At 39.9% G+C, this 121621-nt stretch overlaps 3 protein-coding genes across 8 annotated transcripts; 1 reads left to right on the forward strand and 2 right to left on the reverse strand.

The window, feature by feature from the left end:
* Window positions 1-378: 378 nt before the first annotated feature.
* On the forward strand, window positions 379-26031 carry LOC113654540. Of its 3 annotated transcripts, none has more exons than XM_027164752.2 (23): window positions 379-654; window positions 735-879; window positions 1635-1907; window positions 4247-4373; window positions 4711-4872; window positions 5804-5976; window positions 7101-7287; window positions 7495-7568; window positions 8687-8852; window positions 9153-9329; window positions 11397-11555; window positions 12334-12465; window positions 13085-13144; window positions 17575-17642; window positions 18625-18691; window positions 19884-20079; window positions 21744-21945; window positions 22043-22151; window positions 22235-22773; window positions 23207-23427; window positions 23515-23696; window positions 24270-24465; window positions 24584-26031. In XM_027164752.2, the coding sequence occupies exons 2-23, from the start codon at window positions 775-777 to the stop codon at window positions 24717-24719; spliced, it is 3711 nt and encodes a 1236-aa protein (XP_027020553.2). In that variant the 5' UTR covers window positions 379-654; window positions 735-774; the 3' UTR covers window positions 24720-26031. The 3 variants fall into 3 exon arrangements, with proteins under 3 accessions (XP_027020553.2, XP_027020552.2, XP_027020554.2); XM_027164751.2 differs by having other exon boundaries at window positions 379-634; XM_027164753.2 differs by having other exon boundaries at window positions 380-634; window positions 4714-4872.
* A 7666-nt stretch (window positions 26032-33697) lies between these two features.
* Window positions 33698-65213, reverse strand: fam117bb (family with sequence similarity 117 member Bb). Its single transcript, XM_027164469.2, has 8 exons — window positions 63836-65213; window positions 58598-58773; window positions 47692-47784; window positions 45255-45368; window positions 38102-38245; window positions 37387-37618; window positions 36815-36938; window positions 33698-36627 (listed from the first exon to the last, which is right to left on the reverse strand). The coding sequence occupies exons 1-8, from the start codon at window positions 64500-64502 to the stop codon at window positions 36447-36449; spliced, it is 1731 nt and encodes a 576-aa protein (XP_027020270.1). The 5' UTR covers window positions 64503-65213; the 3' UTR covers window positions 33698-36446.
* Window positions 65214-66397: 1184 nt separating this feature from the next.
* Window positions 66398-119587, reverse strand: bmpr2b (bone morphogenetic protein receptor, type II b (serine/threonine kinase)). Of its 4 annotated transcripts, none has more exons than XM_047814824.1 (14): window positions 118681-119587; window positions 96183-96365; window positions 95898-96071; window positions 79076-79183; window positions 78889-78980; window positions 78577-78807; window positions 77194-77308; window positions 75741-75842; window positions 75396-75556; window positions 75035-75182; window positions 74016-74152; window positions 73534-73706; window positions 72047-73341; window positions 66398-70286 (listed from the first exon to the last, which is right to left on the reverse strand). In XM_047814824.1, the coding sequence occupies exons 1-14, from the start codon at window positions 118751-118753 to the stop codon at window positions 70027-70029; spliced, it is 3252 nt and encodes a 1083-aa protein (XP_047670780.1). In that variant the 5' UTR covers window positions 118754-119587; the 3' UTR covers window positions 66398-70026. The 4 variants fall into 4 exon arrangements, with proteins under 4 accessions (XP_047670780.1, XP_027020151.1, XP_047670781.1 ...); XM_027164350.2 differs by having other exon boundaries at window positions 79076-79186; XM_047814825.1 differs by lacking the exon at window positions 75741-75842.
* Window positions 119588-121621: the final 2034 nt, after the last annotated feature.

Genomic DNA, 121621 nt, shown 5'->3' on the forward strand with positions numbered 1-121621 from the left:
CCAACTGCAGATCTTTCTTTTTTCAGTTATATTCAATGTTATTAGTTTTGTACATGAACTACATTAAAACAAGTGCATTTCACTATGGAAAGTATTTAGAAGTTCTTCTGGCACAATCCACTCTTAAATAAATGGTCCATGGCCCTGTGTCTACCTCCTCTCTACTTTTATGAGGATATATTACACTAACTGTCAGAGGGAGGTGCAGCCTGTGGAGGAAGAAACTAAAAAAGTGACAAAACGGCACCAGTCAAAAACCCTAATTAGGGAGTACCTCATCTGGACCATCTGACGGGAAGTCAAGGAGACTTGTGTGAATTACTGTAAGTTAGCAGGCCTTCTTTTCCCTTTTGTTTGAAATTCAGAATGGGTACAACCAGGGTAGCTCAAAATAGCAGCCTAAACCAGGAGGTAATCTCTTGGTTCCAAGGCAACATGAAAACAGTCCTGTCTTAAGAAGCTTTGGAGAGCCTAGCAACGGCAAACAGAGGCAATCAAATGGAGTCAGACATGACTGTGCTGCAGTGTGAAAGCAGCGATTTCCATTCAGTGATACTCAACAGGCTTGTGAATCTATTTCCAGAATGCTAAAGAGACAGTTGCTCAGGAGAAGAGTCCAACAGCATAAACTCAGGTGAGACAACACAGCACTGGGTGAGTGAAATGTATTTTCTGTAAGATCTTGATCCTGAAATACAGACACTAAAAAAACCCACTTTATTCATCAATTTTAGGTTTTGAAAGAATACGGGAAATCACAACATCAGCTTCAACATGAAAGAGCTTGTCCTTTCACTCCTGAGCCGAGGATACGGTCATGTGGTTCACTCAGATGGCAAAAGACAATATGGAAGACTGGAAGTCTGTTTTGAACCCGAGGTATTCGCTAAACTCACTGTGTATAATCTGTGAATAGGCTCTAGTTAGGAAACTGTGTAGAATTTAGCTTGTTTACTTCATTAGATGGCAGATCTTTCCAGTCTAATGCATAATTAACTGAACACAACTGGCTCTGTATGTACATTTAACCAAGTTGAAAATGAAACATTGACTGTAATGTGGCACAGTATTTACACCAATACTGAATCTACCCCATTTTTATATGATCCCCTTTTTCATTGGTTTAAAAGTAGTGGACAGTTGGCTACCCAGTAATTTTGACTGGCTGGGGTATGTGTCTTTAGCTTCACAATATGACAACTTATGGAGTTTTAATTACATTAAAGTATTATGAAAATAAAAATCTTAATGTGTACACAAAACAGCTTGCAACACACATTTCACATTGTCAGCACTAAGATAACTAAAAGAAACATGAACATTTATGGTGCTACGGTGTTCTGTGTAACTCGGCCAGAACTAGCCACTGGAGGCACAACTTGCTTGGTACTCTATTATAATGAGAGGAAAACAGTATGACTTTCAGAAGAGGAACAAAAAAGCCAAGTTTGATTTGACAAAAAAAATTAAAGTTAAATTACTATGAAGATAAATTGTACATCATTATTTTCAAAGAGCCAAAATAACATAACTGGAGATCAAATTTTGTCACTGTTTTACAAATGTCATTGACTGAATTAAGTGAAACGTGAACAATTGATGCATTTTCTTTTATATAATCTACTCTCAACCAGGACTACTTCATCTGGAAATCCCAGCCTCCTCTGCTTCGCTTTACTAGCAGTGGACGGCTGATTAGTGGGGTAGAGACCACACCCCCGAAAACCTACAGCACAAGGAGAGGACCACTTATACTATTCTCAGAAGATTTTGCCTCATCATTCTCCCAACCTGACACAGTCAAAAGGAAGGATCTGGCTTTTGGGGCTTCTAGACAGGAAGCAGAGTTTGAATTCTATTCTCTTCGTGATCTGACTGAAGCCGCTTTAGTGTATAGTAAAAAACAGGTAAAGAATGAATAATCAAAAACAGAACAAAGGAGAACACAACTATACATCTAATTTGTATCTAACACGAGTAAATACTGTAATGGCTTTGAAATCAAAAAAATGAAATTAAATTGTGCTGCTTTTCATGACTGACATAAAATATAAGAAGGAAAGTAATATTATAAACTATAAGCGAAAGCCTGATGCATGTACTGATGTTGTAAAACTGGTTCTTCTCGGTCAGATTTATCCAGTTAAAAGTTCTAGATCTGCTAAAAATGAACCACTGTGTAGACCCGACTGAGGTCAACTCCAAACGGCTGACTGAAGGAGCAGTGGAACATAAACTAAAGTGAGAGGGCAGGCTGCAGTAAATCTCCCAGCCTTTTACTGCCTAACTGAGTTTAAACTGTGGTTCAGGTCAGGGTAACAGCGTTCACAGCAGTATTAGTTTACCAGGCTGGGTAAGAGAACCGTAGCTCTATTCTGGTCCTTAGAGCTAACACCATCCTAAAGGCAGAAGTGATTAAGTGCTGTATATTAATTTTATGTCTCATTCGCTAATCTCTCAGTGCGGCTGCACAGCAGCACCTGGGCTCAGCTGATAAGCCTGCAGCTTGTGTGCTCCACACACTCTCAATGCTCAAGGTGTCTCCAATTTTCCCCTACATTTCAAGCCAATCAAACTGCCAATTTAAGTATATTATCCTGATTGACCTCAATGTGATATGAGCTGCAAATCTTAATGAAGTTGTCCTAAGGGGCTTTATATATGCAGACAGTCCATAATCTATCTAGTTCCTCTCCAGGACAATCTGCAAATGTGCTACAGACCTTAGCTATTGCCTCATTATATGGACATTAATCTTTTTCCCTTTAGCCGAGTTAGTAATCAGTTTGTGAGGCAGACTCAAAGTTACCACACTCAGTCTTGTAGAAAATAACAAATACAGACATGCATCAGGGATGTATCCATATATTAGTCATGCATTATTCATAATAAACAGGCATGTGTTTTAAACTGATACAAATACAGATACAGGTCATAAGATATGATACAAAAAAGACCACATGAACTTGAGATCTTACAGCATTGCAGCATTAATCCATCCTTACTAACTAAATAGGCCACCAACGTGGTTATATTTTGAGAAATAGATCCAAGAAAATCAGAAAATAATCACAGACTGGTACAAACAAAAATAATAACTGAGGCAATTTTGAGGGGAAAAAACAAATGTCCTCGGAACATCTGAAATTGATCTCAATGAACAGAGGTTGAGGCAGTGATATGCTGGGTTCTTGTTTGTTTTTTAAGAAAGGCCACATCTTCAGATTAAATTGATTGCAAACACAGTTAAATAATGGCACTTTATTAAACTCCTAACATGCATATTTAGTTCAGGAAGTTTGAAAATTGGTATTGGTTCCTGTAACTTAGCCAAAATTTTTATTGAGAGTAATAAAAATCCATTCAGGGTTTGTCTGCTAATCACAGTAAGTGTTTTGAAGCAAGTTTCAAGCTTTGCATTACAGTATATAAAACTTTGTTGTATATAATGTAGCCTCAGATTAATAGCATAAGGCTGGAGTGCTGGAGGCACTTGCACAAGCAGCTGGAGTGTGTGACCCAAACAGACAGTGTGTCAGGGCAAAGCGGGAATGCTGCAGGTGATGAAAGTTGAATGTAGTAATCAGAGTGTTTACGGATCGGGACGCGCCCCAGCATGGAGATGAGCCCTCATTGTGGGTGGCCTGTGCGTAAAGCGCCCCATCTGTCACGTTCTGCCTACAGCTAAATGTAAACAACACAGGTGTGCCCCGGGCAGCCAGGAGCTCCAAACAACTGCAGAGTTGGTTCTTATCGCTGCTCATCTGAATTCATGTAAATCGTATTCATACTTTTGCAGACAGATGATGCTATGCAGACAAAGCCAAAATAATCAGTGCCTCGCCAGCGATAATCTAGCACAAATTTTGTATTCAAGTAAAAGAAAACAACACACAGATGTTTTATAAACAGTGGGCTGCCTATATAGCACGATGCCAACCTTTCTTTCTCTCGCCCTCGTCCTTGTCCTAAAAGGGTTTCCTAAGGTAAAATCTTTGAAACAATGCATCAGCATGCTGAATTGTTTATCAAGTTGCAACTTCCCTTTAAGGCATTTAAATGTTCAATTTAGAAGATGACAAAATTTTAGTATTGCTTTTATTTTAAAGGTTTCCTTTACAAGAATGAAACAATTCTATTACAAAGACTAAATAAGCAAAATTTCAAAAGCTATAAGAAATTCATTGAAACCTTTTAGGATGTGGAATATGTTGGAAGATGTTTTTCTGGTTTCTGTTGGTCTCAGGCCAAGGTGGAATGTCATATGAGCATGACGCCTATGTTGCCAGACCCCAAACCTGGCACAAAGCACTTGCAGGCACACCAGAGGCCCGGAGATGAGCACAGCTATCTGAACCAGACTGTTGGTGAAGGTCAGTACATCTTGAAGCACATCTGGTGACCAGATACAGCAACTGTTTGTTTGTGGAGAGTCTGGTTCATGTATTAATATTTTAAGCATATGCAATTAAATACACAAAAGAAATAATGTTACAGGAAGAATACCTCAGGTTACTTTATCTAGTTTTAATTTGTTTTAGGGAATAAAATTAAAAAAATGAAACAATGACAGAGAATGTATTAAAGATGTGATTGATATATATATATATATATATATATATATATATATATATATATATATATATATATATATATATATTTTTTTTTTTTTCTTTTTTTTTTTTCTTTTCTTTTTTTTAATTTTTCAAGTAGAAAATGAAGAGGATCCTGCTTTCTTCAGACGTCAAGGTAACTGTCCATACCCCAGACCAGAGCAGGTGCGATATCAGCCCCGCTTCCTCTGTTTTCCACGGCCTAATCGTCCACCGCCTGGTCCTCTCCCGCTCTTAACCCCAAGTCCAGCACTCAGAGGTAATGTGGACAGGCCTCATATGATAGCAAATATACATTTACTGATTCCTGTACACAGGTAACTGGTGCTGCTTTAGTCACCGTAAACCGTAAAAAACGGTTTCAGAAGCAGTCTCTGTGTAGATGAATGAAATTTGCAGAACTGCTTTGCAACACTGCCAAAGAGCAAGTCTGGTTTGGGTCTTTTTTTTTTTTATTACTTTGGCTCCAATTCTAAAAGAAGCTAATTACATATTTAGAATATAGAGGTCTCTGAATGCCTTCAATTCATGGCTAAAGTAACAGCAATGCGGCAAGTAGGAGTAGATTTACAGATCAGATGAACATCAGCACTGCTCATTATAAGATGAATGCTAGGTGCCATGGTGGTTCAGTGGTTAAGGCTCTGGGTTACTAATCAGAAGGTTGAGAGTTCATATCCTAGCACCAGTAAGCTGACACTGTTGGGGCATTGTGCAAGACCCTTAGCTATCAACTGCTACTGTATGTGGTTCTTTATCTCTGTGTAGACTCTGTGCTCTGACTCAAGTTCCCTCTAAAGAAAAGATTCAGCAATAAGAAAAGAATATTTGGCAACCTCATGTTAAAACTTGAATGAATTTCCTGGTTATGCAGTTATACTTTTGACCATATAGTACTGTACAGTCATAGAAATGAAATAATTTCATAATCACACTGTCCAGTGTCACCCAGATGAGGATATATTTTTAATTTGAGTCTGGCTTTTACCAACGTTTCAGTCTATATCGTCTCAGGAAGTCTTCTCTTGTCACCTTAGCTTTCTCATTTGGGATAAATTGGTAGATTGGTAGCTTTGTGACGTATAATGTCTATAACGAAAAAACAAAAAAAACCTGGAGTACTTTCTAAATCACAACTGAATTGTTAATCAAGTTTATATGAGATTCAACAAATGTGTATGTAATTACAGGACTACCAGCAACCTCCATGCCAACAGGCCCAGAGGACCGCTCTATGGCCAGAGACAGTAAGACCAGTTTCAGCGCAGAGGTAGTGACACTCAAAGCTCAGATGAGCCCAATTCCTGAAACTGATGCTTGGGAGGAGCGTACAGAACAACCTGAGGATCACAATGTTTACATGGTAACACTGCATCTTTAACCAAAGCTGGGTGTATTTTTTTCTATTCATCCTACTGAAATTAAATTAATGCACCAGCTCAGTATAGCATTTGAAGCTGGTTTAAGGCCATGTATTACACACAAGGGCTTATTTGTCTTGAACTTGCATCAAAGTATAGATTAACAGATCATTAAACATGCTCATTTGCATATCACTAAAATACATGTTTAGCAAATTGGCTCCACTCTGAAAGATTTGTTTGTTGTTTTATTGTGATAGCACAATCCATGTTGTCAGGCCTTCACATAGAAGATTATTAAATTATTAATAATTAAAACTTAAAATTAAAACTGTTATTTCTCTGAATTATGGGACAAGGCAGAAACTAAGATAATTAGAAAATTCTTTATCAAAGTCTTTAGTTTGAGGACCTTTGGAGCAGTGTGTGAAGATATATAGACCCTATAATGGCTGAGAACAATGACACTAGGAAAACAATTTATTTTGAGACAGAGGTCAGTAAACATATTTTCAGCCAACAGATTTTCCAGAATCATACACCATCTAAGGAGATGATCATTTAAAATTGTTTTTAAAATGTTTTGTAAGTTTAAACATGGAAAATATCCCAAAATCAAAATAACCATTTTTTTTGCCCATGGTGAACTAATTAAAATGATACCCACAGTGCAAATGTCTACCTTTCTTTCTCTCATATCTTCTAAAATCTGACATGAGTCTAGCTTCCTGTTTTTTTTTTCCTTTATGGAATTACTATGTAATATCTAAGTTAGGATTTTCATTGCTTCAGCAGCATTGGATGAGAAACCAGAAAAGGTCGATTTATAACCAATTGTCTGACGTTAAGTGTCTTTAGTTTCCACTTTCTTTGCCAGTCTCTCTCATACGATGCATCATACTATTGTTATTGCAGACATTTGGCCTTTTAACGTGGAATAAAAGTAGACTAAACAGAATAAACAGAATGAAAGGAAACGGCATTTATGGCATCTATTTGAGGTTGATTATTTGAAACTTTTCAAACAGTTAAGTTTTTCTTTGGACACAATTTGACCATTACTTCAAAGAACCTAACCTTTTCCTCAATAGCTTTTATCTCCCTTATTTTGACACACACTCACCAGGTTGCAGAGCATTTGACTGGCTACCCAAAGGACTTAAACGGTCAATGGAAACAGAGTGCAATAGATACAGGTGGTGAGGAAGGTGGACACGCTCCACGAACAGCTCTACGATCTTTGGGTTGCAGTCACCTTTCAAAAGTCTCCAATGACAGAAGGCAAACAGAGGGGGGCTGGCATCCAAGTCCTGGTGAGCACTATCTATGTTGTCAAAACAGACAACAATAGACCAAAAATTAAACGTTTTCTTCAGTACACCCCTTTAGATCATTTTATGAAAGTGCAAGATTTAAAAAAATACCATATTTATTATTTACATATTAAACTATCATGGTTACATGGTACATGGTATGACCTGATAACCTAAAAAGTGATTAGTGCTGTATTTCTGCTTTAGTTAAACAGAGTGGCCTTCATCTACCACCCATTAAGCAACCTCCTCTTGCAGACGCAGCGAACAAGGACTACAGGGTAAGTCAACATTCCAAGCATAAAATGGCTCAGGCTAGTGTGTTTTGTTTCACCATAGCAACTGGTTTGAAGAGATATCTCTAGTTTTTGTGTTGTATATTCTGTGTCTCACATTAGCCAGTATACCTCTCAAATTGAGAATAAACACCAATGACTGAGTAAATACTACTAAGTGCGTACAGATATCAAGAATAAATCCTACAGTTGAAAATCTGAGGCTGTCAAAGTTTGTATATGCCAAAGTACTAATGTATCAGTAAAAAAAGTATCAGTAGGTGATATGATGGGAACACCTGACTTATGAATTAGTAAGCAGAGGAATAAATCAAAATAAAAGTTTATATGAACACACATAAATATACAGTAAAAGGTAGGCAAAGTTTCCATAGAAACAAAACATGTGCAACCGAAGGGCTCAGATGCAGTCGGATGTGAAATCCATACAAGCTATCAAGGTGTTACACTAATGCATGTAATGACATAACAATAACTAGGTGCTAGAATGAATACCATGAGTGAATCGATTCAATACACTATTAAACATAAAGTATATACACCATATATAAATACTATTCCCCCAAAATATATTCCTTCAGTTGGTGTTAAAGAGCACTGTTGAAGGCAATAGCATATGATTTACACCATTTCCATCCACATAAAAGCATTCAATGACCCTCATGAACTGTGGATGTGGGTGGGGTCACCTTGTAAGAGATCACTCTCACCAGAATAGAAATGTTTTATTACATCAGAATAGTGATCAGTTAGATCAGAATTTTGTGTTTTCCTTAAGGAGACAAACTAAACATGCCAGCAAAATACACTTTACACCACAATCATCACTATAAGAATGGTAGGATTCAACCCTCCAGTACAGCCCAAATTTGCAGAATTTGTGGCAAGGACATGCTTGGTGGAGCTGAAGCTGTTGCAAAAATCTTTCATTTCCTTTAACAGTTTTCAGTTCCTTTAACCTTGCTTTGTTTTTAACATTAATTACATTAATATATTTATTTAATTAATGTTATACTTATTATTGATAAATGTAATATATTATTTACATTGATATATTTTATGCCTATTTAATGAACTTTACATGACTACAATATGACTTTAAGCTCAAAGCTGTGAACATGACTCAAGAAAACCACAAGGAGCCAATACCACGACTGCCAGATATACATCAGCCTGAGGTTAGCACTGAGACTGCTGCTCCCAAACCCCCAGAGAGAACTGTACTTAAGAAAGTACTTGTGCTGCTCCCTTTTGAACCAATGGAACAAGGTAGGACCCACAGACTGCATGGATTTCTATTATCCATTGACAATTAATACCATTTCCACAGAAGTGAAGGTCAATATATCTGAACTGCGATCCTAGTGAAAAGAATAATGTTTGGTATTCTGTGTCAGCATATGCCTCACTTCACCTTATCATTTGTGATATGAAGTAGCTATAGAACTTGGACAGCTTCCCCTTCCTGAAACTTAAATCTCCACATTAAGTTCTCAATCCTTTTGTCTCAGTGTCTTGATCTCAGTACCTTGCCCGAAGATGTTTCTCTCCTGCCTTTGTCTTTGTCAGATGGTCTTTCTGGCCTTCCTAAGGAAAAAGAAGAAATTGAGGATGTCCTGTGTAGTGATGTGGAACAGAAAGTTGAGTTGAAGAGGACAGAAGAGAACAGGCCCATTGAACATGGGTGCAGGCTAAAAGCAGCACAACAAGACATCCTGATAGGGTTTGAACCTGAGGAGGATAAAGGTATTCATACTGTATAAATCAAAACAACAATCTCTGACCATACTCTGACTTTTTAGTAATTTGTCTGATGTTATGCCTCAAGCCACAAAAGCTGGAATAAGAAAGAGAAGAAATACTGTTTTTAATTCCACTTTGATGTGCACAGCTGGGGTCAGTGTATTTCAACTGACTGTTAAATATCCAAACATATTACAAAAGAATTGTACACTAATGATTAGTGATTCACAGTTTAAGTCAGCCCACATTGTCAGAGATCTTGTTTTCATGTGAGGTGAAGAAAGTATTACACACTGGTCAACCAAGACATAAACATAAGAATTTTGGCAGAAAAATAGATTTGGCCTTGCTTTACACACATTATAGCAGCACAAAGCATCATGCTTGGCTTTGATATTACAAAATATAACATTCTGAACTGCTTTCAGGCATTTCAACCATAAAATTGCACAGTGAAGAACTTCTTGCAGAAAGAGTGAGAAGAAATGTTATTACTGGCTGATCATGCCCAAAAAAGTTACTGGAAGGAATGCATTTCCAAATAAAAAGTGAAGCAAGAATGTACACAGTATTATATCATACATGTATATATATATATATATATATATATATATATATATATATATATATATTATATATATATATATATATATTTTTTTTTTTTTTTTTTTTTGACTAATATAAAGTCTTGTGTTGACAGCTTCTCCTCTCCGTTTTAATTCACATACACCTCCACATGAATCCAAACAAGCTAAGACTTACAAAGTATAAGTGGCTCTTTGAATACATATATACTATCACAACAGCAGAAATAACTGAAAAGCACAACCTGTCAGTGTACAGCTTAACCTGGGCCTGGCTGCAGTTAATAGAGTTCGCATGACGAAGGAGATCGGAGCCATGCTGACAGCGGGGTACTGGAGAGATCTCTGGTGCTGATATTATAAATAACAGTAGACAAGCTGAAGTGTGGTCAACACTTCTGAGTTACTAAGGCCAAACCAGCAAGGCTAAAACACTGTGTACAAATATAGAGAGCACTAGACTGGCACAGAGACTGACTGAGGAGGGGAAAGCAGATTTCTGAGTAACACTGAGTCAGATCTCATTTTGCACTAAAGCAGAACATGTTCACAGAAAATCAAGAGTCTCTTTTTTTTTTCAGTTCCTCTGCATCAGAGGGCAGATGGATGGTTTAAAACCACACCAGACCATCATAAAAATTGAATCACTTTAAAGAGTAACTAAAATTATTGCCATGCAAAAATATTACATATTATATCATTCTACTCCTTTTTCTGTTTCCTAGGAATCTGTCACATGTGGAAGTAAAAATTACCATTTAACAACAGAGGCCTTTATTGAGGACCAATACCTGAATATACAACTTCCCAATGTTTAAAAAAGGAAGTTGCCATGCTATAAAACAGTATAAAAAAACTATAACTACAAAACAATACAAAATATAGCCACTGGGCAGAGAATACATGTAGTTGCTTCTCCTTTTGATATCATATTCAAAACGTGTAATCATACAACAGTTAGTTGTGCATTCCTTGTGTTATTGTCCAGAAATTACAGAATGTCTGAATATGAAACTAACTTCAGAAAGAGACGATGCTACCACTTTAGCCAAAACAAACCCGTATACACAGCCAACACAACACATTCTAATACTGATTGTTAACAGGCACCGACAAGGACCATCAAATAAAAACTATGATAAAACAGGTTCAACTGAGATCTATCAAATTAGGCCTTTAACTTTATTTCACTTTACCGTTACCACGTGCTCAGGGTTTAATTGCATCAATTGCTTTTGTTTCTTTTTTTTTGCATTCAAACTGTTCTATTATCTATTATAATAATTAGCTATCTAATATTGTTTAAACCTAAGCAGAAATGTAGTTTAAAACTAGACAGAAAATAAACCAAAGCAGAAAACTCTAATTGTACTAAACGTTGCTAAAAAAAAAAAAAAAAGTAAGGCAAGTTAAAACATGTGATATTAGGGTTGTATAATTTCCTTACACCACACTTATGTCTATTATCAATTTCTTTCTTCTTCAGAGCAGACTGCTGTAGGCCCACTGCCTCCATTTATAGGTCGTAGAGGTCTTGGAAAACAGTGCTCTATGGCACACCACAGACAAGACCCACATGACACTGCAGATCAGTCAGAGTCTCAGCCTGGCATTATCAGAGGCAGCCTTCCTCTGGAGCTAAGAGGTATCTTCATATCTGTCACATTTATTAAAACCTAGGAATGGCATCTAGTCAAAAGTTTTTATATGGTCGCTAGCTCCAGGGTCAGGGGTTTGATTGTGCACAATTTGCACCTTCTCTAGTGCTACAGGGATTTCCTCCAGATTCTCCAGTTTCCTTCAAAGACAAGTGTTGTAGGCTGATTGGCATTTCTAAATTGTCCTTAGTGTGTAGTCATGTGCAATTGTGCCCTGATTTGTCCCCTGCCTGGGATAGGCTGCAGGCACCATGTAACCTTGTGTAAAATAATCAGTACAAAAAATGGATATGGATGGATGGATGGATGGATGGATGGATGGATGGAGATGTTTGCCATTTACTTAAGTGTGTAGCACCCGCACAAAAAGTAAGTTGTCTTTTTTGTGTTAAAAAAAAGTCATGTTAGAGAAACCAGAAAGGTCCAGAAGTCTCTGTCATATTTGATTAAAAAAGAGACTCCTTCCATCCATATATATTAAATAAATATGTAATTACACAGAGCTTTATCATAGAAATGACTAGGTACTTTTATTTATTAAAGATGTTTTTATCCAATCATTATAAAGCTTGAATTAAGTAGTGACTCTGCTATACAAGTCCTACTATAGAAATGATAATGTGTTAGAACAGCTGGCATTATTGACAGAGCTGCTAATAATGAAAATTAATCAGCACCTTCAAGAATCAGTTGAACATTTAAATGTCAGTGAGTCTGGAACACAAAACCAAATTCTCTTGGCCACTCTATTGCATGTTTCTTCAGAGTGTCAGAAAGATGGACTCCTGGGCACCTTAATAATGGGTCCTGCTGGGGAAATCATATGCTTGTCTTTCTGGGATGCCTTAACTGACACCAAGGACCACCCAGCTCTAGAGGATGCCATGAAAGAACACGGTAATCAAGAGTTTTACCGGCTTTTACCTTCTGCCCACAGACCACATAAAAGTCAGCACTGTGCTTAAAGAAGCCCTGAAATAAAAGAAGAGCATGTCTTAAATATCATAATGTCACTTTTATTCTATAATCTCTCTACTAGAGGGTTTATACAAATACAAGCAATACAAGGTCCAGTCACAGTCATTTAGTGGAGCATTAAGGCAAGGACAGTGATGCTGAGAAGGTCAAGAAGTCAACTAAACAAGGAAAAAAGGCAGACTGCAAGCCCAGTGGAAAAAAGGTGTAAATCCAAACATGTTTTGTGAAAATGTCTATTCTAATTTGTCAAGGTGTGCAACATACAGAATGCACACTGTTTGGCGCTATCGTGTTTTTTGTCCTGTAGTGTTCCGTCTTTTGTCTCACACTGCATTAGGTTGCACAGATGCACTATATGTGGCTAGGACAACTTACTTCCAGTCCTTAGCTCTGTGTTATTCTATGTAATTCTGTGTTGTTTTATGTAGCACCATGGTCCTGAAGAAACGCCGTTTAATTTCATAATGTACTGCATCAGCTATATATGGCTGAAATGACAATAAAAGCATCTTGACATGACTTATTGTGATTTCTGAAGGTGTTTTGGAGGAGTCATGGACCATCTTGGACCAGCTAGCAGAGCAAGCTACACAAACAGGTCAGTATCTATTTAAACATTATCATGCTGGATTTCTCAGAGTTTTTTCGGATTGCTGTGGCCAAAAATACTTCATTATTCTGCAGTATTGTTTCAACATTTCCAAAACTTGCAGAGGTTATGTTGTGCTTTTTTGTGGAAAACTGCTTGAATTGGTTGAGATTGCAAGCAAAGGATTCTTCTTTTAAACGACCTCAAGTGCAGACATGCGTAATTACTCTCTGTGTTAGGTTTGCTTATGTTTAACTGGAATACACACATATGTAATGAAACTATGTAAAAAAAATAATAACCAGTTATTCAGCAAAAGAAATCACATCCTATAAAGGGAAGATGAGTTAATGTGCATCCGTGTAGCACACACAACACTTAGGAGACCGTTTAGTCATCATTTATTGTTTTCAGGAGTATTTATGGGTGTCACAATGTGCCAATCAGCTGTGCTATGAAAGTATCTGGCAAGTTACAGGTAACACATTTGAGTGTGAAGAAAATGTGCATGGTAACTTTTAAAAATCTGGCAGGTAATTTCAATTCAGTTTGACCTTTGAAAACATTCATACATTAACAACAAGCTTGATCAACTCTAGTATTACAATACACAAAGGAATAAACTTTACTGCAGATTGAACCCTTGAATACAGAAATTATGCTCATAGCCAGAGTTTTATTTCTTCGACAGATTTCACATTTTTAGCTTTACTCAGTTAATACACTCCATCGTCACATGAATACACACAGGTAGTCTAAAAACTAAAGAATACTATTCATATACATATACAGTCCCCCTCCCCCAAGTCGTGAATACTCCACATCTGGTAGTGTTTTGCAACAGTGAGGTATCCCGGCCGGAGAAACGTGATCTCCTTCCAGGCCAGGGCTTAATCCCAGCCCAGGAGTCTGTGTGACTGACAGAGACTGTGTTTTCTCAAGCCGACCTCTGGAGCTGCTCTGTTTCCTTTATCCTGTCACTGGTCAGAAACTGAATACCCCCAACCCCCCAACCCTACTCTACTTCACCCACCCAACCCCCAACCACTCTATCCACTCCATCCACCGTGTGCTCTTCACCGATTCTCCCCCTTTCCTCCTGAAGTTTGGGCCTCTAGAGAAAAAAACACTGTCTAAATAAAGATTCTTGAGGCAAATGCCCAAAACTGGCTACATGGCCTTAAGCAATGCAATCCTGCTATAGAGCATCCAGACAAGCATCCAGACAAGCTTATCTGAAATAATCTTTAACAGCCCTGTTTGGCAAAATTTGGACCAATAAGCTTGAAAGCCCCTTTAAGGTTTTTCATAAAGTGAATTACAATTCAAATAAAATATCTTAGTTCTAGACAAACTTGCAGGTTGGTGTTGATGAATGTATAAAAGATTCAGAAACTGACAGTAGCACATTGTTATTTACATTCACAAAGATCATGGCTGTAGACAGCTCTGGATATTAACTGTATGTCTAAAGCCAATAAGTGTGTCCTTAAAATTATCAGAAGATACTTTTACGCTTGGCTGTCATGACGCTGACAACGTGCTAACAAGTTCATAACCAAAAATAGCTGGTGGTGTAGCAGAGTCGACACATTGTGATCTGGGGTGTATGGCATGTCGCTGCCAGAGTTGTTGGCATATGTTACGGATATCTTACTATGAGAGAACTGATGAGAGAAAATGTGTTCCAAAAAATGTCAGAAAGAAAAAAGCACATCAGTTGAGCAGTCTGGTATTGTATTACAGATATTTGAGGTTAAATTGTGCATGGACTGCTCAGACTGATCAACAAGCTGGATGCAAGACGCTTGGAAAAAATAAATGAATAATTTATAATAAACAACTCTCATCAGTTCTGACTAACTGTTACATGCTTATTTAACACTGTCTCATTTTGTAGTCAGCATTAAGGGGAAAAAACAGGGTCATATAATCACATTCAAAGCATCTACTGGCCTCTAGTGGGCAGTATATTTTCGGGACATGTCTGTCTAGAATGTTACTAAATTATTTAAAAAACCCAATAAAATTCACTGAAATATAGGACTAGAGTAAGAAATGATTCAAGGCTGAGATAAATGACAAATGTGGTATCAAATGTGTTCATGAGTCATATGCAGTGTTTATAGTCTTACAGTGAAATCATAAACCAGCCCTCAATTTCATCACTACATATGTCTTCCTAATAGAGAACAGCAAATGGAGAGAAGCATGGAATTGCATGCTACTGCACATTCACTGACAACACGTTTTTAAATTATTACCCTGGTCATAATTCTTAACTGGTTTGAAATCACCCTGCACTGTTAGCGACGGAAATAACATTTAAACAGCTAGACTTTTTTGGCTTGAGTCTGATAGGGGAGGAAAGGTGTGAAATAAAAGTGCCACTTCAGGTTAAAGCGATATGTGGTGGCCTAAATTCCATGTCGCATGGACGCTTACGGAGGGGTCCAGCAAGGGTGGAGAGGTTCAGAAAGAGAGAGAGCGAGCAAGAGAGAAAGAGATGCAGAAAGTCTGATGTGAAATGGCAAGACATGACAAATATTGAGCATAAAAGGAGAAGTAAAAGTGAGTGAGTGGATGAAGTAGAGCAAGGCAGCAAAAAGAGAAAAGAGAAAAAGTGTGTGTGTGTGTGTGTGTGTGTGTGTGTGTGTGTGTGTGTGTGTGTGTGTGAGAGAGAGAGAGAGAGAGAGAGAGAGAGAGAGAGAGAGAGAGAGAGAGAGAGAGAATCAGAGAGAAGTAAAAAGTAAGGAAAATCTTAGGAGTGTAAAATGGGGGAAAAAGCAGTGAGTGAGTGAATGAGTGAAGGAGTGAATGGAAATAGAGCGAGACAGTAGAGAGACTGAATATGAGAAAAAAGGCATAAAGCCAGTATGGGAGATTTGAGTCATGGCAGATGAATAATAGGAACAGTTGATTGGGCAAGTGTGTGGGATCAGGGAAGCTGGAGCGGTGAGTGAAGCATGGAGAGACACAGACGTGTTACAGCCCTGCTTTCTGGGGTGACTGCTGCACTCAGCTAAGCCTGAATGGCAAGAGAGAAAGGCTGAACGTGTTCTTTCTTTCTTTCTTTCTTTCTTTCTTTCTTTCTTTCTTTCTTTCTTTCTTTCTATCTATCTATCTATCTATCTATCTATCTATCTATCTATCTATCTATCTATCTATCTATCTATCTTTCTTTCTTTCTTTCTTTCTCTGTCTCTTTCAGTATATCTTCTTAACACACCCTTTTCCCCCTTCTGTCTGACTTCAAAGCAGTCCTGGAACCCATTAAAACAGACAGACTCGTCGAAAAATAAACGGTGCCTCGTTGGTGTGGTGGTGCGGTGGTGCAGAAGAGCTGGCCCCTGTGTGTCTGTGTGTGCAGGCTGTAAGGTGCAGTCTGCCGTGCTCTGCTGGGTCTGATCTACTGCCCACAGGCGTAAAGCAAATACCACCACTCTGTAGTCAAGCACTGTTCATACTCACCATGTCTCGCAAGGCTCAAGACAAAAAGTACATAAACGTCTGACATTTTAAAGGGTGTCTGACTGTGCATATGTGTGTGTGAATGAATGAACAAACACAGTTTATAAAAAAGAAAAAGACATGGTCTCAGTGTAACCCATGCAGTATGTCAATTTCACTACTGAAAGTGTCACCTTTTGTCTAGATACATTCAATGGATGGACAGATGGTTCTATAAAGGCTGGGTTTAATGCGAGTAAAGTTTTACAGTTTATAAACAATTAAGCCATTGTAATACAGTTGCTCTCTTTTGTAAGGTTAAAATACATGGCCGAGATGATGTAAACAGGGTTAATCTTAGCGCTGCCTCTAGTGGAATGGAGCTTTATTACAGACTTGCCAGCCTTGTGTTAACAAACATCATAATCCAATAAATGTGAATAATAGGCATATGCTGCAAAAATCCCATAAGGCCAACTTTAGTGAGTGTGCGTCCATCAGCAGTGCTGCAGGAATGTGCTAGGTCATGGGTTCCTTAAAGTGAGATCTCACTGGTCACATAGGTCAGATTTTAGGTAAGATACACTTTCACCTGAGCAAAACAGGTCTCTTTTCCCCCCCTGTCCCAACTGGATACAGTATGACACAACAATGAATCTTCGGTTCAATCCAAAAGCATAAGAATTATTACCTGATTACTTCAAGTGGTGTAACAGGTATATCCGTGTTAAATTACAGCTTCAGTGCAAAAGTATTTTTCCTCCTGCTAGTAAATTCCTAATTAGTACAAGCTTTGAGTATGTAAGTAGCGTTTAATGCACACAAACATGTAATCACTGCTGCTTACCACAATCACTACTTAAGTGTATTAGACCACTGTTGAAAAGAGGTAGCGTAAGGGAATGTGTTTACAAAATGTTGTTTATAAAAACAGCAGCCGTGTCTCCTAGTAAAATTCAAACAATACTGGATCTGTTTTCCTCTTACAGGAGGAATGACTGACAGAGAAGTGGAGGCTAAGCGAGGTCACAAGAAACAAACCAGCACTAACCCAGAGGTATGAGCCTGAACTAAAAGCTCTGCTGCACCTGCACAGCTAAACATATCAGACAGAATATTTACTCAAACCATGACGTCTCAGCCTGTTAAGTGACTGCAACAGCACTGAAAAATAAACTCTAATGGAATATTGTCTTAAAATTTCCAGTGTACAAAGTTTATGATCTATGGATCTTCATGTGGCTGAAAGAAAAGAAACAAACCTGCCAGCTAAAAAAGATATGGGTTAAATGTTTTAATGGTGTTATGGAAGTTTACAATGCAGAGATGAAAAGAAATTACATTATATTTAAGAAATTTCCCTACAATGTTCTACGATACGCACATGCACACTTATTTATTGCGTTTCCACAAATTCATGCTTCTTTATATGCGCCATGTGGCCAAAGGTTTCTGGATACACTCCAGTGTGTAGGATTTCCCCAAACTATTGCTATAAAGTTCCTCCATTTCCCCCTTCATCATGACAAGCCCTTCGAAATCCCACTGTACACATCTGGGGTGAACTGGAACTTGGACTGCTCCCCAAGCTTCAACCTCAGTGCACAGCCTCACAGATTCTGTTATGGCTGAATGAGCACAAATTCCCAGAAATACACTCCAAATTTAAGTTAAAACTGATAAACAGTAAAATGGGGACTCAACATGGAATGGTATGTTCGAAAAGTACATATGAGTGCTACGCTCAGGTGTCCACAAATACTTGGCCATAAAGTGTATTTCAGTGGTGGAAGCATTTTCTGGCCTATGTAAAATATGCTACCCACAGTATTAAAGTAGACAAAATAACACAAAATATGTTTTGGGTTGGTTGGAGAGTTTGATAAGACAGAAGAAATTGTTAGAACACTAGAATGTGACTGCTGTTATAGCACTGGTATGTGAACTTCACACCTCGTTTCACCTCTTTATATATTTCAGACCATACTACCCAGACTTAACACAATTGTATCCCATGTAATCTCTTGATTTCTGTCCAGGCTTGTGTACCGGAGCAAAGAATAGAAAAGACAAACAACTATACAGAAAATCGGCCCTACAGCAGTGGTAAGAATAACACAGCAAAAGCCTTTCTCTGGATTCTCGACTTTTCCTGATTATCGAAGTTTAAGATCAAACCTAAATCAAACCTGCCACTGAGTATACAAAAAATGGATAAAAGGATGTTCTCCGGAATAAAGAGCAGCAACACATAATACAGGACTCACTCAGGCTAGCATTAGAGTGTTTTGGATGCCTGATCCTGTAGTTCAGTCACAATCTTGGCTTACTGCATGTGTGGAGTTTCATTCTCTCTGAGTCATTTTTCTAGCTTCTCTTTTGTCTCACCTCCTAAAAACGTGCCAGCAGGTAGACTGACAGATCAAAATTTCCCCTATGTGGCATGAGTTTATAAATGTATATGTGAGCACATGGTGCCTGGCAATGGCTAGGACTGTAATGGACAGCCTCACAGACATTAGTCCCAGGATTCCCACCACAACCTTGGCTGACCACAAATTAATGAATAATAGTCAAAGAAGATATATTGTCGTGTTAAGTTTATAATCAACTCAGAAATTACACTTACCTATTATTTCAGGAGCTCTTGGTTGCACAATTCCACTTGACTGTAAGCTGTTGTAGAAAGAACATTATTTACATTTACATTATTTACTGTCCAGCATCATTGACGAAAGGACGGGTTCCTTCTGAGCCTGGTTCCTCTGAAGGTTTCTTCTTCATATCTTCTCAATGAGTTTTTCTCTTGCCACAATCACATCAGGCTTGCACATTAGGGATAAATGTTCTGGATTAATAATAATTAATCTGTGAAGCTCTCTTTTGTTACTTTTTTTTTTTAAAGTAACACAATTTGTCCATTGGGGTTGTTTAGACAGCACTGTACAGATAAAAAATCAGTTTGTGGGTGACAGGAGTAAGTATTTCATACACAGTTGTTACAAGTGTAATGTGTTTATCAATAGGTCAGAAACTATAGTAATTTTGTCGTTATGTTTGATGTATAATTCTAACAAGGAAAAATGGTATGGCCTTTTAGATAGGAGTTAAATAACATGACCATTAAAAGACCATTAAAAGCAGGTGTATTTCACACTTGACTTGTAGTCCATAGTATATCAAGAGCCGGTCAAAGCTGCCAACACAAGCAGTTTACTATAATGTTCAAAATCCATGGGCCTTGGTTCTCAGCATACTTAAATGACAAATGATTTGTTTTGGGCGTTTTTTTCCTCAGAGGAAGGTATCATGCAACAGACAGGAGGAAGGGCACAGAGGCCACAGCCTAAGGCCAGACCAAGATCTGGGTCACCACCTACACCTGGGTCTGATAGCAGCATTCAGAAAACAGCTCTTTCCAGGTCCACAGCAGCAGATGAAAATATTGCTAAAACAAAGCTTCAAACTCAGACAGAGTCCTATAAAAAGACAGTGTAAGTAACACTTTATTTTAGACTATGCATGGCTCATTTTAGACTATGCATGCTCATGATCCATTTAAATTGCTGTATCTAATTTACTACATTGCATTATATTACATTACAAATACAAATTCCAGTTCATGAGGGTGGCAAAGGGGGTTATAATAATTCCTCAGAGCCCCAGTAAATCTGGTTTACATCTGAGCTTGGGTTATTGTCTGTGTGAGTTTCTTAATGGTTCTCTGGTTTCCTCCCACCAAATTGCGCCTACATGTCTATGATTGTATGTGTTTATGTGTGCATGTGCATGCTGTAGTTTTCCAACCATAGTGTATTCCCAATTTATGCCCAGTGTTCCTGGAACATGTTCTGGATCCACTACAACCCTGACCACATTAACAATGAACTCACTGAAGATGAAAGTATGAATACATTAATTACATATCATTCCAAGGATATATAGTCTGCTTGAACGTAATAATGAGATGCTAATGAGAAACTATTTTTCCAACAACAGGTTCCAATTGATTTCAGTTATTTTCCCTGAATCCGTTCCTCTCTTACTAAAGCACAATGCAGCATCTAACAAATTTGTTAATATACACTATTTGTATATTTCTTTAAAAAGTTATTCAAATGAAAATTACTCTTAGCATTCGAATAACCCTATTAATTAGTCGAGTCAAAAAGCTTTTATTATCATATCAACCATATATAACTGATAGTACACTATTCCTCAAGGACCACGAACTGCATAAAACACAAAACAAGAAACAACACAGAACTAAATCACATAAAATACATGTGTGCAGTACTACTACATGACACTGCAGTACAGTATAATAATAACAAGGGACAATATAGCACAAACCAGTACACAGATTAGTAAAGAGTAAAGTGCAATAGTAACAGTAATAGCAGTTCAGCTGTGGATGAAATCCTAAAAGACAGTAAGAAGAAGGCCTAAAAGCAGCAGGGAAGGTGAGGTGGTCCACACATCATTTTTTTTTTCTTTTTTGTTGTAGCAGCAGTCTAAAATGAAATGTGCAAAAACAACTCAAAGTGGTGCAATGATGTAAGGTTTTGTGTGTGTGTGTGTGTGTGTGTGTGTGTGTGTGTGTGTGTGTGTGTGTGTGTGTGTGTGTGTGTGTGTGTGTGTGTGTGTGTGTGTGTGTGTGTGTGTGTGTCAGAGGGGTATTAAAGAGTCTTGATTATCTAGGTGCTACTTGTTTGCCTGGACATCAGAAAAAGTTTTCAGTTTTAATTTATGAGCAGTAGAATTTTCTGCCAGAGTACATGGAAAACAGGTTCCATCACAGCATTTGGTTGGTCGCTATGGGAATCCCAATATAATATGTTTTGGGTACACACACCGCAAGTCAAGACATAAGGTCAGGGTGAGGTTAAGCAACATGGCATGGTAGGTTTTGGAATCATTAATATCCTAGGGTTAGGGTTAGCGAAATCTAATTACTGCTTTGGTTTCCATCACTCTTTGACTGTGTGTCAAGTTTCAGCCACTGCCTCTTGACCTTCTGTGAGAAAGCAGATTAAAGCATCTGCTACCTTCCTTTATCTGTGCTATATTTTATCCCTAACACCACACTGATCCTTCATCTCTTTCTACTATGTGACAGCAGCTAAGTCTTTCCTGCTTTTCTTCTGTATTTTGACAGCAAGCCCAGAAAATCAGGTAAATTAGACAACGCTGATGACCCCCACATGAGTAACGTAAAGAAGCAAAAGATTACCCGGCATGCCAACAGAGACACAGATGTTGATGCAGAGAATATGGCTATGGAATTAAATGTAGACAGTACGGACACAGAGTCACAAGACACCAGTTTTAGTAATGAAAAAGATTCTGGTCCAATACAAGTGAGTCTTTTATATATGTTTAGATTCCTGTATCAACAGTGAATAGTGAAGGATCCCTGTCGTACTTCATTCTTGATTTCTTGCCTTTTCTATACAGAAGAAAAATAAAAACACAGATGGTGAGAAAACCACCAAGTCCACAAAGTCACCAAACACAGCAGAAAAAATAAAAAATAAATCTAAAGGCCAAGTGGCATTTGTTGTGGGTGAGTATTGCTATTACTCATGAGTACTAACTGTAATTCCAAAAACTATAATAATATGAATGTCAAATGTTTATTTGACTCAGGTAAACCAAGGCAGTCACAGGAAGTAATGCAAACTGAAAGGAAGAAATATAGCTCAGAGAGACATGAGAAGACAGTATCCAAAAGACTAGTGAAAAAGTCAAAGGAGAAATCGGCAGATGATTCTTCCTGTGGTTCTTCTGAATACACTGTGGATGACATGGAAAGCAGAGAGGTCTCACCTGTCCAAAAGAACTGTGAAGCTAGACACAGTCCAGATATTGATCAGGATTTCATCCATCATGAGAAGTGTGTAGCAGGACACAGTATGGAAAGTGATGATCGGGTTGCTGTCTCCAGAGAAGATGATGGAACTGAAGATGTTGATCATTTCTCTGAGATCGACATATCTGCAGCTTCTTCCAGAACACACAGTTCTGCCAAGTCCTCCTCTACAAGCACCTGGAGCATTCGGAGAAGCAGTGTGTCATCAGATACTGGCCTGTATAGCCCAGTACAACTTCCTCATCACTTCCCACGTCTCGGTGTCCCAACACACCATCCTGCATCCAACCCTGACAAGTCTAAATCAGCTGCTGATGTGGGTTTTATTGTAGTATTGGGTCGAAGTTTTCAAAAAAATTTTTTTGAAACACATAAGTCAAACATAATATAAAATATTTTGAGCCCCTTCTGGGTATGATCATTATAACTATAATTATACTGTAATTATACAAATAACTTATTGTGATTAGGATATAACTATATAGGCTTTAAATAAGTGTTTCGCTTTTTGTATAAAACACATTTTTTGGTTGCTTTAAAAGAGACTATTAACTGAAGAAAAGGTGCATGATTCTTTCCTCTTCTTTGTCGTTGTCACAGTAAAAAGTATAATAATCTTTCCCACGTTTGTGTTTTATTTTTTAAGGACAACCTTCTGACCAATCACAACTGAGACGTCAATCTTGCTGTGGTACGATTATAATCACATCTGCTCATTAATCAGCTCAGATCATTTATTATCTCCTCAGGCTAAGAGCAGAGCAGAAGCCATCAAGCAGAGGGAAAGCAGAGTGGCAGCAGCAGTGGCTGAAAAGGCAGAACGCCGTCGGATGGAGGTGGAGAAGAAGAGGAAGGAAAAAGAAGAGGAGAAAGAAGCAGAGAGGAAAAGACAGGAGGATAAAGATCTGACAGAAGAGAGAATGCGGCTGGAGCTGGAGGAGGAGGGGAGACAGAGGGCACAGCAGGCCAGGTTCACCTCACACACCATTACAGGTTTTCATCAAACACATAACTGAAGTGAGCAGCAACTTTAGTCATTTAACGTTGCGCTTTACAGGTTGAGAAAGCTTAAAGACGAAGAAGAGAGACAGAAACAGGCTGAGAGAGAGAAGGAAGGACAGAGGGGTGAGCAGCCTGAGATGGAGATGGAGAGGAGGAGGCAAGAAGAAACAAAGAACAAGAAGAGATATTTAGATCGACTTCAGAAAGCGAGGCACGAAGAGGAGATAAGAAGAGCAGGTACACTTTCAAGTGCTTACTGCTGTTTAGAAAGATTAACCACTTTATAGTCTCATAGTGAGCGAGAGTCTCACACAGACACTTGCAAGTTTAGCTCTAAAATCTCAATGAACAAATTGCAATAACCTTTAGTTTTATATTTGACAAAACAGACAAAAATGTAATTCAAGGTTCAGGTGTGTTTTGAGCAACCCTTTAATTCTTCAAGACAAAAAAATAAAACCAAAGACAACAAAAACAGTGTGTATGTGGTATGTTGTCTTTAATAGCTTGTATGTCCAGACTTTATCATTATTATAACTGAGGATAAACATATTGATAAATTCTCTGATTACTCTTTATATTTGTGTTTGATATCAATGCCACAGCATACACTTAGGTTTTAGATTATTGCCTTGTTGCAGGAACCATATTTCACTTAATTAAATTAATTAATAGTAAAATATAAGTGTATTATTTTTAACCAGAAATATTAAGGATTAATGCAAACTTTCACGTCCTGTTAGTACATGAAATAAATGATAGATCTGATCATATTTGATGATAATTAGTACAATAATGTGGGGTGTGTAGCTGAGTTAAAGCGTCAGCACGAGGAGGAGGAGGCTCGTAAGGAGGAAGAGTATAGGAGATTGCAGGAGATGGATGAGAGCGAAAGACAGGAGTACTTACGCAGAAAGTGGGAGGAAGAAGAGGAGAGGAGGAAGGCTGCAGAGGAGAGAAGGCACGCACGGGAGGAAGCAGCCATGTGGTATGAGGAGTTAAATAGGTATGTCAGTTAAAGGAAAACCATTTCAGCAATTATTCTACATTCTATATTGTATTATATATGCACTTTATATACACTTTGGGCCTGAATAAATACTTTGCCCTTACTTGTTTTCCAGGCAAAGAGCAACACTGGAGCAAAACCTCCAGTTCCACAGAGGACTGTTTGTTGAGACAGAGGGTCTGAAACAGAAGCAGAGCATCTCTCGGCCCTGGGTCTTTTCTTACTTCAGTCGGCTGAGATTTGCACACTAACATGTTGTATGAGCAGTAAAATAAAATTCATCATATTCATATATTTTGCTAAAATTTAAAATTCATTCATATTAAATACGAATTATATACTCAGAATATAGAATATATATTACATACTCAGCGCTGCATTGATCTGTCTGTTCCAGATCAACAGACTGTTACAGTAACAGTAATCAGCTATAGTTTTTTAGGAATGTAATAATATTTTTACACTTCATGTTTTTTTTATGTTCTTAATCTGTTAAAAATGTCAATAGTCACTAGTTGAAGTGTTAAAATATAAAGTAATCTGGTTATGTAAGTTGATATGATGCTTCTCTTATCTGCTGGCTAATTAAGTATTATTGTTTCATGTGAGTGATCAAAAAGGTCAGGATAATACAGTGTCCCAATATTTCAGATAGTATAGATATAATAATTGATTTCACTGACAGTCCTGTAACATTGATGACATTCCCTTAGACACTTACTTCTCAGGACCTTTTATACCAGGACCTTTATAAGAGATCAGTGATTTTCTAATTTAACTACAATAGTGGCAACCAACCCATATATATTTATGTGTATATATTTGGCTATTTAAAAAAAACAAAAAAAAAAACAAAAAACATTTTTTACAGTCACGTTTTACAGTACATTTAAATGTAAACTGTAAATGTGAGCCTCAAAATATGTTAATATTATTATCTTTTTGCTCTGAACGATTTTTTGCCATTGTCCTCGTCCTCATCTTTAATTATTAGCAGAGCTAGCATAAATAACATGCCTCCACAAAACCATGCTAGAGGTTAGACTGGATACTCTAACTTTCCTTGGGTGTGAATGTGGGTAAATGCTGCCCTCTAGTGGACGTTTCATTCAGCGTAAATTCTGTTACACGCTCTGTGTTTCCCCTAAATGAAGAGCAGTGTATAAAGAGGTTACTGAGAGTGACTGAGTGAGTATTCATTTAATATGACTAGTTCTCCTCAGCACCATACACTCAACATCCACCATCCATCTGTGTAAACTTTACAGACTGAGGGTAAATAATTGCAGGAGATCAGCTGTCTCTGAAGTACTCAAACCAGCTTATTCGGCACAAACACACATCATATCTGACATTTGATGTAAATCTTAAATTAAGCTCTTGATCCGTATCTGCCACATGTTTGGATAACTGCATAAATGTGCATGTGTATATGTGCAATGTTCCTAACAAAGTAGATAGTGAGAATAGAATTATTCACTCTGTTCTATGTTTGAGAAAAGGATTCAGAAATCTGTACAGGAAATAGGAATTAAATGGTCATTCCATTGTGGTTCAGTCATACTGAATGAAAGCAGAAACATTTGTGCACAGGATCTTCTTTTCACCGTTTACAAACATGACTACAGTCTCCTGAAAACCTGGTTCTGTAAAGTGAATGCTTTAAGTTTTCAAAGAAATTTCATCTATGTTGGATTGGTCCACATTCTGAACTTGTATTGTCTGTGCTTCTTCAAGTAAGATGGAACAGTGGAACTGCTAAAGACCTAAGCCATGGTAGATATGTCATGTGGAGGAAACAGACAGGACTCCAGGTTGCATACAAGGCTGTGTGAGTGTGCCCTCTGCTGGACAACTAGACACAACACTACTCGGGGAAATCCATAATATATACCAATACATTTTTAGATTTTAAGTGCCACATTAAACGCAGTTTTAAACCATTATGCAGTAGGGACACAGAATGTGACAAGTAACCCTCTTAAATATTTCCTGAGGTCATTAAAAGTTTCACAATGCACAGAGCACCTTTCTGACTAGACTCAGATGTTTATATGTAAATAATTATATTTTCATATTTCTTTTCTATTATTTACCACTGTGTTTTTATAAACCTATTGAAAGTAATGGGTAATCATGACAGCAAGTGCTGACAATAGCCTGGAGCTATGTGTGTGTGTGTGTGTGTGTGTGTGTGTGTGTGTGTGTGTGTGTGTGTGTGTGTGTGTGTGTGTGTGTGTGTGTGTGTGTGTTTGAGTTTGAAATTTGAAATTAGAAGTGAGTATACATATAAGTTTGTACACCAGTTTTAGACAAGACGTCTAAACAAATATACCCATAACTGGCTCGATAATATAATTAACCTTGAACCACAATAACAAAGTATGCTTCAGAGATACTCTCACACAAACAATTGAAATAATATACAGTTCCCTTTTATTGTCAGTTCTTATACTGGCCTTCATTCATCTAATTTGCAATGTTGCAGTCTAATATAATCTAGGACATGACAAGTTACTATTATTTGAAGCCACCGTAATCTTGCTTTTCATTCATTAATTTTCTACCGCTTATCCGAACTTCTCGGGTCACGGGGAGCCTGTGCCTATCTCAGGCGTCATCAGGCATCAAGGCAGGATACACCCTGGACGGAGTGCCAATCACAGGGCACACACACACTCTCATTCACTCACACACTACGGACAATTTTCCAGAGATGCCAATCAACCTACCATGCATGTCTTTGGACCGGGGGAGGAAACCGGATTACCCGGAGGAAACCCCCGAGGCATGGGAAGAACATGCAAACTCCACACACAAGGCGGAGGCGGGAATCGAACCCCCAACCCTGGAGGTGTGAGGCGAATGTGCTAACCACTAAGCCACCGTGCACCCCGTAATCTTGCTTACTTCTGCCAAAATGTCTTTTATAAACTCCATTCAAACAAACATTCGCAGCTGGACACTGACAGACATTTAATAGTTGTTTTTGTTCTAGCTAGCTAGGTTGTGTATATTAAAGGGCTACCAGTTTGGATAATAACATATTTTTGGGGATAGCAAATTAGTCCAGAATCTCTCAAGTAATTACACCTAAACTTTGAAGGCAGTCTGGCTGTTTCCAAGCCCTTTAAAGCTCTCAGGTCTGTCTAGCTCTGAAAAGCCACACTGATGTTTACTGAACTTACCCTGGTCCGGACATGTTCTTTTCCACTGCATTCTTTATAATCCAAAGTGGTTGTGTTAAATAACCCCTCATTAGCAACAGAGGATGAAGCTTTTAGAAGCAACATACTGTACAATTGAGCAAAGAAGATTTAGGGCCTTGCTTACAGACATGACTGTAGTAGCCTGGCTCTGGGACATGGGACAACTCCCAACCCTCCTGTCAGGTCCTTCCAAATCATTAAGCACTGAGCCACATGGGCTGCCAGTGCACAATATGTTTAACTGACATACAGAGGGCCTTATTCTTCCTTTTAGGTTCATATAACCAGACAGTACACAGTCATGGAGACACTTACTTTCTCAAGGCATCTTTTTTTAGTGACAGCATTTTAGGACAGTGTAGCTGCAGCATTCTTTAAAACGATTCCAGTAAATTTAAACATTTTGTGATCTTTGTTTCAGACTAACTTGGCTTATGAAATGTGTTTGATGTGGAGCAGAAGACTGGAAACTCATACCATAGATACTGTAATATAGAGCAGAGCTGGATGCTTTGTTGCTCTTGCATACGCAGCTGACTCACTGTGTGCTCGGCACCCGCCAGACGCTCTGACCAGCCAAACCTGCCCCCTGCCATATGTGGCAGTTTCTTTGCCTTATGATGCTTTCCCTGGTGAGTGTTTCATTCAGTTGATTATGTAGCTATGTCCTCTAGATGATCTTCATTGAATTTTGCCATTTTATTGCTCTTATATTAGTTATTGTGTTGATGCACTGTGGACAAGAAGGTTGTATGGCAAAGAGCAGAAAGAATCCTTGTTTATCCTACAGACGAATTTGCAGGATACTTGCATCCAGGTATAAATTATTATATAATAATTTGTAAAGATTAATAATTATTAAATATGTTGATCTCAAACAATATTCTGGAAATGGAAATTTATTTATTAAAAAAATTAAAAAATAATTGACTGTTTAAAACCCTGACTGTTGACTGATTAAAAGATATTAAACTCACATAAGAAACCACTTTAGAAAAAAGTGACACACTCTCACCTGAAGCTCTTCAGCTTCCTCTGAGCTTTCCCGGCCCAAGATATAGTTCTAACAGTTACAAATAAGACCATCCTGATCACACATATACATACACATACAGGATGTGCTAAACATATCAGGTATAATACCAAGTACCAGTAAACATGGGTGGTGCTAAACGCCCTGAATTCATGATGTCATGAAGCTCAGTCTCAGATATAAATTAGAATTGATAAACAATCTAGATGCATTTATATTGTTGTGTTCACTTCCAGGTTTGATGCTTCTCTGATCTTTCATACTGTAATATCCTAGGATGCCTTTATGAGCAAGTGCTTAAAAGCCACGATTTGCCTAAAAATTACAATTTAGTATTAAATTTATAACAAATGTAGGACAATTTAGTGTTAAATATATTTATTTATTATTTATTTATTTACATAATTAAATCTGCTTAGAAATGGTGATCCACACAAAGCACAAAGGTTAATGTTAGCTATAAATCCAGTTATGTTTTCTTTTCTTTTCAGTACACATCAGCAAAGTGAATTATTTGAAATATGTGGTAGGTTTGTATTAATTCTGCATACTAAATATTAACATATTTATTGACACATTTAACCTTTAATGGTCTTGCTTATTAAAAATTCACTCTTAATTTGTCATGTATTAAGAGTAAAAATGCAGTTTATAATTTTAAGTGCCCTCTGCTGTATAAAATGTGCCATTACAATTTTTAAAGAAATAATTTAATTAAACTCTGACTATTCCCTTTCAAGCACATCCTGCCATCAATTTTTTGGTTTTGGAAAAATACATATGCCTTGTGAATGGTCTTCTATAGAACACAGGTGAGGGCTCATTTATGGGCAGCAACATTTAATAAAATTAGCCATGCAAGAAGGAAACTAGACAGATTGAATGCATTCCAGTATTGTATATCACATTTGTTTCTGGAGCTTTCTTAAAATGATAGCTGCAGTACTAGAAAGACTTTCCAACATTGCAAATGCCCCCCTTTACAGTTATGATCTCTGTAGGTGGTCCAGTAGGTAAGAAAACCAATTGAGAATATTCTGGCATTGATATACAATTACCTTTTGTTATGTTCCTTCTTGCTGGTTGGATGGAAAACAGTTTGTTTTCTGCAGCTAAGAGCAACATGTTTGTATGAAACCTCACACAGACACAAAAGACACAATGGTACAATAATCTACTCTACTGATTCTCCCTTGTGCTGCTGCAGGTTTTTATCATTACGCTTTCTTTAGTAAACCTGATTTAACTAATCAGAAAATTAACAAGCCTTTCTGAGTTTACACTAGGGTACAGTTCTGACAAAAAAAAAAGAGAAAAAAATACACATTTTCCCTAAATGTAGTCTGTCACAATGTTTTTAGTGCCTGAAATTCATGTCCATTGATTTATACAGACTAATGCCGTTAGAAAAGTAAGGCAGGTTTACAGCTAAAGCTTGGTTATCTTTACCCTAAGCCATGGTGAGAAGGTCAATAATATCAAACTCGAGCATGACCCACTGATACATTTGCACGGTTAAAAACTGTAACAGCGACCAAATCGGTTTCATTCTCTACATTTAGTTTGAAAACCACTCTGTGCAAACATCACGTGTAAGAAGGAAGCATGATTTAATGGTGAAATATTATTCTGCTGTTTCACCATTTAGCTGTTTAACTATTTATGCGTTCACTTAGCCATATGTTTTTTTGAGGTGAATATGTAGTGAATTATATGCACATAAACTTAAACTGATATTTGTTAGCAATGTGAGCCTTGATACACTAGTAAAAAACCAAAGAAGCAAACTTTGTACACAAAATGTTTCTTGGATGTTCAAGTACATTTGGGATTTAAGGGGAAATTGTGTCTCCCCTGTCCAAACTGATCATTTATACTGTTCAGGCTTCCAGGAGCAATGAGGGAAACAGTTGCCTAATATAAAGCCAGATGTCACAGTGTTCTAACTGGAACTGTGCATTATTATTCAAAGGTATTAGAAATTCCTTGCAAAATGTTGCCAAATGTAATGATGATGTGGCTTCACTGGTTTATTTCCACTTTCAATTTTCTGTTTTCTAACCAAACTATTCTGCACTGCAGTCACAGAGTCACACACTGCCCTCACTACGGTAAAAAAAACCATTGGTTGGAGCAAGGTCTGAGTCTAAACCCCCCTAACCCCTAACTCACACAATGCCATATAATACAAAACAACACATTAAAGACACTCTTACAGCATGAACTACATTGAGTTGTACCCACCCTCTGCACTTCTGGCTGAACTCCGCTCTGTTAGAAGCAACTGGATCAGGTCCAACTCTCTACTGCTCTAAATGTCACTATTGCTCCTTTATATCCCACATGTCTCCCAGACCTGAACATCAGGGAAGCTAAACTGATAGGATAAAACGTAAAAAAAAAGTACTTTTGCAGAATGAAAACACGAAAACATTTAAAAAAGGCAAGCTGCTAAGATTTCAGAGAAAATATTAAGATGGAGGGATGATTTCAGTGGATCAGTTTAATATGAAGTTCAATTATATCCCATTATTAAAAAAAGGTTCTTTTTTTTCAAAGTTCTTAGGAAATCCACAAACTTCGCTGGCAGTACAGCAGTACCGATCTGCATTACATGTTACGTAAACGACATAAATAAGGTCTGAGTTCATATCATACATGATCATTTTATTCTGTGACCTTAGCTTGAGGAGTCTAACTAGTAGTTCTTGTGTGGAATTTGCTCTTCACAATGATTAGTCATGATTACTAAACCGTCTGCCAGCAGAAAACCTGTCTCAGCATTCCACAAAGTTAAAACAGTAAGAGACACTGGTGTAGGCACTGGACCTGAAGAAGTGGGCTTGGTGTCGAGGACTGTGTTGAACCAGCTGATCCTTTGTCAGGTTTAAACTAACACCACAGCATCTGAGCTTAGCCTGTAACAAAGACGGTTTGCACGCTCTGGGTGAAGGGAAAAAGGGAGGAATCTGGGCCTGTAATCCTAGGCTGGGCATGAAGCTTGTCCCCTATTGGTCCATTGGCACCAAGATCAGAGAAAGAACAGCTCGGAAAAGAGCGGTGGGACATGGAGACGAGCAGTCTCACACATCCTCGTACAATACCCCTAACTGAAGAAAGGATCCGTTTTCAATCAAAAAGCAGGAGAGACAGAGGGTGGGAGAGGGACAAGAGGATTGTAGGGGCAAGTGTGTGTGCATTCATGTATAAAGGCATCAGTGGAAATGCTTTACAAAAAATATGTGAACTACATAGTTCCTCTGGATTCTCACAAAAGCAGACTGTGTGTTAGAACATATCAGAAATAGAGTTCCTGGCCTATTCAGTTAACCCCCTTGTTGCGCTAATCACATGCCACGTCCAATTATGTGACCTGGGAATAAATGGTCTGGTCTCAGCCTATTCTCCCTCCTCCCTGAATCTAGGCACTGGGATGTGTGCATAAATGGTTTCTGGATAAATCCACTCATCATCGAGTTTTGTGGTGCTTTCTGAACAGTGTTAAATCTGTTATGTACTTTTGTGTTATACTGTGTCTCAGGTTGTGTTAGCTGCAATGATAATGTGATAATGATCTGCAAGATGCGGGAATAGCAATGTATGCCCCTGTTAGAGAGCTTGTTCGTGGTCCCTCATTAGATAAGGGCTTTCTGCGGGTGGCAGCATGAGGCTACAGAGACACTCAGGGAAAAACGTCTTGTTTGCACAAGGTCACTACACCGTCCTTCGTGTGAACAATTTCGTCTCTACATACAGAAAAAAATGGGGGTGGGTTGGCGGTTGGACATCGGCTGTAAAACTTGCATGACTGCACAATTTCAGACAGCGTTCACCCAAATGCAGGGAACACACACAGAACACACTGCAACAACAGCATCCACAGTCTGCAGTGAGAGTGGCCCAGGGCTTTCACTCACATGAACAAAAAATAACACTCATTAGCTGTCCCATGATGGTGTAAAGCTTACCAGACTAAGAGCATTCAAATTACAGGGGAATATATATTTTGGATATTAGACACCTGACATTATAGTATACAATTATTGTTTTATTTCAAATGTATTCTGTTAAATATATTGTCTTTTATTACAGAACAATGGGAAGTATTGTAGCCTCACAGCTCCATTGTCTACAGGTTCATTCCTGAGATCAGGTTGCTGATTGTTTGGACTGTTGCATGTTCTCCCTGTATCTATGTGGGTCTGCTCCAGATTCTTTACTGCTAACACTCACAACCTCCTAAAAACAAGCTGTTAGATGTAAACCCTAAAATGAATTAAATTAATATACATTAATATAGGTATAATCCATCCACTCATCCAATCAATGAGATCTTCTCTCTGTTGCAGTCAGGAAAGCACTTCTGCTCCCTGAAGGTCGGCACAGTGAGAACAAGATATGACTAGACTTTTCTGGACAACACCAAACATACAGCCACCAAAGGTTTTGTCTATTTATTGAGATTTTCTCTAATATTTTCCCCCTTTCTTGTAGAGGTAATTCTATTTCTATTTTTAGTGTAACTATTTTTTATTTTATTTTTGTTCTATCTTTTATAACACAAGATAACGTATGTTTTAACCTCAAATCAGATCAAAGACCAACTCAAAATTTCTTCACATCTAGGATGCTAGAGAACGAACGGGTCATTCAAGACTTGCTCTGTTGTTCCACTAGGTGGCATGTTCTTAAAAATAAAAAATAAAAAATGTTGGACACGTTATGTTTGTCTTTATGAACCCAAGTGCCAAAAGAAACACGCTTACATGACTTGGGATTTCTGCTCATTTCAGGGTCAGGATCATTTCAGCATCTCTAATGATCCAGCTCAGCATTGTTGGAATGTGTTTGGACTTTCAAATTAATGTGTTTGACATTTAACCGTGTTTAAGATCATTTAATAAAGCCAAGATTATTCTGGACATTGGAAAAACACACTGATCTCCACCCAGCTGGACATGAACAAAAAATAACCACCAACACCCCGTACTTTGTATTTGGAGCAGCCGCAACTTTATTTTTTTCCGGTTACATACATCCAGAGGAACATTATGGAGTACAAGAACTGTATGGGAAGAAAAAGAACAGAACAGAACAGAAGACAACAGAAGAGATAGACCTCTCACACAGAGTAATAGATCAGAGGCCTACACAACAGTGTTTAAGCTGTGTGTCTGAGCAGACCTAAATGTGCAACATGAAGAGAAAACTCTACAACACAAGTCTAATCTGAGAATCTTGTCTAGTTTCTTCAAATGTGTATGAGCATGTAATGTGACCCAACTATGTAGGACACTCTCATTCTCTTCATTCTTTCAAACTAACAAATACACTATTTAGAAAGAAAAAATGAAGGCCACCGTTCTTATTAAAAAATGCAAATAGTTTCTACACTGAGCATACTTCTCTACTTAAATATAGGCACATATCCTAAGCAGATACATCTTCAATTGTTCCAGAGAACTGTTAATCATTTTGTAGTTGTTGGGAAGAGCTTAACGTTCGTACATTCCTGAGTACAGACCTACAGTGGTAACCATCAGCTGATTTCAGATGCTTAAGACCTTTTAATAGTTAGAAATGGTAGTTGTTCAAAGCTATAAGCCACGTGGGGCCTAATTTATCTGCAACACTGGCAAAAAGTGCGATATTTTTTTTTTCAAGTTCATTATTTCTTTTATTTAAAGCACAAAATAATACCTTAACAGTTGTGAACAAAAACAACAAAACAAAACAGGACCCCAATACTACAGAAGTGTGTTGGGCTTCACCCAAGCGCTTGAGCCCAAACCCAGGTCTGCTCAATGAACAAGGGAACAAGTGAAGGTCAGAAACCAAGCCACTAGCGTGATGTACTAAAGCAGGCACTCTACGGCTTTGGTCTTCATTAGAACTTTACACAGGTTTGAGCCTGATTATTTTTTATTGATACTGCGTAACAGTAAACCGTCTCTGAATCATGGTTTTATGCCGCCTCATTCTTCCTCCTGGCTTCAACAGCAGCCATTTTCTTTGGACAGGATTACAGAGTAATCATAACAGCCTGTTCTTGTTGCCTTTCAGCCAATAGTTGATTACAACAGCGACATTGTTAACATAAAACACAATACAAAATCAAATGCCTACAGCATATATGAGAACATTAATGACAGACACTTGGCAAGCAGTGTTTATTATTAGTCAGCTCTGTGACACTGAGGAAGAGAGACGTGGCCCAAAAAGCAGCCAGCGACTGGGAATGATTTCAATTTTTAAGCTTTAGATTGTTTTGTTTTTCATCATATTTGAGAGGCATGAAAACTGAAAGCAGGTAGACTGCATGAATTGTAGTCATGTAGTCACTGCAAGAATTGTAGGTAGAAGCGTGGATTGTGCACCGAAGGTATGACCAGTACCTTTTCTTAACACAATGTGTATGACATTCTGGAGTAATTTTAAGTTCATATGATCCACATGAAGCATCTTGAATATAAAACACAGGTTTTTGAAGCTTATTGGACTAAATTATTGTAATAAATTGTGATCTGTCAGTGAACATCTTATTCAGTTAAATCATGTTCAAACTGTTAACTAAATACAGTTTAAAACAAAGTCCTGTTCCATGAAATATCCATTGGATGCAAGTTCGTATTCCAGATTTTCTCTCAGTGTCACATCACCCTCAGTTCAACGGTCTCTGTGCGCATGTACTCTCTCTCACACACACACACACACAAACACACACTCACACTCTCTTAATTCATCATGCCCTCAGCATTGCATCTCTCTTCTTTTCTCTCGCTCTGTCTCACACACTCTTTGTTCCCTGATGTGTTTGAAGTTCAGCGTTTGGACTCGAATTCATTACGGCCACACGAACAAAAGCATGCCGTTTTCTGTGCTCTTGTGCTGCTGTCGCCTGCCAGTCTTCAACGTAGCACAGAACTCACTCCCTCTTTTCTTTTCTTCTCTGCACTGAGGAAAGGGAGGGGAGGAGGGTTGGGGTGTACAAGGCCAGTAGAGTTCAGCCTGTCTGATATTAGTCTCTCCCGCTGTCCGCCTCATGGTCCAAACACACAGACGGGCGCAGGCCCAAAAAACCCCATTAAGACAGAGGCCTTCACCGACCCAGCTTCTACATACCAGGTCTCTTGGTCTTGTCAGATCATACACAATATTCAGATATCATTTGAATTCAATGATGCACTGTTCTAACTCTATGGGGAAAAGAATTCCAGTTCTCTAAAAGAGATACACTGCAAGCTATTAGAAAACGGCACATTTACTCAGTCTCTAAAGCCTCACACTCCGAGTGAATAAGGAAGAGCAATAAACACGAAAAGATGCTCTCTTTGTGTGTCCTATAAGAGATACAAAATATTCATCCACACGTCTGCACTCACTCATATCTATCAAAGGTATAGGAACAATAAAAATATATCTATGCTTATCACAAACCCTCACAAAACATATCCTCCTTGTCCTTAAGTAGTACAAGTACTGACCTAAAAAGCTGCATAGCAAATGTCAATATCTTATCAAATATAGGCAGAGTTACCAAAATAGAGCCCTACATTTTCTTTTCTTTTGTTTCTTGACTTTCGTTTGATTTGTGTGCTGTGCTTATTTTTGGGATGGGGTGGAGTGGGTGGACAGGATTGCCAAGAAACTTGATTGGTTGATTGATTGCATATCAAGCTCTCTGCGTCTCCTACATGTGGTGCGAGGCAGGATGAGAAGGAGAATGAGGAAGAAGGCTACTGAGATAGGGTGCTGGTGCCACGGGACACTCTCTGTTCGGCCTCGGGAGGGACACTCGTCAAGCTGTGTGGTTTGAGAATGCTGACCTGGCAGAATGCCGAGCCGCTGTTGGGGATGAAGTTGACCTTGTTTCTGTCTGGGCACAGGAACTGCGGGATCTCACGCGGAGGTTTGGCCCTGAGTGGCAGAGAGAACAGAGGGAAGACGGAGCGAGTCAGTCAAAAACACTGAGTCAGCGTTGAAGACCATTATCAAAGTCATACACAGTCAGCACTTCAAGGACCAACAGATGCAGGATGAACCAAAAACAAACGTGGGAAAGAGAGAGAAAGATGATAAAGAGGGAATCAGGAGGAGTACTGACTGTGTTTCCTCAGTGAAGACCTTGACACGCTCGCAGCCCTCAGGAGGCTCACGTTTGAACATGTAGCTGTTGTTGGGCTTGGGGGAAGATGCGTACTTGGGCAGAGGAGATCCAGGAGTCAGATCTGTTATCAGAATACACATTACAGTTAGCTTCCCTCCCATGAATGACCACTTTTAACTCAAAGCCAGTGAAACAAGACATTAGGAACTTTGATGAGCAAAGCATAATATAAATACAAATTTTTAAGCTAGTTGCTAGTCTCTTATACCAAGTCTTTTTTTTTTTTTGCTGTTGTTGAAAGCAACATGGCATTAGACACATGTAAAACACACAAAACCTTTATATACATCACTTGTGTTATAAACAGAAAGAGATAAAACATTTCAAACTACTTTGAAATGGATCCAGTAATTATTAAAGAACTTGAATCAAGCCTGATTTCCTGTGGAAATACACTAGATTTCCTGAAATGGTTGTTGAATTGTAAACCTGCCTATCGACACTAGTAAACATTAGGCTAATAAAAGAGAGAATATGATGCGTGTGTGTGTGTGTCAGGGGGGTTGTACCTTTATCATGACAGTAACTGAGTGTTTCCTCATTGGGAGAGGGGCTGTCACTGCAGGGTTCATTGGGCACACTCAGGAAGGCGGGCGAGACAGACTGGGACCGGCTGCTGCTGTTACTATGGGTGCTGCCCACAGTGATGCTTGAGGGCGTCTGTGTGTCAATGCTGCGTGAGCTGGCACTGCGCTGGCACAGTGGAGGAGGTGCACGGTGCCCATCAGGGGCATCCTGAGGCTGCAGAGTGGAGAACGATATACACAATGACGTTTCAAGGCCTCCATTACTCTTATAATACCATAAAATGTCCAAAAGCAAATTTTAAACATCACTATGCAATGGGCCCGCTTCGCTTAATTCACATTATGTGCCTTGTTTAATATTTGTGGCTTAGAAATGAGTGCCTCCCCTAGCCAAAATGGAGGTGCTTAGGCAACTCTAAAGCCATATAGTTTCAGCATCATGGGTGGGGTGTGCTTGACTGAAGGGAGACGGTTGACATTGTCTTCACTGCTCTTCACAGACTACAGAAGGTGAAGTCCTTTTAAATTGACATGATGTAATGTACATGTTTTACTGTAAGGGCAGGATCATTATCTGTAACTGATCAGTATCCGTACACCATGACTAGGAGTCAAACTCGTTTAATACTCAAAGCACGGGAGCTCCTAGTGTTAAACACCACCATGTTTCTGTGACACAACAATGGTTGCTACTCACAATAAACTGTTCATCTTTGTCTCCTGAGTCTCGGATAATGATGCGTTCAATCTCCTGGTTGAGGCCCTCGACACTGTTGCGAAAGCGTGAGACAGAGGATTTGGAGATAGGGATAGGGATCAGGATGCTCTTTGGGATGGGAGCCTGAAAAACATAAAAACAGAGCAATGAAGAGAAAGTAGAAAAACATTGTGTGAACTTGCGTTTTTAATGTCTATGTTCTGAGAACTCTTGCTGAGGATGTCACCCATATGAGGATTCTGGTTCCTCTGAAGGTTTCTTCCTTTCATTCAAGGAAGTTTTTCCTTGCCAAAGTCACCTGAGTCACTTGCTCATTGGGGATAAATACAAACACATTTAAATATATCTAATATTAATATTGAATTTCTGAATTTTATTAATATTTATATTATTCTTTATAATAACCTTTTGTTCTATGTTTATGTTCTTCTGTAAAGCTGCTTTGAGACAATGCCAATTGTAAAAAGCTCTATACAAATAAACTTGAATTGAATTAAATGCTCTGAAGTGTGGGCGAGCGCATCGTGTGTGTGTGCGTGTGTGGTGTGTGTGTGAGACCGAGAAATGTCCTCTCAGAGGGAGATAAGGAATGACATGACTATAAAAACATGTACACAAGAGGTACAAGACATGCACACAATTGACTTGCACTCCACAAACAAATGTTATCACTGTACATTAAGCATATGCCTAACTGTGGTGTGTGTAAGTGACAACACACTAAATCAGCACAGACACAGACTGCAGGCTACCGTTGCAGATTGGTGTAGTGTTTTCTCTGCAGATCCAAGTTATGTAATATTGTCTCTCTGGCACACAACTGATACTTGTCTCTGATTTGCTGAGGCACAGACCTCCTGGCTATATTCAGATGTATAGAGACACACCGGACAATCTTCACGTCCCTCGAAAACATGTGCATGCTGGACTTAAATGACTGCGCCTGAATCGGATGGCAAAGTAGAAAAGCGTCACCTTTTCTGAGAGCCGACTTCCGGTCATCTTAAGTGTAGGACTCTCTCGTCTTCCTCCAGTTTCTGTGCTTCCACCCCCTCTGCTCTGTTCAGTCCTCAGCTCATGCCCTGTGATTACCTCGCTCTCTCAGCTCCCTCCCTCCATTGAGTTACTCTCTTCTCTCCATTTCTACCATTCCCACATTCCACACCCTCTCTCCATTTCATCCTCCCCCTTCAGCTCTGTCTGTCCCAGAAATCATCCACCTCTCTCTTATTTTCCTCTGTCTCTCTCTCTCTCTCTCGCTCCCTCCCCCTTTACTGACAGGTTTAGGGAACAATGTGTGTGCATTAGGAGGATGTGGCAGAGTTCTATGGCCCCGTTGTGACAGTCTCTTTAAGCATGGAGGATCAGCCTGCACCCTGAACCCTCATTAACATCTCTATACATCCAGGCCCTCTTTAAACTCCCCACACCACACCACACCCAGTGCAACACAACTTTACCCCATTGGGACCTCTGGGTGAACAATGTGTTTGTAAATTCAAATAAATAAGACACCATGTATTTCAATTTAAAGAATACATTATTTTCTATTTCCTGGTCTTTTAAATACAACATGGGACCTGTGTAAAACCAACAAGTAGACACTGTGCCAAACCCTGACCTCTGAGGTCACCCGAAAACAATAAGCTGGTTAAGTGATGCTGTCCAGCTCCTGGCAACTTCCTAGCAACAGCTCACTAGGAGACAAATATTTGTTTACGTGTCAAATTTCCAGTGGCGAGCTGTCCTGGGACATGGGCACTGCCACTGGTCTGAAGTGTCAGGATCTTTTTAGTAGTGTGCAAAATGAGACAATATGTTTTTAGCCTTCTGGGTCATTCCCACACCATAAGCTATTGATCTGATCAAGACGGTCTATTAGTATAGCTAAGGACACTGGATAACAGGCACTACATGGTAGATGGCACGTCACAGGTCTGAGATGTGTGCAAGTGAACCACGTGAGGGAGTTGTGTCTGCCGTTTGTATTTTGTAAGAGGTCAGAGGCTGAGAGGCATGAAAACACTTTGTGCTTCTTTTAGCTCATAAATAGCCATTCTGCGTATGCGGCTCCAGGCTTCTGGAGTCTCTGAGAGTGATACAAATGAGTAGGAAGATGTTAGAAGGCTACAGATACTTCAACTTTAGAGGAACGCTAGTTATTCCAACTTCTTTCCATCAAATCAACAATGTATGTTCGACAACCACATGCAAGAATGTTAATAATATTTAAAAGACTGACAGTGACACAGACAAATAAGTGCCATGTTAAAGTGAGTGTGCACGCGTGTGCGTGCATGTGCACGTGAGTGTGTGCATGTGTGTGCGCTCCAGCAGTTTTAAAATTTAACTTTAACCCTCATCTCCAGCATGTGCGGTGTACACATGATTTCAACACACTTGAACACATTTCCTGTTCCTGTACAAGAAGGAAAACCTGTTTATTCAAGGCTCACTGAGAAATGCATTACTCTAAAATGCTTATTGTAAATTCAGCTTGAAGTCTGTATCAATCATTCTTGTTGAGAAGGTACTAGATTTTCGGAAGGAGGAATTGTGATTCTGAGTTACTGACATCGATGTGTGGGTGTGATGGCACGTGGACACCACAAAACCTAAGAGGCAATAAAAAACCCAGAATTTCTTTACAGTACTGCTGTAGTGTTTGAAAGTTGGGGAAAAGTCCACAACAATGCCTGTCTCGCATGTCTGTCTCATTCTAGCACTGTATTGATGGAGTGTAACCAAGATTTACGGTATTTTCCGCACCATAAGGCGCACCGAATTATAAGGCGCAGTCCCAATTACGGGGTCTATTTCTGTACTTAACCCATGCATAAGGCACACCGTATTATAAGGCGCATGCTAATACGTACGGTCTACAAAAAAAGGTAACAGAAGCAAAAAAGTGAGTTTAGTTGAACTTTATTCTACTATTTAAACAACACACGCACATGATTAAAAAATACAAATCCACAAATCCATCAAAGTCCTTATCTACTGTGTCTTCTTAACTTGGCGCAGTACATTTTCTTGCTCTCTCCTCTTCCGAACCATAGATTTCATTGATGTTGAATACTTTCAGCTGCTCAATTCCCATTTACAACCACGTAACTGATAGCCTGTAGTTTGAATTGTGCCTCGTAAGCATCTGATTTTTATTGGCGGAAGGCAAACCAACTTAAGGAGCATTTACCACCACCTACTGGACTGGAGTGTGGAGCGCATAACTGTTAGGAAGAAACAAATGTGGTTTTGCAACAATACCGGTAGTTATACCTACCGGAGGCGTGGCGGAGGTAAACGTACGTACTGTATGTATTACGTAATGTCCTCTGATTGGTTTATCGCTGCCAGCATACGTAGTGTATGTATTACGTCCCTTGAGAAGGTCCTGTTATGCATGATATATGGTCCAAGCTTTATCTCACAGGGTAATTAAGTGCAGAATGTTTAGAAATCAGAAGTTTAGTAATCGTCATAAATCTTCACAGGTTTGGAGCAAAGTGTCGCTGCCCTAAATGCTGAAGTGGGCTAATTCATGTCATTGTGATGTTTTTACTGTCAGTAAGCAAGTGGTCTTTCTTTCAAGGGTTTGTTCTGGTTACTAGACCCTGCCTTTAAATGTAGAGGTCAGATAGAAGAATCCCTTTGAACCGTCCCCTGGCTCTGATAGCTGCCACAGGCACATTCACACACGGCCCTGTTTCACTGCTGTGGCATTTATAAAAAGCAGGAGATTCACGAGGCCACGGCTGTTTACCAGAGCTGAACTATGACCAACCTTACGAATACAAAAGCTCTACCACACACACACACACACACACACACACACACACACACTTCCTCTCTCTTCCTCCAGAGACTTGCTACACATTCATAAGCCTGACTACTATTGCATTCCCAGCAACAGTTTAGCATAGTTTAGACTAAATTCAAGTCTGTTCCCTCTGTTGTGGCCTGCTATCTGAATAAAATGTTGAAACAAATCAGCAGCCATCAAACAACCCACTCTTCCTCATGAATGTAGCAATCCAAGAAAAACACATGTGAAACCACAAGCTAACCACAGAGGGGGCACCAATGGAGCGCAATTCATTCCTCGCTCTGCAGTCACATCAAACTTGAGCAGAATGCTGCAGAGCTCTTCATCATTACTTCTCAATGTGCCAAGAGCTGCACAGCCATGGACTGGGGTGTTCTTGTTTCAGACACTAGTGGGTGCACAAAGGAAATTATTCCCTTTGCTCCAGCTACGCTCAGACATGTTCTTATGTGGCAGGAAAGATCAGGCTGCAAAGGAAAAAAAAAAACATTGATATTCTGACAGAGCAGCTGAGTAACATAAAGCTCAGTGGACAGTGAAAGGGGGAAAAAAGGCCGTCTCTGTATGTGTGTGTGTGTGTGTGTGTGTGTGTGTGTGTGAGAGAAGCCGTGCATGTGAATATGTGTTAGCCGTGTGTGTGTGAGAAGCCGTGTGAGAAGCCGATGTTGATTTGGGCCTAAAACAATCAAAGCATGTGTATGGACATTTGACACCTCTAGAAATGATTAGCGCACACAGACACACACCATGCACAGTACTATAGCAGAGCATTGAGTCCAGCCACACTGATAGAGCTGTTTGTTGTTAAACCACAGAGTTAAAATATACACACCTCCAATGGGACAAGGCTTCTGCACTGCTGCCACCTCTTACAATTAACCCTGCCCCCAGTTCTGGTGCAGAGACACACACACATGCACACACTGCACCCCCTATACCTCCAAGGGGTCACACGCTGTGTGTCTTTTCAGGCCGGAGCTATAGTTCAGTGTATGCAACAACTCTTCATTTGAGAAAGTTGGGGGTGGTGTGTGGGTGAGAAAGAGTAGGTGCCCCACTGATTAGGGCAGGTGTGGCAGTTTGGGTCAGAAAGAAATAAATACATGGAGATTTAAACAAGCCTGACTACTTAAGTATTATTATAACATCAAACACTCCACATTAACCTCCTATATCCTGTGTTTACACTAGGGCTAAATCCATGTCTGATGTCAGCATTTCCCAAACCCAAGCTGACTAACATCCAATATGAGTCCAAATCGCAAGGCTGATTTTCTGTATAAGATCTTGTAGTGCGAGAAGGCATTTTTACTTGAATTACAGTAAGCTGTAAAGTTTAGGTACTTTACAAATGTTAAAAAAGAAACAGTATTTAGGTCACCTATTTAAACCTGTTAAATTAGAGCAGTAATATTTCAAGAAACTTTAAGTTCAAGTAGCTTCCTAAATAACATGAGAGTCTTTTTTCAAGAAAAAAGATCTTTACTTAAATCCAAGAAAAAAATATTAACAATGTTGGTGAACTCTGTGAACCAGTTTAAGTTTTCTTCTTTATTTATCTATATATCTTGAGGTATCACAATAAGGTATTTTATACTAATGCCCATACAAACGCAGCTCAGGCAAACCTCAGAACGCACACCAGTTTATAGATCAGCTATGACACTGAATGAGAGCCTTGTGTCCCTCTGGTCCAAATAAACCCTAGTCTGGTAGAATTAACATGGTTATGTAGCCAGTTCTTTTCTCACCTGCTTTCTATTAGGTCTAATGTGAAGCAGAGCAGCTTTACAGAAGGAACCCCCAAGCAAATAAACCTCATTGAGACAATAAAGTCTCCATGAAGAAAGTTATACCATTCCATTTATACCACTATATAGATCTGGCAGCAATGGCACATAAAAAAACACTCAGTGTAGAGAATAATTAAGTTATTTAATTTGTGACTAAATTACCTTATGTCAGACATGCCTTTTTGAAACTAAAGCCCCCATCTTTCCATGTGTTTTCTCAGCCAGGCAGCATTGTAAAAACTTCCTTGAGAGTCTGGACCAAAATCAACTAGCTTAGCGCTCTCTTAAAACAACCCAGCATTCCTGTTCGCTCTGCACTACACCCTAATGACACACTAATGTTCCCGGCAGAACCAATTCAACCCATGAGCATTCTGAGCTGGGTATTTGTGTTTCTTGGAGATCAGAAAGATCGACTCTGTACAGTAAGGCCAAGCTCAATACGGTGGAGCGACAGATGGTGCTTTAGTTTGCCACAGGCACTCAGACAAAAAGGTAGCCACACAACAAGCTCGTCTCCCTCACCCGACACCCACAGAGAGGGACAGCCGGACAGAGAGCGGCCTTTAATTGACCGGCTGGCAGCTATAGTACAGTACAGAGCAGGCGTGCAGGACGTTTGCCACACGCAGGCCTAATTCATGAGCAAACACAAAACACACACACAGAGACAAAAAAAAAAAGAGAGAGCAAGACCGATCCAAATGTGATCGCTGTAATTTATTCACTAATTCCCTGCTCATGAAGAGAAGCCTTTCACACTCGAGAGCCTTCATGCTTGCACCTGGCCTTGCTGATTAAGCCCCAACACACACACTCGCAGATCAAACCCCGCACACTGCTGTCCTGTACTCTCATTCACTCTCACCAACACTTTTCAGTCTCCTTATGTGTGAGTGTGTGTGTATGTGTGCACACGCGTGGTGTCTATTACAACAAGTGATGGAGTAATTAACATGACTATTATGCATTTTGGCAGTTCATTATGGATACAGCTTTTCTAAACAATCCAGTCTGCACTGTCTGGGTGCGAGTGCGGGTGTGTAGAGAAGAGGGGGTCTTCCACCGAAGCTAAGCTTTAGTTTATCACAGCATGGCCATATCCTGTAATGAGTCATCCATCACAACCTTCTGAAACCTATTTGTGCTTATGCAGTACTTTCAGAAACTTTCATAACACTGGAGTGATTTATGATACTTCAACTAAACTAAGAGAGATTCACAGCTGCTTCACTTTAGTGCTGTGTGAGAACGAGACAGAGAAATGTAGAAATAGAAAGAGAACAAGCAAGCGAGTGACAGACAGACAAAACTAAAGAAAAAATAGGAAGGGCGAAATGGAGAACGGGAAGGACAGTGTTGACAAAACGAGACAGAAATACAATGGAGTTTGCTGGGTCACTGTAGCAACTGGCAACACAGTAACACAGAAACGTCCCTCCTCTAGCAGCTTATAACTTCTAACTGCAGGATCAGACAAGCTGATAGAGAGAGAGAGAGAAAGAGCGCTCACCTGTGATTGGTTAATGGCGGCATGGTTGCCGTTGAAGGGAGATTTGCGCTCCTTATCACGATGGTGCCGACTGATGTGCTTACTGCGCTGGAGCTGCTGCCTCAACTTTGCAATCTGAGAGAGAAAGAAACATTGTTAGCATACTTGTCACTAACCTCTATTTCAAAATAGCTTCAGCCTTCAGCAGTGTCTCACTGCCCTGTCACTCAGGCTGCCATGCACAGAGGCACAATCACACAAAACAAAGTAAAGCCACATAAACGCAGTGTATATCTGTGCATCGAGAGCTGTGTTTCACTTGAGCAGTCTGAAATAAAGAAAGCACAGAGAAAGGCATGAGACCCCACACAGCCAGCAAGGGCTCCCTGCATTCTTCTGTGATTACCTTCAGCACCTTCACCACACTGCACCTCACACACATACACACGAGAACATACAATTATATAAATCTCAGTCTCTCAGCCCCATGCAACACACAAAACAAAAATACATGTACTCTCTTGCTCACTATCCTTGCTACACAACTTCTCACGAGCATCCTGAGGTGCAAGGGAATGGTGTACGGCTGGAAGAGATCAGATAGCTGGCTGAAACGAAGTGCCTGGCTCATTTAATCAATAAATGAGTAATGGCAGGGACTGGAGAAGCTAATGACACGTTCATGCAATCTCTTTCAGCCTCAGCACAATGGCCTGCAGAACTCCTAACTCCCAAAGACACATCGGGCCAGCAGGCCTCAATAGGTCTGTGGGGGCATGCATCATTGTGCATGTGAATATGTGTGTGTGTGTGTGTGTGTGTGTGTGTGTGTGTGTGTGTGTGTTACAGTGCAGAACAGGCCAGCACTGAATAAGCAGAAGAACTGCTGGCTGCATCACTGAGGCGAGCTGTATATTTTGAGTACTGTGTGTTTGTGTGAGTGTGTGTGAGTGTGTTGTGTGTGTATGTGTGTGCGCGCATGTGTGCACATCTGACCCAGTGACTGGGAGGAGAATGATTAACTCAATTGAAGCTGAATGTGAATGTGAGGCAGCGCACTCCGGGTAAAGCAGTCAGGGAAACGTAATTCAGCACAAGGTCGTACGTCGGGCAGATATTCCACCACTTGCACAGGATGTGGAATTAATCAGCACCATGACAAGAGGGGGAGGGAGGAACTCTCGTTGGAGAGAGTGGACAGAGAGAAAGAAAAGAAGAAGAGGGATAAACCAGCAGAGGGCAGGAATGAAAGACTGAATAGATGGAGCAGTTTATAAAGCTGTTATAGAGGTGTGGTTCACAATGTGGGGTCTCTGCAGACCCCCTGGAGTCTCTGACGTATAACCGGAGGGTCTGTGATTTTACCTAAATCTTTTTTTAATGATGTGACAGCAATGTAGATTACCAAACTCTTGTAGTTATTTTTGAGTTGTACCAACTGCATGTGTTTTAGATGATACCAGTCACACTAATGTGTTTCTTAAAGGAAGTAGTAACCACACACATAAAAGTGGGTGAGAAACCAACAGTTTGCAGCCTGTTTTCTTTATTTAACGTATTACAAAATGGTTCACATCCGCATTTTAACATTAGTGGGTAGAAATTTCAAGAATATATCACTAATGGCTCTTAAAAATAAACATGATTGAGTGCCTGATTTGAGACCTTGAAATGAAAAGTTATATCCATTCACATGTAAACATTGGGCCAACATCAGTCGAAAACGATGGGGGTAAAAAAAACCCAAATCCGATCATTAGCTTACTTTTATATTATATTGCATTATAATTAGCATGAACACATCTTATACTGGAATTACAGTTAATTTATTCTGGCTCACGTGTTTATTTAAACAAAGATTTTGTTAACATTATGTTGATTTGTATTTCTTCCTGTAGTGAGGTATTGTGCATACAGAGCTAGAGTTCCATCAGTGTCTTCTTGTTGCCTCATTTTACAAATTAGTTCTTATAAAATATTTTGCCATGTACTGGATGATACTCCTGGTTGTAGTAGTGTTTAGTGTAATTGCAACTGTGCCATCAATGTGCAGTCAATACTGCATGACTTTAAGGACAGAATTGTTAGACAGAACCTTAGAATTCCATCATATTAAATTGTTAGATCATTTTCATAAAACAAATCTATATCATATCATAACAGAGTCGACGGTAATTTCCCTATCGGTTAAAATTGGGAAGCCCTGCTAGAAAGGGTGTGACAGGAGAAGAGAAGGATGTCAGCACGTCCATATAGGAAGAGTGACATTATTATAATTTGAAGTGACACAGCGCTGGTTGTGCTTTGCTGAACCCTTCTAACCCTATTCTAATCCTGACATGGTCTCCTCCCAGCATGCTGCTGTGCGTCTGCACTCGAATAAATGCTGGGAGATCGAGACAGAGCACTGGCTTCGTCCTGAATACAAGAGAATGGGGGAGGAGGAAGAAGTCCTGACCTCTTTAAGCTGGTCAGTGCTGCCCCAGGACGCCGAACGTTGGTGAGAGCTCCTCCTCTTGTCTTCGCTTTCATCTGCCCAAGCACTGGGGGTCTGAGAGAGAGAGAGAGAGAGAGAGAGAGAGAGAGAGAGAGAGAGAGAGAAGTACAAATGAGACATTATACATTATAGTCTCCAATTTTGACAACGTCTGTACAATCTTTGTGGTGTGTATCAACTGCTGGAGTAACATACTGTCACATAACAGCATGCAACTGCCTTTGCTCACTGAAGAGCATTTTCTTCCTGTAGGTTCACACACACACACACAATCATGTTCCTCAGATATGTGTCTAAGGTGTTTTGATTTAAAGCTCCTTGTCATCCTGCAGCAGCTTTGTGACAACTTCTGTGTGTTTATCTTCTCCCCTACTTAAATATGAACACCCCCCCACATACACACACACACTGTGTAAATGCAGTTACAAAAGCTTCATCAACATTTGTGTCTTCTTTCAAAATACAAAGTTACAATAACCCTGTCTATAGTGCAGAACTGTGACTTCACTAACTGATTCTCTCTTAAGAAACAACAATGTGATCAAAAACACAGGCCCTGTGGGCTCTGACCACACGCATGCTTGCTTGCATGCACACACACACACACACACACACACACGAGGTATGGTGTGGGTAGCTGTCGTGCCTCAGTTAAAAATAGAAAGACATTAACACGTTCATCCTTCTTGTACGGTCAACATTTAAAATCTCTTTTCAATACACATCACATTTTATGCATATGTGACATATTTGTCCCATGTCACGACAAATATTGTGAGATCTTCAAGTAAAACTCACCTCTGTTGAGGAGATACAAGATTCTTCCCTTCACCGCAATGAGTTCATGTACATTAAAAAGGAAAGTAGAACTCTCTTTAAAGTGTGTTCAGTTGATCTAGAAGTTGCATAAGTTGCATTCATTGATCCATCCACATAGGAACACTCGCATGAGGCAGAAATACAACCAAGTGGGCACAACACACACTTGTTCCTACGTTCACATCTATGGAGTGATTAACATTTAGCAAGGCACCAGCATGGTTGGGAAAAGGGAAGAAACCAAAAACCCAGAGAAAATCCACCCATGCAGACACCCTGGAGCTGAGCGTCTGGGATACACCAGTCGCTGCACCACCATAATGCCCAAGCAGACAGAAGTAATGTGGTGGCTGGCTTTATGTGTTTCAGAGGAGGTATATTAGCTCTTTCATGATCCATATGGAGGAGCTAGCTGGTAGACAATAACTCCGTAAAATAAGATTCAATTGTAAAACCTATGTAAAGAAACAGGAATGGTGCCAGTAACTGGTTCATATGGGCTTAATCCCAACACCCTTTTGATTCTTATGATTCTCAAGGCAACCTGACCATTCACCTTATCATGAACATTCACCTTTTCATGAACATTATCTTCCATGATCTCAGGGCTGGGCACTACATATCTTGGCTTTCCTCTGTAGTATTGTTTGGGGTAAAAAACCAGCCTGGGCCTGTAGAACCGGCCACAGACACACGCACATATACATGTACATACACACACACATATGGACACACACACACATGCACGCAGACACTAAGAGTGATTTGCCTTCAGTGTAAGGATAAGTACAACAAGGAAGGGAACACCGCACACTCGTCTGCAGCAGCCAACCAGAACAGAGTTTATGGGAACGACTCAGCTATATTTGAACCACAATGAGCCTCTGATTTTAAACACAGCTTGTGTTGTGTTTCATGTCCACAGCTGTGAACAACACTAGACCATAGTGGATTTGCTGAAGTAAGGGACTTTACATATTTATGTAAGCCATATCCTCAAACACTTCTTCAAACAATATCTTGCATCACTACACAGAAAGAGCGAGCCAAAGTACCATTTTCCCCCATAACAGCATGATTACTGTTTCTCTCGATAACGACCGGGTCGGACAAGCCCATACAGACGTTACAAAAAAAAAAGGAGTACATGAGACTTGCATTCCACACATATGTGCCTCAAAATATGAAAAGCATCAAGACATGCACAGAGGGCACCGCTATAAAATTAATTAATTAATTAATTAATTAATTAATTAAGACCTATACGAAGGTCAGCTAGCTAGCAAGCAAACCTACTACTGTTACAGTATAAAATTATACTACAATTATTCAAAATATCCTGCTGTATTACTTCCTCATTTGCGTGATAGCATGTATTGTGTATATATTTTGAAAGGGCTAGCTGAATTACACACTCCACTGCATTGCAGAGAAAAAAGTGTGCATTTGTGGATAACCAGCTCTTCGAGAGGTGTAAGAGTGTCTCCCCTCCAACGCACACACGTCTTTGCTTTAATGTTGCAATCTCATGAAAGGAATTAAAATATCAGTACCAGACATTTTAAGTGATTGACAGCATTAACCCAACGCAGCTGATAAAAGGATGCCTGTGTAACTGAGTTTACTAAGCAACGGGATCACCTTCAGCTCAAATCAGTATTTTCCAGGTTCAATCTCTCAATCTGAGGTTTATACATCGTTTTTTTTTAACAAGTGGTTTTACATAGATAGACAGATGGATATATGGATAGACAGATAGATAGATGCCGTTGTTTGTCACATATACATTACAGCACAGTGAAATCCTTGCTTCACACATCCCAGTTTTCGTTGTTGGGGTCAGACCACAGGGTCAAACATGATACATCAGCCCTGGAGCAGTGAGGGTTAAGGGCCTTGCTCAAGGGCCCAACAGTAGCAGCTTTACAGAGCCTTAACCACCGGAGCCACCACTGCCCCTATGCAGACAGAGCAAGTGAAGCATGTTCAGACCCAGCAACATGCTGGAACAGCTTAATCAAAGCTCAAACCAGCACAGGGCTTCACTCAAACCCCAGTCTAATTCCTTTTCACTTGGATACGTTTCTAAAAGCCTGCAGGTCTGCAGAAAAGGCACAGCACCTAATACCTTCACACCCTGATTTTATTCCACGGCTTACGTAAGTAAAGTTTCTGTCCATGAGTGTGAACGTTTCTCACACAATGTGCCCCTTATGCACATTGTCTTCTTCACTTGCACACCCACGCCCTTGTAAACTTTAACTGATCGTTAAACTCATTCATCATCTAGATGTGTTGACACACTTCTCTGTAGCTTTACTTGTTGCAAATCTTGACAAACATGCATTGAGGCTCATCTTGTCATCCTGAGCCATCAGATCTGTTTGTCAATAGCCCTAAGACAAGCCTAGATGTGACCTTGTAGACTGTAGTCGCTGTTAGATCAATGGCTGCGACACCCTATGGCTGATGGGTGTGTGTGTGTGTGTGTACGTGTATTTTAATGAAATAATGATTTGACTTTTTCCGTTTGTAGTTCTATACATTTACGTTACATTTAATCATTTAGCATCCTTATACAAGCAATGCGATATATCTAAATGTTGAACAATACGAGTATTATTAAATGACTAGATTTTTAATTGATTTATAGACACATTAGATGTATAAGAGCCCGTGTAAGTGCAGCTTTTTTTTCGGAGTGGGAATAAGCTAGGGTTTGTTTGTGTTTTGGAAGATAGTGACAAAATCTGCTGTTTTGGATTGAGCACATTCCACCACTGAGGGACTGTCAGTGTTGGTCTGTTTTCACTTTGGTTAATGGTTTCCTATGTTAACCACAAATGCCTTGTGTACCAGCAGATAGAGATGTGATGCAGCAGGGCTTTAGCCCTTATCAAACAGGTTCCAAAGCATCAACTTTCCTGCTAAAACGTCTGTCAATACCACAGTGCTTGTAAGTGCTGTGCTGAATCTCTGTTCAAGACTTTTTTTTGCTCCTATTAAACACTGTAACTGGACTAGAAAAATGTCCCTTTGTGATGATAGTGCAGCACACAACGGCTAACTTCTTACAGAAATTGTAAAAATATTACCAACCACCAAAGCACTCATATTTCATATTTCTTTAATAAAATGTAATTTTGGGATGACACTGTTTACCTGCTACACTAGACCTCCATTAGACATTTTTCTCTATTACATTCTCTCTGAATAAACCACACCTTTCTCTGCCAGTGAGTTTGTCCGTTTATGTACTTTATAGTTACTCTTTCACACGGAACTCCATCAACTTGCTGTTTCTTTCTGGTCATGTTCCTGTATTTTCCCATCGCTCCGTCCCTACGGATGTCGTCTGTCTGTAAGAGCTGTATCGCTCTCTTCCTGTGTGCATGTATCTGTGTATACTCTGCTCAACTCATCTTGTGAGAACCAGATGGCCACATTATGACATGGAAACCTAAAAGAACAAACATTCAGACGACTTTTTGTCGATCTTCATAAGGAATAATAAATAACGTTAAATACAGATTTTATTTGAAAAAACAATAAAAGAGGCCAAAAGATCTCTTTCGGTAGTCATGCCGAATGGAGGGTTTAAGCAGAGCTTGACTAATGCCTTGTTCATTGAAATATCCCTTATGGACAAGTAATGCAGGTGTGTTTTACGTTGTGACCCTCTGGGATCCCCGCATATGTTGGCACACTTCCAAATCCTTCCAAAGACCTTACTGACTTCCTCTATTTGCCCACACTAGAAATGCAGGGCTAAACAAATTTTTTTCCACACTGCAGGGGTTTTTAGGTCGTTATCAAGTGCAATAACGATGTCAGGATTTATGGATAAACATCATGTGTTTATCCACAATATGGATGTGAATGGTGTTTAATGATGATGTGGGATTGGATGTACAGAGCGACACAAACCACACTTCTCTCTGGAGAAATATTTCATTACTAACCATTTCTCATCCAACACAATGTGCCGATTAATTTAGAAACTCAGAAAACACATTTGTGCTGAACAAAGCAAATAAGGTAGAAACTGAGCAGCTGAACATATGTAGAAAAAGGAAGCAATAGATAAAACTGTGTCTTAGTCATGCATAGCATACAGTAGCAGCTCTTTCGTTATGCCTAAAAAAAGTCTCATTTACTCCATTTGTGATTCTCTGCTCTACCCTAGAATTTTACTTTTCCACCCATTGAAAGCTGAAGCACAGCTTAGGACACGTCTATCTGTGCACACAGCGGACTAAGAATGATAAATAATGAACACTCTTTCTCTGTGGCTGCTGCTGGAACTCCTGCATGTGTGTATGTGCTTGTGTGTCAGCGAGCTCCTCTTTCAGTGCTGCTGTGCTGTGACTGACTCTGTTGTGTGCGCGGTGCATGGCTGAGCTGTTGCGCTCCCGAACCGTTCTCAGAGACCAGGCCCAGCGCCAGACATCACTTCCTCCTTCCCACGATTTTAAGATTTCCAGCGTGGCCGCCTGGCCAAGTGCACAAGTACCGCTCTGTTCAGCAGCTGTGGCGACTTCACAGCGACACACACACTGCACAGAGCAGGGGGGAGCATCTGGCTGCTAGGACTGCCAAGACCACGACTGACGCGAGACAGGGTTACACACGCTGGCTCTCTCTCTCTCTCTCCTGCATACACACACAAATCGCTGTGACTGGTTTTGCAGCTGTGCCATACTTTGTGTTGAGCTCCTCTATAACTGCTCTGTGCCCTCAGTGGCCTTTTCACCTAATCTTCTGACCAAATTTCACACAGACATCCAGAGTGTGCACATGCAGTACAAAATGCTTTTGAATCTTTCAGACTTTTATTAGTTGCCCAGTTGTCAGAGCAGACTTTAAACAGAAGTGAACGCTACACATGGAAATCACTAGACAACTTATGAGTTGATGCGTTTTCACTTTTCCTGGATGTTTTAAATGTTTAAAATGTACTAGAGAAATAACAGTTCAGCATTTAGCAGATACCTTTTTTCAGTGTGACAGAACGTTATTGTAATCTAGGACAATTAATATGACGAAGAAAATGAAGTACAATTTGAAGTTTGTGTTTTTAGGAAACTGTGTGATAAAGGTGATTATGTTCCATTATGTTATAACCTGTATAATAAGCGCACAATGTGAATAGAGTCATTGGGAATTTGAGCTAAATGATATGTTGAATAGTTTCATTTAAAAATGTGGTCATGCAGGAATTTGGTCAATCCAGACCTGACCTCTTATTGCTCACTGAAAGACAGTTCATTCTTATTAAAACTCCAGATATGACATTTTAGGCAATGATGCAGACTCTAGCAAATCATAATCACAATGCAGCAAAGCTTGGATTATTTTCCTGTGTTTAGTGAACAGTATGTGTGTGTGTGTGTGTGAGAGAGAGAGAGAGAGACAGAGAGATGGTTGCAGTTACAGTTGGGTTCTGCTGAGAGTAGATTATTCGAGAGACAATGAGCTCTTTATGTGCAGGCCATGCGTTTAGGCTTGCTTTGATGCCCAGGTCATGAGGAGAGGCCTGGGATGTGATGTAACGCCTGTCTGCAAGTGGATAGTCAGAAAGGAAGTTACAAATGGTGGTTAATAAACATAATGGTGGGAGAAAGACAGGCGGTGAAAGAGAAACTCTTTGGGTGGAAAAATGACACTCCCATGACTGTCTTTCAAAAGAAAGAAAAAAAACAAGTATCAACTTGGGTTACGGGTTGAGACTGAAAAACGTAAAAAAAAAAAAAAAAATCTTGCCGTTTGAAATATGGAAATGTCAGGATTTGCATTTCCTGTCATTTGCCTCTCCATATATTGGGGCATAAACACAAAAGGACATCTGTAAGGCTGCCTTGGCAAGCTCCCAACTTATATGTGTATAAGCCACATGATACACAGAACGTTTTAGAAAACAGTTGAAGCACAAAAGAGCTATGATTCAATACTTCTGAGCAGTTTTCACACTGAGCCAACAGCTGCTGAGTAAAAGTGAGCCCGAGGTGAATTGCACGGACCGGACCAGGCCAGCAGCAGGAGAAAAAAAAACGAACACTCTGTGCACAATCCCACCTTTTAAGTCCCTCTCTAGCTCTGCCATAGCTTGCTCTGCTCCCATAGACAAATTTCCCTCAGCAGAACCATAATTCACACATGGCTTACTTTCTGTAGGCAGCAGAAGGTATGTCAATGCACGAGGGCCAAGTTCACCGAGGGCCTTTTGGAACATACTAGAGACAGAAAATGGCAGCAATTTTCAGGCCGTCAGTCATGATGTGGGGGATTAGCATGACAAAAAGCCCTTTCTTGTTAAAGGGCAACAAAGCTGGCTGTAAGACAGAGACATACAGCACACAGACACGGCATGGGACGTGGGTAGTCTTGTCAAGGGTCTGGTTCATTTTATTCTCTTCAGGTACATCTTCACTTTGTAGCTGAAAACTAACGTGCCAAGAAATCTGACAAATACAGACAAAACGGTCATATTTTTGTATTGAATAAAGCTACGGAGGGTTTGGTGCTTGTTTTACTTCAGAATGAATCTTCCTTCTGCAAGAAAATCAGTCTACATTTACATTATGGCATTTAGCAGACACCCTTATCCAGAGTGACTTACGTTTTTTTTTCCTTTCAAATTATACAAATGCGCAACTGAGGGTTAAGGGCCTTACACAGGGGCCCAGCAGTGGCAGCTTGGTGGACCTGGGATTCAATCTATGACATTTTGAACAGTAGTCCAACACCTTAACCACTGAACTACCACATCCCTACATCTCTCGCTCAAGTGTCTATTCACATCTGTATCATACAGTTCAAACTAAACTCACAATTTCTCCAACATATAGGATGTTGGTACAGCTCACAGAGAAGTGGCTTTATGATCATGTTCTTTCTTTGTTACACACACACACACACACACACACACACACACACACACACACACACACACACACACACACACACACACACACACACACACACACACACACACACACACACACACACACACACACACACACACACACACACACAGTTTGCTCACACAAAGCCTTTTGTGTCATCTGAAATCATCCCAATTAAAACATCCCTAAAATTGTTGTGGATATAGATTCCTTTCCTCCCAAGGGCAAAACCTGATGGAATTTCAGCAGAATTGTGTCTCTTAAAAGACTATTGTTTGAACTTCAGGGCAGACTTTTCAGGGTTTTTAGGGCAAACTCTAATCTTAACAGCTGTTCGTGCACACATCTGTTCAGGTTTCTATATTAACATAAAAATGGCTGTGTGTAGGACAATGACTCTTCTAAAGCTCGACCAAACTTCCCTTTCCTACACGTTCTCCGGGTTCTGGACTGTAACTGGGATGACACATACTTTGAGGAAAGTGTTGTTAGGCAACCAATAAGCAATGACACGGCATAAACCAGCTAATGGCAGAAGTTACCAATATGTACCCGTTAAGTCCTTCGTGTGATTTAGGTAAAGGGTAAATGAGAAAATGAAACAGAAATATTGGGAAGATCAGCATTATCCACAGATGTGTTGAACTGCTAATAAAAGCAAGTATTAAAATGTACTGACATTAAGTACCAGTCACTAATTTTAACACAGTAAATGAATGTTGTGTTATGCTACAATGCTGAAGTGAAATTTGAGCCATTTACTGTGTAAGCTTAACCTGTTTAACAAGGTGAACAAAACTGTTACAGCAACAAGTCCTCATATGTCGAACGATCTACAGTGTGCCATAAAACACACCATGAAAACACCCTGCTGTAAACAGATGTTCATGCAGGAAGTAGAAAGCTTCATATAAAGCTATCGGTAGATATAATGTCAGTGGCTGCTCAGAGCCTAGCATGTCAGCTGCATATTTCTTCCAGGCAGCCAGCGAGGCAAAGTTCGATGTTGTTGTTTGGTCACTAGGTGTGAGTTCAGCTCCATGGTAACTGGCACCACCATACTGATCCAAGACATGGTTATTTTGGCCTGATGCTACAGTGAGAATGACAGACAGAGCTTGGCAAATTCTGTACAAATTCCACATTCTCTCCAATGCTCGGTCTCCCGGTTCCTGTGTTCTTTCGCCCTCATTGTGAGACGGGCCACTGACAGAGAGAGATGGGTGGAGGTCTGGGATCTCCAGAGGAAGCACAGTGTGCACACAAACACACACTGTGGACAATAAAAGAAAACCCTTGAGACCCAGTGGTCATAATCAGTAGTGCCGTGACAAGACTGTTATACTTAGTTGTGCCTAAAACTTATTATGAATCCTGTTAAATCAACAGCAAGGCTCTGACATCACATCCTGTGTAAATTTAGCACCCTGATATGTTTTGTTTTGAACAAGAAAGATACAAATACAACTAGAAATTAAAGCTGGGTGGAAGCTGTACTATAAATCCAGGTGTAGATCAGAAGTGCTGGAAAAAGATGAGACTTTAGGAAAGAATGAGGCGGTGATGGCAGCCAGCCTCTGCCTTCACCAAAAATATGCTTGTGTTTCCGTTCATCTTTCAGAAAGCCAGGGAGAGGCTTCCTCCGTTCTTCCTCCAAACACGCACACACCACATGGTTCATGTCTATCTGTTCTGCTCTCCACTGACCTACTTCCTTTCTACAAAACCATAATTCAACAAAAATATCCAAACATCAAAACTCATCATGAATAATTGCAAAAAAATATATATAATTTTAAGTTATAATACAGTTCCTTGTCACAAAATGTAATTGTCTGTGTTCTGAGTTCATCACAGTCCTAAATACTGGGTAAACACTCAACACAGAGGAGGATCTGAGAAGTGCAGGAAAACCACATTAAAAGCTCACAGTAATCACTGGTAATAGCTTCTCGAATAGAAAACACATCATGTTTACATCTGCTCACCTGTGTGGTCCAGTCGACCAGCAGCATGAGAAGTATGTGCTCTATAGCAGCAGAGTATGTCTACCATTAGATGTAGTTATCTTACTTACAAGTAGTGAGAACCGACAAAGTTGGATATATTTGGAAGTGCACAGAATGTAGAGAGCATGATGTGATCTGAGCAGGATGTGTATAATCACACGGGTGTGTAAAGGTGAGAAAACACTGCAAGTTTCGAAAGCACGCTTTAGATACGGTAGCTGAACAGTGAAGGCACACAGGCTGTTCCCATGAACTATGCTAAGATATACAGTAGAGTCATAGTGAACAACTGTGTGTGTTTGTGTGTGTGGTATTGGACAGATAAATAGTGTTTCAAACTGTAAGTGAAGGCAAAAAACTATTTTGTCAAACTTTAATGCTGGATTTCATGAATTGTCAATATATTTAAATTGAAACGCATTTGAAATATAATGCAACAAACAGGCAGTCAGTGCTGCTTCTGAGGTGGAAACAGAGATGAGAGACTGGTTCCAGCTGACAGGAAGCATCTCCGAAGGCAAAACACTTCTTAAACCCAAAACTTGAGGTGCATGAGGTATAACTGCAAAAGATCTAATCAGGTTCCTTTATTGTGAGCCAAGAACTGGACTCCGAGTCTTGAGAGAGTCACAGAACAGTAAAGTGGAAGATTGTAAAAATGTTGCCTGGTCTGATGAATCATGATGTCTGACACGACATGCAGATTGTAGAGTATGGTAGATCTATAACCAATCTATAAATTTATGTGATGTAATTGTGTCAAAATGGATCAGAATATCATAAAGATGCTTCCATATCCCACAAAGATGGAGGCTGTGCTGAGAGCAAAGCTGGAGATTTTGTCTGTGGGGGGTTTGGGTTTACCTAGTAATCATTTGTTCCTAATAATGTGACCAGTGCCAGATAAAATAAAATGTTTCAAGCCACATAAGCATCTAGACTCTGATTGTGTCTTAGATATGAACTACCATGTAATGTTTGTCAAAGTATTACTGAGTATGAAAATGATGAGAGACTAAGAAAAGTTTTGAATTTGAAGGAAATGTTCTTTCCCATTATGAATGCAGAAATGTGAAAACTCTTCCAAAAATTGCAGTGAAACAAAGCGCAGCTAGAGACGGATGGTGAGCTCACCTGGGTGGCTTTGTCTCTCATGCAGGGAACACAGGGAGTGTGAGTGGCATCACGGGGCCAGTGGCCTGACAGATAGGGGCCGGTCAGGGCATCCAGGGAGGAAGTCCGGCGGATACTGGAGCTGCTGCTGCTACTGCTGCTGCCCACTGGACCAGCCAGTGAAACTCTGCACCTCTCTGTGGTAGGCAAAGATGGAAGATATAGGGGAGTAGAGGGGGCCAAAGTGGTGGGTGAAACAGAACAAGGGCAAACAAGTGGGGGAGGAAATAAAGGAACAGATGGAAAGTGGAAGAGAGAAGAAGAGAAAACCAAGTATTAGGAGCTTAACATGCAAAACGAGGCCAGTCCATTAAAATAGTCTGTGATCAGTACTGTTTGCATGGTTATAAAATCTAGTGCAAGAGTGTGAGATTGTGTGTGTGTTCGTGAAAGCACTGTGTCTGTGTGTATGGTGTTTTTGAGCAAAAGCGGGCTGCAGTGTAAATAAGTGGCGAGGTTTGCCGATGATAATCGGTAAGCTTGGCAGATTGAGACGGCATTAACATAGTAGCCAGCAGGCCTTTTAATGAAGGCAAAGCTGATTAAGCTCCGATTGGCTGAGGCAGGCTGGCTTCGAGGAAGCGGCCCTCATGTCTTGACCTACATTCACTGAGCCTCCACAAGTACTTGCCCCATACTCTCTCCCTCCCTCTCCTCTCTTTCCCTCGCTCATTCTTTCCACCACACAATCAACAGGCTCCCATTCGCTTGCAGACAAAATCTCCCACTATCCCTCTCTTTCTCGCCTCTTTTTTAAAGACCATTCTTTCATGTAAATCTGCTCCATTGAATACACTCGAGAAGGGCGAGGCGTACAGTACGAACCAAGCCGCAGCACCTGTCGTTTTTGTGCTGTTCTGAAGAGCTGGAGCCGGTGCAGGAAATCCAGCATATGGGCTTTTCAGCGCCTGCTTTAAAGCACAACTGCTCTTTCCTTACACAAAACTTTTACTACACACATTACATCAATCCCTCACTATGTGTCTGTGTGTCTGTCTGTGTTGCATATTCACTACCACTCCCAGGAAAACAAATCAGAGGGGAACCATTAAAGCTGTTTGTAACCATTACCACCTCCAAGCAGCACATTCGCAAACACACACTCAAGCTCGACTCCCAAGACATGAAGTTCAGCAACTTTTCTTGCTGAGAGACCCTTACTTCATTTGGAGGTGACATCAGAAAAAAACAAAAAAACACCAAAAAACAGAACCAGATTCTTTTTGGCTCTGTATTTTAAAACAGAGAGCTGAGAAATAGCAGAAATGCTTTTAAGAGGAGGAACATAAGAGAAATTTCAGAGGAAGTCATGCACACTAAGCTGCATTGGGTCAAGCTGCAGATTTCGTCGTGTATGTGTGTGTTTGTATTTGTTAATGTGCTCACATGGGAACAAATATGCCTGCAAGGTCTTTAGCGTGTTGCAATACACAAACAGGTGTGATAAAGTTTGGGTGTCTGTGTGTGAGAGAGTGAATAATTTCCTCTGAATGAGTCCATAATAAACGTAGCCAGCAAACCATTTCCCAAAGGCTTGCTTCATTACCCACGGAATCACACTCTTTTTCCGTAGGTCTCCCACTTGCAGGCGCAGGAACACACGCACAAAGATAAGAGTGACCAGCAGTTTTGTTTAGCCACAGGATGGATGTATGCTCTGGTAGTAAATGAGGTTTGTGTGTGTGAGGTGGAGATGCTTTAGAGCACAAAAAAAAACCAAGAAAAAAAAAACCACTTATCAGCATTGCTCATGCTGTGTCTCTCACACACTCCACCTGTTAAACTCTGTTCAATCATTCACCGACAAGGCCGCGCACAGACTAAACTTTCTCAAAACTCCTACTAAACAGAACAGACGCAGAACAGATGCTATAACAGCACAATTAGCTGAACTCTCCTTCAAAATGTAGTCGATGAAGAGCAGATTGTCAATTGAAAAGTCCAGAATATTTTAAACTAACCTTTATCATTTGTGTCTGTAGTATGTGTGATTATCACAGACAAGAATGTCAACAGGTTTCCCTACACTGGGAATAGAACAAAAAAAAATCATGGTGACCCAAAAAAAAATAAATCCTGGTGACCCTTCTGAGCAGTTATTGAATTAAAACGGTCCAAATATGAAACTTTAAGAAACTTGAACTGAAACCTACAAATGAGACACACAGTAAATGCTAGAGAATGAAAGCCATGAGAGCAAGTTTGAAATGCTGTTGTTCTATAATTAACCTTCGATCACAGGAGCAATTCCTGCTACTGGGGCTCTTCTGAAAGTGTTGTCATTTCCTTACACAATCAGTCCTACACTGCTAACACATAACCACGACATCTCCCCCCTGATAAAAAGGCGAAAACAAAGAACACATTAAGAGGTTAATAGAAGTGTAATAAATTTTAAAAAACCATGTTTTTACTGCCCCTACCTCTGCCATTCTACATTATAGACATGATTTCAGGAAACAAATGACCTGTTCTTTACTTAGTACATAAAAACTTATCAAAATTCTTGATTGCTGATATCAAGCATACAATATAGACGCAGGAGATTTTGTTTGGGGGGTGCGGGGGGTTTTGTTTAAAAATCTGGACTGTTCCTTTAACAAGCACATCTCCTCCCTGTGAATCCACAAAGCTCACTAATCACAGCTGACACATCTTTCCGGCATTATGACTCGGTTCTAGATAGCACACCTCGCTGGATACTTGTGCACCGCAGTGCAAACACTAAAACACTACACCTCTGTCAGAAGAATGCGAGTGCCTGTTTGGGCTGGAAAAGTAAAATGAATCCCCAACCAGACTCAACACATTCTGTGCTGGTGAACAAACAATCTGCTGGAGTAGATGAACACGAGTTAGCAGGGTTGATATGGGTGGAAGTGGGTATAGTGGTAGATACGAAATCTGGCGTGATCTCGTTGTGGCCTGCCTTTTCCATTCCTGGGTGCTGTGCTCCATCAAACTGCTGCTTTCCAAGAGCATTGCAAAAACAAGACTCTGGGGCCTGAGCATGTCTGTTTGAAGTTGTATCACTGAGAGGAATAGTTTTAGTGAAAACGTGGGAGTTTATAAGGGCTGCTGCAAACTGCTTGATTAACAGCCTGCAGGAATGTTTGCAATTATTGGTAACTTTGTGGGATATGTTCACTGAAAACAGATTTCATGCTCGGAAGCCCTTAAGCAGGCCTATTCCTCCCTTCCTCTGGTCCAACTTGTTTGTCTTTAAACCCTTTCTTCATACTTAACTCCCTCTCTCCCTTTGCTCTCTCAGAAACTAGTATTTTCAAAGGGTCCCGAGTAAGCCTGTTGATCTGGAAAATCACTAGACTTCAACAGGAACAAGAGCAGACTGTTTAGAGAAGCACAATGGGATAGGTAAAAGGAGGGGAAGACTAGAAGCTCGAGACTGTAATACTGTAAGCAGGGCTTGCACCGTGCTTCAATTCTGAACAGAGCCATTTTGCTAATACTTAGAGAAACGGAGGATTCTTCTTTGTTTCTGCACTGCATTGCTCCTGCAGCTAAAACAACCTAACGATCAGCCATTTCTGCTTACATTATAGAGCCCAAATTACCCGAATCACACGGCGCCGGTATTAAAATAATCCCCTGCATGCAGAACCGCAGTCTCATGTTTACAGATCAGCTCGTACACCTTACTGTTTCACATGCTGAGTTTTATTTTCTTAAACTAGTTGGGAAAAGGTCGCTCCTGCCTCACAAGCAGTGAACGTCAATACACGGACTGCATCGCTGAAACGCTGTTGTAAATGATCCGTGGCACTTTTGAGAACGGGATCGCTAGGAGACAATCTCCACAGCCTAGTCTGTAAGCAAACACATTAGATGCATAATGAACCTCCGTCGGCAAAAGGGTAAACTTACACATGGCTACCGTGTACACAACACTGCTCCTCTAGCAGTCACAAACACATCGAGGCCTCGGTCATATTTCCATGCAGTAAAGTTGGCCAAGTGCCCTTACTACAGTTTTACAAGGAAGCCGTCTGGCTGAGAAAAACTGCGCCAGATAAGCATTAAGCACCATTTGAAGAGAAAATATGGTGCTGTGGAGCTCAAAGTTAGTGGGTTCATGCTGTCGGTTTCTGGAGCTCCACCAGCAAGCACCCCTCCTCTTCAACAGGCTGAGAGAGCAGATGGGGGTTTTCGAGCCTAATCGGGTTTTACCCAGCAGCCCAGGGAAAGGGGAATATCTGTGAGGAGGGGCACAGAGAGAGGGTAGAGGGGGGAGGACTGATAATCTGCAATGTCTCAGGAGTAGAGAAAAAGACACGTGCAGCATCTTCAGGCCGAATGAACGGAAATGACGACAGCGTTTGTTAAACCGATGCCATGATGAACTTGTTCATGACCCCAGGTCTCCTGCTTAAAAATAAAGGGGCCCAACTGCTCCTAATGTGGGCTAGTAACTAGCTCAAGCTGAACAGTACACGTGAAACAATTATCCCAGTTGTTCTCAATCCGTTCCTCAGGGACTCCCAGATAGTTCAAGTTTTCATGTTTTAGCTCCCAGAACACCTGAGGCAGGTAAGAAAAGCTGCTTATCCCAAATAGGGAGACTGTATAGACTAAGGGAATCCAAATGGGAGGATTTAAAACTCAGCAAAAGTTCAGTGAAAACAATCCAAGATGGCTGACAGCTAAGGTTAGAAGCTATGTTTGGCCAATTTGATGGAGTCGTATCGACTCGGATCGATGGGTAACAGAACAGTATAAATCTGCGGAACAGCATTTCCATGGATCAGACACTCCTGCACTAGTTATTTTCCATCTAAAACTCCACAACAGTTTAAACCATAAATAAGCACCACAGCTACAGCGATTACAGATGAGGCTTTCTGTAGTCACTACCCTGTCCATCCTCGTACGATCACAGCGCTGTTGTGTTACGCCGTAGATGTGATACTCGTATTCTGCAACGACCCGTGAAAAGTGACAATACTGTCTATTAAGAAGTCTCTTAGCTTAGAAACTATTTAGAAGATATCCAGGCTATTAACTGCTAGTCAAATATGCCACGTTAAAGTTTTTTAACATCCCACAGATGGTCAAAGCGTCTAATGTTTCCTTAACGATCGAGATGGAATTAATGCCTGTATGAGTGATGATTCATCTGTATAGAACAGAAAATAAAACCCCCACTACTCATGTATTGAATGAGTAAAGCAGACAAGTTACCTTTGTGTACAGGTGAGCTCGGGCTTATCCTCTCAGGTGACAGTCTATCATTGTCAGGTGAGACCTGCTGTGCAGATGCCAGGGCTTTGCACTTGTGCCCACAAGATGCTGAAGGGGAAGATGAGGAAGCAGAAGATGGGGTACAGGAGGAAGATCCTGGATGATGTGAGCCGGATGTCAGCACCAAATTGTCCGTCAGTGAGCTGAGCTGCAGGGAGGGAGAGTGACAGGGCACAGTAAAGGAGGAAGGCACGCTGGCATGAGCTGATGCCACACTGACCTGCTGGCACTGAGGAGACACGGGGGAGCTGCTTCTGAGTGCTGAGGAAGATGAGGGGGAGGAAGAGGTACACGTAGGTGATGCGGACGGACTCAAAGCGGAGGAAGAGGACCGAGCAGGAGCGCACAGACGGCTTCCGGCTGCGTCGCTGCAGCATTTAACGTTAGCACCGGTTCCTCCGCCGCCGCCGTTAGACAGCGCCATCCTGGTCGGTAGGGGGAGCTGTTGCTGTGCTTTGAGCTGGAACGGCACGGTGGCTTTCATGGGCAGCAGGCGGCTCAGTAAACTCACCCCGGTGCTGAGACCCGAGGCTCCGGTCGAACCTCCGCCGCTCACAGAGCTGCAGTTGGACGTCGGCGAGCCGTTTTTACGAACTCTTTGGGACATGACGCTCACAAACTACCGAAAAAACCCCACACAAATTAATGACGAACATACACCAGGTATGTTGGAGTTCGCAGACACTTTTTTATCCTTCTGTGTCACTCCATGCAGCGTGCGTGTGGCTTTTTGCTATAGTTTCTTTGCACGACACAGCACAGTGAGCCACGCACCGTGTCGGTTCAACACAAATGGTCCGTCCTGAAGTAAACGACACGGCACAGTGAGCCACGCACAGTGTCGGTTCAACACAAATGGTCCGCCCTGAAGTAAACGACACGGCACAGTGAGCCACGCACAGTGTCGGTTCAACACAAATGATCCGTCCTGAAGTAAACGACACGGCACAGTGAGCCACGCACAGTATCGGTTCAACACAAATGATCCGTCCTGAAGTAAACGACACAGCACAGTGAGCCACGCACAGTATCGGTTCAACACAAATGATCCGTCCTGAAGTAAACGACACGGCACAGTGAGCCACGCACCGTGGCGGTTCAACACAAATGATCCATGCTGAAGTAAACGACACGGCACAGTGAGCCACGCACAGTATCGGTTCAACACAAATGATCCGCCCTGAAGTAAACGACACGGCACAGTGAGCCACGCACCGTGTCGGTTCAACACAAATGATCCGTCCTGAAGTAAACGACACGGCACAGTGAGCCACGCACCGTGTCGGTTCAACACAAATGATCCGTCCTGAAGTAAACGACACAGCACAGTGAGCCACGCACCGTCAACTCCTGCCAAAGCCCCGCCCATTACCGCCTTCTGATTGGACAGTCCTCGACACAAGACAACTTTTCATTGGCTGATTATGAGGATCCTTTTAACCCTTTAAAGTCACACAGGCCTGTTGTAGATCTTCAGCAGAAACACTGTACTATAAACCCTAGTGCTCTGTGTCTTACCACATGTCACCTTATAAACGCACATTATCTACTATATAGTATATAATTTAACACGTTTGACATTTTATTTTCATTAAAATGATTGAGAAGTCTGATATGTCCCAATATAATCCCCCATAACGCATTGCAATTCACTGTCTCCAGATTAAGCACCTTAACTTGTAAAACAGATTAGATATTTATCTCTGTCTGATATTAACATAGCCATGTTTCTATTTTTTTTTTTTTTTTTTGTCAATGGCTTTGTTGTGGCGAACACGTGCTTTTGCGTTGATGCTGTAGCTTCAACACCCTCCTGTGGTCAAAATGCTGTGCCACTGCTGTGGATCTTCTCCTTTCTCTCACATTCATGTCTGGAGCTTTTGTAAGAGTGATTTAACTTTTGTTTCTATGGGTAGTCTCACATCCATTGTCTAAATAGTTACACTTCTTTAAAGCATTTCATGCTCAAGTCTCACCCTGTTGTCCTGTAAACAATCAACCATCTTTACATATGGCAAAGAACTGCTGCTATAATCATAAATACTGTCCTGTGCTCATTTCATGCTCAAGTCTCACCCTGTTGTCCTGTAAACAATCAACCATCTTTACATATGGCAAAGAACTGCTGCTATAATCATAAATACTGTCCTGTGCTCAACCCATGACTCTGATTTATGATGTACTCATTGTGGCTTGACTTTCGAGCACTCAGTTGTGAAATAGTAATGAATAATAATTACGATGGAATGGATTTCCTTTTGCTTCCTCTCAAAGTTTCTTACTTTTGAGATGTCAAGAGGTTTTTCATTTCTACTATAACCTAGTTTGCTCATTAGGGATTTTTGTAAAGCTGTGACGTCTATTGTTAATAAACAGAAATAAATACAATTTATATTAATTCACTTCCCAGCATTTTTACAACGTGTCATCTGAAAATAATACCCAGTAATAATAAGCACTTTATTTTTGTTTGCATGTTTAAAAAGGAAACAAGAAACATGACATCTTTAATATAGTCTTTAATCAACTGAGTAATGCAGGGTTGTACAGCAAGCTTTATTTCTAAATGGCATTTAAACATATATCTTTTTAACCGAGTAGCTTTTTTTTGTTCTTTTCTCAAAGCGCTTACTTTACAAGTTGCAATAGAAAACATTTTAGTGGCTTATTTTGTTGCAAGAATCTCAGCCACAGATCTCAGTGGAGCAATTAGCATAAGTAGGAATTGAATGACAAACAGGAAGAAAAAAAAAAACAGCCCATCATGAACAGATACTTTCCATTCTCTCATTCTACACAAAGAAAATCTTTTTTCTAATTACTCCATGATTATAATAAGATGACACTGCTATGTTTTTGCATCTTCAAGCCTGAATTTGGAAAGAGCTGCAGTGGTTATGGGGATAAATGAAACGGCACAATTTCTTTTTGTTTTCAGTACTTTTTGGGGATGACAAATGATTAGAAAAATGCCTTAGTAGACTTCTATTTTAGTTATTATTCATATGGTATAAATGACAAAGCTTCAGTTGATGACAAGGTTTTGTTATAAAATAAACACTACTTGGGTTTAAATTATATTTTTTAAATGAAGAGTCTGAACCTAACAACCTCATTACCAAAGCCACCTTGTTTCAGTGAGGGAAATAATCATTAACCTTCTTTCTACACATCACACCTTCTTACAGAATTCAGTTATAGCCCTAATCCAGCACAAGTTCACCAGATAATCAGTTTACTTGATTAGCCGGATCAGCTCAGCTGGATTAAGACCGGAACAGAATTCAGTAAGAAGGGAGACCTCCATGTAATGGGTTTGTGTTCATTGCTCTAGAGCACAACACTAGCAAATATATGCATTAAACCATGTTCTAAGGTGGTCTGGGATAACCAAAGTATTGAACCAATAATGCTCACATTTAATATGAACAAAAACACACAGTACTTTAGTCTAATGTGCACAGGCAGCTGTATGTGTTCTTTTAACAATAGGCTGTAAACAGCAGAGACATCATTGAAAAAGAAGACCAGAGGTTTTTACTCCAACAAATTCTACACCAATAATCACGTGGGCTAAACATATTTTAAGGCCAGCATGTCAGTAACTGAGAACTAAGGGCTGAGAAATAAAGAAAAACAAAGCGACATTTGTTTTTAACTGCGGTAACTGCTTCTGTTTGTCTTGTGAAAAAAATGGCATGTACTTAAAGTTAATAAGTAATCGTTTATCTGTCCGACATAACCGTGCTATTTTATCTAGAGATAAATATCACAGTGTTATAACATTGTTCTTGGTCCCACAGCAACAGTTGAGCCTTCTGTATATGTGCAAGCAAAGCACGCTATACAGGGATATTTACACCACATCGGTGAAGCTATATTACATACATACAAAACTACCATTTCAGCTTTGACAACTTGGACAGAGGAAGTGAAACATTTGTCTTGAATAACAAATTTGCCATTTTTTGTCACTGTCCAGTCCACATAATCATAACATACATAACAAACTGGCATGTGGCTAGTGGCACATTTTTCACTTAAGAGCATAACTTGATTTTTACACAACATACAGTTTGCAAGTGTGCATGTTTAAGTCAATGGCTATAAGGGCAAGGTTTGCTTTGCATTATGAGAGATTTTCCCATCATAGAGCAACACTATGTAATTATATGAATGTATGAATGCCTCATATCTGAGCCTGCAGGATGCATGTAAAGATGGATAGAAGTGTACATTTAAAGATGATTGCAAAAAACATGATTCAATGTTTAACATACAGTAATCATTATTAAGGGTACTGTAATTGTAGTGGCACAGAGTGTTTGTCAGGATTATCCTACAACATTTGTTCAGACTGCTCATACATGTGAATGATACACCGAAGCACAAGGGATGGAGGACAGTGCAGCCCTTTAACTAGCAACAAACTCAAGAGACACAATATGATGTCATTCATTAAAATAATATAATAAGCATTTAAAAAGTATCTGGACAAACAGCCTTGAGGTTTGGCCCTTGGCACTGTTTAAAAAAAAAAAAAAAAGGTAAATAAAACGACATAAAATCTCGATTCCAAAGTAACAGCCTTGTACGCGTCATCATATGTATACAGACCATTCATCTAGACTCAGCCTCCCTATGATTGTACACAATGAAATAAAAGCTAACCACCATTTCCAGATTACTCTGATATCTGAGACATGACCACAATTTATCATCGTTCATAAACGGAATTTTAAAAAGAATTAAATCAGCTGTAATATGCACAATGATGTACACATTTAGTTCCAGGTCTATGTCGTGTAATGTGAGATATAAATGACATTTGAAGTACATACTCAGTGTCCGTGGTGCTGTTTGTGACTGGAATGCAGAGAGCAACACCTAAGTTAAGCCACTTATCCATTTTCTCATGTGTCCTCTGCACAAGTCATAGGTCACATCTGATCTTGTGCTCTTACAGAGATCCTCATGCAGAGCATAACCACTCCTGTAGATCCACACTTGCAGCAACCTTGTGCGTGTCTTTTCAAAACAAACGAATGAGTGTTAGTATGTACTTCAGTCTCAGCTATTATAGGAGAACATTATTCCAGAGATCAGGCTGAGATAGAACTTGATTCAGACTGTAACAGAATTGTAAATCCTCCATCCTTCAAAGCTTGCAGAATTTCAAAGCTTCTCTGCTGTTGTGCACCTCTAACAGAGAAAAACATACATGCATACACCTAAAGAAAATGGTTATAACTTTCCCTCTCAAGATTGAGATTGATAAGAAGGGATTGTCATCCATAAGATGTTTCATAGCTGCAGACAGCGACGGTTAAAAGGATAGAAGATTGCAGGTAAGTGCACCGTTTAGTTTACAACATTATGTTAACAAATGGAAAATGCTGCAACATATCGAACAAAATGTAAAAGTATTTGTAGAGCACCTCGAAGCTAAAGCCTATTGCACATTTCAGAATGTAATACAAAAAACAAAACAAAACAAAAAAAAACGAGGAATACATGTATATATTACATACAACAAACGGCTGAATGTACTATGCATAAAACAGAACAAGTTGCTATTGCAGTCAAAGGTTTTACAGACCACTGCAATTTCTATTAACTGTTATATGGACTAGATTTCATTTATGTCCATAAAAGCAGTCTAGAATGATTGTTAAATCAACAAATTGTCATTTTCCTTTTTTCCCCTTTTTTTTGTCATTTTTTTTAAGACCAGATTTAAACAAGGTCAGAGAAATCAGACGTAACTATGTGATTAAGATCATGATTACAAAAACAAAAAAGTGCAACATATATAAGAAGGTAATTATCAAACAACCAGACACACAATCATACTTTGATTTACAAAGACAAAACAAAATAATGGAAGCATTTTAAGCCAATGATGCTGCATAGCTGGGTTCGGTTTAAAGCAATTACTTTAGGGAAGGGAAGAAGAAGAAAAGGGGAAAAAAAAAGAAAGAAAAAAAGGTCAGAGAAATTCAAGATATACCACGATGTTAAGTGCTTGCGAATTGTATCTTAGAAAACGGTTTTCTCTTCCTCATACAACATGCTGCAAACCCTCCAGTATCAGTAAGCTGCTTGTAGCTGTTTCTCAGCATGGTAAAAGTTTATAGGCAGGTCATGCCAGGCGGGTCAGAGGAGAGGGTCGCCGTGGCGGTTCCCCCTTCTACCAGGAACACGGCAGTGCTGGATTTGGAGCGAGTAGCGCCTGCTGAACCTGCTCCGTTGTTGTTGACCTCTCCATCCGTCGTATCTGTAGAGATGACCCATGTGGAGGGACGCCACCGCTTCAAGGAGTAAGGTGTCTTCACACGTCTCTTTATCTTCTCAGCTGAGGCAGCTTTTCCCTCCTGAGAGGAGCTCTCACCTGTAGGAAAGAGAGAGGGGAAGTTAGTAAACTACACAAGCAAGTTTGTGAACCAAGTTACATATTTATTCCACTACAGTACATGGTAGCAAATGTAAACAGTGAATGGCATTGTGATAAATGTCTATGGTAAAGATACTAATTTAAAGAAAAAGAAAGTGATTTAAAGTAAAAGAAATTTGTACATTTTAAGAAAATGTAAAAATGTTCCTGTGACATGCTGAAGTTAGGGATCATACAAAAAATGAACATTATTCGAGCAGTCATGTCATCTGAAATAAAATAAATCCAAGGACATAATAATATCCTTAATATTGTATTAAACAGTGCACATAAATCACTCCAAATGCATAATTTCTAGTCAGGCCTTTTCCTAATAATGGTTCAGCTACCATGTGAAAAAACACACATTACGTTACGGTTAATGGAGTTCACTGGCGTCAAAATAATAATCAAGGTTATGGATCGTGTTCTGACTGCAGGCAGCTGTCTGTCATCATGCTATATGCTTGAAACTACTGTCTGATTACAGGGAGTGGATATTCCTTCCCGTGTTAAATTAGCTCAAAACAAGCCTTAAAGAAGCCTGTAAAAAAAAAAAAAAAAAAAAAAAAAGTAAAAAACAAACAAAAAAACAAAACAATTTGGTCACTCCATTTTTCCCCCCAACTCTGACAGAAAAGGTGGTTGAAGATTTAACCAGTAAATGATTTATATAGGTGTTCAAATCACTGCTAAACAATGCTCTAAACAAGAAGTGGAAGCATCTCTAATGTGGATAAACCACTGCTATCTTTGGTTAAAATCTTTCGCATAAACTTCCTGCACCATACAAGTGTGCCATGTTGTTCTGGTATTGTTGTATGGCACTCCCTATGCACATAGTACATTACCGTTGTTTACAACTGTGACAGAATGTTCTCCAAATCCTTATCAGCCCAGAGAGGTTCCCCTCCCTTTCCACTTCAGACAAACAAGAGCAAAGAACAGAGAGAAAGAGGGACAGAGGAAGAGAGAGAGAGAGAGATCAGCTTTCTCTTGTTGAATAAAGCGGTAGTGCTAATTGGCCAGTTAGAGGAGGAGACTATAATGTAGACTATACTCGATCAGAAATGTAAAGACAGGGCAGGAGTTATGGGCAGATAGGAGAATAGATAGCAGAGGGAGATGGAGATGAATGTCCTCTCCAAGTTCTTCTACTGGTTATGCCTTTCATTGTGTATGAATAAGGAACAGGGTCTACTGTCAACAACAATGTAAAAATATAAACAAAGTGGTGTGGTGAGGCTGCTTAATGCGATGTGAAAGAAATGTTACAAACCTGAACTAAAACACTTAACCCAACACTTATTCCTATTATACCACATCAATATCCCAAAGATTACTTCCCAACTTTTATAGTGTCAAAAGTCTCCTTCAATACATTTCTAGTAAATTACATGTTTTATCCAATAATAGTTACATTTAATGCTGTGAAACATTTGCAAAACAAGTTCCCGTACATAATAACAGCTGTCATTCTCTCACCGGTCTCTCTCCCTCAATTCATAAACCAAAAAAATGCAGCACAAAATACTCTGGCCGCACATCTTTCCAGCCATGGGAACAGCTTAATGGCATTGATGTGGCTTCTCCTTCCATAAATGTTAAACTAGTGGCATGTAACCACATATATTCAGAAAACACATGCAAGGCAACCAGAGACAGAGAACAGACGGTGAAATGTGAAAATAAGTTGAAATCGGAAACAAGAGATTCACCTGACACAAAAAAATCCTGTGTAGTGGTAGACAAATCCAGGGAGTTGGGCCTCTCTGGCCTCCTGGGCTTGTCCTGCCTCAGTGGGACTTCTGCCTTCTCTTGCAGTAATTGCAGCTCTGGTAAAGCTGGTCCTGCAGGTATTGCACTACTTGTGCCTGGTGCAGAAGAAACTGCAATGTGGATGTTGCTGTTGTTGTTGTTGTTGGAGTTTGTGCACCCTGTGTGGTCTCTGCGCAGCAGGGGCTCGTGCTCATCAGGACTGGAGTTAATGCTGATGTTCAGCCTGAGGTCATCCCCACTTAGCTGGCTCTGGAGCAAAGGCAGGCCACCTCCCTCACCCTGTGGCCCAGCTGGGTTTGTGTTCCCAAAGGTGCTGCTGGAACTACCTGTACTGCCTGCAAATCCATTATGCAAGAGCACCCCAGCTCCGCTTCTTACTCCTGGCCCATTATTAGTTAGCATGACTGGATGAGGTTCTGCTGCTGCCACCACGTTCATCTTGGCAACACCTGTTTCCACCTGCTTCAGGTTAGACTTGTGTCTGCCAAACTTGAGCCGGGAGGATGAAGGCTCCTTGCTGGGATTTTTGGAGGCAATGGCAAGGCTGGTGGGCCTCTTGGGGAGATTCTGTTGTTTTGGAAGAGGAAACATAGCGGGTGGGGCATCAAGAGTGGCACTACTTCCTGCTCCAAATTCAGCTTGATGCCCGCCTCCGGCCCCTGCACTCACCTCGGCTGCTAACTTTATAAACGGGTAAAGAAGGCTGGAGCTGCCTGTGCTGAGTGGGTCAGGAGCACTGAATTGCTTTTGAGAATGCTCCATTAAGTTCTCATCAGAGCTCTCCTTCAGGTTCTTGTCCACCTCCTTGGGGTCCAGCTTGGTGGTTTCCAGGTCTTCCTGGGTGAGCTGCAGGCAGACAGGCACACTTGGACCTGCTAAAGCCTCTTCAGATGGGGCTGATTCTGAGATGGTGGACATGACTGTGCTTGGGGTGAGGCCCGCTGTGGTGGTGGTGGTGCTTGTGGATAGACTGGTTCCACTGGTTTCAGGGCTTGGCAGACGTGCCTGTGCTTGGGCCTGCTGTCTCTCATAGTTTATGGAGTTCCTGTTCTTTTCTCCTGAGGCTCCTGTGCTAGGTCCACTCAAACCAATGCCACTTACTGAGGATGTGCCTGAGGTGGACATATCTCCAGGAAGGTTCTTTACCATGCCATCGTGGTCCTCAATGTATGAGGAGGAGGAGTAGTCTGGGTAAGGCCCCATCTTTGGAACCCTCCGACTGTGGGTGAGGTTTCTACAAAGAGACAAAAAACAACAGTTAAAACAGTAGCGATCACATATTCATATATTCAAGACTAGTTTAAGATCATAGTTCATTCATAAATAGTCATGTATAGCAAAATGGACACCGCAACTGGATAGTGCTCTCAGAAATTTGCTAGTGTGAAGTCACAAACAGCTCAGATGACTGCATGTATTAGCAAACCTTTCATTCTGAAGGGCTGTGCTCATTGGGTTGACAGTGGGGCTGACTGACTTGTTCCTGTCCCAGATAAGGAGCAGCTCAGCCATGCGTTCCTCTGCACACTGAGCCGTTAAACGAGCCTCTGCGTCCTGATCCCAACAGTCCTCCATTGTTTCCTTTAGTGAACGAACAGCCTAATAAAGAGATATAAGGAGAAAAGAAGATTAAAATTGTATACAATCATCTGCTGTTAACTAATCATGAAAGAACTCCCACTTCAGAAAAAATAATATGACTCTGGAATGTATACACGAAACCATGATAGTATTTGATGATAAAATTCACAAATAGTCATTTGAGAGTGTTTTAAACTCTGGTACTGAAAGAAACCAATTCACAGGCGGAGTTGCTATGATGATCTGATGTATACAGGGGTTCCAGAAACAAGGATGTTCTCTTACACAAACAGATCAGAATGTATGCATGCACACATGCATACTCACAAGACTATTCTCTTTCCAAGCTTCAGGAAACTTTGGCCTCTGTTTCTCTCGGGATACCAGAACCTGCATGTCCTCGAAGGATGGGTGGTTTCCTACTTCTGCCTGAAAAGCCATCTGGTACTCTGGAACAGCCTCTCCTGGAAACAGACACACAAACACACCCAAGGTTATAAACATTAAACATATCACTTCTTACATGATTTATAAAATATTTTAAAACCAAAAGTGAGAAGTGAATGTGTGTACAGGTTCAGCTCATGAATATTGAGGATTAATTATGCACTGGCTTCAATCCACCACAAAATGCACAACACTATATATTGCCAGCAGTTAATCAAGGCTTAAATAGGAGAGTGACAACTAGTAGACCATCATATGGATGGGGAATGAAAGTATTTCAACTGTAGTACAATTGCTCAATGTCTCATCAACTCTAGTTTTCTTAAACAGCCAGCTTGGACTCTGCAGTAGTTCTCTCCTCTGTTGTAGTTTATCTAAATCATGTGCACAATTACCACAAGTATTTAGCTGAAAGTATCAGGCCAGAAACTAATGGTGAGAAACATTAAGTGTTTTTTTTTAAACAGACTTTTATACATTTTCAATTCATTTAGGCTCTTTGTTTAGATTAGCAAACTGATGTGGATTGTTCTAACAAAAACAAAAACTCTATGAAAAAACACTGTTTAAAGATAACAAAGGCTTTTTCAGTGACTGTCCATACAACTAAAACTCAAAACTGGCTACATGGAAGCACCGCTATGAACCAAAATCAATTCAAAATGTTTTATACATAAACCAATCATCAATGATTAAATAATACAAGGTAACTTTTACCATTCATTTATTGTATGTGCTCATACAGACCTTTGTAAAATAATCTTAGATGAATTTTAACCTAAATATCCCTGGTATAGAATATAGCATACTATTTAAAAACTTCTAAAGTAGTCCACATCATGCTGCAACCATTTTGCTTAAGCAGAATAATTTATACTGTATAGGCTTTTAGATCTCACCTGGGAAAAGGTCTGTACAGCGCATGAAGGTCTCCCAGTATATCAAGCCAATGGCATACATATCCACCTGCTTTAGAGCAGACTCACAGTCCCTCAGGTTCACTGCTCCTTCCAGCACCTCCGGGGCCATGTAGCGGATCGTACCGACCTACACAGGGACAGAACACTAGTATGAAAAAGGAGATGATAGTATATTTGCATAAAACACCTCAGAATGAGCTCTGAATTGAAAAAAGCATAATAGACAATAAAATGGGCTCATATCATGAAGGGGGTGGGGGTGTATGTTGTGATCTTAAGATATACATTATTTCAGTGTTTTTGAAAATCCCACTTGCACATTAATTTTTAATCAGCATACCTCACTGATAGCAGCGTTCTCCTCCTCTCCAGGTCGAACAAGACGGTTTCCCGTCAGCTTCATCGACAAACCGAAATCACTGATCACACACGTGCCGTCATTCTTGACCAGAACATTTCTGCTGTTCAGGTCCCGGTGTGAAACTGCAGGTTTATATGTATCTGAGATGGGAAGTAAATTGTTTCTTTAGCTTTACATTTTGTTATAGAGAAGCACAGTGTTATAGCCTCCATTAAGGATATGCTAAATCTTTGTATCACATTAACCACAGTATGTGACATTTGTCTTAAGTAAATCTTAAGAAATCATTATAATGTTAGCAGAGATTTTAGTGTATTTGACTACCATTCACTGGTGTCCTGTACCGCTTATCATACACAAGGTTATGGGGAACCTGGGACCCAGAATTCCCAGAGGAAACCTCCAAAGCATTAGAACATGCAAACTCTGTACACATAAGGCAGAGGCAGTAATCAAACCCCTAATACAAGAGGTACAAAGAAAAGCCTTTATAATCATTAAACATACTCACTATATATGCTATAAAATAGTGCCATTTGTGAACTTCAGCTCATCTCTTACTCCTAGTAAAACATGGCTACTTAAATTGTATTAGGCAATATTTCTATGTAAAGGTTGCTAGACATTTTTTGAGAAACAATGTCCTTTTCAATGCAGTAATGCAACAAAAACTCAATGGCCCCAAAAGATACACATTGTTCAGACAGCCACCAGGTGGCACTGACGCAGTTTATACAAGGGCAGTGAATGGCCATGTACCCCTACAGTGTCTGAACTTCAGGCTCTAATGAAGTCAGAGGTGGGGGAGGGAAAGAGGGAGGGGGAGAAAGACAGAGTGTGTGTGTGTGTGTGTGTGTGTGAGTCAGTACAGAGCCGTGCCAGACGGAGACCCAGTAAGCAAGGCATCCTGCTGCAGCTCTCTGGCACACTGCCATTACGAGGGCAACTACAGGAGCAAAACACACAAATTAGCCCCATCTTATCTGTACTGCTCCTGCTGTTGGCCCTTTAAAGACCAGGTGACTGCAAAGCTGTTAACATTTTGAAGACACTTTCTTTTATTTCCTTAGTCCTAATAAGCAGCACAGCTGACACGTAATACATGTCTGAATGCAAGTTTCCCTACTTCGTGGTATGTGCTACTACCGGGGACTTGACAAGAAGTCCACTGTTCTTTCAAATAAAATGGCACGTCATGGGGAAAAAAAGATCCAATGCCTGAATCCCATTTCGAAAGAAAAAAGACCCAAAACAAAACTTTGACCTAGATGTGCAAATCAGATCGTCCCTGAGGTGGCTTCAAAACAGCCAGCCCATAGGCGGATTTGCATTGCTTTTTCAATCCAGTGTGGTTAGAAGCATGCAACAACCACAAAAAAATACAGGGTGGATTCCACTATATGCCCTGCTCACTCTGTCCAAATCTCTCTAAAGATTACAGAGAGCCTACATGGCCACATATATGAAATGGCCACATAGATGCAAACAAAACAAATCCGGGCACAAAGTTACTCAAGTTATTTGAGAGGAAACTAAGGAGCTGTTGTAGTTAAATAAATCATAAATCAAATCTTTTGATTCTTTACCAAACAGTCGCATGCAACATATTTGTGCCGCATGCTTTCATGAAACAAGAGCAAAGACACTATTCTTATCTGAAGTCTTACAAAATTTAATCAGCTTTTGCAACCTTCTTATTTACCATAATGTAAGAAACTATTACGTGTTTTATTAAAATGATGTACATATGTGTACATAAGTTGAAGGAGACCCTAACCTCCTCTTAACAGCTCGGTGTGTAGGTAGGCCAGTCCTCTGGTGACCGAATGGGCGAGACGGCAACAGCTCACCCAGTCTAGGGTATGCAGACTCAGGTACCGACACAGGGAGCCCTATAAGAGCACACACATGCACACACATGCACACACACACACACACACACACACACACACACACACACACACACACACACACGTCATCAACATTTTAAGATACAAAGGTCCTAATAGGCATCATGGTATAGAACTTAATATCATGCTAATGCTAATACGTAAGATATTTCTATACATACCTCCAAACTAATTGAGCTGTGACAAACAATTTAATGCAGTGAATTTAGTCAGGAACAAATATTCCTGCAAAAATTAGTCTTAGGTCCTTACCACAATATGCTAAATATTGATCAAATCTATTTTGAAAGGTCAACTTATTAAAATCAATACATATTTTTTTAATTGCTACAGTAATTAGCATGCTAATGTTTATCAACCAGGAGTGCAAGTGCACAGAACACAAAACCACTGGCTCCACCATCTTACCACATTGGCACACTTTCTACCCTGTAAGAAGTCTTTAGAGTCCTCTTAATCAGTCTAAGAGCTGTTTTTTTCTGAGAGGAAATGCAAACATTTGCCTTTAAGTACTCCGTGCAAGTTTAAAGCCACTAATGTTATTCCACCCAAGGTAAATAATTAGCAGTGGAGTGAAACAAGACCAAACAAGACACAGTGAGAACAACGTAATGTCTGTCTGTTCAGACACAACAGTAGAGACATTCATTCCTGCGTCACACCCAGAAACACATGTAAGACAGGTGTGCCTGTCGTAACATGTTACACTGTGCAAGAATGTGCTGCTGTCTAGATCAGAGGAGTCAGGAAACACTCGACTGTTGTCTGAGCATACACACGACCTAAATCCAACTTGTCTAAGGGGTGGGTAGTGAAACTGTTTGATCAACAGCACAGGTGACAGTGGTGGGTTGTCTAAAAAGAAAGATAAATAAAGGAGAAACAATTCTGTATTCAGATGCAGTGAGCTATCATTAACTCAAAACAAAGACATGACAGAGAGAGAGAGAGAGAGAGAGAGAGAGAAAGAGAGAGAGAGTGCACAAAAAGCTGATACATTGCACAACCTTCTCCTACTGCCTGCCTGCTCTAACATCTGAATCATCTATATAAATACCGACCCAGATAGTTGCGTTACCGGCAGGACATTCGACTCCCCTCTTATCATGGCCAAAAATATTAAGAGGTGGTTAAAATGAAAGCAAAGAGATAAGGTCAGCTGAAGGTAAGCAAAGGAAATTCTATACTATCTTACACAATCCAGTCAGAGCTGTGTGAGTAGTTGCAGTGGTTAATGGATCAGTACTCACATGTGGGTAATATTCCATCACCAGCAGGTACTCCATACGGCTGTCCGACGTCAGACGTTCGTCTCCTACGATCAAGCGTGCTATGTTGTCGTGTTCTAACAGGGGGATTCGGTAAATGGCTCTCTCGTTGACAAAGTTCTGACGATTTGCATAGCTGAAGACTTTTACCGCAACTGGACGCTCATCCAGAGAGCCTTTGTAAACCGAGCCGTAGCGGCCGCGACCGATCAGCTGCGACAGATCACCAAAGAAAGAGTTTAAATAAACTGTATAGTACAGAGAGAAGGTTGGGAATTAATTCAAGATGCTTACCTCCAGCAGCTTCAGACTGTCTAAATCAACAGAGGGCTCAGATGTTGCTGCCTCCATCATGTCCATGTTGTGCAGACCTTGTTTACGGTCTCCTGAAAAGCCATACACACAGACAGACACACACACAGGTCAAATTACAATATCAATATCATTAAGTCCACTGTCTTGAAGTGGTAATCCATCTCACCTGTCAGCATGCGGTAGCCAAAGAAGACCGCCACGACGAGTACAGCTACGACGGAGACAGATGCAAGGGTGATGAAAATGGCATCTTCACGGTGCAGTGGCCGTGGGTCTACTGAGGGGACAGAGAGAGGACAAGTATGGTCATTATCTGAGAATGTTTTTTTTTTTCTAATTTAGCTACAGACCTGAGAGTAGAATGGTGTTAATATTCAAAACAGCACATGGAACTATGACAAGCTGTTAAGTTTTTCACAATATATAATTTCCTTCCTTCAATGACACTACAGATCAAGAGAATTCTAATTCTTATATTTCTTTTGTTTTTAGAGGTTTAGTTTGATAAAGCAAGGGAGAAAAATGAACGAGCATATAACAGATGACATCCAAGACATCCTGCCTCTCACTACCACATGGAGCTGAAATCAAATCATCAAACTTACATCCCACAGCCCTACTGCTTGCTATAAACCACTAAAAAGGTCACAACACCTTTTCAAAATCTTCATGATACAACAAAGTGAGATGAAAAAGGAAGTAGAAATGTACATTAAGTTACGTTCTATCCACACACAAATGTTAACATTGTATGCTTAAGTCTATATAAGATCGGTAATGCATGACTTCCCTTTTACATTAGGACTATCTGGCCATTTAAATGCTTGTTCATTCCTTTAGTGCCACTCATTTACTGCAAATGTTCCCAAAATGGATCTCCCCAATTCTCATACATCACTTGTTCACTGGCCTCCTGTAACTGCCCACATCAAATATAAAACATGTCTGCCTAAAAAGCCCAAAATGGATCCCACACCTACCCCAAAGAACAAACTGCAGTTTACAACTCATTCCTTTCTGCGTCTAACACGGCTTAACTCAAATCACCATCTCTCAAGTTACAAGAAAGACATGCTTCAGGTCTTTATGTGCTGGCACTTAGAGTGTAAGAACGAATTTCGCTCAGGTGTCCAAATACCAGCTGCCTTCAAACACGAAAGACTTTAAATTTAACTGAAAAAGTCTTCTTTGCTTTTTCTGAAACAAACAAACAAAAAATTAGCAACAACAAAAGACGATGCAGTTTTTGTTGTGGTACCAACCCATTGTGCTAACCTTTCTCTAACAGGGTATTAGGTTGATCATATTCTAACCAAAATGCTGTCAATGTAATGTAAAAGAGTCTCTATAAACTTTGTACACAATCATACAAAAACATGCACAGGCTGGTGCGCACGTACTGTTTACATGTCCTGGAGCCAGCAATGTTTTGTCTGGAGGCCAAATGTCTGCCCGCCTTTCCTCATGTCCCGCCTATGCATTCACTCCCTGCTTCCACTTCCTGCACTTCTCTCTTCATCACTCCATCCATTATGGGCTCTATGCTGGCTTCCTCCTCTCTGCTTACTTAAGCGCACTCTATCAGTCCTCGCTGCCCCTCTCATCTCGCATGCCTTTCTCGATCACTGCTCCAAATCCCCGCTCTTTCACTCCCTCTCTCTTTCCCTCCATTACACTGTTGCCTTCACACAGAGCTGTGAGTCAGACCTATGGGCTACTGGTCTAATGACAGAAGTGTGAAGTGATCTGATGCAGAGTGGGCTAACACGACAGAGCTGGTGACTGATGTTCAATGGCAGAATGCCCGAATGATTCTAATAAACACTTGTCATGTTACCCTCTAGCCTTAATTACCCCTCAACAACACCCAATGCCATGTGGCAGGGATGGTACAATAACAAATCGATGATCCATTTTTTGTTGTCATTGCCAAGTGATTTTTCCCCCATAAATAAGTACCCGTGCTCAGTTTACCTTGGTACATATGTACTGTACAGGAACGTGAGGCTAGAGCTAGAAATAGAGCAGACCAATGATTTGTAAAATGCAGCCATGACAGACGGGGTCATGAGCTGTATCAAGTCAGACGATCACCATTGGTGGAATTTTGGAACATTTTCCTAAAGATCGTTCCAATGTTTGCAGCATTGATAAAACTTGATATAATCAAACATTCACCAGTGCTATTTAGTAGCGTTTGGTACATTTTGGAATATAAAATAAATTTTTAGGCTTGCTTTATATCAAATATAGTGAAAATGGGGTGGTCAAAAATATTAGCCCCATGTGAATTTTCGCTTTCAAAACACACCTTAATTAATCAATCAGCTTTCAAAATACACCTCTGCAGTTAATTGGCTTCCTAACAACACCTGGGCATTCAATCAGAATAAAAGGACTCCAAGGAGCAGGGCACTTGATCACATTATTGGGCAAGACTACTTTTACTCACCATGCCAAACACAGGAAGACAAAGGAAATCAGTCTTGAGCTCAGAAAGAAGCTAATGGAGGCTCATGATAACGGGGAAGGCTATACTGCCATTTCCAAGTGTTTCACAGTGTCTAAAACCGCTGTACGTTGCATCATTGCCAAGTACAAGGAGACAAATTCTGTAAGAAACAAACCTGGGTGTGGTCATAAGCACAAGATTTCAAGAACTCTGGAGAGGAAAATAGTCAGAGATGTCAGCAACATGCCCCAGACATCTGCCAAGATGATTGTTGCTGACCTGGCCTCTTCTGGAGTTGATGTTTCAAGGAATACAGTTGTGAGGGCTCTTCATCATGGTGGGCTTCAGGGCCATCGTCCCAGAAGAACCCCTTTACTCAAAAAGCGGCACATCACAGCCAGACTGAGGTTTGCCCGTGAACATATGAAAGGTAAAGATGAGTTTTGGGAGTCTGTGCTTTGGTCTGATGAGACTAAACTGGAACTGTTTGGGCACATGGATGTAGCTTATGTTTGGCGAAGAAAGGGTGAGGCCTTCAACCCTAAGAACACAGTTCCCACAGTTAAACTTGGTGGTGGGAGCATCATGCTGTGGGGCTGTTTTGCAGCTTCAGGCACAGGGAGCCTTGTTCCGGTGCATGGCATCATCAAAAATGAAAATTATGTTGACATTTTGAGGGATAATATGCAGAAATCTGCTCGTAGTCTAACCTTATGTCGTCGCTGGGCCTTTCAACAAGACAATGATCCAAAGCATACATCGTAATTGGTCCAACAGTTCCTGAAGGATACCAAAACCAAGGGTCCTGGAGTTGTCCGCACAGAGACCAGACCTCAATCCTATTGAGAATCTGGCGAGTGCTCAAAGTGAATGTCCATGCTCAGAAACCATGCAATTTGGACCAGCTGAAGCAATTTGCAATGAAAGAATGGGCTAAAATCACTCAGGAGACCTGTGCAAACCTAGTAAAGAACTACTCTAAGAGGTTGTTGTCAGTTGTGGCTCAGAAAGGGTACACTATTGACTATTAACGACCAGGGGGCTAATAATTTTGGACGTTTCATTTTTGCCATTTCTCGTTTCAACTCATTATTTCAATTAAATATCCTAATCAAACTTAGTGGACATATTGTCTTTGTTATTTTGGAAACAAATACACTATAAAACATTTGTTTTTAATGGTCATTTCCATGGAGAAATCAAGAGTTTTGTCTAATTTCAGTAAGTAAGTAAGTAAATAAAATGTCTTAAAAATATAATGTTCATCAAAATAGCAAACTAGTTTTTACTTTAAATTTACTTATTATTTTAACTATAATATGTGATGTGAGTTTTATCAGCTGATGTGTCCCCCCCCCAAAAAAAGCAAAAAACAGACAACGCTAAAGCACCTGTAGTTGTTGTTAGTTCAATTTAAGTATCTGTTATTTTCTTCTCCTTATTCCTGATCTACTGTTTACATCAGGTTTCTGTAGACACAAATTATGTTCACTCTTCATAATGAATGCACCCTATCCAGTCAAGACCAAATATCGATCATACACTAATATCGACCCTATACACAGAGAACAGGCAGATTGGTAGTTATAACAGATTCACAACAAGCCTGTATCAATATGGCATTATTATGTTACGTCCTTTCCCTTGCCTTGCCTAATGTGGCTTCCTCTGCTCTCCTGTCTGTGGCAACAGAGGGATGACAGCAGTAGCAGTTTCCCTAGGCTACCAACCCTACTTATAGATCGTACTCCCACTCCCAAACTGCATAGCAACCCACACCCAGCTGCAGTACTGTCAATCATACTCCTCTTCATCAAAACGATGCTTTGGGTTTTATCGAAACCCTGCTTTTACAAACTGCCTCAGAAAAAGCACCTTATACCCTTGTACAAAGGAGTTTGCCAACAGAAATATGCAATGTATTGTTGTGTGCTACATCACTAACGTTTTAGTTTATACTTAATAAACAACATAATTAAATGTGAAAGATGTCAACATGTTTATCTGTAGGTGCACGGTGTCCTCACCCCATCCATGTTGGTAACAATAATATAATAACAGTCATATCTATGGGCACATTTAGTTTCAACCAACGTTGCATGACTTTCTATCTCTGTTAATTAACATTCACCATATCAGCTAGCAGTCTCTACATCCTGCTTATACACAGACGACTACAGATGTGAACGATAACCACACAGCTGTAAATTATGGGCTTCATTATCTGATTCTAGAAGTTAATAATATTTACATTTAAATCATTTAGCAGACGCCCTTATCCAGAGCGACTTATATTTTATCTCTCTCTCTCTTTTTTTTTTAAATACAACTGAGCAATTGAGGGTTAAGGGCCTTGCTCAGGGGCCCAGCAGTGGCAGCTTGGTGGACGTAGGAATCGAACTCACAACCTTCCGATTGGTAGTCCAACACCTTAACCACTAGGCTACCACATTCGCTCTGAGCTACCACAACCACTGGGCTACCACAACCACTGGGCTACCACACCCCAAAATTTAGGTTAACACTGCTTACATAATGTAAATACATTACAGAATTGCAAAATAATCATATCTGCAGTTGAGTCTGTTGGTTGGAACGCAATAGGAAAGGTTGAGAGTCGCATCGGCCTAAAAGGGTATTTAATATGTATTAAGTTACAAAAATATGTCTGGAACTTTCTCTCTGTCCTTTCATCGTATTGCCCATATGTAATTCTCTCTGTTTCACATTTAATATGCGAGACAGGGCCTTATTCTTGATGCAGATGTTCTAATTTCATATAAGCAATTTATCCTTCGAGTTATTAATCATAAACTGCCTCTTCTGCCCTCTCTTAAAAGCATAGGTGAAATGGTAAGCGACTCCAGTAATATCATTCTCTTGCCTTGGCAGTCAGGATAGCAGCATAGTCATCTAAATGGCTGAAGCTGTAGCAAGGGAGGCATACACAACGCAAACAACATGACAGCGTTCGACCCAGAAAAGTGACACATTAATTTGACACAAATCATTTTACAAATAATTCCCTTAAGATATGTGTAATTGCATGTGAGGCAGAGAAAGAAAATAGGAAAGAGGTCCTGCTTTCAGTACAATAAATCCAACGTACAATGTACACTTTGAGTCTAATTTTAATCCAGTGTTGTTTTGAAGCCAGAATGTCATTTGACTAGTGCAATCACATCGCTGTTGATTACTACCATTGACACTTTTGTTGGAGGAATCTTTCCTCCAAAATCTAACAATGAATCGCCTAGCTTTGGTCTGTAACCAAAATAACCTCTTACAATTGAGAGACAGAACAGATGTTAGTTGAACACGTCGTTGTCTGTCTCTTCAATGGTTGGTGTAATAATGCAAATAAACCAGCGATGTGCTGTGATCTTTACTGCAACATTCCTCAGGATTCTCTGTAGCAGTAAATGTGCTTTTTAACAATGCTTAAAATGAAATTCTATAACAGCCACATAGACCACATCAAATTATAGTCAAACCCAGTCAGCCAGTAATGTCATTCACAAACCTCCAACCTAACAATCAACGTTCTGTAGTGATTTCCTTCAGTTGTCTTGTTTGGCAAACAAACATAATGGGCCCAGTTGCTCTGAGGCAACAATGTGCTTGTTTGCCTTACAACTCAGACAGTGCTATTACAAGCATATTAATAATTTTAATGGATTCAATCCTTCTACTGCAACCATGGAATAAACTATATTTCCACAGCGCAGAATCATGAAAACGTACAAGTAGCACAAAATCCTAAATTATCCAGTAGATGAAAACCACCTTGAGAATTAAACAGCAGTACTACCTCCATGCATGCATCACTATAAAATGAGTATTTATTTTTAACAAAAAAAATGTTCTGCTTGTTGCACCAGTTACAGTTGTAATGAATTAGATTCAGCAGGGCTATCAGCAGTTTCAGAGCAAGTGATGACACCAAATCTTTCCTCTCTAGTTTATTGACCCGCAGTCTTTCCCTTTTACGGTGATTATGTCTGTCACTGTAGATATTTAAACACAGAGTCAGACGTCTCATATCGAAGAACTTCCGTTTAGAAGCCCTGCAGCAATTCTGGCAAAGAAGCGTTTCCTCAAAAGATAACCCGCCATGTTCATGCACTCTCAGGAGGCTACTGTTCCAGTACTCATAACAAACACTCATCACAAACTCATTGCATTTTTTTTTGTTATCTTCATCTTGATTATCTTGCTATTTCAGTTCGGCTGTCTGTGCCCTCTGTGACCTCCATCGCGATGAGATGCTGGAGATATGACAAATGTATATTTGAATTCTTATAACAGAGTCAGATAACATTAACCTGAACAGATTTGGGCTCAACAAACAACAGAGACAAACAGAAAAAAGAGGACAGCAGGTTAGTAAGTGAGAGTTAAGGTTTGGGTTGAGAATGTGAAAGCTGAGTAAAGTGATTGACTAGAGATAAGTAAAAGAAAGCATACGGTGGATTGAAATGGAGTGAAACAAAAACCGAGGCAAAGTGCTCTGCATTTAAATGTCATAGCTCTGAATCCAGATTAAGGTGAGAATACTAAAAGAATAACAAAAGCAAGTAAAAATCAACCTACAAGGAAACTGCATGCTCCATTTACTCTCAACCTGTTCAGCACTCAACACAATAAGAAAAGTCCTTCTGAATCAAAGGCCTGCCTCTGCTGAGTGTCTAGACATCTATAGGCAGGCAGACAGGCTGGATGTGTGAGTTCAGATTTCACACTGCAGGATGAGTGTCTGTGACCATGACCCATGTGACACTGAGCCACTTGACCAGTTTGACCCCAGCGGAGAGCCTGCTGACATATTCATGAATCAGAGTCACAGCTAGACTGATTCTGCTAAGGACAACAGCAAATACGCCATCCAATTTGTTTTATGCTAGATCTCAAGCTAAGCAGTGTGTGAGTGTGAGAGGTACGAATCTTCAGCTTATAATACAACATAAGAGTATGCACAATAATTTAAGCAAAGTAGAAAGTGGTTTGCCTGCAGTTCCAAAAAATGCTTTATACCAAGTTCCAATTTTTCTTTGGTATATAAGAAATTCCTTTATTCGTCCCACAATGAGGAAATTTTTCTGTTACAGCAGCAAAAAATATATAAAAAAGAATAAAGACATAATATAATATACAGTATATACAAAAAATAAAAAATGTATAAAAAGAGTAGTGGTTTCACTGAAGACATATTGCACATTTTTCAAAATTTATGTTATTGCACATGTTTAAAATGATTTGTTAATTGTTTATTATTGCAGTGAAACAGTGTGTATTATGGTGACTGGTTAACTGGGAGCAGCTTAGATTGTAAAGTCTAATAACAGCAGGGAGAAAAGAGTGTTTGTATCGCTTAGGATGTAACAGTCTTTCACTAATAATCTTAACTGGATATTACAGACTTGAAACCTGAACCTCTTTTTAAAAGACACATACAGTTTGATTTTGCATTATAGAAAGAAAAATTCTAATGATTTATAATCCCAATTGTCACCCAGGAAGTCCATTTTCCATCGAAGGTCTCGTCATCAAGCATCCAAATCAGTAGACTATTTCTATTGTTAAAACCGCTGTACAAACATAATAAACACAAAGGCTTTGACTGAAATACTCAGCCCTGATTTTATCAGCACATAGCCATGTCTACTTTTCTCATTAAAATGACTTGCACATTATAAAAGTACATATAAAGTAGCACAGGAGTCCTGCAAGACAGTCAGGCAGCCTACAATTCATCGCATAAAAAAGGCAGACATTCTGCTGCCTGAAGGCCGCCCACACATCTAAACAGGCTGACAGGGATGTGTGTGTCATAACCCCAAACTACTTCCTCATACATGTCATACATATACATATGCTTTACATTTCAGAAAGGATGGGACATCCATCCCGTTCTAAGCTTTATAATTGGAAAATTGATCGAAGGGAAGAGGGGGAAAGGAAGATCATAAATCTGACGGAAAGGCCTTTGCGAAAGTGGTCGACTTTGTAAGTGTATATTTCTGGCTCCATCAGAGAGGAGACATGAGGAAGACTTGAGGCTGAGGGAAAACCGAATGGTGAAGACGGTGTCTGGAGGGAGCTCATATTTTCAGCTACAGGCCTGCAATTAAATTATCCGCCAAGGTCAATCCATGTTTGATCAATCAGCTTCTTGTGGATTTCATGCTCACACCTTATAGCAAACCTGAAGATACAACTCATGTTCTTCATGTATCACACAACAGACATTCTCCAACAAATAGCCAATAGTTGTATTTATTTATTTATTTTTGCTGCATGCAAGTGATAGTTTAAGTTTTATTTCTAGTGTTGGGTGGGCTTGGCATTAAGCACATTACTAACTAACGAGGGAGCAACTAAACAAATGGACATGCTCTCCCTGGCTCTGCTGGCTGCAGGGTGATATCTTCATGGAGTTTGGTCATTAATCATCAGAAACAGCACTGCAGGCTTACACCTCACTGGGAGACTGTTCACGGGATACAAACACGGAAGGAACATAAAAAGAGACAAGTTAGAGACTGTGGGACACTCGGAGATAAGCCAAATCTCAGCCACCATCTAACCTTCACAAAGGGCAATGCCATTAGACTCCACATCTGGCTCTGGACTGATAAGCAGAAAAGCGCACTACAATAGCCAGGCCCAATTTCAGAGGCATTTTTACTTAATGCTCAATCACACAATCTGTAATAGGCATAAATTCATGCAGACGAATTCCTTTCTGAACCACAGACTGAATGCTCCATTTTAGACACCATTTCTTTGCGCTTAAAAATAAAAAACAATGGGTAAAAATCTCTATTGTTTTTACCAATGATATCTTTAGTTTGACATCCAGCTGCATTGTGGTTCAAAAACTGGCTGGAAATCCAAAAAACTTCTCAATCTTTTTGTGTAAACTTGAGGTGCTTGGTATGAGAGGGTAAGAGTGCATGAGAGGATAGCTGTGAGTAGAGGGGTTGAGGGCAGGTAAAGATCTCCTCTTTAAGCTACCTCTGCCCAAACATGAGCAATCGGTATTCTAGTCATTATTGCACTGACAGCTAGCACACATGCACACTCTCATACACACATCAATGATTCAGAAAGACACACAAGTTTATACAAGGCTACAACAAAAAAGCCTGTTTCCAAGCAGATTTATGTAATTCATAAATGACAAAAACTGATTAATACAAAGGACATGTAAATTATAAAGCAACACAATGCCACAAACCAAGAAGAAAGACTAAATTTAATTGACTATTGAGTTGCTGCTGGACTGCTTGCTTACTGACCTTCAGAATACAATCATCATGAGACAGAAAATCGCTATATATAATTCTGGCAAGACGAATTTGCAGCTCATATCTTGTATCATGATGTTACCGTTTAATATTCATCATAAGCTCTACCTCGTACACACAGCAGCAGAGGTAACCACGTAAACTTGGAAAAGATTACACACAAATAGGCCACAGCACATGCTACTGACAGTCTATACACATCTATACACATCGTTTCAAAAACGGTGCCATGAAATTCATTTATGGCACTGAAAAAGATTACAATATATAACACCTTATTTTATAAATCCTGATCTAGTTCTCTTACAATAAAATGTAGAAATATTTTCACGGTTCAACATCTTGTCCATATATTAAAATTTGATGTTTTGCTTGTGTCAATATAAAGTCTGTGAATACTGTATCTGGATACTTCTCAAATTGTGGATTCAGAGTATTGTCGTGTGTCTCAATCTATATCCATCTAATCCACAAAGTTTTGTAAATGCAAAATTCTTTCAATAATTGTCAAGTTATCTTTTTAAGCTAATTTATGAAGGATTGACAAACTGCTGAAATGAACTTAACACATTGCATTCAATCAGAGGTGGGAAGTAACAGAGTAAAAATACTTCGTTACTGTACTTAAGTACATTTTTCTGGTATCAGTACTTTACTCCACTATTTATTTTTCGGACAACTTTTTACTTTTACTCATTACATTTTTACACAAATATCTGTACTTTTTACTTCTTACATTTTCAAAACAGACTCGTTCCTTTTAGTATTATTTCTTCTCATTGAGCGCTGTTTCCAGCCTATCATCCTATCAATGTGCGGCTTTTCCCCCATGTGACTGGTGTACTGTATTATTTACTGGCTATCAGACATAGACTAAGGATAGCGGAGCTAACAATGAGCAGCACGCCTACAAAAGGAATGGCTAATGTTAATTCAGAGGGGGTCACCGATGTTAAAATAACTAACAACGAGGACATTCCTGAACACACATGGCCATATATGAGGGAGATGTTTGTAATAATCGGCGTCACAAAGGATTCCTGGCGAATGCGTTGCAAAGTGTGTCAACCAGGGGCGGTTCTAGCCCTTTTTTAGGGTGGCTTCAGCCCCCTGTCTGTAATCTCAGCCACCCTAAAACTATAAGGATCATTTTTACTTTCATAAATAAACAATAAAAATGACATTAAAATGCAGGACATGTCGTCGATGGGAAAGAAAAAGATCACTTTGATCCAAGAGCGATTTTTTTTTTTACTTTATGCGTGTGTTGTAGTATTTCAAAAGTGCGTCTTCAGCTGTCTGCTTTATTTGAACGGAAAAGCACAGGTACGCGCAGCGTGCACGCGCAGTCAGAGCTGGAGGCGTTTATCTATAACGTTAATCGGCGGAAAGACGCAAAGACGGCAACCAAAAGCAGTGAAATGTCACTATTCTTATTACCAGAGTTGTCATATAATATATAATATAAAACTCTTCTTGTTTTAAATTTTCAGTGAGGGCTAAAACCCCTAAAGATGAAATCCTAGAACCGCCACTGGTATCAACTCAAAAAACACGAAGTGCTTAATTTAATTAACATTAATTTTGTCATTTGTAAAACATCACAATAATTTTGAGTTGTTTTCCAGGACAGAGCTGGAATCTCCCTAAAGTTTGGGATATGGCCTTGGTGATACACTTGGTATACATTATATTTCCAAAAGTATTGGGTCACCTGACCTTTCCTGTTATATATGGTTGTTTTCTGACCTCATCCCTACTGAACACCTTTGGGATGAATGTGAACGCTGGTTCCACCCTACCTCACCTACATCAGTGCCTGCCTTTCATAACACTCTTCTGGCTGATGAACACAAATATCCATCAGCACACTCCAAAATTATATATACATATACACACACACACAGACACGTGTGTGTGTGTGTGTGTGTGTGTGTGTGTGTGTGTGTATATCTCATATATATATATATATATATATATATATATATATATATATATATATATATATATATATATATATATATATATATATATACATATATATATATATACACACACATATATATATATATACACACACAAAAACATGACGTCCAGTTACCAGCATGGCACTAAACAGGTAGTAGTAACGGCGACTTTTTACTTAAGTACATGTCAGAGCCCATACTTCTTTACTTTAACTTGAGTAAAAGAGTGTAGTCACTACTTCTACTTTTACTGGAGTCTTTTAAAAAATGAGTATCTGTATTTCTACTTGAGTAAAGGATGTGTGTACTTTTGCCACCTCTGCACTCAATATATTTCTTACTTTACAATTTTACATTATGTAATATAAGCATTTTACTCTCATCTGTGTATAAGAATTTTAATTTTTTATGCAAGTTTAATTCTGCCCCCTGATATGAATTAGGCTAAATCAATCCTAACGACCCGATTAAACCACCCGCTTTCTCCTTTCAGTCTGCTGGAATTTTGATTGCTGACTAGTATATGTACAGAGTAAATAACACATTCACCCACAAGAGCATAAAAGAAAACCATTGAGCAATAATAGAAGAACAGGGTCTACAGTTAAACTACCAGCTGCCTCTTTTCACCATGTTATCCAATTGTATTCTGAAGTAGGGCTGAACGATATGGCTGAAAACTGTATCACAATATCAGTCTTTCAGATCGGTCGATATCGATAATTATTGATATTTTTTATGACCCATTTAAAATAAGGACCAGGAGAAAAATATATTACATTTAAACATTTTTATTTTATACTTAACCTTCCTCTGATCATAATCCCCTCAGTTAGTAAGACAGAAATTTCAACAACCTTGAAAAACTCAAATAATTAAAAGTCTAAAATCAAGTCTAAAGTCACAATGAACACTTAACAATTATATCTTAACATAAGGTACAAAATGTAAGAAAATGAAAGAAATGCTTAATAAACTGTAATAAAATAGTGCAGTGTTAAATATAAACATAGAGAAACGGTCTTGCATAACTTGCAAACAACGTTGGTCTGACTACGGTCAGAATTACAATATCCAAAAAAAACTGCCATACTGGTGAGCTGAATTTTCCTCTTTTATTTACAATTTCCTCGCTTGCTGCGGTGCTCATTTTCTGCTCATCAGTCGCTGGTTACTGAAGAGGAATCCAGCAGACCAGCACGAGACAACGATATGGCGCAATAAAACATGATACTGTTACATGATTGGCTGTTAGTGTGTCACTCCCTACACTGCTAAGTTACCATAGAGCGAGTGCCTTTGTTAATGGAACCAAACTTGCATCGCAACCTCGGTTTTCTTCCGACAAAAAAGAAAAAAAATATTGAACGTTTTATTGAACACATTTTTTATTGATATCGATCACGTGTCTATCGCGATACATATCGTTATCGTTTTATCACCCAGCCCTATTCCGAAGTAGTTAAATTTTGTGTGATCGGATACATTAGTGAAAAACTTTAGGATGGTATATTCATTATTCAGCCACCAATATTTCAAGTATTCCTCCAAATCCAACGTGCATCCTCACCCTTTTCCATAACACTTATCACCTCCTCTCAACAATGATCTTTAGAAACATGCCTTGTTTTGCCCAGGCTCTTCACAGGAGACATTCTTAGAGCACATTGGCACAACAGATCTCCCGCAAACTGCAGCAGAAAAACAAAGGAGTCAAAGAGCTGAGCTCGGACTTAGTATAAATGTACAGCTCGACTAGACTAGCGATTAATAAACATAGATTTAAAGACTAGGTTTCCATCTTTGAAGTGATTTAGCTTGTTCATCCTTTTAATCAAATAGTTTACATATTTAAAGCAAAGGATAAAAGTCTATGACAAATGAATATATCTGTGTAAAAAAAGTGCATAAGACTTACTGGGGCGAACAAAGACTCTTTAATATGATTATTCTGAGCCACCCTGACAGTGCTGTAACATTCACTCCCATTCAGCACTCCATCGTGTGAACCGGTGGTCCGAATGCACTTAAAGAGAACTGAATGTTGTTAGCTGTTTTTTTTTTCCTTGATGAACATTTACAGTATTTGTTCTCTGTTTGGTCCTTAGACTGATTGTCAGATAACAGTCACATGGTTAACTCTCATTACTCAGTTATTTTTTACAAAGTTGTTTATCTAGAACACACATGATCGCTGGCTAGTGGCTAACAAGTGGTGTTCTTCAGTTTCTCTGTATTTCTATTTATTTATTTTTATTTCAGACTGTTATTGGAGGAGAGTGAGTCATTCAGGGACTGCCTGACCTCAGTGTGAAACTTTTTATAGCTCTAGTTTTAGCTACTGCTTGCTTAATATTTTTGACAGGATGGAGGAAAAAAAAAACCTCACACACAGATTAGGTCTTTAAAAATGTGGGTAATAAAACATGCATCATAAACAACCAGATGTGAGAGAGTAAAGGTTTTGCTCCCTGCACTGTATATTATAGTATAGTACACACATCTATATGGCTCAGTTGTAGATGAAGTCTTCACTGATGCACATGTGATGTAATGTGCTGTGAGATTTCAAAATAAAATCTTTATTCACATAAGCATTTACTCATATTTACAGAGCTGTGACCACTTGGGTTGTACCCCAGAGCTCATTCTAGTACAATAAATAGCTGAGTGCATGCATGCAGTTTGGTAAGAAGCCTAAAGTCGTTGTTGTTGTACATGAAATTAATCAGAGTTGACAACACAAACTACGAAATGCTCTTCTGCAAGCAGCCTAAAATTGCTGTTTTTACTATCAGAGAGCAAGATATTTTAATACATTTAATCTTGAAGCTACTTTTGTGCATTGAGGTAAATTCTTAAGAGTATGATCATCATCAGGGTTTGTTCTATTATCTGCCACTTGACACAAAAATGTCAATTGTTTCGCCTGATTAATCTGTTATCCTCTACGGCTCACCTTCACTAGGCCCCAAAAGTTGGCTAAAGGCCAAAATTTAGGCAACCTCAAGCCTGTGACACACACACACACTATTCAAGGAGTAAATGCGATGAGACTAATAAATGAGACTAATATAGTTTCATTAGCAAAGTTTGCTTGATTCACTTCAGTAAACTATTTTCGTTATTCAACAGGTCAAAAGCAAAGTAGAAAGCTTGATGGTTGCAAGTGGTTTAAGTGGATATAACAAAGGAGAGAGAAATCAAAAGAGTTCACAACTATTGGCCATGTCAAAGCTGACTCCAAGTGAAATGATTCACATCTGCAGAACCGGACGGCCATTGATTTTTTATTCCGTCCATTTTTCACCTCATTGTTCTGCCATGTTTGTTCTGTGATTCAGTCCTATCCTTTCAACAAGCCCACTGCTTCTATAGAGCTGCTCTGAAAGGCACAAGACAAAAGGGGGGGGGGGGGGGATGTGTGCAAGACAGAGAGAGAAGAAAGAGAAGAGAGAAAGCATGGCACATGGGGAAGGAATGACGAAGAGGGAAAAGGAGCAACAGAAAGAGAGCGAGAGCAAAAAAAGAAATATGACAGCACTTATGGAGACAGTAGAGAGTGCTCAGAGAGAAGACAAGCATGGGGTTTTGTCCCGAGGCGAGGCGCCACAAAGTTCAGGGCTGGAAAGAAAGACTGAACTGAATAGGTGAGAACAGACTGAGCAAGATGCTGCGTGGTGTGGCTGCAGAACATACCAGTGCTGTTACTATGGAGAAGTCTCTCAGCCACACAGAGTAGATACAGTAGCTCAGAGTACAAGGTATAAACTACAGCGTGGTTCTCTATCCATCCATTAGTCAACTTAACAACAAAGAAATTCAAATGCACTTTCCCTGCTCAATGTGACATATTTGAATGAAAGAGCATATTTCTGAAAGTTTCAGGACATTCTACATTGGCACTGGTTCTAATAATTTTCTCCTCTTTTCTCTTCAACATTCTATCCTTTTTAACAACAAATGCAGTCTTTACAAGTGGGGAAGAAGACATTCAGTCTCGTTAACTGTTTAAACAAACATTCAAAAAGGACAAAGAGAAACATCCATCAGTTACATGCTCCAATATTTCTCATCACTTAAAAAAAATGGGTGGATCCAAAGAAAAGGTGACGTGCTCCAAGTTGTTTAAATTGTCTAGATCGGGAAATAAAAGCTGAAAATTGGCTTGTATTCATTTTCTGAATTCAAACCCAAATGTTTTCAGTGTACAGCAAATTAAAAATATTTGAAAGTTTTCATTCGTTTTCCACAGAAAAATGCTAATTAATGTAATGATTAATTATATGTTTAATTAAATGCTGTATATAACAATGTACTTTCATTATTTAAAGTGATATTTTATAGAATTTTTCCAGAATTTATAAATATAGATTTGACTAAACTGTGTTATTGGCAGAAAAATAAATTTGGGTCAAAACTATTGTTCAGAATTAATTTATATCTGATGGGATTTCAAAGACCATAACTGAGGGCTTTATATAGACAAAAGTGCAACAGTGACAAAGCCAAGAAGAAAATGTCAACACTGATGTGAGAGCTTCTTATGGACAAGTGTGTAATTGGTAGTTCATCCAGAGAGAGAGAAAGAGAGAGAGGGAAAAAAAAAAGATATTTCTGATTTCTGTGCATGCGGAAAGAGCTTAGACCAGAAAATCAACCTCTCGACCACGTAATTTGATTGAAAAATGTATACTTGATGAATTACACACCAGAAGGATGTTTGGACAGCATGTTTTTATTCATGAGAGGATTTCCCGAGTGAAACCAGTCAATCTTTCCTTCCTAATCTTTTTACCTGGCTATAAGCCTGAATTGATGGTGTTATATCTTCCTGCCAAATGTTGAGAGCAATAGTGTCATCCTTGACCAGGGTTGGTTTTATTTTCTTACAGAAACATACATCTACACTCAAATCTAATCCTACTATTTCACATTTAGGTTTTCTTAATGCCCAAAAACATATGAACACTCAGAAAGACACCCTAAATATTTTTATTTACAAATACAAATCTTACTCTTGATTTTACAATTCTTACAAGGCAGCAGACTGACTTTGCATGCAAATATTGCACTTATGTATGATTAAAATAGTTTGAATATTGTTACTCTCTACAATAATGTTCTGTTCAAATGCTAATAAATATGTTATCACTTCATGGTTGATCAAATTAATTGATTGTTCAAATCAGATGGTGACTTTGGTGACGCCTTGTGTGCGGTAAAGAAGTGTGAAATGGTTTGGAAAAAGAAACTTACGTATGGTGGCACTAGTGGGACTCGGCACCCAGTTTTCAGTGAAGTTCACGTTGCACATGTTTGTGCTGCAGCAGCAGAAACGATACGTGCCATTCTGGATCTGTGATGGCGTGTTTGTCACCACGCAACGGTCGTCATGGCAATCTTGCTGGTCGCCAATGTAAGTCCAGCAGCCTGTGATCAAATGTTGATGACTGTTAGTAAGTCTGAGCAGAAAGGCACACAGATCACATATATGCTACTATAACTGTCAGTTATGAGTAAAAACAAAACATGTGTATTGACCTTGTTTGACCAGGTGAATGTCACCGTCATGGGTTTTCTCCCAGAGACCGTAGCAGCGGCTGCTCTTGCTGCATAAGATGGTATTGTTCTCCCGTGACACAAGCCAATCACCAGCGACACTCTGCTCATCAAACTGCTGGTGCTGGTCAGTAAATGCACACTCCCTCTCCTCACTCTGAGCAGCTGCAGAGAAGAAGAAAAGAGCCACAGATCAGTTTTCCTGTAGGCTGACTAGAAGCACTTCTTTATAATAAGGTCAATCAGGCTAAAGCAGGAAAGCAATAAAGTCCAAATCTAGCAAAACAGTATAAAATCTTAATCGGATATAAAAGCAAACGTCTGTTGGTGGTCTGAACACCTACAATGGAAGCCAAACAAGAGAGCACCGGTGTCCTGCTCCGCACCTGCTGAGCCCCATAAGCAAGGAAAAAAAATAATAAGCCGCTTTCAACAAATGCTAACAATTCAAAATGAGCAGGGACAGCTGTATGAAAACGTGTCAATTTCCCTAACGCAGTGTTTACAAGCCAGATGATGTATAGATTTGTGCTTCAGAATGATTGTGTTTCTCAAAATTCAAACCACTTATGACTTTGATTAGGGCAAAAGCCTACATTAGCATACATGCTCCTCATTGTTTGCTAAGAAATAAAAGGGGCTTTCAGGCAGCGTTTAATTCTGACCAAAAAATGTGCCTAGTGATAAAGGCACTGTGAATCTGGTTGTCCTTATTTCCATACACAGCCATGTGGAGCTGTCTGCCTCCTGATAACAATCTCTGCTGCAGCTGGCCTACACTCACCCCACCTGTACCAAGCAAATTTATCCACACACTTTCTCTGGCCTTTTTTTCTCTCCCTAGGCTACTCCCCTCCCATGCCACCCTTTCTTTATCCCTATCATGCAAATATCCAAGCCAGAGTTAGCGAGGGGAAAAAATTGTAGTGGCAGTCGTTTACCAGCCTGGGTGAAGTCATAGAGCTGTGCCATTATATCAGGAGCATTCAGACAGTGAGCAGGGAGGTGGGGCTGTTTGAGCGTCCGTCCTGTACTCCTCACACGTTATGAAGAACACTACTTTATAGATGCTGAGAAACCAGATGGAGCAGGGGAAACACCCAGACAGACAGACACACAAGCGAGAGAGAGAGAGAGATTCATGGACCCAGGGGAGGGCTTTGTCTGTATCTCCACAGGAGTGAAGTCTGAAATGGCTGCACCAGCTCCTCCTAACCAGGGTACTGCATCTGCATCACCGTTATCATCAACCCCCACCCCCACCCCCCCACCCGCCACCACCAACACACATGCACACCAACACACGAGTGCATGGTGAAGGGCTTGCCTTACTCCACAGGGCTGCTCATTATACAGACTGAGCTTTAATCTACACAAGGAGAAATTCACAGAGGCCACAGAACTGTTCACAAAAAAAGGGGGTTGAGAGCTTCTTCCCGCTAGAATGCTGCTCACATGAAGGTAATATCACAACAAATCATAAAAGTTTGGAGTATGCATGTGGTTTCAATTTCAATTTCATTTTTGGACTCAGTTTGTCTGATAAGTCAATAAATGGTGATCCTCTTGATATGTAAACACACCGCTAGGCTGGAAATCAAGCGACAAAAATAGAGACACAATGATCGCATGTTTAGGGTCACATGTTTCATTTCCTTTCCACTAACCTGTACAACAGGGTGTGATACATGATCTGCTAACCAAACAAAACATATTGTGTGTTCCACTTGCTAAATGTTAAATCTCTGCATGTTATTTATTCATGCAAAAAACATTTAATTTAGAATTTACAGTTGATATTTTCTATAGTATAGAGATCCATGTTTTTCTGGTTTTCTCCAAAACGGAGAAAGACTGATAATTTGTTTTTCTCCCCCGATGGTGACGTGTATGTGTGAGTTGGTGAGCTGTAGGCACTGTCTTTGTTGTGGAAGCAGAGAGGGAGGTTATTAGACGCAACAGTTTCCTGCAATTTGGGTGAAAAGCCATCAAGGAGCTCTGGAGTGGAGTGTTGGAGAACAAGGCAGCTTTCACACAGATGTTGCTCTCCAATCCAAAACATAATAATTAATTAATTATAATTAAAAAAAAAAGAAAGAAAAAAAAATCAAAAACACACAGCTTTTGCTGTCACTCCAAGAAAACAGGTTCCAAATAACTAGATGCATGTGAAAGACAGAATGTCCACTGGAGGATATGGCACAGGACACGATAATTTAAAGACACATTGTGCTGTTTCTTATAAGCCAGGCTACTCTATTCTGTTTAAAGTTCATGAAGTTAAATACAACCTCCCTTCAGACATTTTTATATTTGCATCATTTCTCTTACCCAGCTCTAGGGGGCATGATGCTCTTCCTAACCTTGGGAAGGCAGCAATGCTGATATGGCTATGAGCAAGGGAAGAAGTGGGGGTGTTTTTATTGTTTTGGGGCAGGCTGTACTAGTTTAGTAATGCCCTGCTACTGTTTATACTCCCGCTCAAGGTTAGCTCTGCTGCAGATAGGAGATAACACAAAACTCTGCCTTAAGAGCTTCGATCTACCCCTCCTCCTCCAACACCTCCTCCTCCTCTTTCTTACTGCTCTGTTTGTATTTTAATTGTTTGTAATGGAAGAACTATTAAGCAGCCAGCACTGCTCTGTGGCCAAAAAAAAAAACAAAAAACAACGAGTCTGTTGCTGTAACAATTTCAAACAAGAAAAGGGATTAAACCCAAATTCGAGTACCAATCATTATTATTCTATCCAAATGTGAAGCAGCATTTGCCAAAAAAGCCAGAGGGTCCATGCCTCTGTGCTTTATTAAGAGCTGTCTGGGGAGTTGGTGCAGGCTTCATCTCCTGCAACACTGACTCCAGGTTGTGGAGGTGCCAGGCTGGCACTCAGACACATGGCAGCAGGAGGGTGCACTTTAACCAGGGGGATAGAGCAGAGACCTCGCCCTTTGATAAGGATTCGGGAAAATAGGAGAATTAAAGGAAGGGGAAATGTTCCGCATTTCCGGGGCCATCTGCTTCCACACATGCCATATTATATCTAATATTAAAGATAAAGATGGCACACAACTGGTATTCATCTGATACCGTCAAAAAATAGCAGATCAGATACAGGAAAACATTTTTGTTCCTTTAACCAAAAAAAAAAACTTAATTTCTTAAAAAATTGAATGAAAAACAGAAGCAAGCTTTAATCACTTACTGTGATTAAAGCTTGCTTCTGTTTTTCATTCAATTTTTTAAGAAATTTTTAAGTTTTAAACTACTGAAAATGTTTCTCCCTGCAACAAATGAGAACTAAACAGAACAATGGCATGAATGAGGCAGTTATAACCACATGGTGAATCAATGCTTTAACCACAGACTGATAGACATCTTGCACTATGAAGAGTTTTATCATCAATTACAGCCTAAATCAAATCAAGCAACATAATGTCAGTGTGATCCTTGAAGTATCACTGAAACATGGCTACAATCTGCAGTAAAGAAGAGGAGGAGACATACTTATTCAGGTACCATAGCAATGTATGCAAGATGGTGATCACTTTCCATGCAAGCAGATAGAGGGCATATAATTGTCTGGCACACCTGTTTAAAGTTTATAGCTTATAGCTTAGAAAGGCTTGGAGATAGATTTCCCATCAAAGCACTACTCAGCAGTCTGAATTGCAGCACAAGCTCTACTGGAACAGACAAAGTACAGTACAAATATAACAGTGATGTGCAAAATCACTGGAACAGTTCTCATGAAATGCATGAATTGTACACGAGGTAGCAAGCTGCAGTCACTGCATTGCACAGAAACTGGAATTTCTCAAGCACACTCTGAAAGAATGCTTGACTGTTATCAGCCATAATACACATGAAAGTAATGATTCAATGCCATGACAGCCAGCGATGGTGAATAATTCCCTGTAACGTCAAGAATGCCAAACCAAATCGTCTTTATTTTGGTTCTTACTTCTGAACATTAATACCGAAAGAGGAGAAGAGTCTAGGCTTATGCATTTTTTTTGGTCATTTTTGGTAGCTCGAGTAGCCGAGTACCAGATTTTCCTAGTTTGGAGCCTATGGAAAGCATGTTCCTGTTACTCTGACTAACATCTTTGCTTTCACTTATCACGTTGTGTGTAAACTAGTACACACAGGTAATGGTGTGTTGGCCTAGTGAGGGCCTGATAACAGCTCTGCATTGCACCATATTTTGTTAGGGTTTGCCAATGTTTCCATATCACTGCACATTTTATCCTGCTAGTGATACGGCTTTAACCTAAAATGACGGCCCCCGGAATTTCTGTCTCTCACTCTGAAATGATGGCCTGTCATCGGACAGTCTTTGTAAATGCTAAGTACCCATTTCATTGTGCCTTACATGACAGTCCCAGCCCAAAAGACCACTACAACCACTCACAAATAGGTAGTTTATAATTACAGCTTCATTTCTGAAAGGATTTCAGTAAAAGATGCATTACTTGTGTCATCTAAAGTTCTTGAGTACCCATCACTTCCTGGTAGTCTGTGGGTGAGAGGAGAGATAGGATATAGAACAAAAAATATTTTAAAGAGTATATTAGACTAGCCAAACGTACTCAACCCAAAAGTCTTTTTTTCCCCCTCATACTAAAACCAGATCATCCCAGTTGACATTTAAATGTGTTAGCTTTCCTTGACCCATGCTCATGGTAACTGAAAGACACACTGGCCAAAACCAAGATCACCAAAACGTTTTTGCCAAAAATTAACTTTTTTTTGTTGTTGTTTTTGTTTTATGAACTCGGTGCATTAAAAAAAAAAAAAAAAAAAGCAAAGTCAGGGAAGGAAAGCTTTAAAAAAGCAAGTCACAATGTTGGAAAAGACAAATATATAATTGTTTATATTCTCAATGTTTACTCTGGTGAACAGCTTAAAGCTCTCCATATTTGTTCCCTTTGCAATCAGAGTGTATGTGTTCAAGTCTGAAGTGCTGAAAGATGCACATGCTTTTTTTAAACCTAAATGCAGATGTAGAAAGAGAACACATCTCAATTTAAAAGTACAGCACAGGGATGACTTCATTTGAACAAGAACTAATCATATGAGATTTTGTATGTGCAAGTAAATTTAAAAAAAAAAATTCAGCAAAAGCGAGGAAGAAAAAAAAAAACCTTTTTAGATGTTTTCTTATCTTGTTCTCCATAAATATTGTAGTTTCACACCGACACAGACAGGACACTTACAGTACATGTCAGCTGCAATAAGTACATGGATTTTAGCCAGTAACTCTTAATATACATCTCCTGCCTTCTATTGCTTACAAGAGTTAAATGAATTGATGTTGACTTTGTGCAGATGAATAAACCTATATTGTCTGCGGAGACACTTGCATCACAGAGACCAGTGTAGTATAACTAACCCAATTTGTGGAATTATACGGTTATATTGGCAAAGCCACTGTTTCCCTATGGTGAAAGCAGTGCAAGAGAGCCTGCAGGCAACGCTGCCTTGGGAAACTCACACCACATGGATATAACGACTTGACGCAGTGCTCGAAGTACAATTAAGGTTAACTTTGAACCTTTGCCTCTCTAGAGGACCAGCTAGATGAACAGTTGCTCTCAAATGAGGTTGAACTTAGTTGACACAAAGTCCCTGACGTCCACTCCCATCCTGCCATCATGTTTGTTCCCCCTCTTCTCTAAAAGATGACCAAAGCTTAAACCGTTTTCTGTTTGTAATTTAGAATCATGCAGATTATCATCACTGGGAAAAATGTATGTTTCCAGACATGTCTTTTTTCATGTGGTACATCTTCAATCTGGTGATTTAAATTAAACAAATAAATAACCCTTATGATTCGTACAGTGCCCTTTACTTCATGGGTTACAGATCATATATGTTAATCAGAAAATGCAAACTAAAACAGAATATTTGCAGTTGAATGTCCTTACTGATCATTTAAATTCAATTCATTTCTAATGCATTGAGACAAGATATATTCATGCAAAGACTGGTGGCCAAATTTATAATACAAATGCAAAGCACTGACATTTCATTTTCTGTGTCCAGTAGAACAATTCCAGTTCTGTTATAATAAAAATGCAATAACAATCCTTCCATTTGTGATTGCATTCTCATTCCTACTCAGCAAACTCACTCAAATGAAAAGGCCTTTTGTTTTTAAATTCCTGTTTACATTAGTCACATTTTAATACTTAGATTAGTTTATAGTTAGAAGTGTTTTTTCTTCATAATGGTGCTTCATGTTACCACTTTTGAACAGTGCTATGGACTCTGAAGGGATGAGATACGTCTAATTGGAAATTTACACAGAGAATTAACTAATTTCTCCGTCCAATTGTCTTTAAACATTGTTTTCAGTGAGATCAGAACAGCGTGTGTGAATTAAATGTCAAGTTTACACATGGCTGTGAGAACGCTTTCTGAATTAACGTTGCTAGCATTGGTCTGACCAGCAATGAATAATTTCCTACTTGCATTATTTCTGCCATGGATGTAGACCCATCAATGCGATTCTGTGAGCATGAGAAGGGAAACAGCTTGATCCAGAGGTGGAGTAGCAGCTTGATTCACTTACATATAAACTACAGCATCAGATTAGGGTCGGCCTGTTTCAGTGGCAGTGAATATTTAAGATTAGTATTGCTTTGTACCTTATACAACTCTAAAGTGTTATTCCTCAGAAAATCATTTCCTAACAATAAACATAACCTCTGGGCTTAGGTGAAGTGGTGAACATTAGGTGAACATTCAGGGTTGCTGACACGGACCACCATGCAGAGAGAGGGAAAATAAAGATAAAGATAAAGAATCAGGTTTTGTAGAGAAAGGTACACCGGAGACCACATTGATGTTTACACAGAGGTTTTCAAGTCAGCCATTAATCACTCTGTTATAGTACAAAATCTGCAACCTTTACTCTGCAAAAGAATAATAAATTATAATTTAGAATTTTAGTATTCAAAACTAGAACAGACATTTAAATTAGTTTATATAATACACAATCTCAATCAAGATTACTGAAACACAGCCAATTCACTCTTTACTGTAACTACCACAGTGTACTCACAATGAAGACCCTGAAATTTCACACCCTCAATGCAATCCTCTTCTCTAAATACCAGACAGCTGTACTGTGGATGTCTGGGAGTACAAAGTTGGGGGTCGCAAAACATTTATTAGAGGAAACAGCTCTGCCTGTCTGAAGCCATCCCTCTAATCCAACACTCGGCTCAGCTTGATCAGTGTGGGCTCCTAAAACTTCTTTGGCCTGCAGTCCATTAGACTCCCCTGGCCTAAAGACCTACACGGCTGAGTGCACTCTGACAAATCAGACAGCGCAACAGGGTTTTATGGCTGCTTTGGTAGGTCAAGGTCGAGAAAAAAAAAAGACCCTTCTCCGACTATAGAATATAAACAGAGAGCAAGAGAAGGTCATATTTAGGGTTGAGAGACATTTCCAAAATACATTATTAAAGTGAAGAGGAAGAGGCGGCCATAAGTGGACCATTAATGTGTGAATAATAGATGCCTCAATTTGTACCACTACATAAATTCAAATTTGTGTTAACTGAGCTGACATTTCAACCAAACAGAAAAAAGAAAACAAAAAGCACACACAGACAGCTCACACAAACACACACACACAGCTCACACACCAAACACACACACACAGCTCACACACCAAACACACACACAGCTCACACACCAAACACACACACAGCTCACACAACAAAATTAGTTTATTCAAAGCACCCAGTTGTTAAGAATGCTGAACAATGGCAGATATGAACAAGAACTCGCTGCTCTACAGAGTGCAGAAAATAAAAGCCTGTGTCCAGAGTGTTTTGCCATCCCATCATTCAGCTCGTCACCTAGGCAACAAACATCACCAATCCAATCTCTGTCTCCAGGTGAAAAAAGACGTACATTCAGTTCCTCATAAGCAGCTTGGGTGTGAGCACCCATGCATGCACATATAAACAATAAACATGTCTGTATACACAGTGTGCTTGAAAGTGAATTCTATTTGCCTATAGAACCTGTGTCAAAGTTTTAATACTTATCGTTTAAATAATTGTCCTGATTGACATTCATATTCTTTCAAAACTTTAAGATTTTGACTTGAATGTGCCTTTGTGACATTTTTCCCGCTGAAGCTGGCACAGACCCAGTGCAGATGTTGAGAGACAATGAATCAGACAGGGAGACAGTTTAGTGTTGTCTGTCTGCAGGGTGTCGCTGACATCAGTGAGAACAGAAGGAAACACTTTACTTGTTCGGTAACGGGTACACAATAGACGGCGCTAAGACAGGAATTCAACAACAAAAAAAGTGTGAAGTTCCAGTTACAAAATTCATATAAAGCAACCAATGACAAATGGTGACAGCCATAACTTTAATGATTTTATAGCCAAAAGTATGACAATAAGTGGTGGTCGGTTTTTGTTTCACTTCGCATTGACCTGCTCTGATTGTACAGCGAGAGAAATGTCAGACACAGCACTGTAAAATCCATTTTAGGCAGAGGTAATAAGCATATACTTTGTCTATTCAACTTAAATCAGACTGGTTTTTATTCTTAAAAAAAAAAAAAAGTGACTTCAGTTTGTTAATCTGACCAGTAATTTGCTAATGCAGTCCACATAATAATATAAAAACAATAACAATATAAACAGGTCTACATACAGAAAGAGATCAATCAGCAAGCCTGTTTTTTTTATTGTGGCTATATTCATAAAAAGTTGAATAGTAATATATCATTACAAACATTCTTTTTGAAGGATGATAAATTTGCTGCCTCAGGTGCCTCAGTCTAATTAAAAATTATTAATGATGAAAAAAGATACTTGGGCATGAAAAGATCAGGCTTTATGTCTGCGCTCCTAAAGAATTGTGGATTGGCCCTGTGTGTTATCTGGTGTTCTTCATCCAGTCACTGTGGCGGCTCAGTGACTGATGCTCAGTGACTGAACACTCCATGCTGAGCTGCCTGTGTGTGGCTGTGAGGTCTGCCAGAGATGGACATGGTCTGAAGAGTACGAATCGCAGCCATACAGAGAGCAGCACCTGCTCTCTCAGCCAGCCATATTCCTCCATCTGGAGACAGATCACCATCCCTCCATACGTTCACCAATCTGTCCATCTTGTTCTACTGAGACTACCTGAATGGCATTTATGACTATTTATGGCTGCACCCACTGCGGTAGCAATTCGAAATTGTTCCGCTGAGAAAATGAATCAATCTTACAATTCGTCAGAATGCGTTTTATCTATGTGCATCACTTGAGACTACTGTGAATTGGGGGAAAATATTGTTAAATAAACAAAATTGAATCCAAGGCTGATAAGAAAATCTGCCTCAATTTAGTCCTGTGCCAGTATCCACTAACTGTTAGTGTAATGACAGGAACAGCGCCCAAGCCTTAACTTCACGAAACACCTTTCGGATGAACTGAAACGCTGACTGCACTCTAACCCAACCTCACTTATGCTTTTGTGGCTGAATGAAAAAAATAAATAAATAAATAAATAAAATACAGATGTTAACTTCCAACATAATCCAGGCAAACTAACGACTCAACATTTTACCTTTAACTGGATAAGCTAAATTTTGACAGACTGTCAGCTTGCCATTCTCTTAGCAGGAACTGCTAGAGGAAGCGATACATGACACCATTCACACCAGAAGAACATGTATTATACTAGAACAACCTTCATGCTAATAAAGATTATATTCAACATATAACCTTGTGCTGGGTGTGCGGATGAAGAATGACGGAGCATAAGTCATGCCATGAAAGATTTTCCCATCTAAAACACTGATCAGCATTTTACAATAGTTCATATATTAACTGATCCCAACATAGAAATAAAATAATTAACATCCTTATCGTAAAAACAATTTTAGAAAGGACAATATCAGTTGTGTATCTTGGTTATCTTGCTGGTTTTACCTGACATTAGCCCCATTAAAGCCATCTTGTCAATAAATTTTACTTTAATGTTTTACTGATGGCTCATCGGTGTCTCAAGGCCACTGTGTACTAAAGCAACTGTTTGTGGTGCAAAAGAAAAATGTCAGCAAAGCTGTTATCAGGCTGCAAAGGGAAAGAACATGAAATCAGCCCTATTTATTTAGAGATTTCCTAGCAAAAGTGCTTCTTCAGATGCGGTACATCATTAAATTGTTCTTTACTTCTCCACCTTGATTCGCTTGAATCCCCTCTCGCTTCTCTTCCTGTGATGATAGGAAAGGGGAACTGGGAGCCATGATTGCTGCGTGAAAGTCTGCGGATCATGTTGAAAGCAGATTAGAATAGGATACGCACAAGACAGGAACAAAGAGGAGGGGGGAAGGAGTCCCTGACTTTTCAACCGCAGTTAGACAATGTGCACTCATCAAATGCACGTGGGAAAGTGACACCATCCAGAAATGACCTGCGTCTAGAGCAGCAATGTCAGAACCGAGCTGTTTTAAGATCATGTTTTCTATCCCTGCATTGTGACTGAAGTTACAGAAATAGATCAAAGACAGCTTTCCTTTACCATTAGCACTAGCAAAAGATGTGAAGGGCCTACAAAAAGATCTCAGACAAATAAAAAGCCATGAGGCGGTCACTGACTAAGGAGCTTTAACATGGCAGAAGGACTTCTAGAAGTATATATATATCATGAGTATATGAGTATTTGAGTATGAGGGTGTGTATATATATATACATACACACACACACACATACATACATACATATACACACACACACACACACAAACAACAAGATGAAAGTATGACAAAAGACATCATCTGACTGCAATGAAACCCGTCAGTATACCTCAACATAAAGCAACAACAAGGATATGATTAGGGAGCAAGAAGCCTTTTATCCACATTACTTTTCCTCTGTAAAAACGACGCATTTAAATTAAAGCCAAACTCTATGATTAACTAATAAGTTAAATGTTTTAGATTTAGGCAGAATGACTTTTTATGATTTATTCACCCCATCACAGGCATATTTCCAGGCTCATGCCCACTGTTCCCATGTTAGGCTCAAGATCTAGCACAAACTCTGAACGGTATAAAGCAGCTTGTATTTGCAGAGAATAAGTATGCAGTAGAAGAGAGGAAGCCAGTGCTGAGCCTACTCTACAGCTTTATGGACAGAAATTTGAGCTCCATGGCAAGCGGCTACCCTTCTCCTGACTGACACTACTGAATCCAATTACCTGCAGGTCTTCATGACAGCAGCAAACCCCATGTCTGCACCACACACTCACACACACACACACACGACACACACGCGACACGACGGACGCACACACGCGACACAGACAGACACACACACGTGACACAGACAGACACACACACAGACAGACACACACACACACAGACAGACACACACACACACAGACAGACACACAGACAGACACACACACACACACACACACACACACACACACACACACACACACACACACACACACACAGACAGACACACACACACACAGACAGACACACACACACACAGACAGACACACACACACACACACACAGACAGACACACACACACACACACACACACACACACAGACACACACACACAGACACACACACACAGACACACACACACAGACACACACACAGACACACACACAGACACACACACAGACACACACACAGACACACACACACACACACAGACAGACACACAGACAGACACACACACACAGGCAGACACACACACAGACAGGCAGACACACACACAGGCAGACAGACACACACACACACACACACACACACAGACACGCACACACACACACAGACAGACACACACACAGACACGCACACACACACAGACACGCACACACACACACAGACACGCACACACACACACAGACACGCACACACACACACAGACACGCACACACACACACAGACACGCACACACACACACAGACACGCACACACACACACACACACGCACACACACACACAGACACACAGACAGACACACACACAGACAGACACACACACAGACAGACACACAGACAGACACACACAGACAGACAGACACACACACACACAGACAGACAGACACACACACACACAGACAGACACACACACACAGACAGACAGACAGACACACACACACACAGACAGACACAGACAGACAGACACACACAGACAGACACACACAGGCCTTTCAATACACCGGATATGGGCTTTATCGAGTAGAACTTATACTGAACAAATTCTCTCCAGTGGTTGTCAGTATGTAGATATTTTCTGTGTCAATAGATGGGGTGGGTGTATTTCTCTGCCTTTCTCCTCCCACCCTGTGAATCCCCACCTTGCACCCTCAATCCTCTACACCCCTTCTCATGGCCTTGTTGGCAAGACTCCAAACTTCAGTAATGCACTAATGAGTATTTGTAGACTCCCTTTTGCACTGCCGACACCATTTGGGACATGAAAAAGAACAAAGGTGGGGGGGGGGGGAGATCACAATTGACTGGTGTGTCTGACCAGCAGACAGGAACTACAGTCTCTTGCTGTCACACAGCTCACTAAAAGCTGCAAATTACACACACAACACTCATACAGACACAAACCACACAGACAGAACAAATACATGACAATAAGCAAACACACTCCAGACAGTGCATTGAAATATACACTGTTTATTGGTCACACAAAGCACACACACACGCACACACAATTGAATAATAAAACAGATGCAAAGCACCGAACACGGATAAAAACCCAGTTTACGAAGTGAGCCAAATACACAGAGATGAAAAGAAAAAATAATGAATTGTGTTTCTCGGTATACAAGTACTGAGCTTAAATGAGATTACATTTATCCAACCAAAATAACAGGCTCTCCTCCAAGACACACAGAACTCAAGAGATATTCTGAAGGGAAGGCAGGAATGAAGACAGACAGACCACTTGGAAACCTCAGCAGACATGCAGTTGTAATGTATATCGAAACACATCATAACAACATTACATCTAGATTTGGGTGTTGTGAGTGCAGTAGATTGTTTGAACAATGTTTTACATTAACCATGAGCCAAAGCTAGATCTCTTACAACAGATTATTACACTTCAAAAATAAACTTTAGTTCTTACTAGGTCAGGGGTTTGAACAAAAGCCACCAAACTTGCTGAAATCGTGATATTATGAATATTATGAATAACATTAACTTAAAAGACAATACTTACTGTACCAGTGAAATACTGTCATTGAACAATAAACTATCAATCAAATTCTTGAATTGTAAATTATGTGGCAAAGGTCTCAAAGCTAAAGAATGGTCAGAAAACATAACCAAGACCGATAAATCAAATGCATTAGCTAAAAACTAATGTAAAAAAAGCTGTGGGGTGCCCGGCCCCAAATTATTGTTGCATAGAAACCTAACCATCTACCGCAAAAAAATAGAAGTGGTAGCTAAGGTATTGTTGGTAAGCTAGTTAACAAATTAACCGCATAAACACAGACTAAGGTGTACCTAATAGTAAACAATCAAGCAGCAAGTCATGTTATGTTGCACAAAAATTTAACCGATATTCAGATATGACCTGTTATGTTCTTTTTTTTGACAAGTTTGAATGTAAATAAATAAATAAATAAATAAATAAATAAATAAATAAATAAATAAATAAATAAATGATTGTTGAAGTCTGGAAAGTGACTGTATATTCTAATAAGAACAGCTGACAAAAATATGTGAACATGAACTTGGTTTTAAGCTTAAAATTAAAATCTAAACCCTAAGATTAAAATTAAAATCTAAACCCTAAATACAAATCTCACAAATACTTCCAGGTACTACACACTAAGAGATTTTACTCAGTTTTGCCAACAAATTAATCTGCCGAGTAAAAAACATTGTACTGCTGTTCATATTGTACCTTAATCAGTGTGTGCAGTGTATCAGGGATTCTGAAGTTCATTATATTTAAACACAGATACATACTACTACTATAAGCTAATCAAGGGTGCGTGAGTTAATTAATAATATGCAATTTACTTTTGGCAGGACTGGTGATTTGACCATTCCTGAGGAATATGTGAGGATTCTGCACAGATTTGACACATGATAACACAGGAGATAAAAAGCATGGGGTAGAAACATGAGGCAGGGCCTGGAGGTGCTGATGCACAGCACGACGTCATGGAGCTTATAGCTCTTCAGACACCACGCTGTTCTGGATGAGGAGGCTGAGCTCTGAAGCTGTCAGCTCTGCAGGAGGTGCAGAGAAAAGGAGCAGATACAGGGTTGGCTGCTACTGCTCATCAAAGAAAATGCCAGCTGTGAGTCTTTTATAGCATACCTCTCCAAGTAAAAGCCCTCAGGAAAGGCCTTTTTTGGAACTAAGGAAGCAACATGTTTGCTTTGTAGAGTCATAAGTAGAAAAGACAACCGAGTGTGTTTTTCATTTTGAGTGAGGCCAGAATGCATGCTTTAAAAATTCAAACCAAATCGAAACAGCACTTTTACTCATAAACATCATCTCTGAGAGTCAATTAACAAGACAGGACTGAAACTAATCAACATTTATAACCTCACCTCCCCAAGTGGGCTGCCTGCTGCTAGCACTGTCTTTCATATTAATCAATGTCCATTATGCTTTATCCGAGTCCCAGTACCAGCCATTACAAGAGAAAGCTGTATTATGGAATGCTGAACAGTCTGTGAATGTCAAGAACTTCCTCTTATACCCCTTTTCCACCAGAAAGAACCAGGTGCTGGTTCAGAGCTGGTGCTGGTTCAAAGTTGGTTTCACTGGTGAACCTTCTAAGAATCGGTTTGCCTTTCCATCAGTTAGAGAGCCTTCACAGAGCCGAGTCTGACGTCACTGTATACGTGCCACTTTAGCGCAGCAGCGGCGAACACAAACACAACATCAACAATGGCGGATGTTGCTTTACTGTTAATGCTCATGGCTTTGTGAACCTAGATTAGCATCCAAACGTGGCGAATCCAATGTGTACGTGCAGCTCCATGTAATCTGTATAAACAGATGTTGTAATCAAGAAAGTACATAACATTATTTTATCATTAACACAAAAAAGTTAGAAGGTAGCTACATGCTAAGGCTATCATGTGTGCTGATAATTGATCATATTGCGGTAAAGTAAAAGTGTATTAAACATTAGTAAACTTAATGTACATTATCAAATGCGCTAACAGTAGCCCTGCCCCCAGCCCCTAACGCAAGCGGTTCTTAAATCTAGACCAGCAACGTTTTGGTGCTACTTAAGAACCACTTTTCCTGGTTCGGAGCCGGTGCTTTGGCTGTCGAAAAAGAAAGAACTGGTTCTAAATTAGGCTCTGGCTCTGAACCAGCACTCAAACTACTTTGGTGGAAAAGGGGCATTAATGAACAAATGACCTTAAAGAAACTGTACATTCTGATCCCATTGCCAAGCATGGAAAGCATGCATATGCTGACAATAAAATGTGTACTGGATAGTAGACCAGATAGTGCCTTGTTCTGTATCTCTGTCCACCAGAGCTAGTTTGAGCACTTGGACCAGCAATCTATAGACTTGTATATTTACTGCAAGGATAAAGCAAGGAAGAAGAGTTAGCTTATCACCACAAGGGGTCAAGTGGCTTATAAACGTGCACTGGGGAGTTAAAAAAAAAAGAAACTTGCTGAACGTGCACCAACAGGTTTTTTTATGAGGTTTTGTATGGAGAAAGGAAAGACCAGACTAACACCAACAGTCTCTTCCATCTTGTGAAAAGCAGCCGCACCCATTTACAGCTCCTATGCTGTCACTATGGGAACCTGCTCAGAGAAGCTTCCATTATATAAAATAAAAAAATAAAAAAAACACACACAAAAAAAAAAACAAATAAAAAAAAAAAACAAAAAAAACACATGGTTGGCTGCAGTGTAACTAGGCGACTGGCTCTTTTTCCCAACTGTTACTGAGAGGGAGACACTAACCAACCATGCTCCTGTGCACCTTTCAGCTAAATAACAGAAATAAAAACCTTGATACAGCAACAGCACATTCCTTAGGAGACTCAGCAGGGTGAAGACAGAAATCAAACTAAACTTACTGAAGGTACAGCAGACGGGAAAGAATACGTTAACCAGTTAAATATCAACGCTGAAATACTCAAAAAAAATGCAGGCTGGATGAACTAAGAGGCAAGAACCTCTTCTGCTTCTAATCCATCCAGTAGACAGAAGAGTGAATGAGTGAGTGATAGAAACCTCTGAAAGAAATTGTTTTGTTGCAGCAGTACAATTAACAACAAACTACAAACATTGTACAAAGGACATAGACTGCAGTAAACTAAGAAAATAAGAACAAGATATAAAAATAAAACGCTAAACAGCAACAATTCAAGTAAATTTGATATACTGCAGGTGATAATCAGTGCAACAGGATGATCATTAATGCACATATACATTAAATTCTTTTTGCTGTAAACTAATTCCGAAGCAAAATTTTTGGAGTTTCATTTAAAACAAGTACAATCCTGTCATGATAATGATTTAGACCAAAATTTGAGCACTTTTAATATTTTCAAAATAAAACTCGTCACTACTTTACTACAAACACCTTTTCTAGACTATCCCACCCCAAACAAACTGTTACACACTGTGTTTTCCAACTTTTATTTGCAACTAAAACCAGATCTTGGGAATTTAACATGGCTACAGGTTTGTGCATTAGTCAGTTGTTCCATTGGCTCTGGTCAGTCAGGCAACTGAGGCTGGCAGAGCAAAACACAGCCTGAAAAGCTTTAGTGCTGAGCCTCTAACCACAGAAGGCATTGCCAAGGTTTTGAAATAGCCCTTTACAAATACGCCCCCTTCCAGTTCTCTCCTCTGCACTTGCCTCTCGCCACCCAGACATGTGGGTGCTGTTGGCAAAAGATCGGCTCACGTCCCCCTGCATGACCTGGCGACTCTGCCAAGCTTTCCTAAAGCAACTCCCATGCCTGTGCACCCGGCTCTCTTCTCAGGGGCTAAAAGCAGCTTAATCTCTATCTGTGGTCTACAGGAGGCCAATTTCCCTCCACTGCATCTCTGACATGAACAAGGCAGAGTGTGTACTTCCGTAGATTAGGAAGCTAGCTCATAAAAATAACATCACTGGACTGCATGGAGGGAAATAATACAGAGAAATATAGCACTGTAACCAGAAAGGTTAAGCCAGCTTCGAAAATCTACACATTCGAATGCATTTCCTGCTTCCAATGCTAACAAATCAACTCAAGAGATTAACCTGGCATCTGTTTTTTCCTTCATGTCACAGTGTAAAGTGATCTGAGTCTCTGAAGCCCAGCACAAAGGCAGACAGGGGCAGCTGGGAAAGACAAGCAATGCAGTTACTGTGGACACCAGCCAAACTGAGACATTATTTCATTGTGGGTAGCATGCAAGCGAGTGGGAGGATGTATGAGCATGTTTACAAAAATGTGTGGGCTGAATGGTTAATTTCTATAAAGCAGCATTGCCTTTAAATGTGTTAGATTCACATACAATGGGGTGGACTGGGCAAAACTGCAGCATTTAGGAATGAGGACGGTTTATTTATTCAAAAATAAATAAATAAAGAGAGCGAGAGAGAGAGAGCGCGAGAGAGAGAGAGAGAGAGAGAGAGAAAATAAAAACAGGAAACGGATAGAAAGAAAAAGGATAACCTGTGTTTTGAGAAGGTCGTTTTACTTTTACTTGAAATGCGTTTCTGGAGTGATGACAGGGTGTCTATGACTTCATGAATTAAAAAGAAAAGGGGAGACGTTTCAGTCTTTTCAGCTGTTCGTGAAGTGTTGTGCGTGTCTCAGCGTCAACACAAGGGAATGCCCCCTAAAACACACATAAAGACACAGCCCTCCCCCCTCTCTGCCCTGCCTGCCATGGAGCCAGTGAGAGACACATTGTTTAGTCTAAACCCTGCTGCTACAGAGCGCCACACTGTACACACCAGACATCCTCCACCCCCCACACGCATACTCGCTGCTGATTAGAGTATCTGTCCTCAGAGGAGATCTAAACAACAGCCATGGAAAAAGTTAGTTTGCTAAAGGTAGTGTTAAAAATCCTGCAAACTTCTACAACAGGTTCACAATAGCACACAGCAAGCCAACGCAATTCCATGCAGTAACAGTGGCAAACACAACACACACGCATACACGCTGTGTTTCGAACGGGCAAGACCGTGGGGTTCAGTGAACTGGCGACCTGTGCATTCTTTTGCACAATCAGAATCCGAATCAAAAACATGGCATAACATGACGCAGTGCAAGTGTGCAGCCAATGCCCAGCCTCGACTTCCTGCCCAACCCCACAGAGGGACAAATTTCTTCAAGCTGCCTGTGTGCACTCGCACTCACACAAAGACATAAAAAGCAGCTTTAAAACTTTATACCTTTGACGACTTTTTTTTTTTTTTTTTTAAGTGGAACTTGAAAAGTCTAACTTGAATTCTCACTGAATTTTTCAGTCAGCAAACATGTCTAAGAGACAAAGACTCAAAACAGGAACAATTCATCCCAGATGAAAATATATAGCATATTATAGTAATTACAGAGAAGGAAAAAATCCAAGGCAAGCGTTCCTTGTGTGTAATTTCCCTTTAGCCCTATATTCTCTGAATGATGCAGGAAAATGCTTTCATATGACCACACACTAAAGGATTTTATAGAGTTAAATGTTTCTAACAACATTCACTGTGGCATTTTGTGGGTAACACTAGTATAGTATGGGCATTCTTAAGAAATGTTCATGTGGAAAATAAATTTTTGTCCCCACCCCCACACCCAGAAAAAAGAAATATGATAGGCAAAGACGGAATAAAGCCTTGCAGTTCTACTATACCATAAATATATGGAATAAAATGACAGATCCACTGGAGGATAGATTTGCCTCAAACACCGAAAGTGCATTACTTCAAATAACAGCATATATTCCACTTCTCTCATAGCAATTTGCCAACAATTAAAATGTTAACTTATTAATATAGTTGAATTTCATGCTGTAGAATGTCTAAAAGACATGTTCAAGATTGTTTCCTTGCTTATGCTAAAGCAAATACAAACAAGACATGTCCTCACCAGCTTTCCTCATATTCTGTCTCTCCCTCTAGAGAACTTGTCTTTTTACTGGAAAAAGAAACTGAAAATCTCTTGTGCTCATAAATCTAATAAAGCACTGCAATCATTACAAAAAGTGACACACCTTAAAATGGAAAACCTTGTCACATCACAATTATGTTTAACTTTGTTAAAAAACATTCTCTCAGGTCAGTTTATTACTAGTCTTAGTGTACGTTTACTAAATACTGTACAAGCCCCGTGTATGAGCTATTACTAGAGGAACAATAACATATTAGGACAAGTGCACTGATATTAATGTTCATGTTACAACCAGAAATACTTTATGAGCCATCGTGTTGTACAAAAATGATTCACACCTTCTGATCAAACAGATTGGTGCATTCAGCCATGCTACAAAATGAAATGAACTGGTTCTGGTTTCACGTGAAAACCTACATGGCAATAAGATGACATCATAAAACTAATATCAATAATTAAATACATTACAAAACATAAAAATATAACAACGGAAGGGTTTTTTTCCCCCCAAATTTGATATTGTTGCTTGGCAAATGTAAATATTGTAGTACATACTGTACATTGGGGTTTCCAATTTGGTCAAAAATATTATCCTGATATTGGAAGGTTTGTGAAAAACACATCTTTTCAATATTTAATTTTTTATTGACAATACAGAATAAAACTTTTTTTTCTCTTAGAGAAATATAAAATGTGGTTTAAAAGCACATGTTATGACTGAGACCCATGATACCTTTAACAGCAACATATCAATATTATATTCTAAGATAGCCTCATTATTTACAATGAAAAAACACTACATGGACATATGGTGGGTGGGTGGGGGGGGTGTCTTAACCCTATTCATAAAAAATGTTCATGAATGAAACTGTAAATGCATCATACAGCACCACACAAGCATCCAAAACCCCTCCATGTTAATGACAAAGTAAAAACTGGTGACTTTTTCTGGTTGCGTTTTGTCTTACATGGTCCATGTCATGATAAACCTCTACGGAAATTGCAATTTATTCTCTAAGCAAAGATGTACACACGCAAAACCTCGCAAAGATGTACACACACAAAACCTAAGCAAAGATGTACACACGCAAAACCATGATAAACCTCTACGGAAATTGCAATTTATTTTCTAAGCAAAGATGTACACACGCAAACGTTATTACTTGTTTTGGCCTGCCGCCTGTCTATTGGTACATTCCTAACTTCACAATTTCAATGGCATTTCTGGGAAAATCTGACAGCTCTAATGTGTGTTGGCCTCTTCCCTCACCGCAGAAGGGTAATGAGCTCTGCCGGGCTCAGCAGACTGCGAACAGGAGCCACAGCTTCATGCTGAATCGACAAGTCAGAGACAGGGTAATGGCTCTCTCCCTCGCTCTCGCACACCAAACTCAGAGTGATGGAGAATAATCACAGCGGTGGCACATCCGTGCTGGGCTTCCTAATGTGCCATCAACCAGCAGTAAGGAGGAAAACTGGCCAAGCTGTTAAGTAAGACACAGTGGCTGCACACGATAGGCAATCTTACTAACCCTGTAAGACCAAGAACAGTTAGAATTCAGAACCTGCTTCTTCACCTAACTAAAAGGCTAAAATTCAAAAGAAAAAAAAGCAATCTGTTCATTCTCGGTCGAGACCAGCCAGTGTGCATCCTGTTAACAAACATGTGCCAATCTCCAACAAAGAATATGCAAGGTTAACTGTGGCAGATGCACAGGAATTAAAATGTCATCAAGCTGACATAAAAATCTCTGTAGGATGAGGCAAAACAAAAACACTTACTAATAAAACTAATATGATCTGATTTTTTGTAAAGCCCATATTTACCTATTTATTCTTTAGCGTTTGTGCTTTAGTGTTTGTGTCCCTCAATCTAGGTTGTAGAGAAAAACATGAGATATGAAATAAGAGCCCAGTTCACCAAGATTGTTAAGATCATCAGAGTGCTTGCAAAACTCGTATTATCGGAGTCTAGTTGTAAAAAATATGGAAATCCAATCTCCCAAAACACTTATTTCTTATGAATGACCTTTAGCAGAGAACAGACATTACGAAACCTAAACTGACCTCTCTGACAATAAACAATTAATCTTCTCCATCTTGTGAATCTACTTTTTTTCCCCATTAATCTGAAATAATTCAGTAAAACAGACTCTCTAGATGTCCTTCTCAATTGTCTTCAGTCCCCTTGAAGCATTTGCAGAGGTGGACACTTCTCAAAAAAGTCAAGGCTAAACTCCAACTGTATTAGAGCACCTGGTTCTGAAGGCTCGAGCAAGCCTGGCTGCATGCCAAAATTAAATACTGAATACCAAGTGAACCTAAAAATAATGGGTTGCAAACATTTTTGGCAAACAAAAAAGCAAACCTGCATCATACTGCCTTAGAGCTGCACATTGATCTCGAATTTGTTTCTCAACACAATTCAGTTCCATTAAATCGATTCTGTATCATTAGCACTTGAGCAACAATAACATCGATCACCCTACTATCATCCTTATTCGCTGTGACCGACGACCACAAACCTGACCCACCTCACCTGTAAAAAGCCACGCATCTGCAAAAATAAAAGACGAGAAACTATGCTGAAAAAAGTGCCTGTTAAATATGTATTTAATGTCATGTATTGAGCTGTAAATTTTCATGTCCTACACAATGAATGAATAAAATGAAACGCAGACATGACAGTACTAAGACAGTAACACCTGCACTCGCAGCCCAGTAACTCATTGCTGCATTGCACACAAACATGTTCATCACAACAGATTTTATACTCACAAGTGTGCAGAAACATTGCTAGCAAAAACTTTACAGCTATTACAGAACATGTAATACTCCTTCTTTACTGTGTCATGGATTACTGCTGTTACAATCCGCACCGCAAGCAGCATTGTACCTTAATCTATGATCACCGTATACGTTGTGGGCCAATTTTCCATCTTAAAGCCACCCTCTACTGTTTAGGATTAAGCTTAGAAAGACACAGGAAATAACTTTGGATTAAAGAGACAACCATCTTGTCACTGACAGCTACTAAGTATAACTACAACAAATAGAAGCAAAACCTTTCTGATGCTTAAAACAAGGCTCCATACGACTATTATTACTACTTCTAACAACGTTAAACGTATTAACATTTTTCAGATATTCACTGAATCTTTTAGTGACCTTTAGGGAACAAGGAACAAGGCTCAAGAATACAGAACAGGAGGAAAGGATGGAGATATTTGTGTGTAATTTTGTCAAAATCAGGTCTTTATATAGCAAACAAACAGCATGGCATAAGTGATGTTGCAAACAAATACATCTGGGTGAGTTCTGTAGAGCAGATATTCGGTAGGATGCTGTATTATTGCCGAAAGCGCTCACCTGCAGCAGGACTGAAGAGAAGCACAGAGTAAAGCGTCAGAGTCAGAACCGACACCCGGCCGCATGCGGTCATGTTGTCACTCGGCTCAGTCACACAGGGCCTCACAGCTCCAGGATGATTAGTTCACTCCTTATTCCAGTCGAGTATCCGAGTTCATTCGAGAGAACGGAACAGTCCGACACCGGAGTCTTGGCACACCAATGCGGACGGACAGTACATGATTTCCACAATGCTCGGTTGGCTCGGTGTCGACTCTGACTCCCTGGACGCAGCGTTAGAGTCGGTAAGTTAACCGATTCGTCCAGCTAGCTTGTTAGCACTACAGTCTGGCGCCGGTGCTGTGTGAATATTAGCCTGCATAGCGAGTAATTGAGATAAAATGTCGCCGTAACAAATATCCCTGTATAGTCTTTGATTTAGGGAGACTTTAGCTCACCGGCTAACAGGCTGAAGTTGTTTAAGCTAATCTGACTAGCTAGCTATAAGCAGTTCGTCATGACAGTCGGTTAGTTAGCTGGAGCTCCTGGAGCTGTGAGATACAGTGTGGATATAGTCACTGAAACACAGCTGATGTAATAATATTTAAGTTATGTGTTGAAATAAAAGCCCCCCCACACGCACACACACTGAGCCGCCGTCGAGCTGCACCGTCGGTGAGAGAGAGAGACCTCTGAGGGGAAAAATCGCTCCACGGTCGATTCTAATCCAAACAAACGGGACTTTTAAAGGTGAGACGCGGTTTTTAACCGTCTAAAGACGCACGGATGAGGTGGAAAAGCGAATCCGCGGTTGTTTGGACGACGCGAAGCTGTTCTGCGCGGGTCGGTTGTTGTTGTGGAGAGTCTCAGCCGTGCGCGCGCGCGCGACCTCTCGCTAAGTTCTCCCGTTCACGCACACTGGCGCCCACTGAAGAGGTCGGTTCTTATAAAAGAGTCGGTTCGTGTATCAGAGGAAATTCGACTCCGAAGCTTTAGCGCTGGTTCGTTTGGAGAAAGCGATTCAGTTCAAGTTCAGTTTGCAAATCACACAGAAAAAACTGAGTATTTTAACTTGAAATCAAAGTACTATGTTAATCACATCGATTTTAAAATGTCAAGCATATCAAGGCTAATTAGCCAAATAAGTTGAGTTCTGTAGGTTTATCCCAAAATAATGAGACATTTTAATCCACTTTATCTCTCCATAATAATGATAACTTCTAACTAACTAATGTGTGTTTCATGAAATTAAGAAATGTGCAGGCACTCCTTCCAGGGTGTATCCTGCCTTGATGCCCGATGACGCCTGAGACCCGAGAAGTTCGGATAATGAATGAATGAATGAATGAATGAATGAATGAATGAATGAAGAAATGTGCAAGAACCTTTGTCATACTAATGATAATGTATCGGTGTGTGGAACCGACTCTGGAAATTGAATCTATCAGTTCCAGACGCAAGGAATCAGAATCAGAGTCGATACCAAAATGGCCAGAATCTTTCCCTCCTCCCTCCTGTCTGCTGTCTGTCTGCTGTGTTTCAGTTGTTCAGCAGTACAGCACAGTCCTGCACAGGGGAGTCTAGACAGAGTATTAACACACCACTTAAGTCATGCTGCTACATATGGGGCAGAAGATACAGTCAAATCAATTCAATAAACATGTTCTAAAGATCAGTTTCTGGCTATGGGTGTTTAAAAATGTACACAAAGTTGATCATTACAAGGACTTGTTACACATTATATATTTTAGATGTACCATTTACAACATCCTTAAATTGTTATACGATATTAAATTATATTTTAATGTCTTATATTTAAGACATTCACACTGTTGTCTTATTTGAAAAGAAACAAATTAGTAACAGTACTGAAATGTTCAGCCTATTTCAGAGTACAGCGCGCCCTCTGGTGTTCATGATCAATAACTGCAGTTGGCTGCTAACTTGCATTACATTTACAACATTTAGCAGACACTCGTATCCAGAGTAACTTACATTTTTATTTCATTTTATACCCCTGAGCAATTGAGGGTTACGGACCTTGCTCAGGGGCCCTGCTGTGGAAACTTGGTGGACCTGGGATTCTAACCAATGACCTTCCGATCAGTAGTCGAACAACTTGGTTGGTGATCTAGATTACTAGGGAAACATTACCAAAGTTCACACTGGCCAGTCGTGACATTTATACACTCAGCCAACTATGTGGCAGTAGAGCAATGACTACAACGTCACAAGTTAAGAGCTTCAGTTAATATTCACATCAGATATCAGAAAGTGGGAAACCCATTGTGACTTGGTATGGGACTGTGGTATGGCGGTATGGTTGTTGGTTGTTGCCAGATGGGCTCTTTGGAGTATTTCAGACTGCTGAAGCCCTGGGGCTTTCATGCACAATTTCTCTTAACTTTTTAGCCTGTGTTTTTCTCACCACTGTTGTATAGTGGTTATTTAAGTAGCATTCCTGACCATTTAAGCCAGTCTGGTCATTCCTCTCTGAACTTTCTCATCAAAAAGTTGGTTTCTGCCAACAGAATCACTTCTCACTGAATGTTGTTTTTATCACACCCTTCTGTTTAAACTCTACAGAGTGTTGTGTGTGAAACTCTCAGGATATCTGTTGCTTCTGAAATCCTCAAACAATCCTGTCTGGCACCAACAACCATGCCAAGGTCAAAGTCACCGATATCACTGACATTTATTCCACATTCTGATGTCTGATAATAAACAGTAACTGAAAATCTTGACTTGTATTTACCTGATACTTGCATTTTATGCATGGTGCTGCTGCCACATACTTGGCTGACTGAACAACTGCATGAATAAAACAAGTGTACATGGTATTAAAATAGCAAGTAAATGGGCTTTAACTGTGTTTAATTTGAACAGTGTAGGAGTGTTATATTAATTAAAAGAGGAGGGGAATAACAAAAAAATACAGTCTTTTTTATTTGGAATGATACGT

Source organism: Tachysurus fulvidraco, chromosome 6, assembly GCF_022655615.1.
Source record: "Tachysurus fulvidraco isolate hzauxx_2018 chromosome 6, HZAU_PFXX_2.0, whole genome shotgun sequence".
NCBI classification, from domain to species: Eukaryota; Metazoa; Chordata; class Actinopteri; order Siluriformes; family Bagridae; genus Tachysurus; species Tachysurus fulvidraco.

Excerpts from the sequence above, each read along its gene's own strand:
- fam117bb (XM_027164469.2), bottom strand. The coding sequence starts at position 64,502 with ATGTCCCAAAGAGTTCGTAAAAACGGCTCGCCGACGTCCAACTGCAGC. Across the intron at positions 36,939-37,386 it reads CAGTTACTGTCATGATAAAG|ATCTGACTCCTGGATCTCCT; the intron begins GTACAACCCCCC and ends TTCTGATAACAG. Across the intron at positions 36,628-36,814 it reads GTCTTCACTGAGGAAACACA|GGCCAAACCTCCGCGTGAGA; the intron begins GTCAGTACTCCT and ends TCTGCCACTCAG.
- LOC113654540 (XM_027164752.2), top strand. The coding sequence starts at position 775 with ATGAAAGAGCTTGTCCTTTCACTCCTGAGCCGAGGATACGGTCATGTG. Across the intron at positions 880-1,634 it reads AAGTCTGTTTTGAACCCGAG|GACTACTTCATCTGGAAATC; the intron begins GTATTCGCTAAA and ends ACTCTCAACCAG. Across the intron at positions 23,428-23,514 it reads CAGAGGGCACAGCAGGCCAG|GTTGAGAAAGCTTAAAGACG; the intron begins GTTCACCTCACA and ends TGCGCTTTACAG.
- bmpr2b (XM_027164350.2), bottom strand. The coding sequence starts at position 118,753 with ATGACCGCATGCGGCCGGGTGTCGGTTCTGACTCTGACGCTTTACTCT. Across the intron at positions 78,808-78,888 it reads ACAGTCTGAAGCTGCTGGAG|CTGATCGGTCGCGGCCGCTA; the intron begins GTAAGCATCTTG and ends GATCTGTCGCAG. Across the intron at positions 75,183-75,395 it reads AGAACGCTGCTATCAGTGAG|GTCGGTACGATCCGCTACAT; the intron begins GTATGCTGATTA and ends GTCCCTGTGTAG.